Source organism: Brienomyrus brachyistius, chromosome 2 (genome assembly GCF_023856365.1).
Source record: "Brienomyrus brachyistius isolate T26 chromosome 2, BBRACH_0.4, whole genome shotgun sequence".
Taxonomy (NCBI): domain Eukaryota; kingdom Metazoa; phylum Chordata; class Actinopteri; order Osteoglossiformes; family Mormyridae; genus Brienomyrus; species Brienomyrus brachyistius.
Window position 1 is genome coordinate 6,325,440 of NC_064534.1, and position 144,179 is coordinate 6,469,618.

Genomic DNA, 144,179 nt, shown 5'->3' on the forward strand with positions numbered 1-144,179 from the left:
GGTTCATGTGTCTGTTGGTGCAGCAGCTGCTGCTATAGTTACCATGATGGAGTAGCTGAAACGCTGAAGGTGATAAAGCGTAATAACTGAGCCCAGGCATCAGAAACCACGGGACGGTGCTCTGGCCTGTCAGGATTTTTAAAAGCAAAATGCGAAACTAACATTACTTTGTATTTGTTTTTTGTGTATAAATGTGTATATAAGATGAACTGCAGTGGTGCCTGCGGTTCACGAACACAATCCGTTCCAGGAAAATGGTCGTGAACCAATTTGTTTGCGAACCAAGGTAATTTTTCCCATAAGAAAGCATTGAAATTCGATTAATTCGTTCCCAAGCCTACCAAATAATCATTTTTGTTGATTAATTTGCTGGTTTCTATAGTAAAAACTGTAAAGAAAAACATAATATCGCGGGAGCAGAGAGAGTGAGTGAAGACTTGCTTGCCAGGGAAATCACACTCTTTATTAACAGGCCTGAATCCTTGTGTTGTTGTTGTTAATGTTAATGCTAATGGTTGCATTTCCCTATTGTCGTGCGTGTGTTTGCCCGTGTCTTGTGTGTATCTGGTCTGATCCTCGCATGTATTTAGCATGTGTGGGCCGACATGGGCCGAAGGTTAAACAGTCCTAAATCCCTTAATGACTTCTTGGAGACAATGCTCTGCTGTTTTAGTGTTGACCTGCAAGAGTGAACTTTGAATGCGGTGTGTGGATGAAGAAATGCTCCCCAGTCACACAGGGTATTTGAAGAAACCGGTGAAGGATGTAATTTTCATGCAATGGCCTCAGTTTCACTGTAACTGGGTAAATCAATTCAGTGTGCAAAATCTTATAACAGTGAACAGCATTTAAATTTCCTTTTTTAATTAGTTTGCTCAAATTGCCGGTAGACTGCGTCATTGTAATTTTTGTATTACATTACAGTTACTCGTGCAACTGCAAGTAGGAACAATAAATTTACCCCCCCCCCCCCAAAAGCCTAGAAATTTCCACCTCTGGGACAGTAAACTGCTAGTTGGTTTTGGACGTTCGCCCTGCACTTGAAGCTCCGCTCTTAATCTTGGTGAAAACCTAATGCTTCACAAACCCATGCATGTCTAAGAATAGTTCTGTCATCCCTGAAGCTGAAGGTGGCTTTTTAACAGTTTCAGTGGTGCCAGCTTCTGATGTCCAGTGAGCAGAGGTTCTTGCAGGACACTCGTCATCCGTACATCTCGTTTCTTTGCCCTGGGGCTCCATCCACTCCTGCACAGCTTGACCAGCACCATGCATAATGTGCTGCCTTTGAGCAGATTGGCCTGTACCTGCCGCATAGTGAGATCCAGGTTTGCTACCTAGCAACCGATGTTGCTGCTACAGGAATGGCCAATGTCTCCACGGACAAGGCGAAACACATGGTTTTCTTTAGATTTTAAAGTGTTTATTATAATCTTTTGGATTGTACGTCGTTCACAGTGATGAAACTTCACCCTTGATGACCTCAACAGCACTTTTCTAATTCTGGCCCAGTAGAAGCAAATTTTTTTAGGGGAGAACATTGGCTGGACCATCTGACTCATTGTTAATGACTGTCGTTGGCCTGTGGTGACATCAATCACCATGATCTTGTGTCTCCTGCCAAATAAAAATCGGTGTGAGCTGCCCAAAGCCGGAATCACAGCTCTGCAGATGAGGAGATGAATGTTACTGCTGAGTGATGTTGCGCTGGACACCATGAACACCTATGAGATGCAATGTCTGTGTTTTGTTATTTTTGAAGCATTTTGCCATTCGGCTATATCTGCTATAAAGGCGTTACATCACAACCGATAGCTGATTTGGTAGTGATGTCAGGTCGCAGTCAGTCGCACTACAGCGTCACGCCTCTAGGGTTGTTGCGTCCTCCCCTTGCTCTCTTTTTGGAGTTTGCACGTTCTCCTCAAGGTCATGTGAGTTTCTTCCTCTTTTACCAGTTTCCTAAGGCAGTTAGACATGCAGTTAGGCTGACTGGCATCTTTAAATTGCTCATGGTGGTAGACACACCATCGGCTGTAGAGTGTTTCTCCTGCCTTGTACCCAATTTTTCATTATCACTTTCAGCTACTTCCCCTGCTCAGGGCGGCAGGGCGTCCTACATCCGTACAGTTTCATTACACTCCATGCACAAATGGCCTAGAGATATAGTGCCAAAGCATGCAAGTCAAACTCTCCCATTGGGAAATGCTGGAAATGATGTTGTGGTGAATATGCAATGTGCATTTAGTAAATGCTTTGTAACTGTAATTGTTTACGATCACAAAACAGTTTTATCAGCCTTTGTTTCCTTATATGTGGTGGAGTTGAGTGTGTCACGTCTTCCGCTGCCTTGAGCCCTTGCAAACACTCAGATAAACACAATAGCACATCGAAGCTGAGATTCTTGGTGCTCAGTCGTTCATCCTTATTCAGGATTATTCCTACTGAATGACGTCCAGTAGCACAGCATGCTTTTAGGGTCTGCAAGATGTTCATCAGAGAGCATCAGCAGTATGGAAAGACCCTGGACTTACTGTGCACGGTTCCAGTGAACGTCAAGTACGACTTTGAGTAGACACATACGTGTGTTGTTTTTGAAAGCTCACATCAGGCTGTTTGATTTCTTTGTGGAGAGACAGTTGTCATAAATCTCAACTGTCCTGCAGGGTAGGTTTGGTGGCGGGGAGAGGAATTGTTCCATCAGAGGGGCTCCTGGAGCTGCATTCAACCCACAGGTACCCACCTGCCTTGCTGTCTCATTTTTAACTCCTGCCCCTTCTCCTCAGCTTGTTCGATTAGGGAGCAGTGGAGGCAGGCAGAGTTGTGAATTCGGCATCTGGATACTGTAAGCTGAACGTGGTAGAAGCGTCTCCAACACTTTGCACACGGCATTGTCTGCTCCAACCAGTCTAACGGTGCTAGTCTGGACCGCAGGCTAAGCTCAGACACTTTTTCAACATGTCTTGTCCTCATGTTGTGACTGACTGCCTGGTTCCATCTGTCAGTTCCTTGTGTGTATCCTGCCCGAGGCTTCCTTTGGTCCTCCTTGCTGGTTTGAAGCACCACCTTCAGGATAAGTGCTATGATTACAGTCAGTCGCCCAAGGGACAGGTTGGCTTTGTAGTGGCTGGGGAGTAGGGATCGTCATCTGAAAGCCTGCAGGTACAGCTTGTGAGCTCTCAGGTCCTGTGTTTCATCACGAGGAATGTATGTGAAAATATGGTCCTCAGATTCTTGTCCCTAAAATTAACCTGCTGTTCTGTGCAAATGGAAAATTGCATTCTGTGCCCACAATGTTATATGGAAAATAAAAGGATATTGCGTTGTGGATGTGCTCATCATTGTCATCCACAAGATGAAACATCCATCTGTTCTCAGTGATTATGGAGAGGAGGATCAGGACCAGGGAGCCCACAGGGACTCGCTGTCACGGTCCTAAACTATGGTAAGAGAGGATCAGTCGCTCGCAGGGTTTGTGGGAGGAAACAGGGAGATGAACAGTGGCAGACAAAGGATTAGCAAAGGTGAGTAGGTTTATTAAAGTATTTGTAGCTGCTGGCTTCAGTCAACTGATTGTGATGTTTAACTGTTCTGATGTTCAGGTCTTCCCACTGAGAAGGGTTATAGCAGCTACAACCTGAACCTGAAGCCAGAAGTTCACCAGGTTGCCTTCCTGGTTTCATTTTCCGTCTGCAGGGAATATTTTTTATTATGTCAAAAAGATTTCAAGTTTCTGTTTTTCTTGAAGGAAATGAAATGATGCTTTTATATTCAGATAGAAAGCATGCAGTTACACATCAGACTGGTAGGTTCTGAGATGTGACAGCTGTCGGCTATTGTGATGTCAGGGGGTGGGGCTTAAATCAGCCAATGAATTTTAAGATTCTGTCCAGCTTCCATTTCAGTACCAATCCCCATGTTATCTTGTAATTTCTTTAACTGAACAAAAGACTACTTTGTTTACTGAGATTGATGCAAGAATTGGGATCAGGTGGTAAGCACAACTTATTTATGTGACTCAGTTTGACTTTAAACAAGGGGTGGCATGGTGGTGCAGTGGTTAGCATTGTTGCCTCAAACGTCTGGGACCCGGGTTCGAGTCTCCATCTGGGTCACATGTGTGTGGAGTTTGCATGTTCTCCCCATGTCGTTGTGGGGTTTCCACTGGTTACTCTGGTTTCCCCCCACAGTCCAAAGACATGCTGAGGCTAATTGGAGTTGCTAAATTGCCCGTGTGTGTGTGTGTCCTGTGATGGGCTGCCCCCCTGTCCTGGGTTGTTCCCTGTCTTGTACCCATTGCTTCCAGGATAGGCTCCGGACCCCCCATGACCCAGAAGGCTAAGCGGTTTGGAAAATGGATGGGTGGGCTTTAAACGAAAGCAATGACCACAAGATGAATGCCAATCATGTAGCTAACATAGACCTGGAATGTGTATGTAATAAAATGAATGAACTGTTTTTTCTCAATTACACTTTCGTTAAGCTTTTTATATTTTTTTAAAATAAAAAAAAAACAGATTAATGGCACTTAATAAAACGCGCTGAATTTGAGGTGGATGGTTGATCCGCTAGAAATTCAAGCCTGGCTTATTGTGGTCACCAGCACGGACCGTGTGAGCAATGGGGACAGACCAGCAGTTTCAGAGGCTATAAGATGAAATGTGATTGTTGTTTTGAGGTTGACTAGCCAAGAACTCAGGCTCTCTTCTGTCATAAAAAAGCCTTAATTCAAGGATACAAGGGTTTTATTTGTTACATGCAAGGTATACAGTGAGACAATAACCTGCAATGAGAAACACGGTGGTCGAGTCTGTCATAAAAACAGCAAAAGTAAAAAGGCATTAAAAGTAGCAATATAATATGTCATAAATAAGGAAAGTTATATTGTAACAAATTAAAATAAAAGACCAGAGATGTGCAACACAGATCAATTTACATGCAAGGTGCATAAACAAGGAGAAAATATATGATTAGAACTTTGAATTTGGGATTAAGCAATTTAATGACTTTGGGGTATAAGGTCATTCTGAGCCACTTTTCAAACGTAAGCCCAGTGAAGAGGTGATTTGTAGGGTGGGGTGTGTCCCTGCTGATTTTAGCGGCTCTGTTCCAGAATTGTCTTTGGGGGGGGGGGGGGGCAGTCGCTCTGATGGTTCAGCTGAACCTATAGGCTGAGCAGTTACCAAACCAGGCTGGGACTCCCGTGGTAAGGGGGCTCTCTGATGCTCCTCAGTAGGAGGTTCTAAGAATGCCTGATGAGACCTAGAACCCCGTCAGCTGGTACAGATGGTACAGCCTATGCCTGGCTTTAGATATCTGAGTCTGTACATGATTGGACCGGGTGACGTCATCACAGATACAAACCCTAACCTCTTTATTCTTTCTTGTAGTGAAAGGTGCTGATTGGATGGTGGATTGAGGCCCTGACCAAGCCATCAGTACCGTCACATTAACATCATTAACATCCTCGTTTGGCAGCTGACTGCCTCAGGGTCCCCCGCCCCCCCCCCCCCCCCACGCATCACTGAGGCTGTTCCACATCACAGCTCATCACCCCTTCCTCTCTATGACCTTATGATTTACCTACATAACTGCCTCCCTGCTGGAGCCATCAGGTCCTCATCCAACAGATCATCAGCCTACAACAATGTTTCTCAACCCAGTCCTAGGGGACCCTCACATTCTTGTTCCCTCCCAGGTCCCAACACACATGTAGAGGGTATAAGGTGTCCTCGGTTGTTTGGTTCAGGTGTGCTGGCAGCTGGGAAGGAACAAAAATGGGAACTGCCTGGGGAAGCCCAAGGTCTGTGTTGAGGAACACTAGTCTGGAAAGCGGATCCTCCTGCCTGCACCTTCCCGGATAATGACACCGTTTTCAGCTCTGGGCCATTTTCAGTCCCGCTTCCAGCAGTTGGATCATCAAAGTACGATCACTCATCCAGGCACTACTTGCCATCACAGTGACATTTTCATACAGCCGCGGTTTCTGCCTGCTACAGACGCTCCTTCCCTGGAGCCCCCCAGCCTTCTTCTTTGAAAGGGTCATGAAATATTTTCAGTTCTTTCCATAACTGGAGTTTTATGTTCTTTCTGTTTTATTCCCTTGGAGAAAATGACCCCAACTTACACTAAAGCTCCAAAACAAAATAATAATCATCGCATTTATCTTCAGTCACGGTCCATTACTTATCATGCAGACTCACTGCATGGGTCATGGATGGATCTTGCATGTAACATGTCACTAATTAAGGCTTCGATTCAGCTCTACATATATGCTGTGTGCTCCTATAATCTGGACACCGCGTTAGCAGTGCATTTCCCAGCAGACATGGTGGGGACCATCGTCACATACGCTAACGTAACTAGAACTGTACTGTACAGTAGGTTCAGGACGGATAGTGGAAAGAGATTCTCCTGATCTAGGGCAGGGAGTCAAACCAGATACACCCAATGCATCCACAGGCAATTATTTTCTGAGGAGCTTCATGATGATTGTCATGTTCCATGAAAGTTACAACAATAGACTTATTAGATTTTCCCTTTTTGGAAAATGCATGCAGAAATCAATAGATCGACTGTAGTACATTTTTCATGTTTAACTTGCATTGTATATTAATATTTTATCTCTCCGGGCCCAGATCTAAGCCAGAACCAGAGACAGATATGAAATTTAAGGGGAACTAGGAAATATGCTAGCAACTGGGTGAATAACGCTGGAACCCCATTATTTGGGGGGGGGGCTCAGTGTGTGCTGTCAGTCACTCAGGTCTGATTACCTCTTTGGCTCCCACCGGGCGACACCAGACAGTGCCGGAGGCTACGTGGGCTGCCGTGCCACATTTTGCCTCGATAATGTAAAAACTCCATTGGTGTGAAATTTTTATATCTGTTTTATTTGCTGCACATTTAATGCTTAATGGGAGTTCTGGATGGCTAACTTCGAAGTCTCAATGGACTCGCTGCCCAATCGAGTGGAGAACATGCCCTCTGTGGGCCAGGGGCTCATACACACAGCTAGCTGGTGGACGACATCCCAGAACCTGTAAGAGTGTCCCAGTGCGTCCCTTTGCCGGAGAAAGATGCTCCGCCTCCTAGTGCCCTTGCGATTTGTTCAGTTCTCTGCTCAAAGCTTCTTATTACCACAGAATCTCTTTTGCTTCTGTTGCCTCAAAATTTCCTTTAGTGACTGCAGCTCCTGGAGAATGAACTGGGTTGGGAATTATGCTGCAGCAAAACAGCTCCTTTGTGCTCCTAAGAAGGGAACCGAAACCTCCGCAGACGACAGAATGATGTGCGACCTCATGGTGCCCAGCTCTGCCCCTCTAGCTCACACCTTACATCATCCACAGGAACTTCACAGTCACTCCTCCTTATCAATTCTTCATTTCTTATGCCTGTAATGGTAACCCTTTACTTCATGTGGCACAGACAATATACAGTAGTACTTATGTACTAATTACATACTGGTCTCATATTAATTCATCATTAATGAACTGTCATGCTTCTTTTATCTCAAGCAATTGATATATATATGTGTCTGTGTGTGTATGTGTGCATGTGTGTGTCTGTCTGTGTATGTGTGCATGTGTGTGTGTGCGTGTGTGCATGTATGTTTGCGTGTGCATGTATTTGTGTGCGTGTGTCTGTGTGTGTCTGTGTATATGTGTGTGTGTGTGTGTATGTGTGTGTGTGCATGTATGTGTGTGTGTGTGTGCATGTATGTGTGTATGTGTGTGCGTGTGCAAAAAAACACTGATTGTGGGTACAATGGGACATATACTGTATAACATTTAAGCGATCACTCTGGGCTGAGGGGGAGGGGCTGAGTTATCAGGGGGTCAGAGAGCCATGACAGCTCTCACTGTGTCCTGCCCCCCCCCCCCCCCCATCAAGACAAGCAGTAACATGGAGCCCAGCTTCTCCCCCAAGGTGGACGTCCTGAGATGTCCGATGAGAGATCTGCGATGTGACTACATTTCAAATTGGTTTCCTTTAGTCCTAAATATATCTCACTGCCTGAGGGTGAGAGACGTGCTGCTCTATTCTAACTCGGTCTTTGTCGTCTCATATCCTCAATATAACTGTTTCTGAATATTTATTGACGATACAGTTACCAAGTAAATCCACCCTGACTATGGGTCATCTGTCGAGATCATATATAGTTTTGTATTTATATTAAAGAAAAGTCATATATAAGATGTTTCTCAGTCTAAAGATTTAGAGGTAATATATTTCATGTCTACAAATTCTTGCTCCCATAAACACCGACTTCAGAATCTCTTCTTGATTTTTTATTGCCAGTAAGGATTTCAGGCTTCCTTGTCCTCCTCCATAACTAAAAAAAACAACCTACTAATTCACATTCTTGTGTTGTGTCCAAATTCATTGACTGGCCGTTGTTTGTAAGCCATGTTCAGATTGGTGAATTTGGGTTTGGGTGTTGCTTTTACTCTGCTAGGCTTTAGGTAATCTTAGGTGACCAAAGCCTTCAGCTAAATCCTGACACTTTAGGGCTCAAGCAGGAAGAGAAGCAACAAGAAGATGACTTGCCACTGGTCCCCTGTGCCTCACAGCAAACCTGCGTCGTGATTCCCCTCTGATGTCTGTAGCCTAAGTGCTCTTTATGTGGCTGTTTACTCTAGAAGTATATCTCTGATAGTAGTTTACCATGGCAGGGAATGGCACTCTGGCATACGTCAGAAAGATCCAGAGACCCAAGGGAACAGAAGCGGTGAGTCTCCCCAGGCCAAAGGCCTGAGTAACAAAAGTGGAACGAAGCCCAGATGTGAGAGAGGACCCTCGGCATTTATTTCTGGCATGATCTGTTACCGACACAATACTTCCATCCTGTCAAATTGTCTCTCACCCTCAGGCAGTGAGATATATTTAGGACTAAAGGAAACCAATTTGAAATGTAGTCACATCGCTGTTCTCTCATTGGACGTCTCGTGTTTTTCTATGAATATATATTTGATATCTTATGGTTTGAACATTTGTCCCCATTATTTCCATATAATGTTTTATTTGTTGCCAAGAGCAACTGTGGTTTAGAGCAATATAAAAATGAAGCTTTATAAAGACTCCTCCTGACAGCCAGTGTTTCTGTGGGGGGAGAATGGTCAATGGTCAATGGACAATGGTCAATGGTCAATGGACAATGGTCAATGGTCAATGGACAATGGTCAATGGTCAATGGTCAATGGTCAGTTAGAATGAGGCCTTGCACTCTTCTGTACTAGAAGTGTTTACCAGGAGTTTTACCCATCGGTTACGTATGACACACAGGAGAACGAGTTTAGTTCATATAGTGCCTTTCACCAACCCAAGGACAGAGGCGTGTGAGAAGAAACAAAAGGTCATCAGAGGTGGAAAATTCAGGTCCTGAAAATCCAGACCGAGGTTTTGTTTCAACCAACCAACTGAGTATTAAGAGTCAAAGTCGCGGAGAACTCAGCTGGTTGGTTGGAACAAATTTGTTCTTTATGGACCTGACTGGTCACACGTTGCTTGAGAGGACATGAATCATTTTGTAGTACATACTTAATTAAGGCATTAATTAACCAGTAACTAACTGTTTGTTAAGTACTGATCCCATGTCCATTCATCATTAATCAATCATGACAGTTCATGTATTTCATGGGCAAACCTATATCAGTTCATGATTTGTTCTTGAGTAGTAAATGAGTTAAGTAATTTTTACCCCCAAGTGAAGACTTACCATTATTAACTAATTAGTTAACTGTTATCTAATATAGTTCCTGAATGGAATACATGAACCATCATGATTGATTATTGACGCACAAGCATGGGATCAGTACTTAACACTTAGTTTGTTAATTAATGCAATAAGTAAGTGTGTACTACTACATTAATCATGTCCCCTCAATGAAGATTCTGGGGGAGGGAATTCCACAGCTTGGGGAGAGAAATTTATTTATTGTAGTTATATATAACAGTTATAGCTCTTATATATTAGCTTAGTACAGGTGTATTAAATTAAGCTAACTTACCATATAATGGAGCAACCAATGTCTAGCGCACAATGCCTGGAACCACTGCAGATTATCTATCCAAAGAAAGCCTAGAAATTTCACCTTTAGCAGTCACCAGGTTCAACAGAATATGGTTTATTGTATAAGTGTATTGTATTGTATAAGGTGGCATCACAGTATTCCTTTGAAAGGATCTTGAGACCTTATTTGTGAGGAATTAGAACGGGCTTGCAGATGGATAACACAGTTCATGTGGGATTCCCTGGAATTTCAGGAAGGACCAAAATATTTGAAAAGGATGCACTTTGGTTTTTTGTCACTGCTTTGGGTTCTACTGGCTACATGTGACTTCCTCATGACCATCTTCCAGTCACCCATCTTCATCAGCTAATTGTAAATGGAATGGATCTTTAGGGAACTCAGTGAGAGCTTTGCAGATTCCTCCCGGTCCGCTTCTAGATTTTTAGAGCTTGAACGTACTGGTAGGTGGATCTCCAGAGCTCTTCAGCTCTGGGTCTTGGGAGCCTGTAATACCTTAAAACTTTGATTACAGACAGGCACTGACCCTTTTTCACCCATGCTGACAGCACCTTCTGTCCCTGTCGTACTGTACTCAGGATGTAAGCTGTACACCTTCTGTGGGGCCGTGTTCGGAATCACCTCCATGGCCGTATACATGAACACTCTCACATCCCTGAGCTTTTTGTTGTTTTGTTTAGCAGACTGATCTTCTTGACTAGCAATTTGTTGCCTGTTGTGAAGATTTGGTTTCAGTTCCCAGCTGACGACAGTGGCTGTTACATTGATGTCCTGAGCCACATACTACAGAATGCTGGTCATCAATCAGAGGAGATTGCTGAAGTATTTATGAGAGGAGACCGTGTGTATTAATGAGTCTATTATGATGGTAGCTTAATTCCTAGAGTCGAGTGATTTGAACTTCTCATCCTTATCTAGCTGAATACACATAGCCATTGTGTTAAAATTTAGTACATAGTTCTTATATTCCCAAATATAATGAGGGATAAGTATCCAAGTAAGAATGTCGTTGTAGAAAGCGCAAATGAAAACAAAGCCTTGAAACTTGGCTGCTCTCGGATGCATCCTCCATTACCTGCTTCTCTCTTTGTTTCCGCAGGAACCTGCAGGAGTTGGGCATGCAGATCAGGAAGTCCTCTCTGACCCAGGAGAAGTCCATCAGACGTGAATGGAAGCTGGGCAGAATTGCCTTTGTGATCGTCATCGTTTTTGTGTCCTGGTCGCCCATTGCCTGGGTCACCCTCATCGCCTGAGCTGGGCAATGCAAGAGCTTTTGGGGAGTGTCGGAGATCCTGGGTCAGTTGGGACATCGTGGATGATGCTGGGGTTTCCGGATCAGGGTGGTTGCCTGGGTGAGGCAGGGGTTCCTGGGTAACACTGTGGCTTCTGGTCAAGGGGAAATTCTTGAGCTTCTCAGCAATGCTGGTAATGATGTGTCCTCCTGAGAATGGGCTTCATATCCTGGCTGGCATTCTGGGGGTCGTTCTGGGCATTTTGAGTGGCCACACTGTGGCTTTTCTAGTTATTTTTTCTTTTCTCTGTCTTGTCTCTACCCAGAGAACACTGTGTAAAAATGGCACAGAGCACATGACTCACGACCTGACAGCGGCTGCCTCAGATTGTATTGTTTTTAGTGCAATATACTGAGGACAAATGAAGTTTAGCAAAGTGAGGGCAAGTGTGGGCCTGCTGTCATTCAAGGCCATGATACCAAGGAAATATTAACCAAAGTGCTGCTTTTTAATGGAGGCAAGAAATACCCATTAGCATTTCCCAAAAATACCACAACCCTGTAAGAGGCAGCGCATGAAATGGAGGAGCTTGTCGCTATCTGATCCATGTGACCACTGTCATCATATGATAAAGGAATATAGTGCAACGGTATACCTGGGGTGGGGGGGGGGGGGTAGCAGGTAGCTAGATCATTCAATGACCCCTAACAACAAAAAGTCTGAAAAATAGAACACAGTAAGTACATAGATCCCCTGACAGCACAACAAACGACTGCTGTCACGTGAATTAAAAATTAGGTTTCTGCTTTAAACTGGCCAGTGATTGCAAACAATTTTCCATGCATTCTTTTGCTACCAGTTGTAAAATGTTCAGTCTACGGATGCTTCAACTCTGAGCAGATATATGGTCGAAATCAGGCAGCAGCATATGCTTGCGTACATGTACACTGTGGGATGGAAGGGATTGGGAAGGCTGTGCAGAGTGGGTAGATGAACTGGATTGGGATGGAAGGGATCAGGTAGGTTGTGCAGAGTGGGGAGATGATCCAGATCGGGATGGAAGGGATCAGGTTGGCTGTGCAGAGTGGGGAGATGAACTGGATCAGGGTGGAATGGATCAGGTAGGTTGCGCAACACAAACAGCACCTGCACAATCGTAATCTGCCTGCATATCATTCAAGCTCTTGGGAATTCCACTTGATACTGCACGTTTAATGACGTCCAGAGCACTCAGACTGCCTTGGGGACTCTCAGATGTCATACTCTCCTGTCTGGAGCTATGATCTCCACAGCCTGCTAAATGCTTAGCTTTCATGTAGACTTTCAGAAACATTAACTACACTTTTAGTAATTGAACTGGACAAGGAGATAAATAACAGATTTGCTGCGGGTAATTAAAATACCACTTTTCGTGGTGAAATTGATGAAGACTCATGATATCACCGCTAAAGGAATTTAGCCTTTGCTCAGTTGTCTATGAAACATATAATTTTCATTTACTCCATTATCCATATAGTGCTGGTTTCCAGTTAGCATGACCCAGCTTGGTTAACTGGGTTGTGCATGAAGCATTACTAAAAATGAAAGAGCACATGCTGATAAAGAGGGGAGTGTAACATGTGATCTTGTTACGCAAGATCCGCGAGTCATTTCGAGTGAGGTTCTGGTTTTCCATTCTTTGTGGACAGTTTTCAAATAGCAGCTCACAGACATCTATGAGAAGTTGTTGAGGTTTCATCTGTTTTTTAATATAAACTAAGACAGTACTGAAACATTTTGTCTGTGATGAAACTGAGTTAGGATGAGATTAAAATGTCAACCAAAGAGAGATTCCCACACGGCCTGCACTGCCAGCACGTTGTGTGAGACATCAAGATGGAAAACTCATCCTGGATGTTCCAGAACCGTTTAGCAGAACTGTTTTCCGTTCTAGACACGTCGAGGTTCTGTCCCCATTCCACCAAATTGCCTGTGGAAAGGAACCCCTGGGATGGGTTGGAACCCCAAACTGGGTATTTGTTCACTGCCTTGTACCCATACCCCGTGGGAGAAGCTCTGGACCCCCTGTGACCCTGATTGGGATTAAGTGGTTTCAGAAAATGGATGGATGGTGGATGGATTACATTGAGCCTGGGTGAAGCTTACATGAATTTAGCAAATGCTCTTCACCTGAAGTGACGAAAAAGCTTGGGCTCGCAGAGCAAGGTTAACCCTCAAGATGTTTTCTGTTTTAGATGAATCCCTTAAAAGCCAGAAACATGTGGCCACTTAGGGAAGCGACATGCAGACTGGTGGATTGTTGTCCAAATAAGGGCAGGAAACCATCTAAGAGAACATTAGACCCTAATTCACTTTAGTCATAAAGAATGATGATATTTTAATGCAGTTAATCCTGTTATTAACAGATGCAGATTTATACTGTCTACACAATATTTATATGTGTTTAATGCTAATTAATTTTATTAACCTTATGTTTAAATGTTAAATATATAGATCTGCATCTTTAATTGTAGACATCTGGCAACGTGAAATCACTGCAGTTCTAACAAGCAGTGGGTTCCCATGTGGCCAGTGTTTAATGTTTGGATCCACTTCGGTTGAACCCAATTCCCGATGCTCTACAGATCATAATCATAAGTTCATAATTACAGTGAATGTGGTCTTTTATAAGCTATCCTGTCATATTATCTTCTTAACTGACCCAAACTTATGGTCTCAAAGAACTATGACAACCTCTGCCTGCTATGGACTTTTGCCAGTTCTATCCGCTCTTCTTAGTCATGTTGAATCTGTCCTGCAGTATATTTTCACTAAAAGTATTATTCTCACATTGTCGGCCCCCATTTTCCCTCCATCAGTCTGATTGGCTGACATAACAGTGGTACCTTAAATGCGGTAGACTGATTGTCTAAGCTAGGGCATCATTCACACTGCTCTGCATCCACTGGAAAGTTATGTGGAATAAACTGATCGAAGTTTCCAAAACAAAATTAAGGAAATTACATTTCCCTTTAATGTCACCAATAAATGGCCCCTTAATATGCTCCCAGGGCAGTTGATCCAATTGATTCTTGCCCTCATGTACTGCTGAACAAAGACATTGGGAGACCCCCATTCTGTGTGATGACTGAACCCACATTCCAGAATGCTGCACTGCCCAGGTAAGGGGGATGCAGGATGTGTGGACCCCCAGACACCACAAAAAGGTGTACAGGCATTGCCTGATAGAACTGAAGTGGGACACAAGAAAATCACAGCCGTCTCTGCAAGACTTGTGGAATTTTGGCTGGAAGGTTCTGGCCAGAAATGTATGGGCACAAGGCGGGAAATGACCCAGGACAGGGCGCCAACCTGGAGAAAAGGAGGGGAATGACCCAGGACGGGGCGCCAACCTGGAGAAAAGGAGGGGAATGACCCAGGACGGGGCGCCAACCTGGAGAAAAGGAGGGGAATGACCCAGGACGGGGCGCCAACCTGGAGAAAAGGAGGGGAATGACCCAGGACGGGGCGCCAACCTGGAGAAAAGGAGGGGAATGACCCAGGACGGGGCGCCAACCTGGAGAAAAGGAGGGGAATGACCCAGGACGGGGCGCCAACCTGGAGAAAAGGAGGGGAATGACCCAGGACGGGGCGCCAACCTGGAGAAAAGGAGGGGAATGACCCAGGACGGGGCGCCAACCTGGAGAAAAGGAGGGGAATGACCCAGGACGGGGCGCCAACCTGGAGAAAAGGAGGGGAATGACCCAGATGTGGCTCCAACTTGGACACAAGGCGGGGAATGGCCCAGGATGGCGCGAAAAACCTGGGTACAAGGCGAGAAATGACCCAGGACAGGGCGCCAACCTGCATGTTTCCTAACAGGCAGCTGTCTCTGTGTTTCAGTTATTGAAGCTTAGTTTTTTGTGACTAGGGGCTGTGGAAAATTTCATCACTCATCTTGGGGAGGGGGCAGTTTTCCACATTCCTTATACAGTTAGCTCTTTTCCTGTCTCCCCTGTGCCCCTCAGGTCTCTGCCCCCGTCTGTAAATCCCACAATAGTCATGAACAGTGAGCAGTGCCATTGCCAAGATTGCCCACGATTTACAGCACTGGAGAATGGTATGATCTGGGAACAGACCACTTAAACGGGGGGGGGGGAAACTGACACGTGGGCTCAAAATGGGACCTAGGACCCAGCCGCTACACCTGTCCCCACAGAGACCCATCAGAAGAGGATCCATGCTGACCTGTGAGGAGCATGAGGCCTCCACAACGCAAGGTCTGCGGAACGGCTTCACCCACAAGCCCAAGGGCCCCACGGCACCAGCAGCCGGTCTGGATTTATAGACACATTCCCAGTTAGCCACCAAGAAATCAGACGGGAAGATGAAGGATGAAGGTTCAAATTTCAAAGGAGGCTCTGCTGTTTCAATAAGAAACCCGAACTGAATGGCTTCAGTAAAACGATTAGCTGAGTAAATATGGGAGATGGTGTAAAACTGTCATCTACTGTACACACACACACACACACACTTTTCCCTAGGATTTTGGGTGTGTAGTGTGATGTGGTCATGTACAAACTAAAACATAAGGGTGACTGTTCCCAGTTATTGCCACTAGAGGGAGCAATAAGTCTTTAAAATGTTATTGAAGCTTCTTCAGCGATAAAGGGACTGACAGACCGAATATAACGGGCTCAGCTGCCGGAGGATTTGTGGGATGACAGTCACTGGTGATTTGTCATTGGTGGTCATGAGTGATGTGCATTGTAGATGGCAATAAGCCAATGGTGAACAATGAAAAGTGAATCGGACTTCCTGAACAGTAGTGGAGAACACCACAGAGAAGAATGATCACATCTGTGATCAATTCTAAGCGAAATCCAAAAAAAAACTTTTTTATAAGTAAGTGTGTGGATGTATATTTTTCTGAGTTACACTGTCACATGACTACTAAAAAATACGAATGAATAACTTATTAATGTTATTTTTGGAAGTGCTGGGAAGGCTATCACATTTGTCTCCTGCCTGCTCTGTTATATGAGTTTAAAAACAGATCCTGGAGAACCTAACTGTGCAATAGCCCCCCCCCCTCTTTCTCCGTAAAGAACTAAAAAAAGAGCAGCCCCATTTTTATCAATGAATGTTTTGTCACAAAATGGTGGAATGACTTAAAGATGTGGCCGCAGCAGAACTGAAATCGCCCGCAGATTCAGAAGCCGCGACGTACGGTTAGCTGGAAACGGTGAAAATAAAATGGAATACATCACATAGTTTGTATATGTGAGCCACTAGCACGAGACTTTAACACATGTCCATTAAGTGGGAGAATGGGTAGCTATTGTGCTAACGTGAGTGCAGCATGTGGACAAAATTTGTGGCCGATCAAAACGCTGGGACAGAGGCTGGCATGTGCACATGAGCAAGCAGTCATCCTCAATCACTCAAGTACCTGCCCAACCATCTAAATGATGCAAAACAATAACTGTGAATTCATTGGCTGTACTGGGAGAACCATATGTTACCTGTGATGAAGGAAGCAGGCAAAAAAACCTTAAAAGCTTACATGTGTCAGGTAGAAAAAGGCTCTCCTAATTAAACACTGATGTGTAGCTTCTGATCCGATGAGGTGCAGGGCTAACAGGAACATAGGGTAGGTGTAATTCTGTTATTCCACTACTGTCTTTCAGGGTGAAGACCAGTTGCTGATAGTCACATCTTCGAGAGAAATCAGGATACGTGTTAAGTAAATAACGACAATCAAACATCTGCACTATGAACCTCGTCCTCCAGCTTCTGTTTGGGCACATTAGGACATAAGAGAACATATCCACTGTTCTAAATTATGCAAAAAGTGGAATGTTATTTAGTCTATGCCATTCTAATTCATTATTCCCTTATGTTATTACCCACATGAATGACTAATATGCATTAATTGTCACACGTAATGGTCAGGAACTATTCAAAGAGTGGCCTGTGGACAGAAGGGGATTTTATAAGGGACAATAACGCTCGGTAAGTTTCCATACATGAAGCAATACCTCGCACCGGACTGTGGTTACTGTCGTGCTTATATCTAACATGGTTCCTGGTTATTTGTCGGGGGCGGCTGCTTCCCATGGCCTGTCCGCAGGCAGGGCGTGACAAGAACTAGCATGGAGGATACGCTGAGAGAACATTAACAAAAACCACGAACACAGGCAGGAAACACAAACAGCGCCTGCTTTATCGGCAACAGCACTCACAATGACTGACAAAGGCCCCAGGCAAGGGCAGGTACATATACACTCTAACAAGGCTAGACGAGTGACAGGAACGGACCAGTTACTAATTAGACGTAAGAAACTCAAGGCCGAAGGGAACAGGTGAAAGGTATCAAACACTAGGAGAGACTTGGAACAAGGGTCATGACATTACTACAAAACAACACAAAGGTAGGGACAACTAGACAAGGATACAAAAACAAGAACCTACAGTAAAATGCAAGAACTTATTAATAAGAGGGGAGAGAAATCTAATAAACAAGCAGCTCAACATAGTTGGTGCAGCCTTGGATTCACGACAGTATTTTATCAACCACACACTCCGCCACTTCAGTCACACAGCAGCACAGAGAGTAGCAGAAAAAGTTAAAGACCAAGAATGGGGTTACAACAATCAGCATCAAATGAGGAATGAACGGGATGGCCAGTGACACCTGCTGGCCAGACAGGGAACAACAGAACATTAATGTTGCTTAATGGCTGGAGTAATCTGCCCTGGAGTTAAATGGTTCCTCTTGTTCTCAGGATGCTGATATAAATGATGGCCATAAATGGTGCTGTGGAAGTTTTGATGAAATGCCGGTTTCCACACTCTCCTCCTCAGCTTTCAACGCCTGGAATAGAAAAAAGACTGAGGTTGCCCTGGGGGGGGGGGGATGGGGGCACGGCTTCCAATCCCCACAACTCTGGGCCCTGAAAGATCAGCTCCGTAGGAAAGGATTACCTCACTTATGTGACCCCCAAAGGTTCACGCCACGAACGTGTAATTGCTCAGCAGAAATACCTGCTGGCTGAAGTCAGGAGGGCTGGCACCCGTCACTCAGGCATATTTGTGGGGTGTGATAAGCGGAGCTTTTTCCCCCCCTCACGTTTCCTGGAATGCGGTCGCCACCGGTAACCGGCTACTGTCATAAATGGCCCTGTTGTTTGAGAGTGTGCTGTGAGCTAGGTGACCTCATGGAAGGTTCAGCCGGGGAAAAAAAAACAAGCTTTTCGAGAAGCGGACTCATTATTCCTAATCTTATTTATTGTGTTTGTTGTCACCACAGACACCGCAGCTGGAATGAGAGATTTGGAAAAGGGCTTGTTTTTCCTGGGGAATGATGTGGTCCCCATGTTCTGGAAAGAACTGTGAGGGGGAACTGTGGAATTGTAAGGGGCCAAAGTTTCAGGAGAAAGTGGGTAGTATCGCCTTAAAGGTCCTACAGAAGTATTTATTTGTCAAAAGTCACGTGCTATAAATAAATTACTTCTTTAATGTCTACTTGTTTTAACCTGCATATTTTCAGAGTAAGTCCTTCTAGTTGAGGAGAGATCCGGGAATAAATTAACTGGTTTGATTGTGTTCTGAAATCGATCCACCATCTTTCCATTGTCCCCCTCTTTAATACCTTGAATGCGTAAAGACTCTCTGACTGTAACCAGAAATTCTGTACCCTTTGACAAAACGTTGCCCTGAGTAGATTTTCCCAGGGTTGGGGGGCCCCAACAGTACATTTTGGGGCCCCTATAAAGTGCTGGGTCCCTTGAATCTGCCCCTCTGAAGCTTATGCTCTGATCTCACCTGCCCACTGGTCTGATCTCCCAGATTTAATTTCCTTAAAGTAATTTTTCCAAGCCAATTTTAAGGAAGTCAAACATGGGAAATTGGAGAAGATTGGGTTGGTGAAGCTGGATCGCAGAGAGACTGGCTGAGATTTTTATCCAAGGAATCTTCTACAGCTTACAAAAGTAGTATATTTTTACCGATAGATAAAGTCAGACATATTTACTGAGAAAAAAATCAGCTTATGAGCTCAGCAAATGGTAAAATTTCAGGGTACATGTGCCAGGACCTTGAAACTCTCCATAAAAAGAGATCCTCGGAATAGATCACTTAAGCAAAGTACTAGACCCTGGAAGGAGATTTATGTTTCAGCACTTCTGAACTCTTACAGCCCGGACTGAGACGGCCAGGATGTCGAAACATTATGCCACGCTAATAAGTCAGGACTAAAATAAGATGTTCACTAAATGTAATCTGATATTTACCTTAAAATTCTATTGCAGCATATAGATGTCAAAAGTTACATGATACAAACAAATGACTCCTTTATTGTCTACTTACTTTTTATGAAGACCATTTGCTTATTGATCTATAAAGAGAGCAGTAACGTAATCCAGTCTGGCATTTTTTTTCATTTTTCTATGGTTTGGCTCACATATCACAGTGATGAAGATGCCTGGTTTGTGGCATTAAAATTATTCGCATTAGAGTTACTGAAAATGAAGACAGCAAACGTGGGTAAACAAAAATACCGAAAAACACAGTTATAAAATGGCCCGCAGAACGATGGGGTTTACTGGTTGTTTAAAAAATGGCAGGTCACCCTTTGATATGGGTTCAGTTAGCATATCTTAGGCACTGTGAAACTAGCCACTTAACACACAGTAGCATTCTGAGAATATCCAATCGGGGGGACCTGAGCAGGCTTTTAGCCAATCATCAGCCAAGGACAGAGTAGAGCCAATCTGGAGGAGCTGTGATCGCCGGGTAGAGTCCTTCAGAAGAATCAGGCTCCCTCAAAAGATCCCAGCTGCTCTCCATCTAACCATGGAAATGAATTTGATAGGGACGTTCCCCACTAATCTAATTCTAACTGGTGGAGACTGGTATGAGTCACGAATCCAAGAGAGTATAGCCTAAGAGAAGCTATCATGGGAAGCTGAAGTCCCGGGAGATGTCCTGCTGTCTGAAGTCTGAAGGGATCCAGTAAAATGTCCAAGCTACGTAAATATGGGTGACTGCACTCAGAAAAAAACACAGTATCAGTCTGTACCTTTGCTTGTCACTGGGGCTGCACCCTCAAGGGTCTGCCAGTTGTACCCTTACCTGTACAGTAGGTACTTGTACCTTTTAAGATAAACAGGAAATCATGTTGTTTGTACCTTGGGGATTTTCCTTTGAGTCCATTTCTGTACCTTAAATTAGACTAAAAGGTACATTTACCTACAAGTAGGATCCATTTGGCAGACCCTTGAGAGTATAGCCTCAGCGACAAGCAAAGGTACAAATAGTTTTTTTTTCTGACAGAGTGTGAACCGCTCTGAGAAAAATCACATTAGCTTAGAGATAAACCAACTGTCCTAAACCACCTCAGCATGCTTATCCTGACAAATGTTTCTTGGTTCTTGTTTTATTTCATGTCACTCTTGGCTGCAGATAAGCAGCTTCTCTCCTCTCCTGGTAGCACACTGTCAGATCCTGCTGAGTACTTATGGCTGGTGGAGCCACATCTGCTCAAGCCTCTGCTGATGCGACGTGTAACATTTACTGTTTCAGAGGTACCAGATGTCAGTAATCGTAAAGATGAGGATGGTGGCAAAGATTTATACTCCGAAATATGCTACAGATGAACGTCATGCCATTAAACTGCAGCAGACACCGCTGCCCTGGTTATGACTGGTGAAGGAGTGAGGATTTTCTGTGAACCTGCTGAATCTTTGCACGCCTGTTCCTCTGCCACCACTGGGACCTTTTCACACGCTGTTAGAGCATATCCTGATGTGTGTGTGAGAGAGGCCTTTTCTGATTTAATTTGCTGCTGAGCGACTTTTCTCGTCATCTATCTAATCCCAAACTGAGGTGGTCTGAGGACAGCATACTTGCCAACATTAGGTTGTGAATCGCATGAAGGTTTTTTGTCGTGAGGTAGGGGTAGGGAGTCCGGACAATAAGGTTTGCTGAGCGGGAAGTTGGCCAGAGTCAGAAAACTGGGAGGTTATCGGGTGAAATGGTGAATCGGCAGTACGGTGGGAGGTAGGTGGGTATGGACTGATTAAGCACACCTGACAGACTGACAGACCAGTAATCACAGCTGGGAGACATGTCTCTGTTAAAGAAGAAAACTGGTATCTTCTCTGTCCTCCATCTTAATTGCGGGAACATCACTAAACACTCACCCAGAGAATTTTCCGCGAGGAAACTCACTTTGTATTCCACTGAAAAGTGATCATATTAGCAACGTCATATTTCAAGCTAAACTCTACACGTCTGACTGATTAGTGCTTTTATTTTGTTTATTTATCTGAGAGAGCAATGCATTTAACACAGCATCAGTGCAAATGCATCAGTGACCAACAATCTATAAAAAAACTGGATAGGCTAAAGTCGGCCGGCATGGGTGTTAGTTCAGGCTGGTCAGGGTCTTTTGGGAGCTGTTGGATCTGTGCAGCTGTCACGCAACGCCGTTTGACATCTTCTAGCCGGACTGTCATCAATTCCACACCTGGCTTGTGTGCATGGGAGCGTCATTGTCTCCGGAGCACCAAAGTCCGGCCAGCTAACTTTGTAACGCTGTTAACGTCACCGGAGTGAGAATTCAGCAGGTCACTCTGATGCATGCATGGAAGTAGGAAATGTCCCTGGAATCCGTGATGTACCATATAAAACTGGACGTTCACTAATAATAATAATAATAATAATAATAATAATAATAATAATACTAGTAGTAGTAGTAGTAGTAATAATATTTTCATTTTAGTCTTTGAAGGTGTATGGCTTAGTGTTCCGGACCGTGCAAGACAACTTTATTTACTAATTAAAGTGATTTATCGGTATCAATTTTTTCCTGCTGTCAGCAGGTACTTGGTAATATATTTTTGGCGACCGCTTGGCAGGACAGACAAGCACATTTATTTTTCATTGCACCAAGTTAATGTTTATCGGTCGGCCCGCCGCCCCAGTCCAGGACAAAATCACTTGCTTAAAATGACCTTTTCTGACCTTCTAAATAACTTTCTAAAGAGCAGCCAAGCTGTCCAGTTAACAGAAGTATATTACAGTGCATTCATTTTAGCGAACCTTTCATTTATAAAAATGTACTTGGTCTGCAAAAACGAACGACGGATTAATGCTCTTTAAGGCCGGTTTTATTCCGTATTGTTTTGATTATATTGCCGTTTGTGTTATTTTTGGTCCAGCCCCTGCTTCCGTGACGTAAAGGGAAACGGGGGCATTAACCTCCCCCCGGCGGGGCAGCCGGAGTATCAGCAGCGCTTCGCACCCGGCAGAGTAGGCGGCTGATCCTACGGCACAGCTGGAGGACGACGGATTCACGCCGGTAAGAACCCGCACTTACATCAAACCGGAACCTGGATCGGATGGGGGGATGAAAAAAGAATGGGCGAACCGGAGTGCCTCCGGATGGAAGTTGCGGGGGCAGCAAGTGCACCCCTTATAATTAAACACTGTCCCGTGTGTCACAGGGACAAAAGCGGCTCACGGTCGCATCGCGTCTCAGGACAAAGACGTGTTAAAATGCAGTGTCCTTAAACTTGGAGTTTAAGGGGGGGGGGGGGGGGGGGGACTTAATTGCAGATTCAAAATCTTATTTCTCAGGTTCGCATTTTAATGGCTGTTTACACACTGTTCGCACTTTAATACCAGTTTATAGTCCGCACTGGGACGATTATATGTAGGATGTAATATCTGAGTGTGAAGTTTTGATTTTTTTCCCCCGCACAAGGCTTGTAATAATTTAATAAACGCAACATGCATTTTTCATTTGTCGTTGTAATTTTGTCAGGCACGGGGACTGTTTTATCTCAGTAGTATAACGGAAAGTTGGATGGGATGTTGCACAAAAGAGCGCTTCTGTCTGTTTTAATGAATTATTCAGTTCGGGGTCACTTGACTTTTCGGTGGCATCTGGCTTTGCGTTATTTTTGTTGTGAGATTTCTGCACGCAAACCCCCCGGGCTTAACATTTTCATAAGATAAGGAAATACGTATGGCAGAACCTCCGTACCCATTTTACACTCGTCTTATTCGTTTGGAGTAGCCTTTTTTAGTAAAAATGAATGACATACTTCAGTTTGCATTTACCGTTTTGTTCTACTTTAGGTGTTTTAGCATTTTTTAAATCATGCTGGTTTCAGATATTACTTCTGTCTCCATATTAAGTGGTTGTGAATTATATGGTTATATGAAGATGGTCCGGCGGATGTTGCACGTTCCGTTTCTTGTTTGTTTGTTTGTTGGTGTCATTTCTTCCATAATCCACGAGCTCACGTCAGAAAACACGGCTGGTCTCCAGTTCGGCTCATCGACATCCATGTGTATTTGTAATAGCGCAGGATCTGGCCGCTCCGCCTCGTAAAAGGTCCAAATATTTGGCGGCATTTCCGAGGCTGTTTGGACCCTCTAAACAGATCGCCTATTAAAACATAAATATAGATGTTCAATCACGAATGTATTTTTAAATATGCTGTGTCCACACATTCATTATCGACTCATTAAAATATGATACCGGTCCAAATGCACTTTTAAAAATTACATTAAGATAGCCTTACAAGTTTTCTGATTATTATCTTAAGATTTTGGGGGTGAGTTTAGTCTGATTCAGTTCGCATGCATGCGTCTAATTGCAGCCCTTTTCCGGGATAGTAAAGTGTCCGAAAGTGCTTTTAAAGTACTCAGCACCCGCCTAAATATCAACTATATAAATAGATTATGTTTACATTAACATACTTATGTGTACAGATATGTTTAAAATAGTTTTCAGTTCGGATAAACTAATTGCAAGCTGAAGTTATTAGGCCATGACGATTAATTTATAGTTTATATATGATATATGTTTAACAAAGCTATTTTTGTCTTGCAAAATGACTAATGAAGTTAATGGGTTGGAGTATCAGAGGGTTTTGGCTCATGGTTTAAAAAGTGAATGAAAATTGAGTAATAAACCTCTCCCTTTTATTTCTGTTCTAACAAAAAGGATCTTTAGTAAATGTTCCTCGCAGTTTCTCACAGGCCCGCTGTCAGCGCCTGAGGCCCAATTTCAGTGGGCGTGGCTAGACATGTTGTGAGGTGTCACCCAGATCCCCCCCCCCCCCCCGGCATGGCTCAGGTGCAGGCAGGCAGGTGCAGAGTCTTTCAGGGCAGCTGTTGACTTGGGCACTGTGACAGGTTTAAGTTCAGCCCATGAGCTAAGAGCAGAGGGAGAAGGTACCTCCCTGGCACCCCCAACCCCCCCCCCCCCAGATACGCAGTGAGACAGAAAGGGCGCAGGCAGCGAGGTCCCTGCCAAGCGTCTCGATCCGACCTGGTCACCTGCGTCACCAAAAGTCACCCTTCCTGCTCCTTGATGGGGGAGCAATTACCATCCTATTCAGATGTCCCCGAGTTACATTCCGCCCCCGGAGTGACAAGCCCAGGGTTCCTCAGCGGGGCCTGTTCTATGTCAGCCTCCCACTTTGGGTTGAGGGGGTGCTATCGACGTGATCTCGGCCCCCGTCCCAGCCCTCCCAGGGTCCCCTTCATAACCGAAACCTCAAGTCCCCCACTCACGGACGTCTGTTTTGTGCCAACGGAGCAATGCAGTTTCAGTGTGAAAGAGGGGGAATTATTCACACGTGTGGGCTCCAATGCGGAGGCCGGCGTGCTCAGAAAGCGGGGGCCACATCCTCACCGACGTCCATCACGATTCTGCCTCCTTTTGTGCTTTCACAGACGGGTCTCCGTGAATCCCTGCGTTAGGATCGCCATGGTTAGGGCGAAGAGGCGTATGTGATTTTACTTACTGAAATCACCCTTTGATCTCAGCAGGGAGGGCGATTAAGTAATACTGCTGGAGTCTTATGTCTGTAGAAGTACAGACCAGCGTAGGAGTGAGTTTGTTATTGGGGGGGGGGGGGGGGGGGGGGACGACGACTACGACACAATAATTTAAATGTAAAGGTCAATTTATTAGGGGGATGAATTAAACCAAATTAAATATTTGGGAAGCACCCCCTCTCCTGGTTCCTCTTGATCATAACTGAGAAGTAGCTGGTGGTCATTGGTCATGTGGGATGGGAGAGGTTGTTGTCTGTTTGTCTGTCATTGAGGGTGAATAAAGTGACGGATGTTTTGGTGACTAGGGGGTGAAGATTCACCATGAGGAGGCCCTCCCCAACCTCCGCATGAGAAACTGGAGAAGCACAGATAATCCCATGGGAAGGCCGGGCTGGGGGGGTGGGGGGGGAGGGCTGGATGGCCTGAGGTTCTGTGGAGAATCTCCCCCCACCCCCACATCACCAACCTCTCCAGCACTGTACAACAGCTGCAGCTGAAAGAGGTTAACAAATGAAGGGGGAACAAAGACCACGGAGAGGGTAAAACAAACTGTGGGGCATGAGGGGGCGCGGTGGGGGGGAAGTGTGGTTGAACCTCATTGTTTCTCCTGCACATGTAGCTTTATCATGTCGGTGCTGGTGACAGACCTTGTCGACCAGTGGAGGGTGGATTCTGGCAGAAGATCAATCGACGGGAAGGATTTAATAAGTTTGATTCTTTTTCTATTTATTTTTTCCCAATTCAATGAAAATGCCTGGATGTCAGAAAAAATGCTTAGTCCTTGAATGGCAGGGGCCCTAAAAATTTGGACCATAATTGAATTGGTCTAAGTTGGGGGCCCTGTATATAATACAGTTTCACGGGGCCCAAAATCTTGAGTGGCTCCCAAGGATGATCCCTGTTTTGTTGGGATGAAGTGCTTCCATCACCAGCTGTGGACGTCAGTCATTTATATGGGGGAGTGTAACGGGGATGAGCGCACTGTAATCGGACGGGGATGAGCGCACTGTAATCTGACGGGGATGAGCGCACTGTAATCGGACGGGGATGAGCGCACTGTAATCGGAAAGACGTGTAAACAAACAGCAGCGTAAGATGGGATGAAGGTCGCCAGTGGCGGATTTGGCCCCGAACCACCGTGAAATCCATGTGCTTGGGGCCGTTCGACCCCATAAGAGCCACGCAGATGATTCTGATCAGCAGACAATGGTCTGCCGCAGCGGCACTAGCCCGGGGGGGGGGGGGGGGGCAGCTGAAAAGGATCCTGTCTCGCCTTCGCTCAGGGTCAAATCCGGGCAAATCCTGAGCACATCACAGCTTCTAAAAAAATATACAATACCGCTTTTATTTCATCTGTTCGTGGGCCCACGGGCTCCAGAAAGGGCTTCATTCCCTGAGGATTCAGCTCGTAGTTTGGCTGTGGTATCGTCACGTTACGCTTGGTGTTGTGGTCTTCATTCTTGGGGTTCATACCTCTGCTTTCCATCGGCATGGTGACAGCGCCAATGGTGGTCAAGGTAATTGAAACAGGTCCCCCCTACCTTGAGCCCCAGATTAATGGATACATGGATTAATGAATAATGAGTATAATATAGATAGATCTGTGTTTCAGTTTGACAAAATTGTCTACTGTATTTATGTACATCGATATATTACATTATGGATTATCTTCATACATGCCCTGTGTTGTCTGGGTGGGCTCCAGGACCCCACTCTGAGCTGATTGGCTGGAGATGGATTGGCCGATTATAGCGCCCTGGCATAGCCCTGCACATTATCGTTATATTCTGTTTCATGTACAAATTCATGTGGATTTTACAGGGTAAAAGAGCTCTGTCTGAAGAGGAGGAAAGTCCCTGTAAAAACCGGTGCCGCTCTGTGACTTTAAATTAGCCGCACTCTGGTTCCGGAGGAGTGAACTCGCAGAACTGGAGCCAGACGGGAGTGTGGTGCCGTGCAAAGACAGCTTCAAAAAGGCCAAATATGGAATAGGGTTTGGCGACAGCGGCCAGCTCGCCTCCCTGTGGCTGACCTTTGACCTTTCCCACTGAGGGTTGATGGGAACACTAGAAGTGAATGTGCCTCTTTACAGGTTCCTGTCTGACTGACGCATTCCTACGTTTGCGGCTGTCAGCTGCGGACGTGCTCCTTTTGCCTCTCTGGGCAGCAAAACAAAAGGAAAACTTCGCAATCTGAAGTATGCACAGTCTGGAGCCAGACATGATGTGAATAAACACCCCTTTGTCTTGTTTGCGTTTACTATCTCAAAGGGTAATGGCTCTCTCCCTCTGCCCTACCTCTGCTGTCTGTATCACTCTGGAGAGGATGAACAGGGTTTATGTCTGGGGGATTTAAATTGCTGGACAATGTGTTGTTAAACGTTTGCACTGCACTTTACACCTTCATCTCTGTGCTGGATTGTGGCCAGCTTGCATCATCGAGATCGCGTAAACATTCCCAGTCAAAGAGACGAGATAATCATGGCTTAGTTATGACGTACACAGAGGGGACTGTAGTTTTCCTTCTTTGACGCAGGAGAGATTGAGAACACGTCCTGCCTCAGGGTGATGTTCACACCCAATCCGTACTGAGCGTCCAGGTCCAAGAAGGACCAGAAGATGGGCTTTGGGTCAAATCATGAGCAGGATATAGACCATCTCTTACGTCCGATCCGCGTAATGAACAGCGAAGGTACACGGAGACGTCCAGCCTAAAGGGGGGACATTATTGTGCTATTTATAAGGCCGATGACTGGAAAGCCGTGGGACGGAAACTGATGAGCACAAAGGGTGGAAATAGACTTTGGACCGACCATCGGAAAATGTCAGTTGCCCCATCTGTGCTGTGTGGCATCTAAATTCACTCTGATAATGGCCAGTTCAGTTTATCGCTCACCGTCTACTGCGTTTGCATCTACGTGGCTTTATGGACACATTTTACATTTCCCAGTCTTGTCAATAAGTTTTGAGAAAGAAATCGCTTCAACTCTTTCTACTAATGTGTTATTTTCTCCACATTTTACTTGTACTGCTATTTTCTTGCCTCTGATAACTGCTTTGGACTCTGACTCTGTGTCAAAGCTGATAGACTCACGCCAGTGTGAGTCTAAGTGAGCTAGTACCACCATAATGGTCACTGTAAGAATGTTTCTTTGACTTAACGGCTTAGTTTACAGTCCAGATAGTTGCAGCCCACATCTCACTTTCCATATCTCAGCTGCCTTAATTTGTCAGTGGCCTGAAATTTCCTAACATCTCAGGATCTTCTACATCTCAGAGCCTTCAACATCTTAACAGTCTCAATACCTCAATAGCCTTTGACATCACAGAGCCTTCGCCATCTCAACATCTTAGCCAGATTAGCGTCGCAAAACCTTCCCAACGGCCTCAACAGAGCTTTCGATACCTCAGCAGTCTCCCCTTGAGCCCTCATCATCTCAGCAGCATTGACACCTTACTCGTTGCTCTTCTTGTCACCGTCTTCCTGCTCACCAAGGCCAAGTGGAACCATCTTGACTCCCTTGCAGGGAACAGCAACAGCAACGTTGAGAAATCTCACACTGACAACTGTAGCAGTAAGCTGTTAGAGCCGGTTAAAGCTGAGAGGTGCCGCTTCGCTCCTACCTGTCAGGTTAGAATTTACTAAAGCAGGTTGATGGCCTCCTGTCCTGAGCTTCACAATCCCACACTTAGCATGATTCCATTGCAGGCAGTTCCTTCATTCATGTTGCCACTCATATTTACTGGCAACAGCGCCACCACAGGGCACCAACGTCCAATTACTGCTATTTGGCATGAATCTTTTTTACTAGCTATTTTAGTGCATCCATACTATAAATAACGTGACGCAGACTTTACAGTGGATTTATTGGCCATTGTCATTCATACTGTGATGCATATAAATACTCATCCACATGTCAAGGCCGCCTGCACGCGCAGAGCGTCAGGGTGTGGTCTTCTCGCATCTTGCAAAGTTTCCACGCTTTGGTCTTCTTCCTTCTGATGGCTCTCCTAGGGCAGCGAAACCTCTAAAGCTCTTGGCCCAAAGCCTTCGTCTCCCTATTTGACGCTTTATCCTCGCAGAACATCTGCGATGGTCTGATCTGAATCGCATGTGTGCTCGTGTTGGGATGAAACCCTCGGTGTCCTTTAAGATTTCCCTGCCCCCGGGACACCGGAAAGACCCCATCGTTCACCCGTGGCTGTTTCTCGAGCTTTTCGAGCTGGACCGCGTGGTGTGCTGGGCAGTTGGGGGGGGGTGGCTCTTCCATTGAGCATCTCCCTGGTGCTCAGCATCCCGACTGAAGCGATCAGGCAGCTGTCATTATGCTTTGGCAGACACATCCCCCCCCTTACCGATGGGCTTATACCAATCCCGTCCGATATCCAAAGTGGTCCCATTGCAATGCTGCCCGTAACATTCCCCGAAAAGATAAATAACAATTGCAGCCTTTATCTGTGGCGGCCTGGATGACAGGAACATCCTGTTTTATTTCATTACTCTCTCGGGCAGGGGAAGCTTTTAACCCTAGTGGGTATGTGTGTCTTGCACTCTTAACAGTTTACTCTGTAAACACTTGAGACAGACCCACACTGAAGGCTTTAAGTGTGCTTCCTTCCTGCATTTTCCCGCTTTTACTGCACTGTCAGCCTGTCTCTCTTTGTTCTCCTCCTTTCTCTGCTTGAACAGAGGAATTACAGTTTTTCAGTAACCCCCCCCCCCCCCCCCCCCAAAGTGATGACTGAACAGCAGTGATGCTTTCTGAGGATGGACAGAGATTCCCGCTCTGGCCCTGGAAGAAGGCCACCTCATCTTTAAAAAAAAAAACAAAAAAACATTCTGTTTCTTGTCAGGGAGCAAATTCGTGACATTCATGGACTGAGGCAGGAAGAGGCCGGCTGACTGTAAAAGCGAAGGTTTATAATCCAAATGAGGTCTGTATGAAGGCTGCTTTGGCTGGAAGCTTCCAGTGAAATCTAAACGCTCGAGCCCCTGTAATCTCACTGCGCGGTCAGCTGCACCCGTCGCTCATGTGCTGGGCGCCCGTGCCAGGCCAGCTGCAGTAACACACACCACATGATTTATTTTTTGACCCAAATGAGGGCAGATTTGAGCCGCTTTGGTGATCAGGACGGTATTGTGGGCATCTGTAATGGCCACACACTTCCGATTCTGGAGTCTTAAAAGAAATGCTGTTCTTCTATGCCTGACAAAGGCAACCAGCCCCCATTTCATCCATAGCTGCATTCAGACTGAAGGACATCCTGTGGGCCACTAGGTGGCGGAGCAGCTAAAGGCCGGATGATGTTTCTGTGCACGAAGCATGTAGGGATTAAGCTGCAGACTGGATTAAGAAATACCAGGGCTATGCACCAGCAGACTGAGCAGTCTTGGAAAATGAGTACAATCTAACAGTAACGGCATATAGCAAAAGGGTCTTCAGCTCTTTTGGAAGGCTGGGCACAAAGAAGAGACTAACCACGGAGACGGGGGCCATCTTCAGCGGGATTCTTACTGACTTGATCCTACTATAATCATGCTTCATTGTTTATGATCATTTCTCAAGTCATGGGAGTTTTACTTACAGAAAAATGTTCTGAGGGCAGAAGGAAAAATGATTGGTTTAGAGAGAGAACCAATCAGATGTCTTGGTCCCGCTTCCTCTAGTTGCTCGTACCCACCTCCTCCACAATCCGATTGGTTATCTCCCTGAACCAATCATTTTTCTTTCTGTATGTGGCTTCAGAACTTTATTTAATTTTTGTTCCTCTCTTAAAGGTGAGCTCTGTATGAACTTTAAAATAACGGGACCCATCTCTCAGTTCTCACAGCCAGATAAACGGCTTTGCCATTGAGCGCAGAAGCAAGCTGGGACATAATTGGTCTTGAAGACCGGACATTGTTCCCATGGAGACAGCCCAAATAACAGAACGACAGCCATCTGCGTCATGCTTTCCTCACCTCTGGCTCCACCCCCTCCCTCCTCCCCTCTCTGTGACATCTCTGGTCACGTGACCTGCAGAGACAGGGTGTCAGTATTGCCCCGAAGGGTTCGGCTTCTCCTGGCTCCATCCCAGCGGCTCATTTTGTCTCGCAAACAACATGTGAGGCTAATGAATTACATCCTGGGATGAAAAAAAATGTTAATTTAAATCACCCTGTCTGGTTTATTGAGCTCTGGGGCCATGACCAAATAAGGATTGATTTGTGGGAGGTGTTCATGTGTTCATAGGACCAAAAAAAAAAGCCTTTTTAATGCCATGCCTGTTCAATATCATGAGACATTTATTCTTCACTCCTGGGGGAGGAAATGAGAGCGAGTGTGGTCCAGGGCAGAGGGAGGCTTGGCTGCTTTGATGTAGGTCCACTAACAGATGCCAGTACAGTGCAGGGTGATGAAGACGCCAGGCGCTTAAGAGGCTGTGGGCATGTGCTGCTGCATCTGCTTAGGGAAGCGCACTAGGCCATCCAGACGGCGCAGGGCTGGCAGCTGAGACTGGCAGGAGGGTGAAGAGAAGCAGGACACGCAGGGAGGACAGACACTGCTCTCCGACCCAGACCCTTGGGTTTGGTCTGGGTTTGGTGTCAGTTCCACCTTAAAAACTATCACCCCTGTTGATGTTTGTTTCTTAAAATATCTGGCTGGAAGTGCTCCCCCCCCCACCCCCCGCCAATGGTATAAATGGGCACAGCTCTGCCTTGCAATCAGCACTCTCGGCTGACGGGTCCGGGGAGGTCCAGGAAGCCCAGGTTCTGCCCACCTGCTTTCATCCAGGTTCTTTAGCTCACTTTTGTAGGCTGAGCTCTGAGTATCCAGGCCAGTATGTTTTGGGGGGTGGGGAAGGTTGTGGGGGGTTTATGGCACAGTTTTGTATGTTATCTATGTAGCACAGGTGCATTTGCTTTTATCTGTGTGCTGACCCTTGATGTCTCCCCCTAGTTGTCCTGTGTGTCTTAGCTGTTAGTTAGTTTTTCAGTTTCCAGATGAACATCTGACCAATACTGTCTTCTTGCTACAGCAGTAATTATTAGATTATTAAAAAACCTCCTGATCTGTGAGATGCTCTATGAAGATGACGGTCTCTAGAACTCAAGTCATTCATGCCGATCGACTCGCTGCACAGAAAGACCCTCTAACCTGGTCGGTTTTTTTTCCACAGGAATTTTCAGAGCTGCTAACTACACACCTGAACTCCAACTGAACTCCACCTGAATCCCAGTGAATCCCAGCAAACCCAGTGAATCCCAGCAAACCCAGTGACCCACTGACATGAGCAGCAACTACAGCGTGTCCCTGATGGGCCCAGCTCCTTGGGGGTTCCGCCTGCAGGGGGGCAAAGACTTCAACATGCCCCTCACCATCTCCAGGGTAAGTCATTCTCTAGGGACTCCCCTCTCTTTGCCACACCCCCACCCCCCGCTACTCTGCCTTGCGTCATCGCAATACTCACACCCTTGGAATGGCGGAGATGCGCGTGATGATGCGATAGTGCTGAGTGGCCATAAACCATGATTTATCGCTCTGCTGTTACCAAAGCCAATGCTGAGGCATGATTGGCTGATTCAAGCCCCCATTACCAGCTGTGTGCAACCCGCCTGTGTCGTGGGAGCCAGGGGGCCTGTCTGAAGAACTGGGTCAGGGCACTGCCCCCTTGTTCCGTGAGAGACCATCGCTCCGCTGAAAGCGATCTCATTTATTTTCATGTAGTGTCACACTTCTTGGTGCTTTACGGCTGTTCTGTGTCGCTCTGGTTACACTTGCCTGTAAATAAATAAACTGAGGCATTTTCTCCGCAGTGCAGCCGCCAAACGAGGATCTGTTTCAGCGTGGCGGGCTTTCATTTAACTCCAGGGCTTCGAATTGTCGTAAATTGTTTCCTCAGTTCTGTACGGAGTGGAGTAGCCACCAGGGGTGCACGTCCAACATCCCAACGGCTCTGTGTGCGTCTTAATCCTGGCGGGAGGAATAGGAACTCGGCGGCGAGCGGAGATTTGCGGTCCAGCGAGAGCTGCGGATCTCACACACGGCATGGCGTCCTCTGGGCGTGCTCTGTCGGTCATGTGCGTCCCTCTCAGGCTCCTTGGCATCGCTGCACGGCATTGTGGGAATGACTCTTCCCCACGGGCTCTTCTGTCAGCCATGGGCTCCTGCGACAAACATCCCATAATTAGCCTGGGACATTGTCCATCAGCACCCCATCTCTGTCAGCGCCCTTACGAGACATTAGTCACCATCCATAAAAGCCATTGTTGTCAGTTTGGTGGAAAACACTTTATAAAACTGAAAGGCATACACACGCGTACACAAACGCGCACGCACACCGATGCCAGGAACTGACGATCTGCCCTATTATGGGAGGAAGCACTCCTTGTTCTTACTTGATTCATCTTGATAGCCAGAAGGCTCTGATTGGTGCTCCCCGTGTGTCTTCTCCTTCCTGATTGATGCTCCTGATGTGTATTCTCTCTCCTGATTGGTACTGACCACTTCAGGTTTACGAGTCTCCATTTTGTTCTGTTATTTTCGACTTTTAGGCCAAGCAGGTGTCTGTGTATCTTTAAATGTTTATTTTATTCATTCAGTCTTATTACACTGTTTTCTTTGTACTGTGGTCTGGTTACCAACATGTAATCCATTCGCGACTACAAATAACTGTGATATATTATACATTTTTATGTCTAATTTGTATACATATAATTTATAGACATCATTTTAAAAAATACATTAATTATCTCATTATGCGGGTAACATTTATTCATTTTTTTATACTTAAAATCGGGGAATATCACAGTGCCGTGGTGTGAATAAAATATTGGCTCAGATTGAACTGAAATGGGCAGGAGGAGGTGCATGTGGCGCCCAGGAGCAGGGCATGACCAGAGGTGTCCACCTGGCGGGCTTGGATCAGCTGGTGTTTATAGCAGCGCCCTATCAGGAGCTGGGCACCAGATGTTCTTAGAATTTCAAAACTGGTTTGCTGAGCTCTAATTCTGACGGGTCACATGACACACGTCTGGGTTTTTTATTTGTAGGTTTCTTCGAAAGGTCACGTGATATACGGACTATTTTGTTAGTAGGCTTTTTGGAGGGCAGTGCCATGACTGTGCCTTACCAGACTCAGGAGACTGTGGCCTTTAATGTTTCTTCCTGGTATGTGTCACACACTGCACTCACATCCCCCTCTGCTCCCCTCCTTCCGCGTGCCGTGAGGCCTTGGCGTCTGGCATGAACGTGTCTGCCAGGGAAGCCTGCGCTCAGCCAGATGGGAAGGTGGTGGCGAGGAGAGAACACTGGGGCTTTTCAGAGTTCTAGAACACACCCAGTGTTCCACCATCGCACCAAGGCCTTCTGGGATATTGCTTGAATGTAGAAGCAGGATTCAAAACGACAGTCCTAAAGTTGGGTAGAAAGGGTATGGTCCAAATGGTTAGTGGTGCCGGTGGCCTGGTGCCGGGCATCATTCCCAAACAATCAGCCCTTGACCGTGTGCGTGCTCTGCCTTGTCCAAACACTTTAAAATAGGGCTGCAGTGTAAATTTATTTTCTTTTTCCATTTGCAAACCTGGATTTATTAGGGATTAAGCGATAGACCGTGGACTTACAGAATAATAAGCTTTCAAACAAGGCTGTAAAAATCCCCCTGCGGGCCACATGCCGGAAAGAACGCGATTCTCTCCTAGTCAGAAGTAGGGGGCGCTGTAGTCATCCAGACTGTGGTGTCGAGGTCGGCTCCGTGCCGTGAGCTGTGGCAGCTCTTGTGGAGAGAGGGAGGCTCCAATTTTAAGGTGTCGTTTCCACCGTTTGATAGCCCTCAGTCAGCTTCGGACCTGCCTGCCAAGCCTCCCCCACCATGGCGTGGTGGAAGCCCTTTCTGCCCTGCGGGGCACGTCCTCTGACCTACACAGTCATGTGGACTCGGGTGCAAGAGGAGGGGGATGTTGTCCGGACATCATGAGGATCCGAGTTGGTCAGATCTGCACATTCCTGGGGTGTTTCTCAGTACCAAGAACGCAAAGATCATACTGGTGGACTTGGCAAGACCAGTTGTGCTAACTTGTCTCCCAATAAGTAACTTGGTCCACAATGAATCATGGGATTGGTCTCGTTCAGTGAGGATGCAACCAATTTTTACCATCCTCTATACTTCTGTACTTCTGGTCTTCGGATGACGTGACACAGGTACGTGAGAACACAAGCACATGTGTTGAGGAACAGCCCTGGAGTAACGGATGTGGACCCATAATGTTCTTTGGATTAAAAATTAAACGCAGGGAGAGCTCCAGCGTCTGCCGTTTATTGGCCAGAGCGATTGGTTGCCGACGGCATCCTGCCTCTACGCTGTCAGTCCATGCAGGCACATCTCACAGGAGCCATCTCACGTTATACAGTCTATACACATGCATAATTTATGCCGCAAAGCAGGAAAAAGATCTATGAGCGGCCATTGATCTCACATACTCCTCTTGTCAGTGCTTGGGTTAGCTAGCTAAGCACTGACGCATTCACTGAGTTGTAGGAACAGGCTTGTTTGTCGATATTCTATTTCCATAACTTCTGGTTATATATAACATTAGGATAGATAAATAACTGTGTGTCTGTATAAGTGAACTGTTTCATATGTGTCTACATCAGAGGTGGCCAGTCTTATCTTCAAAAGGCCAGTGTGTGTGCAGGTTTGTGGGATAACCTTTAGGTCAGGTGTTCAAAATCAGGTGTGAAGACTTCAGCCAGTCAGTCCTCTAATTAGTAATCTAATTAGGGAGCTGCAGTGAAAACTGCATACACAGCGGCCCTTTCTGGAGAAGATGAGCCACTCCTGGTCTGCATTGATGACAGATGTGTTGTTTGCATAGATTTATAGTTGCAGTGGAAGATGAACATCTTTTTAAGCCTCATAGATATCTTATTTGGTAAAGGAGGGTTTAGACACTGGTCCTGAGTCTTTAACGCCTGGCTTTCCTTCTTTCCGCTCATTCGTCTTCCCTCCACCGCATTTAGGGAGAACAAACAAACATTATCCCTTCCAGAATAAAGAGCGGAACTTGTTCTCTGGTGGCGGGAGTCAGGAAACAGAGCCCCAGATGGACACGGCCGTTGAGGCTGTTTTGCTGGAGAGACATGAGAGCAACAGACAAGAAGATGGATAGAAACCAAATTGAAAAACACAGACTAAACTGGACTTGACGGGATGGCGGTTGGGTTTAATGAATACGGTGTCAGAATGAGTTGGGCCTGAAACGATGAGGTGTGGAAATAATACAGCCAGTAGATCGTGTGACATGGCATGATTCATGCTCAAGGAGAGTGGGGGGGTGCGCTACTGGAATTTCACACCAGTAGTGCACAGTGATCTTTTTCCCTATTTGAAGGGGTTTCTAGCTGGTCGTTTTAGCATGATCTGGGTCCAGGTCTGAATTCTGCAGGGTGGCAGAGAAGGCCTGACCTTCCATTTATGTCTTTTAACCCGTCCGTTCCCCCCCTTCAGGGGCCTGTGGATTGTACTGCTGCTGTACTGGGAGCCACGGCATTCTGGGAGACTTCAAAAGAAAATAAATGTCTGTATTAGAGGTCTCAAAGATTCTCCGTTCATGAGCGAAAACAGATGTGGGTCCACCATGCTTTGCACCTGCAAGATCAACAAACATAAGCTCATGTTTTTGCTGATCCGAAGAGGAAGGTGCCTAATTCGGCTAGTCAGAGAGCTTTCCTGACAACGCATAGACACACACTCACTGAAACACACACGCTCACTGCCCCAGTAGACTAGTCAACCATCGCTGAGAAATTAAACCCCCATCATCTCATGGCTTTGTGACATTAACTCCCTCCACATTTTGGTTGGTGAAAATTCCCCTTTTTCACTGGCTGTCCGGACACAGTCATTGTAATTCGCTGTGGGCAGTGAGTGTCCAGTTCCTCGTGTGTCACTGTCAATGTCACCCATGTGAGTTACAGCTCTGTATGATTACAGCTAAATGCCAGCCGGCCCTGGGTCTGTCCTCTGCGTGCAGGAGTGACGGAATTAGCCTAAATGATCCCGCAAATGTCCGTGGCAAGCCTGCTGGTCCAGGCGTCACCGCGCTCTGGGAGGGGCACCATATATACCACAGGGGCTGGCAGTTACGTTTGTAAATCCTGCTTTATTTTCTTTCCTTCGGCTATTTTCAAACCACATACCTTCTCTCTGCTCCATAGTCCTGGTCGAGCTTCTTCTGGCCTCCAGGACTAGACTCTCACACGACAGATTCATGTTAGCATTAGCCTAGCATTAAGTCACCCCAAAGGTATAGGAGAGAGTTTGAGATTGGGGAGACATAACTTAATCATTTAAATACAGCAGTCTGTTTACAGGGGGGGGCTAAAGGAAGCCAAAATAAATATTCATCCTATGATGAAAAGTGTGCATTTTTTTAAGTAAGAGGAGGGGCAGTGTTAGGCTGCATTGCAGTGGGGCTGGGGGACGTTGGCAGCATCAAATGCTGCTGGAAACGGTAGCTGGGAGATGAGGGCACTGGTGCCAGGCCGCATCCCTGCCAGTGCTGTGCCTCTGCCGTGCCCAAGTTTGGTCAGATTTTGCTGCCGCTCCAACCCTAAAACGCTACCCTGTGACTGAGTCCCAGCGCTTGATTATTGCCTTGGATAGATAACTCAGTGCCCTCTGATGGCTGGACTGAGTCCATTCCGGCCTTTGCCCTTCCCTTATCACCACTGACTTCCCCTGGAGATTCCTGTCATTCCGGAAGATGTCCTTCACATCTATACAGCCAGCCAGTTATTTGCGCAATTTACTGGCGGAAGTTCTTCCGTATGGGATCCGAAAGTGGAGTTTTTTTTTTTTTAAACCCTACTGCCCGTCGCAGAGTCTCAGTGACCGGAACTGATGGTAAACCTCATGATTTCACCCAAGAAAGCCAACGGCGATTTCCTAGGACGGCTACGTGACATAATGGAATGATGGAGAAAGTTCCCTGAAGTAGAGGCCTGCAGTCCTGTAATGAAGGCGACCCTCATCACCACACACTTTATCTGTTATCTGTTGCTAGGTTGAGCTGTCTTCTGCTGGACTTTCCTATGACATTGTGCGTTCTGGGAGCCCTCGTGAATATGTCCAGGCTGTGAATCGAACAAGGGGCTCAGGCCTCCCTGCTAGGGTGGGGGGGAAGGGGACACCCTACCTGTTGAGGTAGATACAACTCCAGGTGCTGTGCCCAAACAAGGCCGAGAAGCTGGCTTCCTGAGTACGGTTGAGGGGAGGCGGGTACAGATTCAAAACGGAGCCAAAATGCCAGGGCCACAACTTGTATCTCGGTTTTCGGAGGGTAAGAATCTGTAAACGTTTTATGGGTTTGGCATGTGCGCGGAGCCGTGGCTAAAGGAACGTGGCTTTTAAGTCATTTTTTGAATAGCTTGCTGGGTAATAAATCGTTGCTTTGAGTTTTGTGCGCAGCTAGCGGGTGAAAGGAACTCTGTTAAAAATGTGCAGTGCTCAAACTCTCCAGACGGGCCACTCTTTTGATCGTTAAGAGAGATTTCGGGCCTCTGTCATGGCTTATGAAACCCTTTGTGTGTTATATTGAATCTTACTGCTAGATTACTCAGTTATTTATAGGTAAGTGCAGTTGGACTTGAAGGCACTTAGCTGCCCCCATCTGTGCCTTATTTCTGATGCCTGGCATTTGGCTGTACCGTAGAGTACTGTTGGATAAGTGTGTCTCCCATTTAGAGACGTAATTACAGGGGTTATGATGGAGGTCGTGTCCAGAATATTCATGCGCAAAGTGGAACATTTCGTCCTTCTCTGGAGGGTTATTGTGAAGATTCTTCCGGTAATAATGTACCAGGTGACTTTAGGGTGCATGTGATGCCACAGTTCCCTGCTGGGCCGGTATATGTTATCGCGGTTCACTGAGGTTTAGTTTTCACTTACATTTCTGCACGTGTGCAGTGAGCGGGACTCGGAGATGGCAGCGCTTGGCCCCTCGGGTTCCATCAATCTTGCAGACGTCACATGCATGACGCGGATGCTTTCGAGGAAACTGCCAGCAGCTGTACGGTACTTAACCGTGGTAGTTCCCCTTCCACGACGCAGAACTGCAGACTATCCGTCCCATTCCAACTCTATTAACTACCTCAGCCAGCACAGAAACACGCTTCTACTTTCAATGTTTGGATTGACATGGCATTGCTGATTGGATAATGCTCTGTTTTGATGAGACACAGTGACCGATTGGCTAGTTGTGATATGTCCTGTGCTATGTTCTGCCTGATTGGGTGACCTACAGCTAAACCGACCTGATGCAGGTGGGGAGAGTGAGATTGTATTTCCAAAATCTGTTTTTAGCCTCAGACTCAGGCCTGAACCAGATGAATGTTATTTAACCTGCAGGCTCCTATTCCAGTAAAAAATTCCTTGGAAGAAAAGGAATAAAACAATAAACTTGGTATTTCAGTACAATATAATAGGAGGCTTTTGCCAAGGTTGGCTCACAGTTTACTTAATGGTATGTAACATTCTGCAATACTTGTTAGGCTTTGGCTTATTTGATATGGGGACCAGGTCTGTCATAGCAAAGCAGAACAGTGTAGAGGTTCCTGAAATTTACCCATCATTCACCTTTCCACTCTTTGGTGGGTTCTGTTTGCCCTGTTTAGCGTATAATAACCTCAGTCCTATGAAGTGATTAGCGTTTGTGGTTCCTAACTGCAGATGATATGGTAATGGATTGCCTGTACTCTTCCAGGTGTCTCTGAAACAGCTTCCCTGTTCAGGATACATTCCTTTCTGTTACTCTTACAGGATAAGCCAGTGTGATATGGCGCACGTTTAATATAAGTGGATCATTAAGGCTCGATGCTAACGACTGAGTGTTTGTCTGGCAACAGATTACGTGAAGACCTTCGTTAGCTAAAGCCGGTTTTGCGATGTGTCAAAGATGCCCGTAAGGAAAACTGTTTCATATTTTTTGGCTTCGCACAGAACTTTCCAGTTTGTACCGGATGTGAGAGATTGCCATGCTTGCTGATGGGGAGGTCCTTCAGCACTGCAGAGCAGCTGCAAGGGGCTGAGCTTGCAGATGTTGTTCAGTCTGAGGTGACTCACCTGCAGCTGGTAAAATGTTTGCGAAGCACTGCATCGCTGTGGGATAATTAAACGTAAACCTTTATCTGGAGTCTGGATCCGGATCCCTTCATTTTCCGTTTGGAAGTGGCAGAATTCCTCAAGTTCGATGGGCGAGACGTCTATGTTGACACGAGTCAGGGGGAGATTATCAAGTTTACCAGTTGGCTGGAAAAGGCTTATGGTTTTCCACAGTGTTATTAGGGGAAGTTTATGCATTCTGAAGACTTCGCAAATATCGATTTCAGTGTAATAGATAATTACTTTTAGGTTCTGTTTGTTTATATGGTTCCGTTGATGCAGGCAGTAATTATTTTGCTTTTTTGCGGCTGTTCCGCCAGGCGGTCGGCAGGCTACCGGGATCGTTCATTCTTTTCCCTCTTTTTCCGTTGACGGCGTGGCTTAGCGTAGCGATACAGCTCCAGACGGAGCTCTCTTCTCCTGGGTCGGCACTTGGCCTCGCGATCATGCTGGCATCCTTTCACCAAGCTCTGCTTCTGCGTGTTCACCTTTAATTACACAAAGACTTTGCTCCTTCTATGATTTACGTCTTCTTACAGATGCCGAAGCTCCGGGCCTCTTCTGTCATTTTGGGTCCATGTCAAGGACTTGGACTCTGGCTCATGGTGTCTGGTTAATATAGTCAGGCTGTGATTATGGCTACGTTTAGTCCCAGTAAGATCCTCGCCCTTCCCGGATTCGCGACCGTACGTTAGACCTGGTTTCACAGGAGGCCTGATATTGGCAAGCTGTGCTCTCCTGTGTGCAGTGAGGCGACAGACACTGGGCACTGACCTGGTCCCAGCACAGTTTGTTCTTCCTGAACCAGACTCCCATGGACAGCCACTCCCATTCTCTGGAATTCTCCATAACCACATTGAGAAATTTGTATGATTTTATTGGGAACATTAATCCTGACTTAGACTGAGAGCATGGAGAGTTTCACTGTGAAAAGGCTCTCTGCAGGCCTCAAGATGGAGAGTAGCGGGAAAAATAAATACTTAAGCATTGATAGTTATTAATTTGCTTAACTTCCTTGACACGGTCACTTAAAGGGACATAATAGCCCTTTTGTATGTAAGCAGAATAGGTAACTCTTTAACTTGAACGTTTGCGGTCTGGCTGCTAAATATATGTCCCCTGATGCCCGGGAAAACCCAACGTTTCTCGTCAGGGGCTGAATGTTCTGGGGTGGTGAGGAGATCATCAACTTGGACTGCAAATTTCGAACCCAGTAAGGCGGGTTTAGAGGGCAGGGCTGAACTTCTCTCTCTTCTTCACGTGTGGCATCCGGACACCAATGTGGAGGAGTAGGGGACAGGATGACGTTGGGGCCTGCCATTTTTCAGAGTGTGCAATATGGGCAGCCCTGGGTTTGTCACCTACCCGGCACACCCCCACACCGCCTACACAGAGTGTTGTTTTGGTTATGTAGCCATGGAGATGCGACTCAGACCTTCTGGAAACTGAGTGGGAGAGTTGGAGCGACCCCACGTTGTCTTTCAGGCACGACGGCACTTCTTCTTGTATATTTTGCCTCTGCTCGCTCCTCTCTCTGCGTTGTTGTGGAACGTGGGCCATCTGGGCCACAGCTGTACGGTGCATCCCATGAAAACAGACCTTTTTATAGGTGCCGTCCACACCGAGGTCTGAGGGGGTTCATGACTAAAGAGGTGTCATGTAAACAAACACTGACACTGCCCTGGCGGCGGATCCCGTCCTCTCTCTCTTTGCGGGGGGACGTCTCTGCGGATGCAAGGCCCCGAGCACCACCTCAGGGCGGCCTACACTGCACACGTGGCGCAGAAGAGGTTGTGTGGACCGTTCTGCTTTTGATTGGCACTGTCTGCTGCAGAAATTCCACTGTCCTGATTGTGAGAAGACGGATGAGGTGATGTTCACGTCTCCAGACGACTTCCAGATGAAACCAATAACACACGCCTGCCACGGGTACAGACCCTGATTTTACATCTTGGAAGCTCCATGCATATATTTAATTCTTTCTCAGGCTTCTGCTCGAAAGCAGCCCGTCATCACTGTGAGTTATTAATAAGGCTACATGTATCAGTCATTTGGAAATAACCGCGCAGCTAAAACAAATTTTCCATCGGACACAAAACATATATTGCTGTTAAGTGATGGAGAACAGCTCCTATCTACTAAGTGCTTTAGATGTGGGGTGTTCATGGACGGCGATATGGACAATTCAGCTGAAATGTTCTGGTCACTTGATTTTTTCCCCAGACTGCTGGGAATTACTAACAGCCATCAAGAAAATGTGTTTTTTGAGAATAGACAAACTTTGCTATACACACCCTTTCTGTTGTCCTTTCCAAAAATGCGTCGTATTCAGGACGTTCATTCATCGCATGCGGTTTTCTGTGGACAGCGTTCATCTAGATTTTCATAATGATAAAATATCAAGTCAGCTTGAAGTTTTAGGCTGAAATGGGTGAATGAGGAAGGCCGTGATCACACTAGTATTTAGGCATTGTGATTCAGCAGCTTGCTTCCAGAACATCTCCTGGTCAAAGTATGTCTGAGGGAACTCTACCTCTGGACTGGAGTTTCAGCAGAAACTATCCCGTATTTGAGTGGAAGGAGATCCTGGGGCTTCTCTCCACACCACTAATCCCCAGCTATGTGTTTTGTTCTCTTTTCTGGCTGGACGCCCTTATCTCGACATACATTTTCCATGCTGAGATCCCGTCAGTCCATCAAAACTGCATTTTTGAGTACCTGCTTGAAGGTGACAGGAGCAGAGGTTCCATCTGATAAGAGAGTCAGGTAGAGCAGGTGAGAATGTATTGATCTGTCTGGTGACTGATGGATTGAATGTGTCACGACAGTCCTACCTATCACCTGTTTGATGACACTTCTCGAGCCCAACGTCCTGCAGGGTGTTGGTTGAATTATCCTTGAGATCTGCTTAACTTGGCTGTATTTTCTGGTCAGGGACAGATTTCCGACAGTTGATGTTAATATTAATTTTTTTTCATCTATCCATCCATCCATCCATCCATCCATCCTGGTTAGGGTTGTTGGGGACGGGGAGCTGGAGCCTGTCAGGCAGCCTAGGGCACAGAGCAGAACTACACCATGGATGGGAAAACGACACTTAAAGTTTCATTTAAAGTCTACTGTGTTGCTTTGTAGAAAGTATTTGCTGCTACATGCAGCTGTTTAAATAATCAATGTCTCACTTTCAGTATTATTGATTATTTGGAGTCTTTCTTATTGGAGCTTTATTCTTTAATTGTCCCTGATCCAATGAAGCCCATTGGTTAGCACTATTCCTTCATGGTAGGAAAGTTGGGGGTTCGAATCCCACCCCCGCTGCACGTGTACAGTCTCGCCTGGCTTTCCCCTGGATACGTCGGGCTCCTCCTGCTGTACAAAGCCATACAGTAAGGCTAATTGCCCTTGGTGTGCGATGGAGTGTGTGCCCTCCATTGAACTGGCATCCGTCCAGGGTGAAGCCCCAGCCGGGTGCTTCGTGCTGTGTGGCACCCCCAGCCAGGGACGGATTATGGGTTGTGTGGGCCCCTGGGCAAAACGTTTGCGAGCCCCCCCTCCCCACCACCAGCACCACCACCACCACAATTCAAGGGCCCTTGGCAGCCAAACGCCCTCCCTATAGGGTCAGGGGCCCCTGTAGGCAGAGGATCAAAGATTGTAGGCCCTCTAAAATAGACAAACGAAAATACATTGTTGATAAGCGTTGCAAATTGTTTTGGGCTAGGGTCCTATATTTTGTTTGGTTACTTATGGTTAAGGTTAGGGCTGGGTAGGGGTTAAGGTCGTCATGGTGGGATTAGAGAGTCCCCACAAAGATATAATTACAAACCTGTGTGTGTGGCTCTGTGAGAGAGAGAGAGAGAGACGTTACTGTACGTTTTTGACAGCACCACATAACTCCTGCTATGCCAGTAAGAGCAGTCTGACTTTTAGAGCACAGGTCAGTTGTCAATAAGATCACAGGGGAAGCTTCTGTCAGCAGCAGTAATCGCATTTGTAACATTTATGACGCTACAGAAATGCCACTATATTTCTCTGCAGTATGGACAGATCTAAAGTCGGCATATCCAGAAAGGATCAGAGTTATGGGTCTGGCTGGAGATCAGGCACAGTAAATATCAGCGTATGCTCAGCTGTTCCCATTGAGGGAAGTGGAGGAGCGGGCGGCTAGTGTTTGCTCAGTGTCTCCCCTTCCATGGCCCCTAATCAAATGCAGCTAATACCCTGTGTGTTCCCTAATCTCCCATCCATACACGGCCCCTACTCACACCCTGCTAATGCCCTGCATGTTCCCTAATCTCCCATCCATACACGGCCCCTACTCACACCCAGCTAATACCCTGTGTGTTCCCTCATCTCCTCTCCATACAGGGTCTCTACTCACACCCAGCTAATTCCCTGCATGTTCCCTAATCTCCCATCCATACATGGCCTCTACTCACACCCTGCTAATACCCTGTGTGTTCCCTAATCTCCTCTTCATACACGGCCTCTACTCACACCCTGCTAATACCCTGTGTGTTCCCTAATCTCCTCTCCATACGGGGCCTCTACTCTCACCCAGCTAATTCCCTGCATGTTCCCTAATCTCCCATCCATACACGGCCCCTACTCACACCCTGCTAATACCCTGTGTGTTCCCTAATCTCCTCTCCATACAGGGTCTCTACTCACACCCAGCTAATTCCCTGCATGTTCCCTAATCTCCTCTCCATACACGGCCCCTACTCACACCCTGCTAATACCCTGCATGTTCCCTAATCTCCTCTCCATACACGGCCCCTACTCACACCCTGCTAATACCCTGCATGTTCACTACTCTCCTCTCCATACAGGACCCCTACTCATACCATGTTTACACCCATTGTGTTCTCGTGCCTCCTCGTCCTCGTCACGTGTAAACTCTATAGAACACTGCTCCCCACAAAAATGCGGACAAAAGTGAGGACAGTGTGCTCTTTTCTTTTCATTTTATTGTGTTCATTATTAACTGCCAGGGATCCAAACATTTTTAATTAAATCCTGTATTTATTGACATGGGACTGGTATGAACATAAATGTTATGAATTTACAGCTTTCTATCAAAATTGCTACATGCAATTTACCGCTCTTTGTAATTACGAAATTGCTACTATCCTCACCGTAGTTACAATAGAATTTCCTCTCTGGGGACTTGAACCCAGTTCCCTCTGGTAAGGAGTCTTGCTTGAACAGGACCATTTAAATGCAGAGAGGTGTGTGTTATTCAGTTTAACACACCGCTTTGTGGGGACTCTTTCCCTAATTGACCACTCATTCTGTCAGAAACGGCTGTGTAAATAACATAAATTGCTTTTGACTCCAATTTGGAGCTGCAGTAGGTTGTTCTGTTTTTCCTTGATTGCTTGTGGTTATTTGAACTAATTGTGTCATAAAGTAACTGCAGGAGAAGCACATGGAAGCAATTGACTGTTTGCAAACACTGCAATGGAGGAACTTCCTCTCTTGCTAATTGTTCAAATAGCTTTATTGCTATGGATTACATTTCTGTATGCGGCACCAGAGCTTAAAGAAAGAGATCATTCTGAAGACAGAACACTATAGATGATCATGTGTGATTCATTAAAACATACAGAAACTTAATGTAACGGCATAGTCATTATCATTAAGGATAATCACAGGAAAGCTATGTAAAGAAAAACATATTTTAAAATATGATTTGTAGGATAACTATAAGCCTCTGCCATGTGACGGCACGCTCTGTCTGCGTGGGGAGTGCCTGACTTTTGCCAGGAGGCCTTCCAGCTACTCATTCTGAGAATCGGTGTCATGCACTCACGTTCGCACAAGGCATTCTCAGCGGGATGACCACAGTCATGTGACCCGGCATTTGTGTGCCAAAATAGGGCTCTGGCCGGGGTGGGGGAATTAGAGATGATGGTGGGGGCTCTTCCAGGGTGACCGTGAAGAGCCAACCATGTTGGCTGTTTCTCTCACCCCCCTCCCTGGGCCCTGACAAAGGAAGGGCTGCCCCTTTGGACCCCTGTTTTCTGCCTTTGAAGCCTCGGTGAGGCCCAGTGTGGTGCCGCGGGGGACGCTGTGTCTTTTTGTCGCCTATCATCCTGCCCTTGTTCCCGAGGGCTTAGCTTGACTGAAGCCAAAGGCCTGGGAAATTCAAAATGGCTGCCTCACTGCCAAAGTGCCTTAGTATATTAGCTTATCCTGTTTCTTTTGGGGGCAAGGAGAAACTCAGTGATCCCTGACTGTGTTTTGTGATTTCAGGAGTCCCATGGGACCTCAGGTGATGGCCAGTGATTCCATGTGTTTTCTTCTGTCACACTGAGACTCTGGGTCTGAATCTATCCTGTCAATTGCCCTAAGTGGTTGATGATGCAGCAGTGTCAACTGATAGATCAGCAGCCCTTGTTCTGACAGAGGAGAAACCTGTGTGAGCGATGTGAGAAACCCGTGCGAGCGATGTTAGAAACCCGTGTGAGCGATGTTAGAAACCCGCGTGAGCGACGTGAGAAACCCGAGTGAGCGACGTTAGAAGCCCGCGTGAGCGACGTTAGAAACCCGCGTGAGCGATGTTAGAAGCCCGCGTGAGCGATGTTAGAAGCCCACGTGAGCGATGTTAGAAACCCGCGTGAGCGATGTTAGAAGCCCGCGTGAGCGATGTTAGAAGCCCGCGTGAGCGATGTTAGAAGCCCGCGTGAGCGATGTTAGAAACCCGCGTGAGCGATGTTAACTGTAACTTCACTTAAACTTACACGCTAATGAGCTACAACCCAACCCTGAGATTCTTGGTGTCTGTTATGATGCTGTTTGGTGTCGTCAGAAGCTGCCACCCACTTCCTAGGATCGAAGCACTTGCTATAATGACCCGTATCTTGCTCATTACCTGGACAGCTGCTTAATTATTTGTTTTGAAGATCCAATGACAGATGAATCTTTGCACAGGTTCACCTATTTATCTGTAGACTTGGACAGAAACAAGGTGTGTTATAGATGGAATTGAAGTTAAGGCTGCAAAAGGGCAAGGATCCATACAGCCGTGACGTCTGTGACAAGGGAGATTAGGGTCTGGAGCTTCAGCACAGCTGCTGCCAGCTTCCTGTCCACCAAGTGAATCTTCAAGGAGGCTGGACTCCAAGAAGGAATATGTCCGAAAATGGCCATCTTTCCGTTATTGCTCCCAAGATAAACTTCTTAAAGCTTAGCTTCTGTTTGTTTCCTTTGTTTTATTTCTGATAATTTGTTTCTGTCTTCTATACAACAATAACTGCCACACTCGATTAATGTGGCACTTACATTTGACGCTGACAAGAAACCAGCACTTATTTCTGCTCTGCAGTCTGCAGTTTTTCAGTCTGACAGGAGGTGATTGATTTGCAGGGAATCCTCCTGAGAGCAAAGACATAGGAATTTTCCCTTGACGGACCTCCCTGGTTACAGGCGACGCCCCCTTCCAGTCGCCGTAGCCACACATTTCCTTATAAGAACAATCCCATTTCTGAGAAGCCGGGCATGAGAAGTGAAAAAGTCTGCAGGCAGTGATTGGGACTTCAAAGGAGCATCAAATTTGCCGATCCACATCCTTCCAGATCCTTCCTGGGTCCAGCTGAGGCAACAAACCGAACACTAAAGCAGACAAGTGAGAAACAGGATCACCGCAGGCCCACTTGGCGGTTGGCTGCCCTTAAACTCCCATCACGGGACCTTCTCTTGAGGAGAAACACTAATTTAGTTTAATTGTTCAGAACAACAATGAACTCGTACAAATCCCAACCAGCACCATTGGGCGATTGCTCCCACATGGAAAATGAGTTTATGTGTTTGGTTACTTTTGAGCTGAAACCACACGCGTGACATAAATCAAGGGCTCATTGTGTGCCAGAGTAGTGTTTAAGGCAGAGTAGAGTTGTGCAAGAGATGATAAGATTGAAAGGCCTTGCTGTGTCATGCGACTGTGCATTTTAACAATGAAAAGGCAAATTGAAAGCATAAAGGATTTATGAAAAGCTGTTTTGGATTACGATAGCTTACCGAGGGACATTAGTAGAGCAGTGATATTCCATTTGTTCCACGAAATCCCATGAACTTCCGGAAGATACCTTTGTGTCATTTGTGGCATGTGTCATGTAGATTCTTCATTTCATCATTTATCCACGTCTATAACCGAGGAAATCTACTCAAAACCACACACAGCAGAAGGAAACGCACCATTTCCACTCATCTGGCAATTGTGCCTTATATTTTGTGGTCTCCCCAAAAAATATTGCAGGTTTTATTTGTTTATTTTATTGACCAGTAGGGTGCCTGTTAATAATTTTAATGCATTTTTCTAATGTTTATTTAGGAGACATATTCAGCTTTAATTACTTCTGCATATACCAGATCAAATGAAATTTTAGGAAAAATAAATGTTGAGGCCTCAAGTTCTGTTTCTGAGGAACACTGAGGGCTGCAGCCGCGATGGTGCAGAACATGTAGGTCTGAAGTTGTGTTGCATGGAACAGCAAAGGCTGCAGCTGTTTCTATGGATGCCCCAGATCTGAAGCCATGTTCACATGGAGCACTGTGGCTGGACGTTCTGCTGCTTGTTTTAGTTGGTAGGTGCAGGGGGATAAAGGTAAATCCACCACTGAAACAGATCTCAGTGCAGTTGGGAGCCTCGAAAAAGCAATATTCCACTAATTACCTCAGCAGGCTTCCAGGCCCCTTGGATAATTAGACTCCTATTCATCATCAGACATCCCTTTTGACCACCTATGGCTCTGTACAGCCATCTGTATTGGAATTAGAACACATGTATGTGCCAGTACATCAGCCAGCTGGAACAAACTAAAGTACAGGCAGGATTCAACTGTCTGTCCTCCATGGAAAGGCTGCTTAAAACTGGAACTGGTTTGCAAGGAATAAGAGCTACAGAGCTCTTTTGTTATTCCAAGTGAACTAAGTGAACTGTCATAGTCTGATATTTATTTAAAAAATGAAGTTGTTAAGCCAGTCATATGTTGTATGTGCTGTATTGGTTAAATACACAGATTTACAAAGAAACATATTGTGATTTGTATAGAAACATACAACTGATTTTCCTTAAAAGTGGCTAAAAGAGGCGTGATTCTGGATTAAAGTCACTGTCGGAAATACCAGGTTGTATTTCTGTGGTTCTATTAGAGAAGTTATGAAAAGGGTCTGTAATGGTAAGCTGCGATGGAACGTGGAACTTGAATCCCTCTCAGTTTAATGTTTAATTTACTTTTCGCTGCTGATTGGTTGAATGGTGAACCTTTAACCTACCCTCCCGGAAGCATCGACCAATTGTGACCAACCAACAGCAAGCTCCAAGGTCTGGTCACCACTACCCATCTTCCTGCCTTCACTATGTCGTACTTCATTCGTACATGCATATTTAAAACCACGTTCCTCCATCAGAAGACCTGCTCAGACTTAAAGAGAGGGAGGTGCAGAGTCTTACACAGTGAAGCAAAACATTCATCGCATTTTGACATTTCTTCCTGGAATGCTGTGAAATCATTTCCAGAGTAGCTTTTTGGTTAGTGTTTTAGTGCATTATTGTAAATAGTTTGTGTTAAGTGCATCAACCAAACTGATTTCCTTAGTAGGTTGGTTTGAAGAGACCCTTGGGACTGAGGAGATTTATTTATGTAATTCCAGGGCAGTCTGCCCCCAAAACGTTAAATATTCCATTGCATTTAGTCATTAATCTGTTTCAGATTCAGGTCCTTGCTTTTTCAAGTTCAATGTTGAACTTCAGCAAAGGTTAATAATCTCTGGGGATAATAATCTACAACCTGCAGGTATGATCCAGGGGGACTCTCCCTCACCATGGTAACGTATCTTTACAGCTGACAGATGGGGGCAAGGCCGCCAAGGCGAATGTTGCCGTCGGAGACGTGGTGCTGTCCATCGATGGTATCTCCACTGATGGCATGAACCACCTGGAGGCCCAGAACAAGATCAAGGCCTGTGCAGGCAACCTCAACCTCACCCTGCAGAAGTAAGTTTTCCGGTTCCTATGTGTCTTCGGTAGCTTCCACGTTGTGGGAGCTGCTCTTCATTCAGGTGTTGGGAAAATGTTCCTCATGCTTCAGTCAATAAGATTAGCTTACCACTGCATATTCGCTGTATTAACTTGATCTGACCTTAGAAGATTTGTTCCTTCTGTCTCTGGTTTCTCTGCTTGGCACCATGTGACCATGCGTGCAACAATGGGCTCAAAGCAGAGCATACTGAATGCAGGGAGGGGAACGCTGTCTAAACGTGAGACTCCTTGGCACAAATAGGAACTATGTACAGGCCACAGACAGCTACTCCAGGCAGAAAGGCAGGATATACAGCAAGCTGTCTGTTCATGGAGGAACAGCACTCCTACGCAGAGCAGCGCGCTTCTTGGCCTGAGAGATTTACACACTCCAGCGTTCTGCACTCCCTAAGACCTGTGCAAAGCGGACTTCAGTGTGCTTAAAAGCTTTTAGGGCAACTTTATGTTTCTAAAGACCTATCCAAGTACAAATCGCAGCAGTAAGGTCTCACAGAAGGTGTCTGTTTGGTTTATGAAGCCGCAGTCCAGTCTCTCTGTTAGCTGCCATTCACGGTACCTGCCCTCAGCTAACAGCTCTGTTCTTCAGTTTTCAAATGGACCAGAAATGTTCCTTATTTATCCGCAGTTGCAAAAAAAAAACGTTAAAAAGGATAAACTGGGGAGTTTCCATGCTAAAGTCATCAGCCTTTTCTTACAGGCAGGCAGTAAATTATAGGAATACTTCAGGGATTACAGAGTTTTAAATGTCTTGCAAAAATCACCGAAAATAAAAGGTATATTAGGACAGAGTCACAGCATTTTAGCCATTGTCCTCTTCAGCACTGTAACCATGGTCCTCTTTAGCATTGGTCCTCTTTAGCATCGTAGCCATGGTCCTCTTTAGTATCATAGCCATGGTCCTCTTTAGCATTGTAGTCATGGTCCTCTTTAGCATCGTAGCTATGGTCCTCTTTAGTATCATAGCCATGGTCCTCTTTAGTATTGTAGTCATGGTCCTCTTTAGCATCGTAGCCATGGTCCTCTTTAGTATCATAGCCATGGTCCTCTTTAGCATCGTAGCTATGGTCCTCTTTAGCATTGGTCCTCTTTAGCATTGTAGCCATGATCCTCTTTAGCATTGTAGCTATGGTCCTCTATAGTATTGTAGCCATGGTCCCACACACCTGTCCTCGCCGACATTGGGCGATGGCTGCACTATGGTGCTATATTTATGCGCTTTAGTGACTGGTTCCAACCTCCCAGTGGAGCACAGAGCTGGAGCAGTAGGAGCTCTTGAATGATTTTTATTTCCTGTCAGTGATGAGTTTTGCAACAGCAAGACTCAAACTGCAGCAAACTGCAGGGCGCAATGACAAAAAGCTTCATTTTAATGGGCAGTCGATGAGGCCCTTCTAGCTGGTTCATTCACCAGTTCAGGTATTTGGACCTCCATCATACTCTGCGCTTTCAACCGTCTGAGAATTTCTTGACTGAAACCTTGATGGGGAAAAATTCTGCCTTTTTGAGGAGCAACTTTATTGACTTTTTAGTGAAGTTGGGGAAATATGGATGGTGCTTGAAATCATTGTTCTTCCTCTGTTAATTGAGGAGGTTAATCAGGCTGAGGAGGTTGTCATGATATTTATGTCACAGTGGTGCGAAGAGCAAAGCTTACTAGAAAGTTCCATTTCCATTCCTAAGGCTTGGCTTAGCAGAGAGGAGAGCGCACAGGGTTCGGCTGCTGAGTAACACTTTGGCTGCTCAAGGGGAAGTACGCACAAGATACGCCTTGTGTTTTAAGCATGGAAAGAGGTGAAGAGATGCATAAATATCTTACAGCTATTGAGCTCCCGGTGCTGGGTCTGCCAAAGACATCAGGTCGTCCTTCGGTTCATTATCTTGACTTGCCAACCAGTACTTAGTTTTGAGGTGAGCTCAGGTGTACATGGCATGGTTGGGGTGGAAGGCCATGTGGAAATGGTCACATAGGATCAGAGTCCCAGGCACTAAAATTTAAGGTACACAGCTGTTTGGTTTTAGAATGTGATATGGTGTCCTTTTGGGGGTAATATATACACTTTCAGCAAGACTGAAAGAGACTCCCCAAGATCAGTTCTCATTGATTCTCCATGCGGAGGTCATTTGTCTTTCACAGCTATTTCATGAAGATTTCAGACGTCCATGACCCCTAATTCATGAGATGCAATATCTGAAGCAGCTGTATCCAAAATATGGTGGGAATATAATTTGGTAAGACCCAGTCATTTTTTTATGGACCACGAGTAACCAGTGTCCCTCTTAGCTTGGTACTCAACAGCCGAAGTGCTGTATGAAGCTACCATGTGGCTTGATAATTCACTTTTAGCCAACAGTTTTGAGAAATGAACATAAGCGTATGCAGTTGTGCAATAAGAATGACACAAGTATTGGTTTTCACAAAGTTTGCGGCTTCAGTCTTTGTGCATCATTTTGTCAGATGTTTCTATAGTATACTGAAGTATAATTACAAGCATTTTATAAGCATCAAAGGCTTTTATTGACAGTTACAACACGTTTACGCAAAGAGTCAGTATTCCTTTTCAAGACCTCTGTAATTCACCCTGGCATGATGTCAATCATCTTCTGGGCAAATTCTGACTGATGGCAGCCCATTCTTGCATAATCAATGCTTGGTGTTTGTCAGAATTTGTGTGTTTTTGTTTGTCCACTTGCCTCTTGAGGATTGACCACAAATTCTCAATGGGATTAAGGTCTGGGGAGTTTCCTGGTCATGGACTCAAAATGTTTTGTTCCCCGAGCCACTTAGTTATCACTTTTGCTCCATCATGTGGGAAAAGGCTTTGTTCATCACCAAGCTGTTCTTGGATGGTTGGGAGAAGTTGTTCTTGGAGGATGTTTTGGTACCATTATTTATTCATGGCTATGTTCTTAGGCAAAACTGTGAGTGATTCCACTCCCTTGGCTGAGAAGCAACCCCACACATGAATGGTCTCAGGATGCTTTACTGTTGGCATGACACAGGACTGATGGTAGGGCTCACCTTTTCTTCTCTGGACAATATTTTTTCTGGATGCCCCAAACAATCAGAAAGGGAATCCATCAGAGAAAATGACTTTACCCCAGTGCTCAGCAGTTTAATGCCTGTACCTTTTCCAGGATATCAGTCTATCCCTGATGTTTTTCTTGGAGAGAAGTGGCATCTTTGCTGCCCTTCTTGACACCAGACCATCCTCTTCACCTCACTGTGCATGCAGATGCATTCACACCTGCCTGCTGCCATTCCTGAACACGCTCTGCTCTGGTGGTGCCCCGATCCCACAGCTGAATCAGCCTTAGAAGACAGACTTTCTTGGTCACCCTGAAGCCTTCTTCACAACAATTGAACCTCTCTCTTTTGATCATCTGATAAATTGTTGATTTAGGTGCAATCTTACTAGCAGCAATATCCTTGCCTGTGAAGCCTCTTTTTGTGCAAAGAAATGATGACTGTGTATGTTTCCCTGCAGGTAACTATGGTTAACAGAGGAAGAACAATGATTTCGAGCAGCATCCCCATTTTAAAGCATCCGTCTGCTATTATAACTCAATCGGCATGATAGAGTGTTTTCCAGCCTTGTCTTCATCAACACTCTCACCTTCACGAGAGAATCACTGAAATGATGTCAGCAGGTCCTTTTGTGGCAGGGCTGAAATGCAGTAGAAATGGGGTTTTTGAGATTAAGTTCATTTTCATGGCAAAGAGGGACTTTGCAATAAGTTTCAGTTCATCTGATCACTCTTCATAGCATCTTTAGTGTTTGTGCAAGTTGCCATCAAAAATATGAAGGACAGCAGACTTTGTGAAAATTAATATTTGTGTCATTTTCAAAACTTTTGGCCACAGCTGTATATCCTGTAATATATTTTAAAAACCTGTCATGCTTTTCCTCCACTGGCCCTAAAAATAATACACAGGCTGTATAATCCATATTAATCAGAAATATGGTTGCGTATCGTAATTTATATAAGCAGAACATGCATATGCAGTTAGTGCAGGAAGACTGACTGACTGTCTCCATAAACTCATTTATTATCGCGCAGCAGGATGCTCGCCACGGGAACTTGGCTATTGACGTTCACGGTACATTAAGAGATTTGTGAGACCCCGAAAGGATGGGAAAACCAAAACAAGATCCAGGAGTGCCATTAATGTTTGACTCACTCAGTCTTCCTCCTCTTGGAGGGATTTTTCGTAACTCGCAGACCTCTAAAATGCAGGCTTTATCTGGTTCCACCTCGGAGCTGAGGGACTGGGGCACGGGTAGGAAGTCAAGGGTGACCTTCAGGTAACACAGCGTGAGGAAGTGTGTCTATTCTCCTGCTCTCAGTGGATGTCTAAAACTCGAGAGTAGCTTGCGGTGGGATGGAGATGAGGCGGTGTTCAGAGGGCACAGTCTTGCGACGCCTACAGTCGATACCAGACAAAGAGTTGGGCTCGCTGAAGCTGTCAAACCTGCACTCATTCCTGTCATTCTGTCTCACAGAGTGATTTGAGGTTGGAAATTATGCCGGTTATGTGAAATCGCGGTTACACAACTTGAAAATCACTAGCTGTTTGCGTAAGATGATGGGTACTTTGTCAGCACACAGCCCGGAGTGACTTGCATACTTCTCGGATTCCACCAGAATCCCAGATACACAGTGTCTGGAACACATTTGTCGGAATGTGATGCATTTATCGCCAGAAAGTGAGAATGGATTCGCCAATGATGTCAAAAGGCTTGGGAACGCAGTGAGGAAAACAAAGTGAGGGTGGGAAATTCAACTGCTTGGGGCATTTATTTTTGTGCAGCAACAGAAAATGGAAAGAAATGTGACCTGTCTGGGCGGAGTTGTCAATGCTTTGCTTGGGAAGCCGTTATCCAGGGAATGTTGTGTGTTTACCAGACTATTCAAGTTTAGGACAATTCTCAAGGGTACAACAGAATTTCCACTACACTTGAGTCTGGCTCTTGTTATTATAACCCATGGCTCATTAACCACAAAAGCCAATGCATGTGTACTACCAAAGTAACTCATCTGAGTTGAAAGGCCCGAAATTAATTATAGCCCTTCTAGACCCATCTAACGTATGTCGTCAATGTAAACAAAAACGTCCAAACAAAAAGACTCGCAGGCAAATGCACGGTGGCAGCTGTCACACGTGGAAATGAGGCCGGGGGACTTGCTTCTGGGAAGGGACAGCATGGTGAAATGGACGGAGGGAAACGGTGCGGAGAAACTCAGAGAATGGAAGAAGGCCCTGGACGGTTGCAGATGTTGCAGATCTGATGTTTTATTAACAGCGTGAGGTGTGTTTGGAGATCTGTCTTCCAGGTGCTTAATGATGTTCTTGGGAAGTTTCATGCTGTCCAATGCTAAAGTTAGCCAAACAGATAATGTCACAGGGGACCTTTCAAGTGATAAAGTGAATATGACGAAGTAACATGACCCCCTGGCAATGTTTTGGACTTGGTCATTGCCCCCCTACTCACTTCTACTGCCTGCTGATACCCAGCTGTCGAGGCAAATACCGGCTATCCGGTCTGCTGTATAAACTCGAGCTTCGTGTATGATCCTGTTCTGTTCTGTCATGTTTGTTCTCTGTCTCGTGATTTTCCACGGGATCGCTAGACTTTTTCCACGTTAGCTCCGGTTTCTCTACGGTCTCGGAGAAATTAGACCCTAACCCTGCACTTTTGAACGCGGTGGCCGGGCAACAAGGCGGACATGAGAAGCAGCGTTTGATCGATATGCTGGCGGTTGGCGCCAGCTTTCACCACGACGGTAGCGCTGTGCCGTGGGGGCTGCTGGCAGTGCTCTGAACGCCTCTGGTGATTTACGAGAGGACTCCTTGGCAGATGGCATCGCCTGTGTTATTTTAACCACAATGCCGCTACATATCCAGGGGGTCATGTTACTGGAACTGGGCAAGAAAACGAATCGCCAAGATGTGTACCCAGAATTCAGTGCGTCAGCAGGGGAGTGATGTTACCACAATGCCTCCCCATGGAGCCCTCTCTGTGTCTGTCTACTGGTATATCGGAAAATAACAAGTTAAAGATTTGCTTTTGTTTTCGCAGGATTTCGGTTGGATGTGTTCTGACTGTAAATAGAGCCGGTCTTATGCGCTTGTGTTGAGGACCATGAGCAGTGCAGGTGTTTGTGGTAGATGGTGGAGCAGCTGTCGAAGTGGGTTTGGGAGAGGCTGAACCACCCAACAAGCTTTCCCACCCCCCAGGCTTATCACGTCATCAAAATGTATCCTGGATGTATGTTTGTGTGTGGTCTGCATGTGCGCTGTGTGTGGTATGGTTTGGGATGTGCACGCCTGTCAATGTGTTTGTCACACTGTGTGTTTTGATGTTGGATTTTGTATGTGTTTGAGAGCTGCCTGGGCATTCAAGCCCAGGAATGGGATCACTTAGGTTCTCCAGTGATTAACAATGTCCCCAATACATCTCCCCGATGCTGTTGATGACACTTCATTTTTTAGTTGCAGTTTTTCAGGTGGATTTATGCGAATGTGTCCCGAAGGCTGTCTGATTAATGAACGCCGCGCTGTAGCAGGGAGGCTGCAGGGAGATGTTTACGGATCGTTCAGTGCCATATCATTTTGCAAAAGCTGCACGACTTTATGGTAAAGAGCTGCTTGGAACCAAGGTAACGGTTGCAAACACAAACAGAGAGAAGACTCTCCTGCTGCCTGCCAAGAAGAGCTGGCCTTATCAAATGTAGGGCTTGGCAGCACACACACACACACACACACACACACACACACACACACACATATGTTTGTAATTATATCTTTGTGGGGACTCTTCATTCATTTCTAAGGATAACACTCTAATCCCAACATGACAACCTTAACCCCCCCCCAGCCCTAACCTTAACCACAAGTAACCAAACAAAATACGAGACCTTTAGTTTTTTGATTGCATTCACAGATATTTTTGAGGACCTGGAAAATGGTCCACACAATGTCAAAATAACCGGTTTTCATTAAATTGTGGGGAACACAAACACACACACACACACGCACGCACCCCACATGCCACATGAAGTGTGCCGGCTACACCTCCTCTGCAAGCTGCGTCTGAACACATGCCAGCTGTCTCCCGCTGCTTGGATCCCGGATTGATTTATGGAGGGGAAAGCCGAAGCTAGGGAGGCTGGGAGATCCTTCGGCAGATGTCACTGTGGGCTCCGGAGGTGATTTAGTTAGCCTAGCATCCGCCGTTACTCGGATATGATTTTGGGGGACATGGCGGGTGCTTCAGCTGGGTGCAGATGCAGCCCCATGGCCGTTGGCCACAGGAGCTCCTGAATTCTCTGCCTAGAGCCCAGTCTGGCCTCTCGGGACGCTGGCTTATCGTCACGGTAGCCGATTGCCACATCCTAGCCAGGATGGCGGCATGGATTGTAGTGTGGCCAGAGGGTGTGTGCATTGGGAAACAGGTCCTCGTTAGCGTGGGTGCCAGATGTGGTGTTTTAGTGAGTTTTGAAGACCCAGACTGGTTGCACGACCCAGAATTGTTTGGGTGAGTCCGTCAGCCCTTTTTGCACAGTTAGCCTAGTTTGGAGCCATTTTGCATTCCTGAAGTGTACGTGTAACCTGGCCGTCCCTATAGCAACAAAGATGGCGGTAACGACTTCTGTTCCGTGTTGATGCCCCATCCTGGGTTGTTCCCTACCTTGAGCCCGTAGCCTCTGGGATAGGCTCCGGGCTCTCTGTGAAAGTGATTGCAGAAAATGTATGGATGGATAGATGGATAGATGGATGGATGAATGGATGGAAGGACAGACAGAGTAGGCTGAATCCATCTGACCCCCCCCACCCCCCATTAGGGTAAAGGTGTTTGTTTGTCTAGTGGGTGTTGGATCTGATGGAAAAGTGCTCAGATACACCACATTATTGGTCAGTGAAGCTGTTTTATTTTTAGCTCATTGATGTTGTGCTGATCCGGGTGTCTAAAAGTAGGAAGTGATGCTTCCTCGTATCATGCCGGGGCCGTCCAGGCCTCGCAGGCCACGCGGAGGCGGCCGTTTCATTGCAGGCTTTGTCAGGAGCCTTTTACGCCGGCTTCCCTCATCCATTCCCGTTTAATGCGTTTATGTCACAATATAATTGCTTCCAGGTGCTTTGTAAAGTCTCAAGTATAAAATGTGTAAAACGGCAGCCATTTTGAATCCCACAGAACCAGGGGGGTTGCGTCCATGAAATCCCAGTGCCGAAACTGGAAGTCAGCTGACTAGTTTAGAGGCACGGAGAATTTATTTGAGCGAATGAATGCGTCTGTTGAAATGTTGGCCCCCGTGTGATGAAAGGTGACCCCGCTGGCCTTTGCTCTGGGAAAACTGCTAACAGGTGGCAGCAGGGCTGCGAACCCTAATAAAGACACTGAGAAATGCCATAAGCATTCGGCTTTTTTTAACTTTCCTCAAAGTGCTCAGCTTCGTTGGGTGGTATGTAGCATAGTGGGTTTGGGGGTCTGTGCCTGTTTCCAGAAGGTTGTGAGCTCAAATCCCATGGCAGGCATAGTCATACTGCTGGGCCTGTATAAGGTCCACAGTCTCTGACAGTTCCAGTGGTGCAGGATGCTGGCAGCTCCGGTCCTCTGAGAACATGTTTTCCACACTTGTATGCTACTTTGGAAAGAAGTGGTATCTGCTCAACAAATAAACAGTATTACCAGTAAAATACCACAGCTGCTTGTTAAACAGCTCATTCTATAACTGGACTGAACTGGGAATAATTAGAATTGTATTTTTCTACCTGTAACTTATTTGGGCAATTAGTAGGTTGTTTGTGTGCATGCTCGTTAGTGTATTAAGGTTCTTTGTTTATTTCCAGGAGTTTGGGCGAGCGATACGTATGTTTAAGCAACGTGTGAGAAGTTAGTGAGTCAGTTTGTCCGACTTAAGCTGAGCGAAAACAGACGTCTTCCACGCTGACCTGGCGCATAACTGCTAGCGTTTCAGGCCCTGAGATATAAAAGTGACACCTACGGACGCAGCTGTGAAACTAGCCTTCTCTGTTGAGTCTGGTTGCGTTTGACAGAAAACACACTCGCCTTCTGAAGGCGGAGAAAATTGTAGACTCTATAACGAACTGCTTGGTTTCTGCGTGATTATGTAAGCTGCTATGAAGAGAGCCACCTCAGGTTCACAGTTCACCTCAGGTCTTGCAGCAGACCCAAGGCGTGGAGAAAATCCACAAGCCCCAAAGATGACTAGTTGATCAGTGTGCGGAATCACCTGGAACCTCCCGGGGTTTGCTTAGAGGTTCTCCTCGACCTCTGTGGGACTGGAGACCCTGTGTCCAAGGGTTTGGTTGATGTCACCAGAGATGTAGCACACAGGGGGACGGGGGAGATGTGTCCCCCGCCAAATTATATTTGGCCTCATTCCTCCTGCCTATAAATAGACCTTTTCATGTAAATTGTTAGGGTTGTACCACCCGCCCCCCAATATCAAACTCTCCTACATCTTTGGGTGTCACTGAGCCTCTATGGTTTAATGTCCATAAGCATTATTTTGTGGAGTTTGCATGTTCTCTCCATGATAGGCTCCGTACCCCCTGTGACCCAGAAGGATAAGCGATTTGGAAAATGGATGGATGGATGGGTTTGGTTAATGTCTGCTCATGGCCTTGTACAGGTTTAGTTTGGGCTTAAGGTTAAGCATGCACATATAAACTTAACTAAGGTATAATCCTCAAAGTCAATGTAACGCTTTACAATAAATGCATCTTCATAAGTGAAGGTGCACTGAATGTTCTATGAATGCATTATGAAGGTGCACTGAATGTTCTATGAATGCATTATGAAGGTGCACTGAATGTTCTATGAATGCATTATGAAGCTGCACTGAATGTTCTATGAATGCATTATGAAGCTGCACTGAATGTTCTATGAATGCATTATGAAGCTGCACTGAATGTTCTATGAATGCATTATGAAGCTGCACTGAATGTTCTATGAATGCATTATGAAGGTGCACTGAATATTCTATGAATGCATTATGAAGCTGCACTGAATGTTCTATGAATGCATTATGAAGGTGCACTGAATGTTCTATGAATGCATTATGAAGCTGCACTGAATGTTCTATGAATGCATTATGAAGCTGCACTGAATGTTCTATGAATGCATTATGAAGCTGCACTGAATGTTCTATGAATGCATTATGAAGCTGCACTGAATGTGCTATGAATGCATTATGAAGGTGCACTGAATGTTCTATGAATGCATTATGAAGGTGCAGTTAATGTAAAGCATTACCAAATTCTTGAGTCAGCTTTTTCATCTGCACGAGAATGAGCAGGGCACAGTGTGTGAACCGACCCAGAAATTTATAGCGAGGAGGTTTGTCCCAATTCAACTGCTCTTGTCTTTTTCATGGTTCTGCTTTTTCCTCTCTGTGTGTAATTAAATCCATCTTTGCTCTCCATTCATCATATGTTCATGCGAATCCTGTCCAGCACTCCCCCCGGCATTATGCCTAAACATGGTGATATTTACCTCGTTCTTCATTCCTTATGGATGCTTGGGTGATAAAGGCATTTTATTTCCAACCCTTGCCACCATCAGTGTGTGGATTCTGTTTGAAGTGAGTCTTGTTCTGCTCTCATATTTTGGAGGCAGCCCTGTTTGAAGGTTCTAAACGTTTTATTTAGCTCGCGTGTAAGCTGTTGGTACTGAGAAAACGAAGCATCATGGGAAACCCAAGGATGCCACCGGAGATTTGGATGGTCACAGCAGGAAGAGGTCAGGGCTCAGTGAGAGAACCGGGAGGTCACTCCGTTTCGCTCTAAAGTTGTGCTGCAGCAGTTGCCCCAGGCTCCGTTCCTGTTACTGATTAAAGGCACTGCACTCGGTGTTTATGAGGTGATTTGGTGGAGCCTTTCCCTACCATAGTGATTATAGCTGAGCCAAGGCTGTTATCAGGCTGAGCTAAACGCTTTTTTCAGCCCTTTGGAAGTCGTGTGTCATGGAATTTACTCCACACACCACGGAAAAGCGGATTCATCCAGAGTTTCCTTCATAATAATGCTCTCTCTGAGTGGCAAAATCTTATGCCCATTGCCTCCATAGGCTCCTATTGAAGCATTTTAAGACACAAGAGCCTCACGTGGTTGGCACTGGGTAGCCCTTTGATTTTCCGTGCCGGTTCAGGCTTCCAGGGAACGCACACGGAGCGCGCCCAGTGTATTCCTGGCCAGAAAGCAGTTTCCACTTCTTTCCATTGTATCGGACCTGACCATCAGGAAAAATAAATATCTAATTACCGCAATTAGCCTCCAGCTGCAGGCCTGAAAGGTTTCGCCTGGCCCTTGCGTGACCCCTATTTTGTGGGGATGTTTACCTGTGGTGAAGATCCTGGGCCAGGAGGGTCCTGGTTTTCCTGTCTGTGCTCCTGACCAAAGGCCCCAGCCTCCCGGCATTCCTGGGATCGCATGCACAGAAGGACACATGGAAACTCAGGTTTCCGGGTAGCCGGGGAATTTAAATTAGCTGTTTAAGGAGAAATTGGTGAATAATGCGACATCTGCTTTGGAAAACTACTTCGTTTAAGCTGACTTAAGTCTTGAGTGTGTTTTGGATGAAGAAATGGTGCAGATGAGTAAAAAGAAACAACAGATCTCACCGCATTCCCTTGTCCTAGCTTACACTCTGACCGCGCTCTGTCCTGTTTATATCCCTCCCTCAGCCGCCTGCCACTTTTCTTCTATCCTGTTGACAGCTCATGGGAGTTTTACTTACACAAAAATGTTCTGAGGGCAGAATGAAAAATGATTGGTTCAGAGAAATAGCCAATCAGATTGCAGGGGAGGTGGGTCTAAGCAAGTAGAAGAGGTGTTAGCAACCAATCAGTTTCTTTGGCCCACCTCCTCTACAGTCTGATTGGTCATCTCTCTTAATCAATCATGTTTCATTCTGCCCTCAGAACATTTTTGTGTAAGTAAAACTCCCACAAGCCTGTCGACAAGCCATTGCCTGTAACATAGAGCCTTTCCAACCTGCTATCTTTGTCTGCATCAGTCATCACAGAGCCTCGAAAGACCCTCGTGGTCACCAAAAGGTCACGTTCCACCATTGCTGTCCCTGATGCACAGCCCCCTGGGATTTGTGGTTCAGACGGGTCTTGGTGGAATTTCACGATGGACTGTAGCCTGTGCGCCGGTATTTCTGGGAATGCGTAAGCAGGGCAACAGGTGAGGCAGGATGACAGGTCGGCTGACTAGCTCTGAACGGCACCTCAGCTCCCCTCCCAGCAGTGCCCGTGTCGTGACCCCGTTCACTTGGAATTCCAGCTCCGCCCTCTATGTATACGTGGTGTGAAAGTCATGAGTTTATGATCTACATTCTTGCAGCAATCCCTCCAGGCTCCAACGGGCTATTTTCCGAGGTTGCCGTATTAGAACATGGGAATCTCAGAACAGGTCACATCTCTTCCTAAAAAGAATGCTGTTTCATAGCAGCCGGAGTGAACGTAAACACTACAGGTGTGGCCCTATTAGGGCACCTTTTGTGAGGCTTTGTTGGGCTGTTTTGGAAATTTACTGCTGCGTGAGCTGCTGCGTGAGGTATGTGAAAATCATACAAGTTTGTGAGTAATAACAGCAGCTTCCGGTCACTTAGGCCTCGACGAGGGACGCAGGAACCCACTGTGATCCCATCTTCATCATGCTGGCAGATTTTACCTGATTTTTATTTAGTTTATCTAGTCACGTCACTTCACCTGGAATGTGTGTCTGTAATCGGAAGATCACGGGTTCGAATCCCATCTTCAGTAGGCTAATCACATGACCTTTGGGCCACTGAGCAAGGCCCTTAATCCCTGAAATGCTTACGGGGCGATGGATAAATGGCCCGGTTCTGTCCTCCGACACCATACTTTGCTGTCAAACGTGTGTGTGTTAAAAGAGAGAATGGGGAATATGTAAAAAGTAAAGCATTCCAATGTACCTGTAGTCATACTTGTACAAGTGGCAAAAGAGAGCCCGCAGTTAGGCGAACCGGCGCCTCCTAATTGCCCGTGCGTCTGATGTGCTCTGTGATGGACTGGCATCCCGTGCGTCTGATGTGCTTTGTGATGGACTGGCATCCCATTCAGCGTCACCTACCTTGTCAATATGGCTTCAGGTTCTCTGTGACCCTGAATTGAATAAGCAGTCGGGCTGGATTTTGTTTTGGCTTAACAAAGCATATTTTTGAGTGTCGGTAATTGCTGTTGCAGGGTAATAATTAACATACTGGCACGTTATCTTGACTTGAAAACAACTTGATTACGGATGTTTTCTCCCATGACGGCCTTTGGTGTTGCCTAGCTACTGAAATGGCTGCTGAATGGCTCTTTACTTCTCCTAGTGCACATCTTCCTCATTCATCTTCCTCATTCATCTTCCTCATTCACTTTCCTCTAGTTCGGTTTTGTCTCTCATCTTCCTCTGCCTTTATTTGGGTTTTCTTTGTCCATCTCTGTCTCCTTTTGCTTTGAAGACATACGTCGCCTTTACTTCTGTTCAGAAAGCCCCATTCTATAGAGCTGAGTTTCGCTTCTCTTTAAATCTCTGCAATCAACTCTCTCCTGTCTGGTGTGAAGGTGCCTCCCCTGCACTCAGACAGAGAATGATCCACAGCACATTTTCAGAAGCTGGGCTTGCATGGCTACAGAAGGACATCATACCAAAAAAAGGTGGAAAAAAAAGTTTGGTGATTTAATGTGCCGCGCTCTAGAAAGCTTATGTAGGGATTTCAAAAGGAGCCCAAAATGTATTCGAATAGCCAACTGAAAGCTTAGAGCTGCTCCAATGAGAAATTCCAGAAGTAGCATGTAGGGGGTGCCATCGAGCCTCTCCTGAGGGGTGGGAGGAGATTCATCCGATGCTCTCTGTATGGCTACCCGTGCTGCCATGTGGCTTGAATGAGCACATTTCTTCCACTGACTAATTCACAAGACGTGGGGCATGCTGGGTAATTAATGTCAGTGCCATGAGACATACACTATGCCGTCACCCTGCACTCCTGCATGTGGATGCTCTGCGACGGGCAGCTAATACCACAGGAGCTAGAGTCTGGGCCGTGACCCGCGGACAGAGCCGCCGTCGCCAGCACACAGGACCCAGCCCATCACGCTGGGCCGAGAACAAAATTTGCTGGAAAGTTCTGTACACTCTCCCGAGTGACGCTCACCTGGGGCAGGCACGGTGTCAGCGATGCAGGAGTCAGCAACCCATGAACTAATGCGCTGGAGCTTGACATCAGAAGAATAACACAGGAAGGACTGTGGTAAGACCGAAACAGCTACCACGGCCCCGGGGGGGTGTGGGGGTCCTGGGCGGGGCTGGGGAGATGTGGGTATTCCAGTGACGCAGTGGCACTCAGAGGATTCTGGGTAAAACATCCAATCAGGCGCGCAAAACAAGATGCAGTGCTTTGCCATGTACTGGGAATAAAAGGTGCCCGTGACAGTTTTGGGGCTCCGTTACAGATAGCCTGCCCTGCCCCCACCACCCTGCCCTGCCCCCACCACCCACTGCCTCTCCCCTTTTCCATGGGTGCTTTCCTGCTTCCTGACATTCCTTCCTGGAGTCCTGGGCATCATTTCGGGCTCCTGTCTGCATGCACTCCGTCTGACCCTCACCCCACTCCGCATGGGGCAGGGGGGGTCTAAACAGGGGCTATTTTAAGCACACTGAGTTAACCCCTCCTATACTTTGCTCTCTTAAAAAAACAAAAAAAAACAACCTATTTCTGAGTCATTCTTTCTTGCTGAGCTGACAGACAAGTACTTGGTGGGGGGGGGGGAGGGGGGGGGGGTTGTCAGGAAGGACAAATCACCCATTGAGGCTCTGTTTGGGGCGCTGACATCCATCCTTGGTGTGCTATACTCTAACATAAATTGTGCAGTGCGATTAGCAAATTGCTGCCCTGCTCTAATAAGGCAGGGGCCTGGGAAGGACCCCCCCCCATGGGAGGACAGCGGGATGGTGCTGGTGATTCATGGGAGAAAAATGAGGCTGTCTAGACTTCATCACGTAACACTGGGGGCATTAGGGTGCCAAGTGGTTTCATCTGGGGGCAGAACAACAGCTGTCAGATGCAGAGGTTAAAAGGCCACTTTTGCTGGGTTTGCTTGCGGCGTTTGGGCATCGTCGAACTACGGGGAATAATGGGGTTTTGTGTAGGTCAGGAGCTCTGGGGAGAAGCCTTCATAGCCTGAGAGGATCAGCAGTGTCTGCGCCCAACATTCAGCTCAGTTCAACTCAGTTTATGTTGATATAGCGCCTCTCACAGCAGAGCTGCCTGAAGGCACTCAATAAGAGTGTGCAGCAGTCCATTGTTGCTTCTTTTATACAAAATGGTGCGTGACACAGGGAAGGAAGACATGTAAAGAAAAAGGCAGGAAGGAATGGCAGAAGCCGGAGGAAAGGAACCAAAAACTCCGGGTTTCAAAAAGGGCTTCCCAGCTTGGCCACCTGACAGAGAGCTGGGCCTTTGCTTACCACTCAGATGGGCACATGATGGGGTGGTGGCGGATGAGGGCACGTCACCCGGAGGATTCTGGGAAGGTCCCAGGAAAACACTGGAAGGATTGAAGGCGTCACCGTGAGCGTATCGCAATTTAATTTATGTGCTGTGTTAAGCATAACTTTACTGGACATGGATCGTAATTCTCAGGGCCGCGTCATTTCTAGAATTTACCGAAGCCCAACCAGGATCATTTTGCTTATTCTGTGTGATTTTTTTTTTTCGCGATTGTTTTGGCTTTTCCGGGCAGTGAGCTTTAGTCCTGCCCCTCGTCGTGGCAGCAAGCCCAACAGTGCTCAGTAGAAAACGTTGGTTCCGAGGATTTGGGTCAAGTCTTTACCTGCACTATGCTTAGATTTTCTGTATTTTTCTGTATTTTTCTGTGCTGTTTCACATGCCCCTCCTTAACCTCCAGATAAAAATGTTTTTTTAATAACACACAGCTTTTCAGCTTTTCGCAATTTCAATTCACTTATGCCATGATGCAGAATCACTGCGTAGAAGTGAGCCAACACATCAAATTCGAGTATTTCAGCATTTTTTTTGAGTGTTTCAGAGCGTTTCCTTTGCCAAAACTTTTGCCAAGACTTTTCATGCAAAGTGTGGCAGTCATGGATGTGGCAGCGTGATATTTGGGGGGGGGGGGGGGGGGGGTTACGGGCCAAAGACGGGGCGTGAATTATTTCTGGGACTTGATAGTGTGTTCCAGAGCGTTCAGTCCAATAGACCCTAGGGCACATTGAAATGTCACCCTGGGGGAGATAGGGGATCCCCACAGGGGAGAAGCAGAGTGACAAATAAAGGGAGCTGAACCTGTCCTTGTCCCTGCCACTTCATCTCTCGTCCTGTCATTCTTGTTGTCAGGGACTTGTTATGCGTTGCGATGGATTGCGGAGTGTGAATGATGGCAGACGTCAGTGCTGATAGCGTCGCTCACGAAGGCTGACAAGTACACACTGTGCCGTAACCCGGGGCCTGGCCAAGGCGAGAGCCAGCTGAGTGGCTGCTATGGGCCTGGCCACCACAAGGGGGCCCCCGTCAGCCCATTGGCTGTATAAAACAGAGATACCGTGCTTTCATTGCCTTCCATTCCAGTGAAATGAAGCAAAAATACCTTGACTGAATACGTTTGTCGGATGGCGGGTACTTTTTGGGGAAAACAAAAACTTGCAGATATCAGCACAGGGAATACTGATGGTTCGAATTAGGCACTGTAGATGGAAAGACGGTTTAGATGAGAAAAGTGATGTGGAATGTCGGCTGTTTAGCTACTGAAACACATGCGGATGGGTAGTGCTAAAAGTTGTACTGCAGCGAACCAGGAGGGGGCGCTTGACCTGTGGTGGCTTCACTTTTTTTGATATCTTTCGGTGTCTTTTTTTTTTACAGTTGATGGATCAATCTGCCAGAGTTAAAAGGAAGATAACGAATGACAACCCCCATGTTTCCTCATTTCCAGGATTGTGGTGCCTGGGCGGTTTGGTGCCCTCTGCTGGAGGATGTTGGATTTACATGTGGAGTAAAGTAACAGGTGCTGGCATGGGTATCAGGTTTCTGAGAAAGCTTTCATGGTGTTCTCGTTTCCACAGGGCCTCCAGCCTTCCTGCTGCTATCGCTCCAGCCAAGGTACGTGGCTCTTCTGTTACCGTAAACCTAAATACATTTTATTGGGTGGGATTACATACAGATGGAATGACAGATACTGATTGAGTAATCAGTGAAATATTCAGCCGCTGTTACGTCCATTACCCTCAATAGTAAATGTGGTACTGGAATGTAAAATGGAGCCACAGGGCCTACAGCTGGAGAAGAATGCTCTTTATGGCAGGAATGTTGGCATGGAAACACAGAGTGACATCACTAGGTTTCTACAGAATGACGTCACACTGTGGCAACACTGCACTGTGTGTTGGTGGAAGTGTTGCATGCTAGGACCACAGTTAACGTCTGACTGCCGGTGCTGATGTTTGTCGCTCTTCTCCCATGATGCATTGCCATTAACCATAGCAGTGTCAACACGTTACCCAGCACGTGTCCTTGCCAGCCGGAAATGACAGCCTTGCATGTGTGTATGAGGTCCCTGCATGTGTTTACCCCCCCCATGTAGGACGAGCCTCTGGAGCTTGTTAAACCCGTGCCCATCACCCGACCGGCTCCACCCAGCTGTACGCCCACCAACTCCGCCCCCGGCGCCGCCCACAACAAAACTGCCCGTCCCTTCGGGGGCAGTGGCAGCACCAACGGCTCCATCTTGGCGCCAGCTGCCTATGTGGCTTCTATTCCCTCTGCATCTTCCGCTTTCACCCCTGCCACGGCTGCTCAGGGACCTCCCCCCCAGCCTCCATTCCGGACTGGCTCCGCCTCCTCCTCCTCCTCCTCCTCCCCCTTGCACGTGTCCCCTGGCTCACCCGCCAGGGTGACAGTGCCCTGTTCCACCCCGGTGCCGCCACAGCCCTCCGTCTACAACACCCCCATCAACCTCTACTCCAATGAGAATGCCTGCGAGGTGGCCATGGGCCAAAGGCGGGGCCTGCTGGAGAGCCAGGGCGGAGCCATACAGCACAATGGGTAGGTGTCGTTCTCCCCGCCCCCTGATTGTGACCCCGCCCCCTGGCTGTGACCCCACCCCCCCTCACATTGCTTCCTTCTCACATGACCTGCTGGCACCGTCCATCAGCCCAGGTATGTTTCCTGCCTTGCGATACCACTGCAGACAGGGACACGTCTTCCTGACAAGTCCACCAATCTGACTGGCATTGATCTCTTCAGAAACAGAACCTTTATTGCAGTCCAAAAGGCTGTCTGGCAGCCCATAATAATCCCACGCGAAGAACGAGAGCCAGACAGCGTGAACATGCAGCATGGCGCTGATTCCCCTCTGCGATGTCTGACATTCTGCTGGGCCGCCAACGTGCTGAGTCCATGCGTTCATGCATCGCATTTCTCAGTAAGAGGTTGCTGCACTAGTGATTTTCTGGATGGTGCATTTGTGGAGGCTGACAGTTTGGCAGCACTGTAGACCCACACTGTCTTGGATGGCATCCCACCAAGGGAGGTGGAGCCTGTCCACCATGGCCCCCACCTGCAGATGCCGCCCCCACTCCACATTTTTGGGGTCAGGGAGCCTGATTCATGAAGCATCATTGACACAGAACCAGTCAAAACTGGATTGGACTCAGAACGGGTCCCTGTGGCACCGAGCCAATCTGGTCAGTTCCCTGTGTCCTCGCCGTACCTTGGAGCTCTGCTGCCGGGGCCAGCCGCTCGCTGCCTGCGGCCTGTGAGGTTCTGGCACTATTCATGTGCGGGTCTCAGTCCGTTGGGGCCCTTTCTCCATGTCATAGGGTTCCTGCCTCCGCATTACGTGACTAATGCTCTTAGCAGACATTTGCCTCTTGGTTTTACGGTCATTTCTAGTTGTGCACGCGTACGGCATTAAATTTATATCCAGCAGATGGCGCTTCCAGTGCCGAGATGCTGCTTGGGGTGCATGTGGGTGAATATATTGCGGCTCGAGGTTAAGGTTAGGTCTTAGCCCGCCCTGCAGTTCATCTGCCACACTACAATATAAATCGGTAATATTAGTGGAGGAAGGGAATCTTATGAACATCGGAATGAAGGAGTTTTCAGTTCTTATTAATGTTTCTGTGTGACTCCCCCCCTTCAAAGTCCGGTAAGCGGGCGGGTCGGCCCAGGTGAGGGGGTCCTCCTGGTAGCACTTTGTCGTGTCCGCTGCATTCCATTCTGCTGTCAGACGTGGAAACCTCTGTCCCTTATATCCTGCCATTGTTAATATAATATCTTACAGCTGTTGGAATGCAGACATGTACTGTAAAATCCAACCATATGCTCACACACACACACACACACAAGTCATGTGCTCACATGTTGTCTGTCTCTCTCCTGTAGCACAGGGACACCTTCGGGACTCGTTTTTGTACATTTTTAACAAAATACTCCCGGTCAGGAATAACAGATTTGATAAGTGGTGAAGCACACATCCTCTCTGCTTCACTGACTTCCGCTAGCGACGTCCTAAATTAGACACTGCAGCCTCGTTGGCCTCGCCGACCTTTCAGGATATGAAGGGCTGCCAGGTTCACAGGGCCTCCAGATCCAAAGGCAGAGCTACAACCTCCTGGTTCCGTCTCTCCCGGGTTTTCAGCTCCCCCGTCTCCCCTATGGACCCTTTAATGGTGCGTAACCAGGAGTGCAAACAGTATTGCTTTCTCTTCCAATCCCGCCAGCTCTTTGAAATGCCATAATGGGGGGCGTGGGGGGGAGGGGGGGGGGCTTTGTGAGTGTCCCTCCCTCCTGAAGATGCCGGAGGAAACAGCTGTCGTGCCCGTGAAAGGAATCTCCTGTGTGCTGTAAGCCAAAGACCATCTGCATGTAGGAGAACATGAGGAACCAGACCCAGTTCCCCTCGGTACGAGCCACTCCTGCTTTCAGCCGGTCTGCTGAAAGCACCTCATTAACCCAGTTTTTTAGAAAGGCAGGCTGTAATTTACACTTTATGAACGCTGGCGGACAGCACTTCTCAGTGGTACAGCAACGGCGGCTGTCCAGCTTTCAAACCAGCAGCCTGCTGGGAGATGGGCTGTAAATTGAAGAGCTGCCACAGTGTGGCGCCCCGCGGGCCTGCGGCGGTGGGGAGGGGCCTGGCCTTGGCGTGAGTTGGCATGCGTGTGCTGTCTGAGCCTGCGGTTTCCCTGGGGCCTGCATGGGTGGTCCGAGCCGTGGTTCTGTGATTTCCTGACTGACCTGTGCTCCTCTCCCTCTTCTCTCTCTTTCTGTCACTCTCTTTCTCTCTGTCTTTCGTCCCCTTGCGCCTGAAAGGCCTACACTCCAATCACAAAGTCAGTGGCCGTGCAGTTGGGTGTTGTGACGTGTACTGTAACACGTGTGCAGTTGTCCTAATACACATGCGAGCGATGCGCACAAGGGGGCGCTCCACAGCTTTGAGAGGCAAGGCTGGAGTAGGAGATTAATCGGCCTGGTACAGAAAGGCCTTCTATTCAGACCCACACAGAACACCCTGGCCCGTCCCTTTGCAGGCCATGTAGTCTGCTGTGTCATCAGCGGCTTGGCTTCTCATTGGCTGCCATGGGTCACATGGGTTGCTTGGTCACAATAGTAGTAGCAGATAGAATCAGGAACTATCTGAATGCTTGTGCAGTTATTGAGAGACTGAATGCGCTTAGTGAATAAGATTGTATGTGACATTATTTGTAACAAGTCTATGAGTGTATTAAATTGTGCTTGTGTTGAGTCTATGTTCGAGTATGTTTGAGTCTATATCTGTGTTGAATCTCTTTTAAGGTGAGATTATGTTTGCAGTGAGTCTGTGGGTGTGGGATTGTGCTTGAGTATCTGTGCATATGAAGTTGTGTGAGTACGGGTGTTTCTTAGAAGTCATGAACACAGCTTGTCAGCACATCCTGTCTGCTTCTCCACACCTCTGCCTCAAGACGGGTGTTTTGTGCTTAAATGCTCGTAATGATCTCCAGAACGACACAGCCAGCTTACATGTAACTCACACCAGCGTCTATGAAAGCTGGTATTTATGAAGCCTGGATTTTAACAAAGCTGTAGCGCCCCCTGGTGATGAGAGATCAGAATTTCAGTTTACAAACTTCTCTGAGGTGTGATTTCCTCTCCTTGGTGTCCATGTTGTCCTTCCAGCTTGGCATCCAAGATTAATAGCTTCGGTTGTTTTTTTTGTGCGCTGTGAACACACCTAACAGCTTTGTTGTGGCTCGCCAATCGTTTTTTTTTTTTTATTTTGTTTCTGCATGCTGCACTGCCTCTTTCACCTGCTCTTTCATTCCTCTTCATCCTTCTTCTCTTGTTTTTGTCTTCTCCAGTGGACCCCAGAGCATTCTGAAGTGAGTACTGCCCCTGAATTTTTCTTTGTGGTATCTCAGGTCACTCACATGCTACTAACAATGCCCTTTATCCACCTTCTGACTTTCACGCTCCGTCTCTCTTGTGTTTCTGCCATCCCTCTCGGCGACCAGGAAAACTCCTCCAAGGTAAAACAGACTTTCCTTCAGCCAAATGCTTCTAATGAAAACATCTACTGCAGATTTATGCGATAAAATCCCACAAAACGGCTACTGTTTCATCGTCTGTCATTCAGCGTCAAAGCTGAACGTTACGTTAATAAAACTCAAGGACGTGTGAACATGCAAAGCAAAGACTCATCAGCAACTCACCAAACGCACACAGATACCAGAGAAATGAACCAATATGTACGTGGTTCAGTAAAAATACAAAACCTCCTAGTTTTATTCATTTAAGGGGATAGTTAGATGCAGGACTGACAAGAAGTGGGATGATATGCAGGTGTGATTTTTGCTGGCTATACTCTTAAAATAAAAAAAAATGTTTTCAGTATCAAAGTTTGGTCTTCACTGCAAAGGTTTGTGAATACATACCATGTGTTGATCAAAGGAGATTTCTGACAACCGCAGAAAAAGAGTTGCTGATATACATCAGGCTGGAAAAGTTCAGAAACCGATATCTAAAGACTTTGTGCCATACCAATCCACTGTCAGGCAGATAATGTACCATTGGAGAAAATTCAGTACCACTGTTACTAGAAGAATGTTCTGAGTGTGAATCGGGCCTATACCATCATATTTATGTTCTGCGAGGAACAAACACTGTTCTCCAGCATTAGAACCTCATCCCGACAGTGAAGCACAGTGGAAGCACAACACTGTCACAGAAAAGCGTACACCTTTGCTAGAGTTTTGTACCGCAAGGTACAAACTACGTTAATTTATCCCCAATGGTACACAAATGTTTCCCGGAGTCCATTTCTACTCCCTGAAAGGTACATTTATGTACAACTAGGGGACAGCAGGCAGACGCTTTGGGGTATAGCCCAGTGACAGGAATTGTACCTTGGAAGGTACAAATTGGTACCTTTTTCTCTGACAATGCATCATGGTTTGGGGCTGTTTTGAAGCCTTGGGACCAGGGTGGTTTGACATCAGTGAGAGAACTGTCAGCGCGCCAGCAAATTCTACAGGGGTGAGGCAGGGCGTGTGCTCATGAACAGAAGGTGGGTCTTAAACCAAGACAACGGCGCTGAAAACACAAGTCAGTCCACCACAGGATGGTTTAAGTGGCAGAAATTTTCCATTTCGCAGTGAGTCAAAGTCCAAAACTTAATCCAATATAAATGTTGTGGCAGGACCTGAAATGTGGCGAAAAGCAGGCTCACCGAAGGGGTTTCTCCAAGGAGAATTGGGTCTAAATTGCTCATAGCTGATGTGTGTGTCTGATCTGCTCAGCAGTTCCCATAAATGTTGGGTTTAAGTCACTGCTGTTCCGTGGTCACATCCTTTACCCAACAAAGACGTTCAGTGTTGGTTCATTTTGATGAATAGGTGAATGAGGAATACATTTTATGTGGACTTCCAGTAACATTTTAGACTTTAGACAATTCTAAATCATTCACAAACTTTCTAGCACCCTGTAGAGCACAGCCTGGCCCGTGATCTCCAGCTGGCTGGCTTTCTCGTCACAGTGTAAGAGGGTGTCATGGTGGGACAGACACGCCATGGGTTGTCAGTCTTTAGTCACTCGACCAGATTGCTACATATTGGTGCTGATTAGTGGTTTGCCAAAGTCAAAGGTGAAATGTGGTGTCAAATGGAGTGGGATAGAATCATCATATTGTAGATGTAGCGTATTGTAGTTGTCATGGCGTGACGCTAGCATTCTGTTACTGTCACGTTATAGCTCATCATGTGCCTGACCCTGCAGGGTGCCCCGGAAACACGTCACGGAGACGGACATCCATTTCTACCACGTCCCGTCCCACAGCGATGCCAGTAAGAAGCGGCTGATGGAAGACACGGAGGACTGGCGGCCTCGAACCGGCACCTCCCAGTCCCGCTCATTCCGCATCCTGGCCCAGATCACTGGAACTGAGCACGGTAAGTTCTGCCCATCATTGCCCACCCACCAATCACATTCTGTCCAGTCTGTTCCATCATTTCTCACCCACCAATCACATTCTGCCCAGTCTGTCCCATTACTGCTGACCCACCAATCACACATCAGTCTAGACCTGCTTATTAGTGCCCATTCAGAGATCATGCTCAGTATAATTCATTATTAATTACTTGAGCCTTACATAATCTGAAGGTTGTAACATATCTGTAATTATACTGTGTAATGTCTCTATTTTAGAACAACCACAGCAGAAAGAAGTAGGAAAAAAGACAAAGTAAGTAAATGATTTGTAATATCTTGATGACACACGCCTTGCCTCGCATTGAAGTGTCCTTGTGATGTCACACAGCAGTTGGTCTTGAGAGCATTCCGGGAGTGCCAGGCTGCTGGGGACATGCGTCTGGTGCCCTCAAAAGCCACCAAGCTTTGTGCAGTGCTGGGGGAATGTGCTCTAGTGAACGACAGTAGAGTCACTGCAAGTCAGCGTCAGAGACTGGATGTTCATCAAATAAGCATCGAGGGTGGATTTGAGCTGTTGACATTTGGGGGTGGTTCATACTCAGTGCATTTTATTGGGCAATATCAGAGACTATGGTGGGGCTTGGGAGCCTCTGTATGGCCAGTCAGTGCCTGAGTTCTCTGTCAGGAAATGTAGTAAAGCAGCCACTAGGGGGGGCAAGTTGAAATACTGATTGATGGCAATGATCTTGTCTACCATCACTAATCAGCACGTAGGATGGTGCCCCCTGCATGTGTAGGTTTTACAGCTTCATGAAACTCTCATTATGAAGGCATGTCGGGGAGATGGGCAGGTATGACTCATGGAGCATGAAACCCAGATGTCTGTATTCTTGAGTTTGTGTTAATCTCTTTATGGGGACAGTCTACAGTTTGAACAGCAGCCTCATAGATATGAAAGATGCTGCGGAGATAAATATCCTGGTCCCCGCTGTGTGTGTGTGTCTGTGCGTGTGCATGCATGCGTGTGCGTGCATGTGTGCGTCTATGAGTGTGTGAGCAACGGCTTGAGGTGCATGTGTGATCCTCTGCTTCTCCAGACGTGGCATCAGTTTGGCCATTCACCCTCTCCTCTTCCTCCTTTTCTGTTTTCCCTCCCATCCTCCCTTTCCTTTCTTCCTCTCCTCTTTCCTCCACCTCCCTTGCTTCGCTGGGCACCAGGATGACCAAGGTGAACTCCCAGGTCATTGGACCCAAGTACACCAAGCTCCGGGACTGGCACCACGACGTCTCAGCACGCGTCCTCAATGTCCAGTAGTGCCCGCTAGCCCGTCGTCCATCACCCTCTGCCAACTGTAGTCATACCCCCCCCCCCCATATTCCCCCTCCCCCATCTCTCTACCTGTACTCCTATTTTTCTCTTTCTGATTTATTCCAAACATAGCGGGAGGAACGGTTTGACGTTTGTACACACATTATCTTGGCACAACGTGGCACATTTTCCCTTGGTGGTCTGCCATCCCTCGTGCCGTAAATCACATGGACGAGTGTATTATCCCTGAGGAGGCATAACAAAAGGCAGTAAAACAGATAAACAGCCGGGCGGGCGAGCTTTCTGAAGGGACGAAGCTGCGCTCCGCCCGCCATCACCCCCCCCCCCGCTGCGCTAATTACAGGGTGTCTCCCCTAATATGCCTGTCACTCGTTTCCCTTGTAAGGACACCGTCTGTTAAAGCTGTTTACAATAACGATCAGGAGAACAAAACAGCCTTCACAGTTTAGCAGCAGCTAAAAAAGAGAAGGCAAGAAGAGAACACTGGCGCTAGCTGCGTTTACTCTGGTACCGTCGCACTGTGTTCAGGGCTGCTTGTAAACGCATCATTCTGCTAGTGCTGTACGACTGTTAGAGATTTAACAGGAATATCATGGAGGTGACAGCTGTGCTTGTTCCAGTCAAGCATTGATATCTTTCAGAACGGATACCAAAACACATCAACTAACAAGTACAAAATATGTAGGTTTATTTTTAATTTTTTTTCCCTTCTCATAGTTCCTGGTAGGGGCGGCATGGTGGTGCAGTGGTTAGCACTGTTGCCTCACACCTCTGGGACTCGGGTTCGAATCTCCGCCTGGGTCACATGTGTGCGGAGTTTGCATGTTCTCCCCATGTCGTCGTGGGGTTTCCTCCGGGTACTCCGGTTTCCCCCCACAGTCCAAAAACATGCTGAGGCTAATTGGAGTTGCTAAATTGCCCATAGGTGTGCATGTGTGAGTGAATGGTGTGTGAGTGTGTCCTGTGATGGGCTGACCCCCCCATCCTGGGTTGTTCCCTGCCTCGTGCCCATTGCTTCCGGGATAGGCTCCGGACCCCCGCGACCCAGTAGGATAAGCGGTTTGGAAGATGGATGGATGGATGGATGGATTATAACCATTAATAAGCTCTTTACATGCGTAGCCTTATTGTAAAGTGGCACCGAAAAGTGTAACAAACTAGGTTCCATGCACATTGTATCTCAGTAAGACACTACAAATTGAAAACCTGAATTCACTGAAATCATGAGTGTTTTACAGTTACATTGCTGATAAGCTTCAACCCCCTGCGACCTAATAGGATATCGGTTTGGAAAATGAATGGATGGACGGATGGATGGAAAACTCCCATGACAGAGAGTTGAAACAAATTCCCATTTCTGATACGTATTGGTGTCTATATTGAAAGTTATTGTCAGTCTATTAAAGTTCATGAAATGCTGTCCTGTTATTGAATACTGTCCCGAACCTCTGACTTTGAACAAAAAAACTGATATGGACCTTTGATCAAAAAAGTTTAAGCCCTGACATATGGCTAGCATTAGCCCAAGAGTCTTAATGAAGCTGAAGATGTCCTTCTGTGAGAGCCCAGCCAGCTTCAGTCATCGCAGACACACAGACTGATCTTGCGTTCGCTCGTTTCTGAGGACTGCCACAGGTGACACGATGACAGTGGCTGATGCAGATGACGATTGGTCAAAGCCAGCTCCGCCTTTTCAGGGTCCCAAGGCAGAGCTTTACTTAGGAGGCTCCTACCAGGACAGCTTATGGTTATCTCACTTCCTCCACAATGCAGGTAATTTAGGAGCCCGAGGTCCTACACGCGACTCTGATCATAGCCTTGCTGGTGGGAATCGATGGGGTGGAGTTTGGTGAATGTGAGGTATAAAGATGGGAGAGTAGAGTGCATTAGAAAGATGCTTGGGATTAGAACCACGCACATACTGGAAAACACTGGAGAACTAGAGATGAGAAGGTATGGCACTGGACCTGCACAGTGGAAGGTGACAGGATGTGTCTCACACACACACACTGCCGAGGACTGAGAGATGAGCGGAGAGGGTGTGGCTATCACAGAGGGCGGGGCTACGACTGGTGACCTCTGAACTGGAGCCTTGGTACGTTTGAGTTTGCTAATTTGTTTCAAGCTGCCCCCCACCCTCCAGGCTTTATGTTTGCACCTTTTAGTTAATGCTAATTTATAATCAGGCTGAATTTTAGCAGTTTGGTAATGTGATCTGTAATGTGGTCGTTTCAATAAAGCAGTCTCTGTCTCACATTTGCTCCTTTTCTTCCTGCTGTCCTCTTATCCATCTGTCCTTCCTTCCTCATTCATTGATACTCCTGGGAAGCTTAGATAGGGAGTATTCAGGTCAGGTCCATGCACATGCTGTGAGCCTCCTATCCCTATCCTGCCGGTCACTCCACTCCGTGTCACATGTGCTGCGAGAATCTGCTCTCTGGTAATCTGAGCTGCCGAGCCAATGAGCTCGCTCGGCCATGCTTCTGACCACTTCTTTCTGATTGGCTGTGGGTGAGAGTAAGTCCTGATATGGCAGAGTTTGTTCTACCCAGAAATTCAACGAAGGAATGTCACTGCTTATAAATCTGTTGTTTTCTGTCACATGATCCCCAAGGTCCCCCTCCCTAGCTGCAGTCACCTCTGGCACTGTTACGGTCGGTGTCGTATTATTCATCTTCACAAGCATTGCTGCCATGCTTTCCGGCCTCCTCTGTCATTCCCAGTACCACCCTTAGGGGGCACAAACGAGTTCAGTTGTTCCAGACGAACATACATAAACATAAGCTTGAGAGCTGCAATCTGCAGTCACTGGGGGGCACTTTAGAGTAAGAAATAAACCAGAACTAGTGACCCTCTACCACAATTGCATAATCATATAATCACATAAGCATTAATGACTGGGGGGGGGGGGGTCTTGAATATATTCACTCTGAGTATAAACTCTTTCATAACTCAGATAATGATGTCGACATTTTGTCGATTTTGTCTCTGTGGGCTTCCTACTGGAAGCCCCTGGTTTGGGGTCTGAGGGTCTGGGGGGGAGAATACCTGGGAATAGCCTCTGGTCTTCCTACAGTGGGACGATCTGGAAGAGGTAGTAGCCAACTACTGCCAGGCTGTCTCTCCTCCACCGCGGATGCTAGACTCTTACCTTACTGCACCCCTGCCTTGGCACATAGACTGCCCTCTTCCAGCTGGACATCTGCAGTAGCTGCTGCGGAGACGGCAGGCAGTGAGAGGCAGCGAGTGTGATCTGAACTTGTCCTGCCATAGCATGCGGAGCCAGTTCTGTCCGTCCAGATGCTAACAGCGGGCGTTCTCAGGGCAGCGGTGCATTTCAGAGGGTGAGCTACGCTGTGAACTTTCTACCAGATGTCCCGTGCATTTGATCACGGCACGTGATCGCCGGCGGGATCACCGTAAAACGGAGCTCCATCCTCGGCACATGGCTCGCCCTCAGCGATAACACTGCCACCCAGTACTGTTGTGTTGGATCTCCGTTTACCCCTCTTATGCTTCATGATATCTGAGACAGGAAAACTGCAATATAAAAAAGGAAGGAACACTGATACGGAACACGATGCAGGTCTATGCCAGTCTACGAATCAGACTCTAACATTGAAATTGCAGAGCTGACCCTCTTTGACGGCATTGAAGAAAAAAAATCAGACACTGATACTTCATATTTTATGACTGTGATCCATGAATCACACTGACTGCAGCAGTGCCTGTAACAGTCCGGATTACCTTTGCACCTCGCTGATACTGTGGTTGCCAGACAAAAGCTCCTCATTGATTTGTAGCTCATCAGACTGGTCATGCTGTATTTTGTCCACATTGCCACTAGATGGCGTCAAACCCTTGTATGATCTGTACATCAACACGCTCATTTCCAAGCACAGTACCGAGGTGTAATTTAAGGGCCGTCTTATTAGTTGACAAGCACTAGCGTTCTAAACAATTACTTGAGGTCACATAATATTTCCACACATTACTCTGAGGGATTCTGCCTACCTTTCCGTTTTTGATATTCACTGACCTGTTTTAGCCCTGTTTTTACTTGCTTGACTTCCCTCTGCCTTTCTCCTCTACACACCAGGGCTATAACTCTGTGGGGCACCTAGCCACGCCCCTTCTGAGGTCACACGCATGCCTCTGGCCTTTGGCCCGAAAGCCCTCCTGGCCGACGTTTCCGGTGAGGTACATGCTAGCTGGTGATAAAAGCAAAGCCCTAAACTCCATGGTTTAATTTCCACATTAAATTCGCGTCCATGTTAAATCCTGTATACTGTAAATTACCCCTCTCCTGTCATGGCCCCTTTTCTACCGAGCCCTTTGCTCTCACGACCCTAACCTGAAGTTACCCCCCAGAGAAGCCTTCAGCATGGGGTGATCGCCTGTTGGAGATGCAGGGGGGAGAAGGTGACTTGTGTGTCATTCTACGTGATTATTTTTATTGTTGATCGAGGCTAAATCCTCCTGTAGTTCAACAAATAGAGCATTGTGTTGAAGGTTGTGTGGGTTGTGTGTGTGAAGGTCCATATGTGAATTGTAGCCTTTATCCTCTCATGTAAGTTCCTTTATAGAACAGTGGCAGATAAATGTAGATGTTTTGTACAGCAAATAAAACTCCACTCCCAGATAGTTAAGGAGACAGACTGGTGTCTGGGAATAGTGTGTTCATATCCGTGCGGGGTGGGGAGGATGATTAAAGCCGTGTCTCACCCCATCTAAACTGGTGGATAAAGCAAAAGAGCCTGCCCCGCCCCAGGGCTGTGGGAATGTCACCGGTCCTCCAGTGGGTTCACTAGTGCAGCAGTGGGTGGGGCCCCAGCGAGCGTGACAAATCCGCTGTCCCTCTCTATGCACACGGGGCTGCCACTGTGCTGTGCCGTCATGGCAACGGCAAAGTTATGTCTCCATGACGGCGTGGCGTGCCAGCCATCCCGCTAAAATAAGCTGGCGGGAGTGGCGGTCTGGCCGAGTTCAAACGGCGCCGTATCTCAGCCGCGCGCGGGGGGGGGGGCGCAGGAGGGCTGCCTTTGATCGAGGGGCAGCTGTGATACAGCCGTGTGTGTGATGGGGGCGATGGCGCGCCCTGGTGGAGAGCAGCTGGCACACGCATCCAACACCCGCCTCCCTTGGGCCTCTGTGATGTCGGTGTGGTTTTTCGGATCGGTTCTGTATCCCCGTTTCTGGGCCGTGCTCGCTGCCACTTTCCTTCTGCAAGACTCTGATCTGCTCTGCATCCTGTTGGCCGGTTTTAGCCAGATATTCTGCCACTTGCTCTGGCTAAAACCTGGCGTGGTCCTTCACGCTTTCTGAACCTGACTGGGAACGTGTGATTCCCATGGCAGACCCTCGGGTGCCGCTGGCGTGTGAATCTCAGGAGGACGTTCAGCTGCGAATGGGAGTGCGGCGTCCAAGTAGAGGGTTCTGTGGTTCTGCTGCTGAACCTTCGGGTGGGTCTAGCTCTGTACTCGGCCCCAGCTTTCTGTGCTGATACCGGGGCCTGTAAAGCACTCAGTCTACTGCGAGTGGATCAGGGGCTAAATCAGCCCCCCCCCCCCCCCCCCCAGGCACTGGCTTGATTGAGAGCTTCCTGTTAGAGACGCTCCTTCCCAGAGCCTTAATGGACATCTGGGCCGGGATGGGTGGCGCTGGCACGCCGGGCTCATTGGATCAGCCCCCACGGTGCTGTTCATCAGGGATGGACCTTAATGCCATCGGCTGGGTCTCTAATTGGGCTGATCGGGTCTTCCTGACAGACGGCCTGGTAATTGGGCATGATGGGGCTGTCGATGGGGCCGCGTCTGGTTCCCGTCAGGGCGACGAAATGGCGGCACTGCTGGACGCCGGGTAGGGGAGGGGGGCAGCGTAACTTGGCGCATGTCTGTCTGTCTGCATCCTCCACGTGCGCCGATTCCCACCTCGGCTTCCCCCAGAAGGAGACGCCTATGTGCTGGACAGTAGCTCCCACCGACTGACATCCTGCCTCTATCATCCGCTCCTGCCCCCACCCTCTCATTCCCTCCCTCCCCATGTAGTGTGACTTGGCACCAGCCGACCACTACCCTAACCGGCCCCCATCACCCCTCTCCTGTCAGGGCTGTCTATATCTTTAGGTAACTGGTTTCTGTCTCTGGGCTCTGGGAATGGCTGGGGGGGGGGGAGGGGGGGGGGCAGTGTCTGGGCAGGTTTTTCACGGTGGGTTATCACACACCGGCGGCCTGGAGCACGTCCCCTGGTGTGGAGCCAGACACACAGGCCCTGAATCCAACACAAAGCCTGCTTCATCGCCACGGTACCCGTTGCCATAACAAACCTGCCTCCAGGGGCGATTGCCAGGCACGGGCGGGGAGGGAGCGACACTGAGCCGTTGGCACGGGCGGGGATTGTGGGTAGTGGTGGTTGAAGCGGTAGGCCACCCAATGCGTTAGCTGGCTTGTATTGTGCACCAAACACATGGCATTTTTTTTTCCATTTTTCATTTGTTAAAAAAAAGGATTCAGCAAGTGGTGGATTGACTGGGAAAGAGATTAGTGTCCTGATCCTGTGTGTGTGTATGTGTGCGTCTGTGTGTGTGTGTCTGCGTGTGTCTGACTCCTGTGTGTTTGGCTCCTGTGCTGCTCTGAACTGACCATACTGTACATGGGTGTGTGTTCTGTGTAAATATCTGTATATGTATCTGGGTTTCGTGTGTGTGTGTGTGTGTGAATATGTGTGTCTACATTACACGCTGTACCCTTCCGCATAAGTTAAACCCGTCCACAAGTCTCATGTGCAGGGCCTGTTCAGCTTCAGCCGGAAAAATTGTGATGATGGCCGTGGATGGGGATTGGGGGGGGGGGGGTTTAACAGGCTGTCTGGGCTTTTCAGGTCTCATTGGCTTTCATAACCTAGATGGTGTGAAGCGGTTCAGCATCACGGCAGATGTCTGGTTCATATGTCGCACATCGCCCCCTGTTGTCTGTGTCGTTATACCGTCTTGCGGTTCCCCCTGCGCCGGAGCAACTGAACGCTCATGTCAACAACCTGTTTCTTTCCTCAGTGAGGTGGAGGAGGACCCATCCTGTGCTCAGGTCACCTCTGCTGTGAAGACCATGACCAAGACCCCTGCTGGCGGCCCCCAAACTGCCAAGCAGGCTGGTGGTTCTTCAGGTACTCCATACTCCTGAATCCCTGTACACAACCCACCACCCCCCACTCCCCTGTAATTTGTGGAAAACACTGTAAATCACTGGTTATTACATGCAGGCACATTTGGGTTTTATTTAGTTTAGTACTTAATTAACCATATTTGAATGAATGAATCATATGATAATTCAGACCATGCCAGAGCAAATATCAGGGTTTCTTCAGGAATATCCATGATGACCTGAAGATTTGAAAACAGGTGTTGGCATTAACGTTTGTTTTATTTGATCAAATGGTACAGTACATGGACAAAACGGAATAAACTGTCATCAGGGCTAATTTGGTTTAAGCGACTCCTTTTCGATGAATTGAGATGATGAAAATTGAATTACTGAGTAATGAAAATGGAAGAGGAGGCTTTGCTTTCCTGAGCCTCTGTAATGGAAGCAAAGAATGACTTTTGTCACCAAAACCAAAAGTTTGGTGTATAAACAGTGCAGTTTTGAGGCTTATTTCCTTCTGTAGAACCTTCTGCTGTAGGACTTACTTCTGTAGAATGCCCTGTTTTTGAATATACTTCTGTTGGACCTCCTGTGCTATGGTTTCGGTGTCCTGGTCTGACTTCGTCACAGCACTAACTTCTCTAACTTCTCTGCTTCACTGAATCCTTTAAAACATCCAGCTCTTTCTCTCCCTGCATCTGACTCAGAAGCCCATTAACTGAGCTTCTCTAAATTTGTGCCTTGAAATAAACCGAGAGCCCATGATGACCCCAGGGCCAATCAGGTGGCTGTACTCTGTCCCCACCTGCCCACAAGATTTTGGTGTCTAGTTAACCCGGGTTCTGCAAACGTCTGAATCTCAGAAGCCTGACAGTACTCTAAAGATCATGGCCTTTCCTCATGAATCATCATAGACTGTCAGTCTTGCATTCTATCTTTTGGGTAAAATCACAGGAGAGGCCTTTATGCAGTGGGGGCTATTTTTGGTTCTGGGCCCCTTTGTACTGAACTACAGCACTACCTAAAATCGGGTCCGGATACAAATGGACCCAGGCTGGCCCCTGGGGTGTCGACCGTCCCCATGGGTATTTTAGCACCTCTAAGTCATCGGACCAAACAGAGGGGAGTTTGACCCAAGCCAGCAGACCCACAAGCAGTAAAATCCCACACGCGTGTGCCAGTGGCTGAGCTAAAGCAGTTTGTTTAAGGCTGTGTTACACGCGTGAATGTGTGCTATTCATTTTACTTGGACATTTGCACCAGCAGGCTGTTAATGGTGGATTCTGATCTTGGGACTGCGTACGCCAGGCTATTTTGGGCTTGGGCGCTGAACGACACATTCACCGCTGCATCAGGCCGTTTCTTTGGCTTTTTTTGTCCAACAAACCCATTTTGTTTCAGAGCCTATGGAAAATGTTAGCACTAGAGGGAGCGGTGTGCTAGTTAGCTGGGTGCTGTGGGGTGCAGCTATGCATAGGCAAACAGGGAGGGGGTTTCATGAGCAGCAGGACCCCCCCTCCCCCCCCCAATGTTGACATGCAGGCACACTCTGGCCCCAATGCTTGTGGGGGACACCTAGTGAAGGGGTTGTTTTGGGGTAGGTCTGTAGTCCTGCCTTGTCACATGATCAGTGATATTTTTCTTTTTGTGTATGTGGGACTGAGCACTGGTGTACGCATGTGTGTGTGTGTGTGTGTGTGTGTGTGTGTGTGTGTGTACGCATGCCCATGTACTGGGAGACTGTTTTTCTTGCTCAGGTCCTGTGTTTTTCTAGCCTTGCCCGCAATGGCCCCTTGGGGGCCCCGGTGAGCCAGCTGACAGGGGGATAAACAAAGGCATGCTTGAGCTGGCCGGGTGGGCGGGCTGCGGCAGGTGTAACAGTCTACAGTGAAGGAGGAGAGGGGGCGGGGCAACAGGGATGGGGTGGCAGGAGGAAAGAGAGCGACAGACAGAGGGAGGGAAAACAGGGAAAGCGACCGACTTCCAGAAAAGCAGGTGGTCATATTGCAGGGAGGAAATGTGATTTTGCTCATGAGCACGGCATTATGGGTAAAATGTGTTAAGCTGGCTGTGTGAGAGAGTCATGTTGTGAGGAGCCCCCGCTTTTGTCAGTTGTCCCGCCAGTCAGGTTCCTCTGACACTCTCCAAAACGGCAGCACTGTCCCGCCTATGTCCCTGTGACTCTCTGTGTCTCCGCCGGCTCCCTGACCGTGTGGCCTCTTGGCTCCGCCCACTTCCTGGTATCCTGGTGGGCCCCATGCAGCTGTTCCCACTGCTCCCAGTTCAGAATGACCCCTGCCTCCACATTCTGTGAACTTCTTGTTTTCCTCCAAATCCCCTAAAGAATGTGCGTCCCCCCCCCCCTCCCCCAGAGATTCTGACCCCTGACCCCGTTGTACCTGCTGCCGACTGTCAGCTCCTGCACTGCTGGTGGAGACAGTGTACAGTTCCATGACCGTGCTGCCAGCCAGCACCCGGAGCACTGCCAGACAGATTGGGGACACCTGTTCTTCTCAAGTGACTTCTGTTGTACCTTTATTTTTATGAATTAATTAAATAGATTGGTCAACCTAATAAACTTCAGCAAAACAGGCAGCAGTTTCCGCAGGTTCAGTTTAAAAACTGTGACCCTTGTGGCCTGCAGATAATGTCACATTGGGTTTTGCATTGACATACCTACGGGCGCTTTTTGACTGATGTTTTTTTCACTGACTCTCATTGACTCTTCTATTGTCATTGAAAATTGACATTTTCAATTGATTCTCATTGACTCTTTTACTAAATGTTGCAATTTCTCTTCTTGATCCTTTATCACTATCTCTCATTGACCTTTTTTGTAATTGAATCATTGACATTTTTACTGTCACTTTCACTGTCTATCATTGATGCTTTTAAATTGACTCTTTTACTGACTCTCACTGATCCTTTTCACTGCCTTTATTTACTCTTTTATTAACTGTCATGGACTGACAGTTAATTGCACTGACTCTCGTTGACTCTTAGACTGTCACTGACTCTTGCATTGACTCTAGTTGACTCTTTGACTCTCACTGACTCTTATACTGATTTTCATTGACTCCTTGACTGTCACTGACTCTTGCACTCACTCTCATTGACTCCTTGACTGTCACTGACTCTTGCACTGACTCTCATTGACTATTTGACTGTTACTGACTCTGGCACTGATTCTCATTAACTCACTGACTATCACAGACCCTTCCACTGACCATCATTGACTCCTTGACTCTCACTGACTCTTGCACTGACTCGGCCTGACCTTATTCTCTCTTCTCCAAAGGCCCACCCTATCCCAAGGCTGCCATGCAGGTGGGCCACGTGACCCCAAAGGGACCAGGCCCAGCACGGCCTGTCCCCCAGCCTCACCCCAAAGATGAGGACTCTCTGGTGCAGCGCGCTGAGCACATTCCAGCCGGCACCCGCACCCCCATGTGTGCCCACTGCGATACGGTCATCAGGTGAGCTGGCCCTGTGGGACCGTGTGTCGGTAAATGTCAGAGAACTGAGTCACCGCAGGGACTTAATAACTCATGAACACATTTGGGGCCAGCTTGTGGCTCAGTGGGCTAAGCCTGTGTGCCTGTAATCACAAGGTCACCCATTAAAACCCAGCCTCAGCACGTCTGCAGGTCCTTGAGCAAAGCCCTTAACCCCCAGCTCCCTGGGTGCCACTATGGGCAGCTGCCCTTCATGGTCAGCTTACGCTACAAAGAGCAAGTTCAGGGAGGCATAAAGACAATTTCCCCATGGGGATCAATAAAGTATCTATTGTCATTATTATTAAATAATTCCCCTTCTCACTTTGGGGTTTTGGACGGTCTATATATGTGTTGGAGATTTGTCAATGGGGACTGAAAAGCGTCAATAGCGAAATGGATAGCGTGGCCACGCCATGCCTGTATAACTGGCCTTTTCAGTGCCTTCCTGGGGCAGGTGGGGGGGGGGGGGGCGCACAGATAAGGGCTGCACACACAGGCTGGTGTAGGGTTCATATTTTAATTTCCAGAGGCCGATACTGCTGATAACTGTAATGTGACAGTCGAACGGAAGGTCAGGCCAGCTCTGTCTCCGTGTAATTACAGCATGGGCCCCCCGCCACATCCTGATTGGCCAGTAGCTGAGCCGGATCGGGTGTCGCTGGCTCATTATTGGGTGGCAGCTAAGACCAGGGTCAGGTTTCGCTGGCTCATTATTGGCCGTTAGCTAAGACTGGGTCACATGTCGCCCCCACGGGGAGCCAGGTTCCCGCAAGCTCAGCAGAGTGTCTGCGGTAGTGCACTGTAGAGCCGCTATTGTCCACGTTGGATGTGACCTATTTGTTTTGCCACTTAAGCTAATTACACAATTTGTAACCCAGGCCTCTGTGCGTGTGCGTGTGTGCGTGTGTGTGCGTGTGTGTGTGTGCGCTCTACAGCCTCTCCACTTGTGGCTGACTTGCACACATTAGTGATATTATACATATATACCTACACACAAATTGACACCCACCAACTGCCCAGCTGGACCTGGGACAAAATTACTTCAACCAGCCCCCCATGACGCATGACCCCTCCCACCTGGGCCCTCCCTTGGGACCCTGCTCCATTTGTCCCCCCGAGACTGCCCCCCAACACATATACGCATGTGTGTTTGTACATACACACAGATATCCACACAATGGCTCCCTGCACGCCCCCTCAAACGCCTCCCCCCTACACAGATGGCCTCACTCACTCATTGGTAAATTGCCCTGCGTATGTGTGCCTACCCAGGGGCCCCTTCCTGGTCGCCATGGGGAAGTCATGGCACCCCGAGGAGTTCAACTGCGCCCATTGTGGCACCTCGCTGGCGTACCTGGGCTTCGTGGAGGAGCTGGCCTCCGTGTACTGTGAGCACTGCTACGAGGAGTTCCTGGCCCCCACCTGCGCGCGCTGCCAGCACAAGATCCTGGGGGTGAGAATGGCGGGGTCCTGCGGAACGGCCCAGAAACTGGGGGGAGGCTGAGAGGGGGAAAGTATAAAAGAGAGGGAGGAGAGAAAGAGAGAGAGACAGAGAGAGAGAGAGATGGAGATACAGAGAGACAGAGAGGGACTGAAAGAGAGAGATACAGAGAAACTAGAAGGGAGAGATGAAAAGAGAAAAAAAGATAAAGATACTGAGAGAGAGAGAGAGAGAGAGAGAGAGAGAGAGAGGTACCGAAAGACTGAAAGAGACTGAAAGAGAGAGGTGCAAAGAGAATGTTGCATTTTAAAAGCTACCATTACTGGGAAAATTAATTAGCCATGTATTTTACTAAAACAAAAAAGGCCAGACTTAAAAATAAAAAATGTATATTTTCACCTAATATATTTGCATTGAAAAGATTAGAAGGTTAAAAGATAATAAGATACATAGGGGGACTGAAAGAGTAAAGTGAGAGATACGAGGAGACTCAGAGAGACTGAAGGAGAGAGAAGAAGAGATTGGGAACACAAAGTGGAGAGAGAGACAGAGAGAAAGCTGAAACAGATAGAGAGAGCAAGGCAGAGAGATGGATATGGAGAGAGAGAAAGAGTTGCTGTGAGATATTCGGAGAGTATCGCTGTGAGATATTCGGTGAGTATTGCTGTGAGATATTCGGTGAGTATCGCTGTGATATATTCGGGTGAGTATCGCTGTGAGATATTCGGAGAGTAACGCTGTGAGATATTCGGTGAGTATTGCTGTGAGATATTCGGTGAGTATCGCTGTGATATATTCGTGTGAGTATCGCTGTGAGATATTCGGTGAGTATTGCTGTGAGATAATCGGAGAGTATCGCTGTGAGATATTCGGTGAGTATCGCTGTGAGATACCCTGTGAGTATTGCTGTGAGATACCCTGTGAGTATCGCATCGCTGTGAAAACCGCAGCCTAAACCAAACATGGATAACCTCAGTGGGGAGTGGATAGGGAGCAGAAAGATAGCCCCCCCATCTTGGGAAATGTGCCTGTCCGAAGACCCCAGTACTTTAGTGGGATCACACAAAGATTCCAGTACATCATCGCTTATGTCTTCCATTTCCTAGCCCCTGCCCCCACCCTGACACACACAGACCCCCACCCCCCTCCCCACCCCAGCCTCTACCCCATCTTTATACTTCTTGGCCCTCAGCTGTGGGAAACCAGTATACAGCCATAATTCCTGTCATGCAGACCATACTGGGACATGTAGCTGGCCAGTGACGTCAGGTACTGTCAGCAGCTTCCTGTATGCGCAGAATGGTCCCCGAGGGGTGCTGTAGAGTTCTCGGGGTGTTGCTCATTTTATTGTACCTCCACACAAATCCCCTTGAGATCCATCCTAGTGCTTCCATGACCGCGTAACCCACTGTCACGATTCACACCCCGAACAGGAAGTCATCAACGCCCTGAAGCAGGCCTGGCACGTGCACTGCTTCCTGTGCGCGTCCTGCCAGCAGCCCATCCGCAACAACACCTTCCACCTGGAGGACGGGGAGCCGTACTGCGAGGCAGGTGAGGTCCGTCCGTGGCCTGACCTGAGATCAGTGGCATCCCGTCGAGGTGCCGGGTACTACACAAGTCTGGCTTGAGCGTGGCTCGGTGGATGAGTTAGTGTGGTTTAGTGGTCCCAATCCGCTGTTTCCAGACTACTACAACCTGTTCGGGACCAGCTGCCGCGGCTGTGACTTTCCCATTGAGGCGGGCGACCGCTTCTTGGAGGCGATGGGCTTCACGTGGCACGACACCTGCTTCGTGTGCGCGGTAGGCCACCCACCCCTGTGTATGTGCGTATCACATATATCCGTACTACTTCCCTGTTCATCGTGCCTGTTTCTGTTTGTCAGGTCTGCTCCACGTGCTTGCAGGGCCAGGCGTTTTACTCCAAAAAGGACAAGCCTCTCTGTAAGAAGCATGCCCACAGCATCAACATGTGAAGCACCGCAGGTCCTGGGAGGAGGGCTGAAGATGACACAACCCCATCCGATTGGCCCATTATATGATTCATCCAGACTCTGATTGGCCAAATATACGCTTCATCGACTGTCTCTGATTGGCCGAATATATGCTTCGCGCAGACTCCAATTCCGCTCGACTCCGCATAGCCTGTTTATCGGAATTTCTTAGTCTCTGAGGTTTACTGCACATTCCCGGGCTTTTTGTACACGCTGTTGAGTTAATGGAAAGAGGGACTGTCCCAAGATTGTGGCATTACAGGGTTCTCTGTGTCCCGAAGGACACGCTCAGAACCATTTCACTTCACGCCTAATTAGCATCGTAAAACCCGTCCTTCATAAAATTCTTTGTGTTTCGCCTTTTGGGGAAAAAAAAAATACTTGCCTTGTTCAGTCGCTTTCTGAACGAGACATCGTTAGCCTCCAGATTACACTGGTGGTGGTGTGGGAGGGGGGGGGGCATTTATTAAAATTTTTGTGGTCTTGGCTGGGCCGCCACGCCACGCCGTTCCTGGACGGAGGAGGGTGACGGTAACGGGACGGCGGAGAAGGGCGGCTTTGTGTCGCCGTGGTGAAAAGCGCCGCCATTGTTCCCGTTTTTTGTGAGAAACCTTCAAAGCGTGCTCGGAGACGGGGGGGGCGGAGCCGCGTCCGTCTCCGGGGTGAGCGTCAAAGAATGGCGAGAGCGGGAGAGCGGGGGGGGGGGAACTGGGAAAGGAAGGGTCACGGACGGGGGAACGAGGGAGACGGGGTTTGTGCCGCTGTGGCGAAATGCTGGAGCCAAACCGGTAAATGTGGGTCGTTCCCCGGAGCTGTGGTCCGCTGCCTGCCATTGGAGAGACAGACGGCCGCAAAGCAACAGCATCGGCAGCCTTGAAGCGGCTGTTTGGACCGTTTGTTTGACCGTGACGAGCGTTTTATAACAATGCACATTACACGCATCAGGATCGAATGGGGCGTCTGATATCAGGCGTGCGGAGACGGTCTGATGGGTGCCGGGCTTTTGGGTTTGGCCCAACTCCTCTGCCAAGATGTTAAAAGAGAAAGCAATACAGAATCAGACCATTTGATCGCCTATCAAACATCTCCAGTCTACTTCTTCTCTTTTTAAACACATTTAGTGTCCTTCGCAACACACATGCTTGCCAGGATTGTGACAGTTTCACAGGCTGATTTGGACCAAATGAGGCAGAGCACTGGAACAGGTGTGCCAGCCTTACAAGAAGGAACAAAAAAACACAAGAGGACCCCCCCCTCCAAAAACCCGTGGTGGTTGTGAGAGAAAAAACACATCTAGGGGTTCCCAGACAAACAGGCACCCCCAGCCCCCAAGGCATGTTAACAGTTATCAAATGGGCATTTACAACCAGATATTGCAATTTCAGACTCCCCCGAAAGACTGGTGGAATGCCAATTAGCACACAGCTAAAATGGACTGATGATTCATTTTTCAGGAGGGTTTAAGAACAGCCACCCACTGCAGAGGATAACAGGGAGGCAAAGGAGAATGTTAAAGCCTTTTACTGTGCCAGGGTTATTAACTTCCTGATGACCGCAACTCGCTTTACGTTGGATGTTTTTGGTGCAAAACTAATCTGGGAATAAACATTAAACAGTTAAATTATGGTGTAGGTTGCCGGGTACTTCCTGTATTTTAGCATCTGAAGAGTCGCAATCTTTAAGCTTTCGTTTGCATTTTAAAAATAAAGGTTTTTGTTGCTCTTTCACCTCTGGTTTCCAGTTAAGTTGTATATTTCCTGTCCAGCCTCACCCCCACCTCTAGATTGGCTTGTCCTTTGAGGGGCTGCGATGTTCAGATTTGTATACACACACACATTCTACATTGTGCTCTGGGGAATCTGTTGCTGCCTGCAACCTGTAGGTGGTGCTGGTGCTCTGGAACCGCACTCGTACCCGCACCCTAGACTTCATCTCTGTTCTGGGGCAACTCATCATATCGCATAATGTAAGAAACACGGAGGCTTTGTCATCAAACACAGCTTCTCCTCCTCGTCTGTGGAGGTTGTGGATGTGCTGAGGATCCTGGCCAGTTTGCCACACTGGCAGATAGGACAGAACAGACGAAGCAAAGCTCCTCAACAGAGAACAGGAACGACCTTTAGTAAAACATCGCAGTTCCCTATGCAGGTTACTTAAAAGGATGCCAAAAACTCAAACTGTATACGTTTGGCCTCCATGGGTATCACTGTGCCCCTGTCTGTTAGTGGGATTCAGAGAAAATTTGGTTACTGCTCAGCCACCAAGGCAAAGAATTGTGAACACTGAGCCTGAAACACATCCATATCAACCCCAAATCTGGATTCTCTGTTTACAGTTAGCCACAGATCTGTACAGGTTAGTTTGCTTAAATAAATCATTGATGAAATGGTCCACGACCAGTCCCATAAAGTCTGATCATTTTTATGTGTGGGTGTGTTGTCAGCAAAGGGGTGCGTTGTATCATAAGATGCATTTTATTCATCCCAAACACGAAAAAGACCCTGGCAGAGAAGGTCCGCAGTGCGCTGGATTCAATGTGAATGTTCTGTGTGGGATTCAGAGGACAAAAGCAAGATTTTAAAAGGGGAACAAGCACAGAGAAGGTGCAGAGGAGTGAGGAGGCCTGGGCTGATATTTCAATTAGCAGGTTCTGTGTGGGATGGAGAGGACAAAAGCAAGATTTTTAAAAGGGGAGCCACTACAGTAAAGGCTCAGGGGAGGAGTGAGCAGGACTGTACTGCTATTTGAGGATTTGTGTTTTATTTGAGTGGCTTAAAAGGTCTCGAGGCGATGGGCTGCCAACTCCTCCGTACCAGCTGGGTCTGACAAGTCCCTGGGTTACGAATACCATGGGTGTGTTTGAGGTAGCGAAGAGATGCGTGGTTTGCAGGCTGGGAAAATCACCCCCCGCCCACCCCGCCATGACGCATAGTGTGTTAAGCTTTTCCTGAAATGCACGTTGGGTTTTGCCAGCTGCTCGGAGGAATGTGTGGCGTGCTGTCATCGCTGTGTCACGCCGCAGTATGCGGGGCCGTACGTACAGGATGGTGGTCACACGTGTCGTGCCGGTATCGATGCAGCGGGGACAGCAGAGGGCTCGTCAGGTAATCTTCCTTTTGTCTCGTGTCAACATCATAAAATGGATCCCGACACCAACCCCCATAATGACCTAAATTACCTTTTTCTGTGTAAATTTTTTCTGAATCGCTAAAAAACATCTTATTTCCTCTCCTTTTCTCAAAGCACTAAGCACAAACCCTAAAATTCAAGCTACACTCACAAAACCTTTGACTCGTCTTGAAAAAAATCAAACAATCCTCAAAACTATATTACCTTTGCTCAAAAACAGACACTGCCTTCAGATCACGCATCAAGGTCGTCATTACACGCTATAGTAAAATATTGAAAACACTATCAGTCAAAACTGTTACTAGCATGAAGAGAAACATTTAATTTGAATGTGATCTTTTGCATGTTGAGCTGCAAAATTGGAAACCAAAAGACTATAATAAAAACAAATAAAAAATTATTGCATGCCAAAAATGTTTGTATACAATGATACTAAACTGATATGTAATATTTTCAGTATTCAGCATTCCAAAAATTACTGTAAAAAACAAGTAAAAGATCCAAATGAAGCACATTACAGTGAAAGATTGTGCAACTGCCAAGCCTGAATCAAGCAAGAATATTCATTCTGCCTCATCACCATGTGTAAGGGTTGGATCAGGACAGCATCTTTAGCTCTCCCTTGCTGGGTGATGCGGGGCGTCACACATTTGTACCTCGATGTCGAAATTTAACCCACTAATGGCATTTGCACTCACATCCATATTTGCACTCACATCCATATTTGCACTCACATGCATATTTGCACTCACATATTTGCACTCACGTATTCTGTGTTCAAGTCAGCCTTTGGTTTCTTCTCATGTTTAGAAATGTGTGTAAGCAGTTTGGAATCGCTGTGTTTAAATGATTAAGCTGTGTGCAGGCTGTGCTTTGTGTGTTTTTGCATCGCCGCGATGCAAAATGCGTGTTGATGAATGAGAATGCGTTTAGAGTTTTGCAAAAAGGGTGATTCACATCTACGTCTAACTAGACTGTTTCTAACTAGGTGGCCACTTTTCAAAGTTTCACCAAAGGAGTTTCTGATTCAGTAATATGAGGGAGGAGGCTGGCTGCATGCCGACATCTAACGTGAAACTAACCGCGTAACAATCCTCGCATCCCAGAAGCCCCCCCCCCCCTTCCTTGGAGTATAAGAGGAAACAAGGAAACTGAAACATGACTTAAACATGAACTGAGAGTCCCTCTGAGTATGAGAGGTGCAGGCAGTAGCGTACCTTAAAATTCTGGACCCCCTCACATAATGTAACCTTGCCCCCCCCCCCATCCAGTTTTATGTATCCAAGGGCCCCTGTAAGGTTCTGGCCCCCCTGAATCAGCCAGTGTATCCAAGCCCTCTGACACCCCATGGTGCAGGTATGGTTACTTGCACGCTACTGTTCCACGTTGCTACCTGGTCACTCCGCACGTGTGGCGTGTGTGTGTGTGTGTGCGTGTGTATGTGTGCACCCATGGTTAGCCGCCCACCACCCGCCCGCCCGCCCGCCCAGCTCCCAAGCCTGCCACGCCCGCAGGTGAGCTGCGTATGCCCACTTTGAGTCAGCGGTAAACCCACACCGGCGTGCCGGGGGGTTGGGGGGTCATGACCCATGCGCTGCCACTGAATGGCACATTGAGAAGCTGCCACAAAGAGCACTTTCACATTCCCGGTGCACAGCTGAAAGGTCTGTTTATGTTGGGATTCCTGCAGCTGGAGAGCTAGAGTTGAAAGGGTGGTGTGGGTTTAGCCACCGCTTAGCTGGGCCTCCTGGGATATTGCAGGGGAGGGGGGGGGTTGCACTGCCGTGGATGCAAAATATTCAGCCAATCAATGTGTAGGCGGCCTCAGAGGGATTGGGGGTTACCTTTTCAAGAGGAGGGGGATTCTGGGTAATCTTCCATTAGCGAATCATGAGCGTCTGGCTGGGCTCTTTCTCCGGTAGGTACTGGCAGCATGAAGACGAGCCATTTCCGCGATAAAACAAGGCCATCGTCTTTAATTCTCATTTTCATATGTAATTTTTAATTCCCACTCTCGCAGTCACACCTTCTGTTTATTTCTCGTTAAAATATCCTCCACATGATGTCAGCGGAGCCAGACAAAGAGTTCCCCTGTTATCCAGAAAATTAATTACGTTTCCTGTTTAACGAGCATCTTGCCTCAGGGAAGGGGGATTGAGAGAGGGGGGGCTGGGCGTTTGAAAGATGGAGCCCCGGGTAGGGGGATGGTGTGTGTGACGGTGGTGTACTTGCATGGAGGACCCCCCCCGGGGGTACAGCTTCCGTGGACACGGACTCACCTGGCGAGAGGTGCGCAGGCTCGCACTGTCTCCCCTTTTTACGGGAACTGGCGGCTTTCTTGGGCGCTGGTACAATATTTCCTTGGCGGCCGGTCCGGATCAGTCTGATTATTTAACTCTTTTAAGGTTAAACCGGGCACTGGTGGGAGAAAGAGTAAAGCGATCCTAAATCAATGTGGGGCACTTCTGTAATCCGACCACTGCGCTGAAACACTACGCCTATTTACCGGCGACTTTCGCAGATATAGTATAAAGTAGGTTACCGGCCCAGCAGAAAGTTAAGTAGGTCTGGCTCGGCAGAATCACAGCTCGACGTCGCTATTTTTTAATGGGGTTTGGAATTATTTAAATTACTTTAAATAATATAATTATTTTCTTGTTATTATGGAGGTCCTTTTATTAAGTGTGACTGTGCGGTAATGCGCAAGGGGAACACAGTGAAAAATGTTTAGTGGAAAAGAAAAGAAAATAAAAGAGGAGAAACCTGGAAAAGAAAAAGAGAAGCACTTCTAACAGATCTTAGGCTTACCGGCTGCAGTTCTCCAAGACGTCGCTGGTCGGCGCTGCGGAGTGAAGGGGGTTCTCCTGTGCTCGTCGGAGGAGGAGACGGAGACCGGGGAGAGCAGGGGAGGAGGCGAAGGAGGGAGCTTGTGCACTTGGGGAAGGTTGAGAAAAAGTCGGACGGGAGAGGAGCCTGCGATCCTAAGAGCTCCTTGTTGTGTTTCTCTTTAATGCGAGCGCTGGAGGAGATCTGCATCCGAACGGGAGTCCGGGAGCTGGAACCGCGGTCCCGGTTCGGCCAGCAGAAGGTGCGATCGAAGGAAGGGGTCGGCGAAACGAGGTAAAAGCGCGCAACTCCGAGGGCGCGATCCGTGGCTGCAAGGCGGACCGGTGCCTGGCTGCAGCCTGCAGAGCTGAGCTGCTGCGGGACTCGCGCGTTCGGGCTTCACCTCCGCGGATCTCACACGTGTGCCATACGAATGGGGTAACTGTGGATACGGGAGTCGGGGACGCGGTGCCCGGGGTGCGCTGGGGAGCCACTTGGAGTTTGTACATGTGCAGCTGCGTTCGGCGTGCAAAACGTGGGACATATGCACCGTAATACCCGTCCCAGCTGGGAATACCTCTCGGTGCATGTACGCCCCCGTGATACCAATGCATTTGTGCAGTAGTGAATGTTTCTCCGTGTTTGCATGCCGGTGGTTGTGTACTTAGTGGGGATCACACCTAAACGGATTACACGGGCACATCTGTTATGGGCAAGGAGAGAGAATTGACAGGATTTCAGTGTAAATAATTGTACTTTAATCCCTGGGTGGGATTTGTACCTGCATTGTAAGTGGATAAAAGGTATTGAAAATAAAGTACCGAGTGAATCACACGCCTATTAAGGTTTTATGTAATGTATATTTTATTTATATATCCGTGTGTGTATAATTGAAAATGTGACACTGCTGGGAGGCAGATGGTTGTTTTAATTTATAGAGTGATCGTTAATTACATATTGGAGGATGTATGTGTACATTTATAAAAATATCTTTGTTGTAGTATTTATTTTGAGGTGTCTAGTAAACTCCATTGTTAGTTTGGAGGTGGCCTTTTTTGGGCTGCGGGATCAAGGCACGAGCGTGCTGTACTACGGAGACTTTTAAAGGTGAAGGTGGAGTTTTATGATAGCTTCTTACCTGCATGTTTAAAATGTCGGAATGTAATGTTAACGCTGCTCTCTGTCAGCTGGGGGGGGGGGGGGTTTGGGTGGGATATCCATGTGTCTGTTAACTTAGCGCCTGCTGCTCCTTGTTGGGACTGCCCTCTGAGTGAGCAACACACCCTTGTGCCGGTGAGTCTGGTCACTCTGGGAGGATGCGGGAGGTGCTTGTCGCCCATGTGTGGGCATCGATAAGGGAGAGGCCGCCTACTATGCGTACAGCCCGCGTCCTGGGTGGGCTGTGCCCTCGCGGCAGAGACTCTCACCGTGTCCTCGTGGTGTAGAGGCTTCCTGTACACAAACAGTGAAGCGCTTCAGTATGGCTCTACAATAAGCAGTTGTTCACGACATGCATCAGGCAGCCAGGGTCGCGGCCGTTATCTGAGTCTCCCGGCAACACACGTGCACCAGTGCATCAGCGGATCCTTCTTCGGGCTGGACTTCCCTCCTCGTTCCGCTGCTCCTTCACGATGGAGGACATCGCCGGTGGACTGAACCTGAGATTCTTGGCCTGATCGTTCATATTTGTAACAAAAAAAACACATGACAGGGAGCTGTTATTTATGTTTATTGAACGGATGCTTTTATTGAAAGAGACACACTGGGCTCTTGCTCTGGCATGAAATCACTCCGCTGACTCTGGGATTTAAGCCGGCAACCTTCCAATCACAGAAAAAGCATCCTAACCCAATGGGAATGGGGGCCGTCCCTTTACTTACTGATCCGTGGGCCCCGGAGGAGGATAGGTGTTCAGTGTTGGCCTGGAGAAGCTGCTGGACTGCAGGAGACACCAGCGGGTGATCTGTGAGGTACATGTTTGTTTCCCCCCATTTCTGCATGTGGCACTGGCCGGTGGTGAAATGGTCCCACAATGTCGCGGAGGTCAAGCAGAGATCGCCACCTAGAGGTCAGGTGTAACTCTAGCGGTGGTGCATGGGGCTGGCAGTTGCACCTACAGGCTGGAACTGGCTCATTTTAACCAGGCAGCTCAGATATCCAGTTTACCCCCCCATGTGAATCCGCTGGGGGTGGGGGGGCAACGGAAAGAATGTAGTGGTACTGAGAAAAGCAGAAACCCCCCCACCCCCCAGCCCCTCTTCCCCTAACCCAGGCTGGAGATACCATGCTGCCTTCAGCCCTGACCTCCGTGGCTCCTGGGCTTGCGGGGGGGGGGGGGGGACGCAAGGGGTGCGATTCCTAAATCATCTTCTCAATACTCCACATCCATCTCGCATTACTGGGGCTGGCTCCTATTCCGTGTGACCGTACTCTCTTTCACAGCGCGCAGGGGGGGCAGCGCCAGGAGTCACGTTGAACGCTCCCTATAAACGCTCCCATCGCTGCTGTGCGTCTCCGTGATCCACGGTGTAGCGGCGGTTCGGCGGCCACTAGGTGGCCTCACTCTGTGGGAGCCACCGGGAGGCTTATGTGAAGCCCCGCATCGGTACGGCGGGTCCAACCTCGCCCCTCCCACCAGAACCGCGGTCGTGTGCGGTTGGACGCTTCATCGCCCTTCGGTCTACATTGGGCTCCAGGTCACATGCTCGTCCCCACCCTCGGCTCACAATGGAGCTGTTCATAAATCAGACGTCGCCCACGCACATTGGGAACCTCTGGCACTCTGGGACGTACGATTCCGCTTAAGCTTATCCCAGCTCCGCCGTCCTCCTTTCCTGAGGGTTGCTGCCCAGGGAAAGTCTCCAGGTGGGACTATGGGCCGGGTCCTGGAGAAAATGGCACTTGGCTGACGTGTGCTTCGACATACCAGCCCCGCTGAAATCTGTGCTTGGGATTGCGGTCTGTGTGGTGAGTAGGGCCCCGCCCTGAGGAAATGTACACCGGTATCCCTTTACACTACAAGTGCTATTACACCTGAGTGAAGTGCAGCAGCCCTCCTGTAATCAGGTAAATGATTACACAAATGAGCACACATCTCGCTATTAAGTTCTGCCGTTTCATTTGGCTGAGGTGCCTATTGCGCTGCCAACTGCGGCGTTTTGTGCGAGAAGACGCTCGATTGCGTGCCGACTGACATTTGCATGGGTTTATGAATCTGTTGTTTTTTTTTTGTGATGCCTTTCAGCCGCATTGGCTCCTGCCCAGAGTGACTAATCAGCGTGCAGGGACCGAGGCAGGTGTGTGTGAGTGTGTTCCAGGTGCATTCTGGGAGCAGAAGGTGTCAGCCTGGGCTCCTGATTGGAGGGCCGCCGGGCAGCACAGAGCTCGTTGGGTCTTCTCGTTTTGGGACCCATGTTCCAGTGGGAACCTTCACTGCGGGGTCAGGGTGGAGGCTGGACTTAGCTATGTCTCCTTGGTAATACCGTCTATTTGGAAACTTCTGCTGAAGAGCTGGGGGTCTCCGGTGCGCCATCTCTTGTGCCCACATAGGTGAACAGTGACCACGTTTTATCTTATTATTTTTATGTTATTTATAAATAATAACACAAATTGCTAAACACTTGCAGCGGCCAGGAGCCGCTTGGTCATGCCGCACCCTGGGGGCCCGTCTGCCTCATGGCTGCCACGGCGATCTTGCGCCCTGGATGTTGGCCATGCCGAGCCTGAGGCCTGGATGATCTTTTGTGCTCCTGTTTCTGCCGGTCAGACCATAACTGTGGGGTCGACACTAACGTCACCGCCGCTCTTCAGAGGGACACTTTTACCAGCACTGCCTGTATTTTTATCCTCATCTCCAAACATGTGATCTCCATTGTTCCTCCGTTGTCCCCCCCGCAAGTCTGCAGTTTGTAAAGCTTACCACAGGTGCTGCACCCCTCTTAAAATGGTTTTCTGGCTACGGGCTTGGCTCCCCCCGCCGTTGAATTGGGGTGGCCGGTCTCGCATTGGGGCTGTGCTGGTGAGAGGTGCTTTGAATGCCTTCAGATTGTCAGTAGATGCTCGTTACACCTCAGGTTCGTGGGGAAGCTGTTTCATTACTGCAGTAGCCAGTGAACTAAGGGGCCATTACTTATAAAGAAGATAAATATGGGGGAAAAACCTCACCGAAAAACTCACTGGGGGCCTGCAGAGGACACTGGGGTACACCCTGGGTGGGACGCCAGCCTCACACACACACAGGTTAGTAATTATAACTTTATAGGGACTGTCCCTTCATTTTTATTGGCAAAACCTTAATTCCAGTCATGACAACTTTAACCCCCCCACCCCTAACCAAACAAAATCCAAGACTTTTGTTTTTTAGTTTTTTGACTGCAGTCACAGATTGGGGGGGACTGAAAAAATGGTCCAGTGCTCCCTCTCCAATTCATATTTAGCACTGGAATTCAGCATAAAATGCGATTGCGCTGTGCCCTGGTCTTGAGTATCACATAAGCCGTATGATATGATATTGGAGTTCATATTCTTGGCTGTTACATATTAAAGATGTTGGGTTAACATGTGTGTTTATACGACATACATCTGATGTGGCTTATCAGTGTGACGACATGCTTGGTAACTAGCATCCCTCACCCACCCACCCACCCGTTTTGTGAGCAGTGCTCAGTCCACATCACAGCTTGATGGAGCTGCTTTCCCCTTTGTTGTCCTGCCTAGAGGGTTCACTGCTGCCCCTGGACGGACTGTGTGAGTGTGAGTGTGAGTGTGAGTGTGTGTGTGTGTGTGTGTGTGTGTGTGTGTGTGTGTGAGAGAGATTGAGAGGACTCAGCATCTCACCGTCTACCTGCTTTATCTGTTTCTTATAGGGCCACATCACTGTAGTTATCTGAAGCAACGTTACTCTGTACTTCACTCTTACAGAGTATGTAACTTGTTACTCACTCACTCATTCATGCTTGCACTGTATGTAACCTGTTACTCACTCATTCATGCTTACACTGTATGTAACCTGTTACTCACTCATTCATGCTTACACTGTATGTAACCTGTTACTCACTTATTCATGCTTACACTGTATGTAAACTCTTAGGGGTGTAACAATTCATTGAATCTAATCAATACATTGATTGTTATGGCCACAATATGATGTGTTTCACTCACTTAATGAATATTGATTCATATAATTGAAAAATGATTCCCCAAAATGCTGCTTCACACTCCCCCCATATCTATGGCATTTCTCTGTGCTTCACTCTCACTTTGCGCTTCATGCTCACCCCTGTCTATCGTGTTACTGTGATTCAGGCTCACCCCCTACCTATCATATTACTCTGTGCACCACGCTCACACTGTATTAACTATCACCTTACTCTGTGCCTCATGCTTACCCTGTATGCATTACTCCGTGTTGCCTGTCATGTAACTACATCAGTGTTGTTGAAAACACTAGTTTTGACTTGTTTGAAAAACGCAACGTGTCTTATTGTGTAGTTTTGTCATCGCCGGCGTTCGTTCCTGCGTTCGGTGGGCGTATTAATGCTATTCACGTGCGCGCGGGAGCGTTTGCACGGGACGTTTTGGTGCTGTCAGTGAGATCGGCGAGTCTCTCTCAAGGCACTTTGCTCGAGGGTTTGGTGGTATAATCCTCGCTAAGCCGCTTGTGGAGGAACTCCACCTTTATTAATACATAAAGCGGACATCATTTGTGAACTGACACAGTAAACCGACTTGTTCTGCGCGTAGCTGTGCGCCGATCTCGTACGCGTTGGTGGGGGCAGTCGGCAGCCTTTCACACACGTACTTGGCTGGGAGGAGCTCTAACTCCGCATTTGATTGCAGTTTATTTTTTCACTGTTTGGAATCACGGCCGTGACGGTTTTGATAGGTGTTCATAAATATTTACAGTCCCTGAATCTTCCCGCCCTCATAGTGGGGGGATGGGAAGGGGAGGCTCGTGAGCTGAGGGTTGGGGTGGGGGGCAGCTTAGGGGGTGGAGGGACATCTAGCGGACGTGGTGTTGGGGGCTAAGTGCTTCCACATGCCGGCCAACCTGCAGATGGCTGAGAGAGAGAGGGGGCGAGGAAGAGGAGGAGGAGGGAGGTGGACAGGGAGATGAAGGGGAGGGAGAGCATGGGAACCTGCAGCGGAAAGCTGCAAAGCCGGCTCCGAGCTCCAGGCTCTCAGGTAAACATGGCGCCCGCTTTTTCTCATGAACCGTGGAAGCCGTACTGAGGGAAATAGTTTCCTAATTTCTTGGATGGATTTCATTCAAAGGCAGCACACACGTGTTCAGCGACTGGAGAACATGAGCGTCTAAGGACGGACCTGGGGAGATCTTGATACAATACCAATAACTAGGTTTCATTGAATACATATTTTCTTTATCAACATTTAACATTTTGTATAAATAATTCTCTTTTCTTTTTGTTTTTAGACTGTTTTTGTAACAGTGAAGTGCACCCAACATTACCCCCAAAACTGTAGATAAATACAGATTCCTATTTTCACCAAGTGATAAATGAACAGGTTGAGGGGAAGATTTTCAGGCAGGAGGGAGTTGCTGGCTGTTACAGCCGTGGGTGGTATGGCACCGTTTGCCTTCTGGCTCTCCTGTTTGTGCTCCTTGAAATAAGACGCACTCTTTACACGAGAACTTCATACGTAGAGGCAAAGCATCGTGAGCTTGGGGGTTTGGGGTAAGAGCTGTTGTCACCCATTCTTGGGGGTTGGACCTGGCAGTGAAGGCCCTCAGCTCTGTGGGACCTTGACAACTCCTCACTTTGGACATGAGCGGAATCCTCAAGCTCCGTCTTGGATGTACAAGATCTGACCATCGTCTGAGATCATGCTGGCTCGCTGCATCTGCGCGTGACGTTGCCGTCTGCCGGCCCGAAATGTGTCGAAAACCTCGTCCTGTTTCACCTAAGGGGCACAGAGTGTAACCACGGTAACTTCCCATGGTAACAGTCCCATTGTCTTGCACCTCCTCACCACTATGTGCTGAGCAGCTCCCTACTTACAGCTTCATCCATCAGCTTCTGGTGGCTCTCTGGTGAGTTCAGCTCGAGAGCCGTTCTCATGGCGGAAGATAGCTGGTCCTCCCAGGCTGCCTTGATTGACTGTTCCATTGAATTGGTTTCTCTTGGCATGACTGGATGCTCTGTTGTATTTTGTACTTGGTTCCTCTCTTGATGTTATTTATTCATATTGCTTTTCTGATGTTAGGCTCCAGTCCAAAGTCTATGGTTCTTGCTACAGTACCGTCTTACACTTGTTGCTAATCACTCACTGGGAGCTCAGCCTAGCTGCACTCGCACCTACGTTGGCTCCCTTACAGCTGTATGCTTTGTCTCGCTTGTATACGGCCCTCGACAAAGGCGTCTGCCAAATAAACATAAATCGTAGCTCTCGCACTGCTTTTTCCGAAAGGTCGTCTCAGCCCTGCTACATACTGGGAGGAAGTTTCCTTGTTTTAATGAACATTATTAGTTAATTGCAGCCCTTCCTTACCCAGGGTGACTGAAAACCTGAGTTCGCCATAGTCCGGCAGAACCTGTGTTGTGAGTCGGTAGTCTGTGTTAAAAAAAGGTAGCTTTTTCTCTGTGTGTTTTCTCCCCTTTGCCAATGCTAAATGTAACATCTTGAGAAAAAAAAATGTTTTGCTCTGGAGAAGCCCGTTCTGGATCCTGTGCCGAGTAACGACCTGGACGCAGGGCCTCCTTGAGCGGCCCGTGTCGTACGCCGTCTGAGAGGGAGTTGCTATGGTTACACTTCTCTTGGAGGACCTTGAAACAGAGAGGGATTGACTTCATGGTCTGGGTGAGGCAGCCCTCTGCCTGTAGAGTGCTGGCTCATCAAGGCCTCCAAAGATGCCCGCTAAGACAGTCCATCACGCTGTTTGAAATCCTCCCCCATCAGTTCTCTTGAACTTAACATCTCAGCCCAGCACATTAAATTGAACCACACTGTAGCTGTTAGCTGCAGATGGAAAACGCTCAGATTGTCATGATGACTGATTGCCCTTGGCTTGGGCCATGTGCTGCGCTGCTCCGGCCAGATTGTTTGTCCTGCGCTTGGATTAGTTGTTTCTGTCTGTGTGCTGTCGGGTTAAGTTCAAATTTTAAGCGGCGCAGTTTCACTCAAAGGTTTCATGTTAACGCTAGACCCGAATAGCATCTGTAGAGACGTCTTTTTGTCATCCTGGGCCCGGCTCTAGTCCGTCTGTCTTTATTGATTACCAGTCATCTGTAGGCCAGGCCGACAAATATCATAAACATCTTGATGTGGGGGGAGATGGAGGTAGCATTCCTCCAGGGTGAAGGAGAGAGTTGATAAATACTCGTGTTGACTGAAGTTACTGGTGCTAAGTGGTCTCTGTGGTCTAAACATTGACAAATGGAGAAACTGGCTGAGGATCACATGACTGAGGCAGACCCCCACCAATCCCAATCATGTTCTCATGGTGCACGCTTTAATGAACAGATACAAGTTATCACATTGTTACAACAGCTGCAATATCATAATTTTGGTCATTTATATGGTATGTTTTTATGCTTCTATGATGTTATTCTGTAGAAGTTGGTTAAACACATCTGGAAGTTTCAGAAACCAAACTGAATAGTATTATAAAAATCCCTTTGTTTGTTTTGCCAGCACCGCAGACTGTGGACAGGCATCCACCCAGCTTGAGGTCTGTGGGTCACACACCTGCACCTTAAAACAGATGGGAGTAATTGGGTAACCCTCCCCCCCATGCAATTAAATTAAGTAATTAACTGCGATTGGTGGTAATATATAACCTCTTATTTCAAGAATGTTTGCTAATGGTATGCAAGACCTCATACACAAAAACAAGATAATTAATGTATAAAATAAATGATACAACACTGTTATTCCAATTACTCTTGTAGTACGAAGTGTGATTTTTGTACATCTGTTTTTGTAGTGCTTATGGGGCATCGCTTTGGGGTCTTTGGGTTTGTGGTTTAAATGTCTGTAGTGCCCGTGATTCCCGTCACCCACCAGCACACGCCTTGGTCACTTCCCACTGGTGACTTATGGGGTCCATTCCTCCGGTTTGTTTAGTTAGTTTCGTCTTATATGTATGTGTGATTGGTGCCAGTTAGAGTATCAGACCTACGCAGCATGAATAGTTACGCGGGGACTGGCACAGGAGAACCTGCGGTAAGGTAGGGCACAGCCGTTAGTATCCCGGAGATGGGACTTCCGGTGAGCTGTGAGCGATAAGCATCGTCCAGACGAATGGCAGCTGATTTCTTACTCTTTAAGACAAATCGCTGGTTATTATCTGCCCATCTTCCAGCAGTTTTGCCTAGACGCCTGGAACCCATCCCAGGAAGTACAGGGCAAGGGCTCGGCCCCCACGACACACCGGTCCACTGTAGCGCGCACAGGCGATTTAGGGGCAACACGTAGCCTAACTTCATGACTTTGGACTGTGGGAGGAAACCCGGAAAACACAGGAAGAATATGCAGACATGTGGAGTGAAGGTTGGACTCGATCCCAGCCGCCGTGTCTCCAATTTGTTTGTTTGTTTGTTTACTAATTTGTTACAGGACTGCAGTGAGCGAAATTGTCATCCATTATGAAGCTGATGTCCCCAATCAATGAGCCAGCGTACAGCATAAGTTTGACAGGCTGTGCTGATGTGATTTATTTTTTTTTTTTTTGCTGTTTAGTTTGACGGGGTTTTTTTTTTTGCTGTAAATACCTGTGGTCGTTTTTATTGGCTGCATGACAGGGGCTGCAGAATGTTTTGCTGCTGCTCCTTAACACAGATCCAGACTTGGGTAACGTGTCCAGTTGTTATATCAGTGGTTAAGGGGTGTGCCTCAGGGATCGTAGGGAGCAGAATGATGGCGTGAGTAACGCGTGTCACAGGGACGCCCCTCACCTCCTCCCCCCGGACTCCCAGTTAGCAGCTCACTGGCGTGCCTAGCCCTCACTTTGAAAAGATCATCATTTTATCTTTAAACGTACTTCTGACTCTCACAGATGTCTGACACATTGTCGTTATCCTTCTCTTCATCTCCCGCTCACCGCCCGGGCGCGTTTCACTTCTGACACGACGCTGCTCAGATTTACGGCTCCTCCCACGGGCCTGGGTGTGTACGTACGTGGGGTGGGAGGTCTGCATTGCAGTTCAGCGAGACAATACTGCACCCATGTGTGTGTTTGGGGGGGGGGGCGCTGTCTCGCATTACAAAGTCTATTTCGATGTGCAATAAATTATTTTGGAGATATTTGAACCGGGGCCGATCCGTTTCATGTGCAGCCGGGGGATGGTGCTGGTCCGTTGGGCTGCCCTGGCTGGTGCAGGGGAATGCCGTCTCAGAAATTCGGAGGTGAATGGAGGACAAATGAACGAGTTTAATTAGGACGGGTGCAAGCTGGTGGCGGAATGTGCCCCCCCAAACTCTCACACTGCCGGCCAATGTTTCAGCTCCTCTCTCACAGGCAGTCTTTGTCTGATGGGGATTCCAGGTGCCCCAAACTCTCTCTCTTTCAGTCTCCCCCCCCCATCTCCTGCTTCCTCCCCCCTGGCCTCCCCTCCCCCCAGCAGATGTGATCTCTGGCTCCTCGTCCTCCTCGGCGTTTTCCAGGTGTGTTGGGGCGCCCGTAGTGCATACACTCTGGGTCTCCTCAAGCAGCAGCTGTTGGGTTGCGGCCTGCCTGCCCGTCCGGGCCACTTCCTGGCTCTTGGTCTGGTGAGGAGACGCCAATGCTGGGGGGGAGGAGGATTTGGGGCTCAGTGGAGGCCAGGGGGATCTGAAGGGCAGAAGGGAGGGTTTTAATGCTCCAGGAGTATTTTCAGACACGATGCGGCCGAGTGGTTCTGTTCTGACTTCTGAACAGTGATTCTATTTTGGTTATGATGGCCTTCCAGGGTCATTCCTGCTGAAGATCTAACTTGTTTTCCGTCTCTGTGCTCGTCCAGCAGACACTCTCTATTTTTCCCTCAGTCTTTTTCTGTTGGAAATTGCTCCTTCCAATCTCCGTCCCGCTGCTTGGTGAAGGCGGAGTATCCTGCGGGACGGAGATAAAACTCCCACTGCCGATTTGGGATCCCGCCGATCCCGTACTCCGCTACGCATGGAAAACCCCGGCAGGAATGTCACATCTGCAGCCGGGGTGATGATGCCTGCAGCTGACTCGGCAGAAACGCGACCCATTTATCCAGCAAGTTCATTAAAGACCAAGGCGGTTCCTTCATCTTACATATTCACAGTTTATTTCTAGTTGCAGTAATTTTAGTCTTGCATAAGAGTTGACTTGAGATCCTGCTGAAACAGCCCCTGGATGAAAATCCTCCTGGGAGCTCCTTAACCACTCTGCCACCTGGTGGCATTGATTGATTATAAAGGAGCCATCTCTGTCGGACATGCAGAAGACTCATTGAAATCCGGCCAACCCCCCACCCCCACCCTCCACCCCGCTTTTGCAGCGGTGTCCACACGCAGGTGCCCCCAGGCTCCCCGAACATCAGAGCAGTGGCCATCTTGCTCTACTTTAGCGTCATTACCCCACTGCGGGGCCTTCCTTAGTCTTTCTGGGGGTGTCATTTGCAGTGTGATAATAGCCCCACCGTTCATTTATCTCCATTTGCCCAAACGATCCGCGGTCTTGCGATAAAGGAGATTGCTGCAATGACTTCCAGCTGCCGTGCCCGGAAGGCCTCCTTCTCCGTGAGCGATGGAGAGCCCCGACTTCCTGTCATTAGGGAGACCCTGGTAGAGGGGGAGAGGCGGAGCGGCTGGGCTCTCCCTGTTTGTGGAGGCTCATTCATGAAGCCATTCTCAGCCGAGTCCCTGGATGGACTGGAAACCTTTTTACCTTCTGAAATCTCTACTGGTTTAGTGTTAGTAACCCCCCCACCCCCGCAGTATCACAGCAGTGGAAAAATGAGTAATGCACTGTGTCAGTCTCCCACCTCCTCAGACTCGCCCCTTCCTACCCCTCCCTCAGTCTGGCACCTCCTTAGACCCAGCCCCCAATCTCTCACCTCCTCAGACCCACCCACCCGTCTCAGTCTCTTACTTCCTCAGACCCTCCCCACTCCCACCCCTCCTTCAGTCTGGCACCTCCTCAGATCCACCCCACTGGGCTGTCACCTCCTCAGGTCAAACCCCCACCCCTGTTTCTCACCTCCTCAGACCCAGCGCCCCAGTCTATCACCTCCTCAAATCAAACCCCCCGCCCTCAGTCTCCTACCTCCTCAGACCCACCCTACTCCTAGCCCTCCCTCAGTCTGGCACCTCCTCAGACCCACCCCCCTTAGTCTCTTACCTCCTCATACCCTCCCCACTCCTACCCCTCCCTCCGTCTGTCACCTCCTCAGGTCAAACCCCCACCCCTGTTTCTCACCTCCTCAGACCCAGCGCCCCAGTCTATCACCTCCTCAAATCAAACCCCCCGCCCTCAGTCTCCTACCTCCTCAGACCCACCCTACTCCTAGCCCTCCCTCAGTCTGGCACCTCCTCAGACCAAGCCCCCCTTATTCTCTCACCTCCTCAGACCCTCCCCACTCCTACCCCTCCCTCCGTCTGTCACCTCCTCAGATCAAACCCCCACCCCTGTTTCTCACCTCCTCAGAGCCATCCCCACCTCTACCTCTGTCACCTCCACCACCTCCTTTCCCTTTGTCCTTTTCAAACCCACCTTGCTGCCCCGTCTTTTTCTCCGCTCTCTCAGCCCCCACCCCATTCTTATTCTCTTTTTCCATCTCTCCACAGCACACTGCTATACTGGACAATCATATTGAAGGATGAAGGATCTGCTTTTTTACTGAAGGTATGTTTTTGTTTGCTCTTCTTCAGGGCTCTGTCTCTAGCCCTGTCCTTCTTGCCTCAGCATGCCATGTGGGGGGGGGGGGGGGGAGGATGTGCATGGCAGCCTGTCAGCAGCACAGCCCCCTGATTGTCCTCCGTCATCACCTGCCTGACTCGCCATCCCATGGCTCTGATTTGCCCTCTGTACCCTGCCCCTCTCCAGGCCAGATTGTTTCTTGGCAGGTTCTTGGATCAGATCTGGCTGGGGCATCCATGTCCATCAGGCCCTGACCCACCCTGGCAGGCACGTGCCTCAGTTGAATTTAGATTACTCCATGGATACCATTGATTTGGCTGTGTGTGACGCTTTTGTTTCCAGGGCTCAGTGCCTGGGGTGTCAGGCCACCCCCCCCAATCGACAGGACCTGTCAGCAGGTGCTTTCCGGAGGGTCCTGTATCACTGCAGAACCTGATTCTGGTCTGTGTTAACAGCTCAAGGGCTTCAAACAGGCATCCGACACAGATGCCTACAGCTCCCACAAAGCTACTGCTCTGAGGTCAGAGGTCACGGGGTTCTGGTTTGAGTCAGACTCCAGTTTATTGGGGTTGGGGTGTTGTTTCTGAGGACACATAAGGGACTGCCTTCTTACTCGGACCCTGGGTCATGTGAGGGTTGCCCCTTGATATGAAAGTCTGGCGACGAGGCCGCAGAGGGATCAGGTGTCTCCTAGAAGCACGGTCATCCTGAAGAACTTTTCCAGCTACTGGAAACTGTCTGTGGGGGTCTTAGTGGTTAAGGGATCAGATTCGTGGCCAAAACATGAGCGAGTCCGATTTCAGGAGGGCGGCCCATTGGCGGTCCACAGAGGATGGTTCCTTGGATGACCGGAGTCAGCAAGTGGCCAGTGGTGTGAAATCGAGAACACCAACTCCTTCGATAAATAATGTAACGGTAATGAGCCGAACTGCTGTGGCTTTCTTACTCCTGCAACCAGGCGGGTCTCTCCCAGGTCATGAGAGTTTTGCTGTGACACACTGGGCCACCCAGATTAAAGACCATCCTAATGGATTAAGAGGTCCGCCAGCTTGGCCACTTCAGAAATCCGGCAAGAGCAGGACCTGGCGATTTCTCCGGGCTGCTTAGTGAGCAGTACTACCAGATAGTGGGGTTCCAGATCTTTCTGGAAGTGGTGAAGCACAGTACTGGCTTGTTATCTGGAGCCCCACAATAGTCCCTCGTGTGTGTTCCACAGCTCTGTACTGGATAACAATTTGGAAGAAGCCTGGATGGATATCTGCGCTATTGTATTGCTGTTTGTGAAGATATAAATACAGGTGTGGATGTGTGGATTTTACCTTGAGCTGAATGCTGCTGAGGGGGTGTGGTTGAGTGAGGGGGTGTGGTTGAGTGAGGGGGTGTGGTTGAGTGAGGGGGTGTGGTTGAGTGAGGGGGTGTGGCTGATAGAGGAGCATGGTCAGTGTTTGGCAAGGTTAGTGGTGGGACAATTCTGACCCATCTACCTTGTGTTTATTTGTGATTGTGGCATTTTTCACCACAAACAGTAGAAGGCTTTTTGGCTATGTGGATCATCTGAGTGGGGGTTACGTGTTGTGAGCGGTGGGGTGAGTTTCCAGCCAGGGTTGCTTGCAGGAATTTGGTTTTGGTTCACAGCACTGTATTTACTGCAGTGAATAGAGTGTATGGGACCCCACGAAAGGTGGTCAGCCGTGCTGGGCTTCCTGTGAGAGAGAGAGAGAGAGAGAGAACGGGCACCAGTGTCCAGTTCTCTGGCTGCTTCTCTTACACATTTTGGTTTTACATTCAGCCGCACAAACCACTAACCCAACAAAACAAACCCTTCCCCATGCTGCCAGCACCAGTGCCAGGGCAGCATCTCAACAGTTAGCATCTCCAAGAATGTGCAGCACTAATGTAATGTAAGAGGATGTGGTCCCTCTGTCCCCCCCGTAGAGGGCTGACTCTAAAGATGACTCCTGCCCCCTGTAGAGGGCTGACTCTAAAGATGACTCCTGGCCCCTGTGGAGGGCTGACTCTACAGGATGACCCTGCCCCCTGTAGAGGGCTGACTCTACAGGATGACCCTGCCCCCTGTAGAGGGCTGACTCTAAAGGATGACCCTGCCCCCTGTGGAGGGCTGACTCTACAGGATGACCCTGCCCCCTGTGGAGGGCTGACTCTACAGGATGACCCCGCCCCCTGTGGAGGGCTGACTCTACAGGATGACCCCGCCCCCTGTGGAGGGCTGACTCTATAGGATGACCCCGCCCCCTGTGGAGGGCTGACTCTACAGGATGACCCCGCCCCCTGTGGAGGGCTGACTCTACAGGATGACCCTGCCCCCTGTGGAGGGCTGACTCTACAGGATGACCCTGCCCCCTGTGGAGGGCTGACTCTACAGGATGACCCCTCTCCCTGTGGAGGGCTGACTCTACAGGATGACCCTGCCCCCTGTGGAGGGCTGACTCTACAGGATGACCCCGCCCCCTGTGGAGGGCTGACTCTACAGGATGACCCCGCCCCCTGTGGAGGGCTGACTCTACAGGATGACCCCGCCCCCTGTGGAGGGCTGACTCTACAGGATGACCCTGCCCCCTGTGGAAGGCTGACTCTACAGGATGACCCTGCCCCCTGTGGAGGGCTGACTCTACAGGATGACCCTGCCCCCTGTGGAGGGCTGACTCTACAGGATGACCCCTCTCCCTGTGGAGGGCTGACTCTACAGGATGACCCTGCCCCCTGTGGAGGGCTGATTCTACAGGATGACCCTGCCCCCTGTGGAGGGCTGGTTCTACAGGATGGTGAGCCGGGCCCGCAGCATGCAGCAGCCTCTGCAGTGTCACTCTCCTGTAGCGGCGTGTAGCTGCGTGTTTGGGAGCGCGGTGTTGTTTTTGGCCCTCGCTGAGCATCGTTGGAAGTAAAACCCTGCTCTCCTCTCACCTTTCTGCTGCCTCAGAAAGCCAGCAGGAAGGCCCACTCATGTTTCTGAGCGAGACCCAGCTCGCGTGACGAACGGGGGCGGCCCATCCCGCCACGAAGTTAATGTCAGGGCCCATCGGCAAGGAGAGTTTGAATCCGTCTCTCACATCACAGCTGTTATCGCAGCCTTAACTCTTAACCATATGTTTTTAAAAGACATACTTATGTATGATATCTCAAGGGCAGTGGAGAAGCCTCGCATCTCCAGTGTGTGTGGGGTCAGTTCCTGCACCCAGCTCTGTCTATATGGAGTTGAAATGACATGAACCTTTATTTGCCATTTGTATCTGTACATTGGAGTGATTCTCATCTGACAAATATATAGTGAAGTGAGAGTAGAGCGTGGGGTCTGAATACAGGGTCAGCTCTCTATTAGAAACCCTGGAGTAATTTTCAGTTCGGAAAGACGCCACAGGTAGTGGAGGTGTTGCAGGCAGTAGGGAATGTAGAATATCTTGATATTTTAGGATCTCTAGGTAGCACAGCCCAGGAGGGGTAGGGGAAATAAAAGGTCATAAAATGACTGTAGTGGAGATGTGGCTACTCTACAAGTTCAGAATTCGAACCCATGACCTTCCAGTCTCGGATACAGAGGCCTAACCTGCTGAGATGCATGCTGAGCCCATGCATGCTCTTCTAATGTTTACATGGGTTTCCCGTAAGTACTCTGGTTTTCTTTCAGGTTTTGGTGAATCCGTGTCTGCCTGTAGCCCGAGCTTGTTGATGTGTATGCACTCCTGTGGGCATCCTGTTCAGGGTGTCCCCTGCCTCGTGCCTTGTGACGGACCGGCATCCCATCCAGGGTGTCCCTGTCCTTCCTAGAATAGGCTCCGGAATTATAAGGCCCCATACTGGATAAGTGGTTGTAGAAGATGTGGGGAAGTATGATATATGATCTCAAGCTATTTCACCCTTGGATTGAGAACAGAACATGCTGTCAACCAGGCATGGACACTCTGGAGCTGAAGGTCCACAGATAAGGTGGTTATGAGAAGTTCTCGACGAGTGTGCATCCTCTGGACCGTTCAGAGTCTTCAGCTTGTCAGCTCGGATCCAAAGCTGAGGCAGAGCTGCTCTCGCCACGACAAAATGTCTCCTACGCAGGCAGCGATAATTGGAAAAGTGTGAGTGTTGGATGACTGCATGCTGACACTGGAGATCGGCGATGGCGTTCCTCGTGGAGCCAGCTGCTGGATTGACAACAGAGAGCGGGGGCAATGATGTCATAGCATAGGGAACATGGTGGATCTCTCGGGCGGGTGGACGTATGAATATCTTGGTGTGTTTTCAATTATGTTTGTGTGGATTTCGCTTCATGTTTGTTTGTTAGAATAGTTAGGGGGTGCTGGGGCTTTGCGTCTTTCACCTATTGACCTTCACTGTGGACTAATTTGGCCGGGTGATGCTCTAGAAGCCTGTTTCTTGTGAGCTGTTTAGAATGCCGATGTGACATTTACTTTTCGCACAGTACTGACTGTTTGGGGGAAGGGCGGCTCGGACGTCGTTCCTGTGGCCCCCAGTAGGCGGCGCTTCCTGCAGATCTGCCCGGACAGAGCCGCTTTTTGTCCCTCATCGAGTGGCCTCTCGTTTCTTGTTTCAGGTGCAGCTCGGCGCCCTGACCTCTCAGGTCCTTCAGCCTCGTCAGAGGCGTTGCCATAGCAATGCTGTAATCAGCACGCGGCCTGATCTGCGTTGGGACAAGTGCTGCTATGTCATGTTGGCGGCAGGTGGGGGGGGCAGCACCTCCGTTTTCCTGGGGGCGCACCTGCAGTATGTGAGACGCAGAGACGGACCGGTTACATGCAGGTGTGTGTGTGTGCGTGTGTGCGTGGGTTTGCATAGATCACATTTGAGGACCAAATTGTCCCCAAAGTGTAGTAAAACCTGAAACTTCCTTACTTTTGAGGTCCCCGTTTGGATAATCTTGTTTTATAAAACTCTGTGACTGCAATCAAAAGGTAATTATTTATGTATTTAGGTTGGTTACTTATGGTTAAGGTTATGGCTGGGTAGGGGTTAAGGGTGTCGTGATTGGGATTAGGGTTTTTCCCATAGAAATGAATTTACGGTCCCCATTTAGACAGGTACACAAACTTGTTATATGACATTGTGCGGACCAAATGACCCCCACAATGTAATAAAAACCTGTCATTATTTTCACTCTGTGTGGACCATGCTTCAGGTCCCCATAAAGACCTGTGAATGCAATCACAAAAGTAAATCACTAAAAGTAAAAATACCAAAAGTCTTGTATTTTTTTTTGGTAACTTATGGTTAAGATTAAGGCTGGATAGGTAGTTATGTTAGAATTAGAGTTTTCCCCATAGAAATGAATGGAGAGTCCCCACAAAGATATAATTACCAACCTGCTTGTGTGTGTGCGTGCGTCTGAGAGAGGCTTGGTGACAATGTGGGTCACACAAGTGATTGGGTGAGACAGGTGACAATGTGGGTAAAACAGGTGATTGGGTGAGACAGGTGACAATGTGGGTCACACAGGTGATTGGGTGAGACAGGTGACAATGTGGGTCACACAGGTGATTGGGTGAGACAGGTGACAAAGTGGGTCACACAGGTGATTGGGTGAGACAGGTGACAAAGTGGGTCACACAGGTGATTGGGTGAGACAGGTGACAATGTGGGTCACAGGTGATTGGGTGAGACAGGTGACAATGTGGGTCTCAGGTGATTGGGTGAGACAGGTGACAGTTTGGATATCATAGATTATTAAGTAATACAGGTGATAGTGTGGGTGACAGGTGATTGGGTGAGACAGGTGACAATGTGGGTCACACAGGTGATTGGGTGAGACAGGTGACAATGTGGGTAACACAGGTGATTGGGTGAGACAGGTGACAGTTTGGATATCATAGATTATTAAGTAATACAGATGATAGTGTGGCTGACACAGGTGATTGGGTTAGACAGGTGGCAGTGTGGGTGATAGGTGAGGTCAGACAACTCCCACAGTGGAGGGGTTCTCACAGCAGCTAACAGCGCCCAGGTGAGTGGCGGGTATAGCCAAGGGGGGCGTGTGCCATCACGAGCTTCCCGATTCGCCAGCAGGATGCCATGCCAAGCAGCTGCTCGGCTTCATTTGCATTCCTGAGTCATTAAGCAACCAACTTGCCACAACAGGACGCACCGTAAACACAGAGAGATGCTGTCCGCGTCTGTTTACGACATTCCAGAGGAGCACGAACACACATGTGTCTGCAGTGTGGGCTGTCTCTAGCGTAGGATGAGGTCTCTTCCGCACCGGGGAACAATGGCCGATTGTCTTGTTCTGAGTTGTGAATAAAGATGGGAGGAGAGGAGTGAAAGAATCACACGTTGAAAGGGTCCAGAGATTCCTTCCAGCATTTTTACTGCACATTTCCCAGTTAGAACTGGTGGGTGTGTGTGGGGCTACGCGAACTCCAGTCAGGTAGTGCTGCACCCTTCTGGAAATTGTGACTGACATCTATACATTTTTGTCTCATGTTACCGATAATGTTTTATTTTTGTAGCATACCATTTTGTCCTAACCGACATATATTTTTCATAAAGCAGGGTTAGACGGTCCCTAGAGAACTGTCAGGTTAAGGGCCTAAGACCTCGAGGGCCCCAACTGTGTGATTATACTGCTGAGTGCCAACCATGAGATTCGAGCCAGCTACCATCCGAGTAAAGTTACTGCATCCCAGTTCACTGAGCCACACACCAGCCCATACCCTGCTGCCCTCGGACCTCAACAAATCTATAGTGAAACTAATGTCTGTGATGTTACTTCTGAATATCCCGTAAATGGGTGTAGCAACCACATCATGTAATGCAGACGCCGAAACTGATGTCTGGATTTTGTAAATAAAAAAAAAATCAGACGACACCGATATGTTAAGAGCTCTTGCATCTCTGGTGTAAGGGACTTAGCTTGGTCTCAGCTGGGTAAGAATCTGTGAGGGTGGGCGGTGTGTCCTTCCTGTGTGCAGGTGGAGGCAAAGGTGTAGGAACCAGGTGGGACAGGGAGAATGTGTACCCCCCAAAATTTAACACTTGGCCACATTTGTCTCCCTCAAAAACAGATTTTTACATTTAAATTATTAAGCTGTTCCCCCATACAATATCAAACTCTCTCCTACGCCCATGGTGGAGGTGTGTCCTTCCTGTATGCGGGTGGGGGTGTGTCCTGCTGCTGTCCAATCAATCTCATAGCAGCTGTTGCAACCCAGCAGTGAATCTCTTAGAGTACTTTTCCACTGCACCAGGTATCGTACTTTTGCTATGGTATGTTCAGTACTTTCCCTTTTCCACTTACTTCTACAACAGGTAGACAAAGTAGCTGCCAGGTTCTCCAGGATATTCTCCCGGTCGCTGACTTAAACTCCCTGACCACTGAAGTGGAGGTTGGCGCACAGTTTCTGAGCTTCAAGGGGGGAAACGTCCATATTTTTTCTCAAATGCTGAGTTTTTATGTCTTTTGTGTTGAATATTTTTGTGATTGACCTTAATCGTCACCTGCTATATAAAGTGTGTAATTTCTCCTCGGATAATGGGACACAGTATCCTGTGTCACGCACTAGGTGGGAGGAACATGTTTCTCACACCCTTAGAAATAGTGATAGATACTTGAAATCGGCGTCTAGCGTGTATTCGGATCCAAGGTAACTTGGTTACCTTCTTGAATGAAAGGTTCTTGCTCTGATACTGCATACATTGCTATCTCAGCATTCATTGTAAGCTCAGTCTAGCTGCACTTACACCTAGTCGACTCTCGACAGTCATATGTTTATAAGAAGCTATTTTCCTCACTTGTATGTCTCTTTGGACAAAAGTGTCTGTTAAATGAATAAATGTAAATGACTGATCTGGCTGCACAGGCGTAAGTGCAGTTAATCGGCAGGCGGTTTACATGAGTGCGTTTCCAAGAACACCGCACTGCTGTGGGCTTCCGGAGCTCAGTGCTGGCCAGCTGAACTCTCCTTGCTGTAGCAGACAGGGAGTCTGGGGGTCCCTTCAGCTGAGGGGGGGGGGGGGGGGGTCATCTACTGGCCCAGCCCTTGAAAAAGAGTCCCAGTCTGGGGTGATTTTGGCAGCCTGTGCGGAAAGAGTGCAGCACGGCTGGTGGCTCTTACTCGAGGTTACCAACCAGGGCTGTTACTCGAGGTTACCAACCGGGGCTCTTACTCGAGGTTACCAACCGGGGCTGTTACTCGAGGTTACCAACCGGGGCTCTTACTCGAGGTTACCAACCGGGGCTCTTACTCGAGGTTACCAACCGGGGCTGTTACTCGAGGTTACCAACCGGGGCTCTTACTCGAGGTTACCACCCTGGGGCTCCTGCTGGGGGTTGTTACTGGGGGTTACCGCCCGGGGCTGTTACTCAAGGTTACCAACTGGAACTCCTGTTGGTGGCTGTTACTCGGGGTTACCCCCCCGGGGCTCCTGCTGGGGGCTGTTACTCTGGGTTACCACCCCTGGCTCCTGCTGGGGGCTGTTGCTCAGGGTTACCACTCATGGCCTGGTTTCTTGAAATCTTAACACTACGTCATTCACAAGTTCTGTCTTTTAACATAGAACTTACGAACAACGTAGCGTTAACAAGGTTTAGAGAAACTCACCCCAGGGTTCCTGCTAGGGACTGTTACTCAGGGCTTCTGCCCAGGGCATTCGCCTCGCTGAGTGTCAAAGCGTGCAGTTGACGTCATCCTCGATGGCTTGGAGTGCAGGAAAGCGCGTTCCCCATGGTGCAGTGTGTATGGCGCTGAAACTGGATCTAACACGCGGTGTTTTTCCCCGGTGCTGTGTCGTCATGCCTGCTGCACACGCGTGTGCCTGCTTGTTCCCTACGTCTTCCAGATATTTCTGTTGCACTGTCTGCTGACCCTCCATTTGTTGGCTCCCCCCCCTCCCCTTCCCGGTACCGTTGTGACTTTTCGGACTCTTCAGCCCCCTCCCGTTAGCAGCCTGTGTCTGGTCCCTCCCTCTCTCCCATCTTGGAACCACGCCTGGTTTTTTCGGCACCCACGATCAAAAACGGCAAATGACATGGTCCAGACCCCAGCTGCAGGCCTGTGCTGCCGAACAGAGAGGGAACCTTAACAGCCTGAGCCCCTCCTTTGTGCTGGGTGCCGATTGCCCAGCGAGGGCACCCTCTGCTGGTGGTAAAGTGTGCGGACCGGACCGGACCAGGCTTTGTAAACAGCTGGGCTTGGTGTAGCTGCTGAGCGGCAGTGCCGAGTGCTGTGGCCGGCCTTAATTAGGACAGACCCGCTTGCGGTTGGAAAACGGGCCCGTTGCTGTGGTTGATCCCACCCGGAGTCACACCCGGCTGTGTTCAGGACTTGGCTTTGAGGCAGTGGGGCGGTTCCGCGAGCTGCAGGCCGGCCTCTCCTCTACCGCGATGGTGTTTTACTGGTACGAAAGCTAACAAGACGTTTATTTTTTTCTTTCTCCCAGCTTAATTTTATTTTTGTGCAACCCCTCCACAGAAGGCAGCACTAACCCATTAATGGTGGAAACAAGGAGAAAGTCCCGAGGTTGTAAAAACAAGCTGTGAGATTTAATTACACATACCTAGGCAGCTTACAGCATGGAAAGTACCCCCATCGCTCCCCACGGCCGGCCAGGGGTGCTTGCTCCTCTTAGGACGAGGGCCGTACTCTAATGAGAGAGCTACCCCTCACAGGCGGGGCTAAAGTCAGCGGGCTGCGGATTCAGCCCCTGAGGAAGGTGTTCGGGATTCAAGATAACTTCCGGTTTTGTTTCGATATGGACACAATAACAGTAGAAATCGAGAGTGTCAAAGAGGATTAAGATGTGGAAATATGGAGTATAGAATGCTATACAAATGTTCATATGATGGGGATGATCTGGGACGACGTCAGTGCAGCCCAGGAACGGGGAGAGCATCTTTTTACGGCAGCCAGGATTTCTGATTTTCTGCAAAGGAAAATCTGACACTTTGACCCCATACCTCCAGCAGGCAGTTGAGGAGGCCGGGGTGGGAGGTGCCCCTTCAGACAAAGGGGGGGTTCACACTGGTCCAGGCAGTCGAAAGGGTGAGGCCCCGGATCCAGTTAGTAATCCTACAAAAAAAAAAAAAGTTAGCACCCTGTCTTGTGTAAACATGGCGGGGAGCAAACTGCTATGCCTGTGTGGAAACGGGCGGCTGCCAGGAACAACGGTCCACTGTGGTGCGGTTGGCCTGGCCAGGAACGCGGCCCCTGTGGGCCGGCCTGGGAGGCCCCGGCGTTGGCTTCCCTCCACACCCCACCGCTAACGGCAGCATGGCCCTAGCGACTCGGGATCCCTGAAAGGCTACGGGCTCACGTCCTAGCCAGAGGAACCACTGACATGTCAGAAATGTAACACTATCTGCCTGAGTAAAAACGGCCAGCTGTGTAAATGGGGGAGAAATCAGAGGTGTGCCTTTCTGGGGGTGGGGGATGCAGCTAAGACCAGGGCCCAATCTCAGGGTGCGGGCAGGGGTACCCTGGGCCACTCTCTGTAGCGCATGGTGGCTGACATCACTGAGACCGCGTTTGGTACGGAGTGGTAAAATCAGCCCTCCGTTAGCCTGCTGGTGAATGAGCGGAGCGCGGATGTGTGAGGGCCCCGCGTGCGTGTGAGGGCCCCGCGTGCGCGTTTGAGGGCCCCGCGTGCGCGTTTGAGGGCCCCGCGTGCGCGTGTGAGGCCCCCGCGTGCGCGTGTGAGGCCCCCGCGTGCGCGTGTGAGGCCCCCGCGTGCGCGTGTGAGGCCCCCGCGTGCGCGTGTGAGGGCCCCGCCGAGGCTCGTCAAACGGCACTGAGGCTCCTTTGGTCAGAGCTGGTACCCTGAGGCGTATCTGTTTTGTCGATTGGTTCGGTCCAGATTTGTAATGATTTTCCATTCCATAAAAAGGCGTATCTGGAACCCAATGGAGAGGACTGGGGGTGGGAGGCGATGCTGAAGCTCCGGAGGTGGCGGGGGGGGGCAGGCACTCTGACAAACAGTCACACATCTAGACAGATGGGCAGACATACAGGCTGTGAGAGACAGACAGGTCAACAGACATATACACACACATACAGACAGACATATAGACGCATACACACAGGCAGATAGACTCACTGACACACATACAGACAGACTCACTGACACACATACAGACAGACAGACATATAGACGCATGCACACAGGCAGATACAGACTCACTGACACACATACAGACTCACTGACACGCATACAGACAGACAGGCATAGACACACATACATACATACAGACACATGCAGACAGACAGACATAGACAGGCAGACATATAGACAGACAGATATATATACATTACAGGCTGTAAAAGCAGAAGAGAAAATGTCTCCAGCAAATGACACATACTGTTCATGCCCCCCCCCCCCCGGTCGGGGCCCGGTCCCAGCAGACGGCCTTGCAGCCGTTAGAAGTGCAGCTGCTGTGGACGGCTCAGTGACGGGGACAGTCCGTCTGCACATCAGCGCCGGTCCCGGCTAATTCGCTATGCAGCATCCGTCACCGGCCTTGCAGCCTGGCACCAGCCCGCGCTCTCACATGGGCGACATCCTGCGGGAGAGGTTCGCTTGCCACAGCTTCTTCGTTTCAAAGGGCTCGCTCTGGATGTCCCTCTCGTATGAAATACTTCTTTTTTTTTCCCCCCCAAGGCAATTAGCGGCACACAGGGAGATGCATGCGAGAGTCGAGACTTTGCTTAAGCTGTTTGATCAGTGTAGGTCAGGGGAAAAGTATGTTGCCTTTATAGCAGGATTTTGAATACAGAATAGCGATACTTTATTAACCCATGTGGCGATGTTGCGTTTCCGCCTACCCCATCTTGCTGCCCATGAGAGACGCAGATACATTGCAGGTGAGAGAAGTTTGTGGGAGACGGCACGGACTCGGCCAGCGTGCAGCGCTCCGAGGGGTGGGGGTCAGTGGCCTCGCTCAGGGGCCCGACGGTTGTGCCAGTCTGTCAGTCCTGGGTTTCGAACTGGCAACCTTATGAGTCTTGGCTCGCTGAGCCACACATCACCCCCTACCGAGGTCTAATCTGAGTTGTAACTGAGGTTCCTGTGCAGTTTTAGATGGTAGATGTGCTTTTCATTATTATGATATAATGATTTCCTCATTAAAGGATCATTTTCTTTTCCTGAAGACCAGGCGTGGGGTAGCAGCAGACACCAGTCTTGAGGTCTTGACCATAGTCACGGTCTGTCAGACTTGTCCGTCTCTGGTGTCCTCATTCGAGTGGACTGCTGGATATTTATCGCATAATTGACCCCTCTGGGTCGCCATCTACCTGGTGATGGTGGCAGCTCAAGCCTTTGAAATTTACACCGTGTTAAAATGATTCTGGAAGAGGTACCCAGGTGACATCCTTCAAGATGGGCTGTGGAGACCTTTTAATTGGCAAAGGGCTCACTGACCTTCTCCAGTTCAGCCCATAGTGAAAGGGAGCAGGGTTGTTTTACATCGTTTTGCTCATAAATCTGAGCCTGGATTTTGCTGTTGTTAGTTTAGTTTCACTGTATAGCCTCTTTGTACTATGCATTCTTGTGTTGTTTGCTATTAGACGGACACCCAGAGCTGTCAATTACTGACCTTTATATCTGCATTAATGATGAGATTATAAATAATGAGTGCAGTTACGTTTGCGGACTTAATTTCTCCGATGTCTGAGATGCGTCCCCGGTTCTCCCTAAGATCTCAGTCCATCCCTGAGATATTTCAGCACCATCTTCATGGTCCAGCTTTCCCTCTCTGGATGTGAACCTCCCGCTCTCATAAAAACGTAGTTAAGATGTCCTCCAGACACCATTAAGGCTGTTTCCTGCACCAGCAGACTCTCACACCCAAAATGTCTACAAATGTCTAGCTGCCATTTTCTGGACCAAATAAATAAACCTATAAACATAATTGCTTTGTTTTGAGTCCTCCTGATGGTGGGTGTTTAAAACGTCTACACTTATTCCGTCATGAAGAGGCAGCTGAAAAAGACATAAGGGCCAGTGAGCACGGATGGGGAGATTATAAGGTTCTGTAACCCTAACAGCTCGGACTGCCTGGATAATGCAGGGGGCCCTCGCTGGGTTGGGGTGTGCGAACTTGTAAGCCCCCACCCCCACCTCAAGTTTGCACATGAGGTTAGTTAAGAGACAGGGAACCGTGCTTGGTTTCTGATTCCAGTGAAAGGAGAGTGTTTAATTAGTGGTTGAACACGGGGACTTGGGCTGCATGGGGCCGGGCTTTGACCCCTTGAAAGGAGGTTTTCAGAGGATGCCGGGGGGGGGGGAGGGGCGGGGGCGCAATGCCTGGAGATTAGTCACTCAAAGGCTGTGATGGGGTCCGGCTGTTGGCTGCAGATTGTGGCAGATCCTGGTCGAGGTTGGGCTGGGATGCCTCCTCACGAAAACTCAGGACGGCCAAGGATCAAAGATCTGGGGGGGGGGGGGGGGTGGTCAGTTTTCCTTGTATCATGTCTATCAAAGGGATGAGAAATCTGCTCACCTCAACGCAACTCCTCCTACTTACAAATTTCACGGCGCGTCGGTTACAGAGCCACTCTCTGTTTGAGGTGTGTGACTATGAAAGCCCCATTGAGGTGTTTGCTTACCCACAAGCCGCCTTCTGGCAGCCGCCGTCTGCGTTTTGGCTACGCTCTTTCACTGGGCTTTCGCTCCGGAGGGTTTAGGAGGGAGGACAAACAGCTGGAGTGAGCATGTGACTTCATCTGCGCATGTTCGTCTATATTGAGTCCGCGCTACCTTCAGCCGGTCTCCCCCGGGCTCCTCTGCTCCTCACGCTTAGCAGGACCTCCTTTCTGCACCGAGTGACGTCACCTGACCTCTTTCAAAGCCTTCGGAGACCTGTCGCTTGGGAAAATCGGTCTCTCAGGTGAAAGCTTGTTAAAGTGCAATGGGACGCGCACACACACTCTCAGGCGCTGTCCCGGTGTCCCACATGAAGAGAGAGTTTGTCTGGTGGTGACAACGGGGCCTTTGTGAGGGACTGAGGCACTGGCCTCGATGGAGATCGGACAGTTCACAGCTGCTGTGAGGTGGCGCTTTGAAGTCGTGATGGAAAGGAAGTGAAAATAACTGTATCAATCAGCCTCTTCCTGGAGTTCGGGCTTCCCAGCAGTGCTGAACAGCCAGGTCGGGTTTCAACACCAGCCAGAAGGCTTTCTGTCGTTCGCCGAAAGGCACGCTAAATCGAATCTCCCAGCACTCGAGATGGACGCCTGCTCGCCGCTGCTCCTGGACTTTTTTTTCTCAGGACGTCGTGATCCACGTCGAAGAACAACAGATAGAGGCACAGATGACTTCCTAGCGCAAGATGCTGTGTCTCAATGCTGTTCCATCCTCTCCCATATTTGCGACAAATTACTAGCTGGGCAACTTAAGAGATTGGAAGTCTATACCAGTTTGTCAAAGGTCCTGGTTTCACATCTAGAGCTGGCCTATTCAGTTCTTATGGGGTAGCTCTGTGCCCATGATCTGAAGGTTGTTTGTTCAAATTCCACGATAGGCAGTGTGATGTTACTGTTGGGTCATTGAGCAAGGCCCTTAACCCCCAGTTGCTGCAGAGACTCTGCTTTGTCAACTATATGTTAATTTAGTTTAAAAGCATCAGTGTATAAGTATCAGCATGTAACCATCCAGGTTAGAGGGCGATGGGCACAACAGCCAATCACTGCTCTGCATCCCACCCTATCAGGGGCCTGGCAGGAGCTCACGCTAGGAAAATGTGCACAGCCTCTCATGTCTGTCTGCGTCTTTGTGGCGGGAAGCAGCCGGGGGGGCTTGTATGCACTGTAGTGACTCTGTGGTTAGAGGAATGTGGGGGCTGTGTTACTTCAGCTTGAGGGACTCCCTTTGGAGGAAACCCAAAAGTGACCCCCCTTGAGTATAATCAGGCTCTGGTTTGCCCGGGTCTGGCCGTCTGCTGTGGCAGGGTTTATGACTCACCTCGAGTCTCCCGGGCTCTGGTGACTCTGCCGGACTCGTCGCTGCTGACACTTCTCATCCAGCTGATCTCTAAACTGATCAGACCCGCAGAGTTAAAGTGTGAACAGCCAGCGTCTCTGTTTTCACTGTCCCAAAAAGTTTGTCACGGGATGAAGGAACTTTCCTGTAACCCCCCCCCAAATCAGCCACCCTCCTTTCTGAGCGGGCCGGAGCCTTTAATCTCCGTTTATGAATCCGACAAACAAAATCGCTTACAACAACAAACATCCAGACACTTAACCGCCTCCGGCTGCTTGGGGAAGTGCCTGGCACTGGCTTGCGGCTTGCCGACTTTGTTTGTGTTATAATTCAGTTGGCCGCTGTTAGTTTAATCTTCAGATGAGTTCTGCCTCGTTTATGCGCTTGTGATAGCACACCGGTCTGCCAGGAGTCTTCCAGAGCGACAACGCAGACCGCGGCATCACTGTTAAATGTACCATACAGCTCCGCTCAGCCGTTAAACTCTTGTGTTTTTTTTTTTTTCCTCCGCTAATCCTTTTCTTACGGTGGTGGTTGGCCCATACAAACAGGTTCACCCTTACAGGAAGGCCCGGTGTGAGGTCCATACTTAATCAGGAGCAAGGAGCCCACCCCTCGGAAAACGAGGCTCTCTCCCAGCGACGGGTCGCACACGTCCTCGCGGGAAGCCTGCGAAAGGAAGGATTTGTGGGTAATTCCACCATGATCCCTGCATAAACAGGGCAGTATGGAGTTATAGTTCTCCACCCCAACACCCCACCCTCTGGCGCTAGTCTGTCAGGCTCCCACCTCCAGTGAAAACTGACACCCTGACAGAGTCCGAGCCTCTTTCCCTGGATCAGTGGGATGGGCGGAGCTTTGGGGAAAGCGATACCTTACATGGGCGTATCGCAACGCTGTCAGAGTTCAGTGCCGTCCTGAGGCTGCCTGCTGGGGGGGGACGGGACGGGACACAAGTGCTGATTTGTACACGTTTTGTGTTTCTGAAGCCGGGGGTTTTGTTTAGGCTGCCTTGTCAGAGTGTCACTTGTCATCGTTATTAGTGCGATTATCCACCCTGCCTTCTTTTACCAGCTACTACTTATGTAATCCAGATCCTGTCTTGGGAACAGCAGGGCCTGCAGTGGGGTACACATGCGCGCACACACACACACACACACACACACACACAGAGACGTGTAACTCGGGGAATGTGAAATTGGAGCACTCGCAGGAAATCCGCTCCAGCGCAGGCCAAACTGGCCCTTTTGCTTTACATTATACGCAGTCTTGGACCTTTTACTAAAAAGTAACAGGTTAACATTCTGTCGCTGCTGAGCCACTAAAGAAGCTCCTGAGGTTCTTTGAACAGCATTGAGTCATCTGGGATGTTTTTAAGGACCCTGGGGCCCCCTGTGGTGGCATCGTCAGCTCATGCTCATGGATGCAAATTGCAAAGCTTTCATAAAAAGCAGCCAAGTGCATCTGATATGTGAGAACTAGGAAAAAAAATATATATATATTTATATCATGGGTCTGAAGAAGGTAACAGAACAAAACAAATTTGTACAGATCATTTATTTATATATATATATGATCTGTACAAATTTGTTGGGTCCTTCTTCAGACCCATGAAAAGGTTCGGAATATGTTCCGACATGGATTCGCACAGGAGGGGAGACCACGGGCAGCGCAGGAATAAGACGTCCCGGAGTTGTTTGCGTTTCCGTAATAACGTAGTTTGACGGGAAACCCTCATCGCTCTGTGACGCCTCTTTGATATTTGACACTGGATACTAATTTCTTGTGTCTAAAAGCTTGCATTAAAAGCCATCCAGCGCCGGTAAGGTTTCAAGAATTTAGTTTTTTTTCTCATCTGGGGAAATGCAACACTTTTTTTACTTCATTATTTTGTGGCTCATTTTTTCTCATTAAGTAAAACTCAACTGATGAACATTCACTTCCAACTAATGATCATACGTATGAATGATGGCACTGGAACGATGATGTAATCCTTAATTGTTTCATTGATGAAATGGTTTCTGTGCAGCTCATCCACTGTGGCACAAGGCTTGGGGGTGCATTCTGGATGGGATGCTAGTTCATCCATCCTTCCAGTTTCCAAACCTCTTATCCTACTGGGTCGCGGGGGGGTCCGGAGCCTATCCCGGAAGCAATGGGCACGAGGCAGGGAACTACCCAGGATGGGGGGCCAGCCAATCGCAGGGATGCTAGTCCATCGCAGGGAAATTACATTTTATGTCTGTAAGTGACATACAAATGGCACATGAACATGCATTTAAACATCTAGGCATGGAGTAGTCGCCGGAGCATAAGGGCAGCTGATCTGAGCTTCCAATGAAAGCCCAGGTACGGGTGTAAGCAGCATCGGAGCAGGAGCTACACAAGAACTTCTAACAAACCAAGAACCAAGAATCTTGAGAGGTGCGACATTAAGAACATTTACAGAATGTAAGGAGACATTATGCTTGTGGAGGAGCACAGAGTCATGATCTACTGCCAGTTTAGAGTTAACGTGGAGGAAGCACAGGTGGCATAGAAGAAACATGCCAACTCCAAACACCCAGAGAGGAGGTGGGATTGGACCCCTTGCCCTCAAGGTGCGAAGTAACATTTGTACGTACTGAGCTACTATTCACCTCCATTGATCAGTCTGGAAGCGCTTTATTGTGCATTAATCATTAAGCAAACAGCACAAGCATGCTGTTGGCTTTTCATTACAAACACACATCGAGCTTGCCGGCAGTTGAGAGCTTCGTGAAGTTTTACTGTAGCTTTCCTGACACTGTAACTATGAGTCCATCCTGGATCGGTCACGGGGTGTCCTACACGTGTCCTACACCAGGTGCCCCTGGTGATGGCGATCTGGTTCCGTCCTCTTTCTGTAACCGCCCATATCCAGTCAAGGTAATCAAAACCAGAACCATCCATACGCATGATTTGGGGACGGTGGCAGTAAAAATTCGGGTAGTTGCTGGGCACATTGTTGGCCCCTGTCAGTCTCAGTTGTCTGAATGGCGGATGCTGTTGAGATGTAGCCCAACAGCGTGGAGGCCTAGTCATGTGACTCCACCCTCTGCCGGGCCGCGTTACATGAAAGCCGCGCTTTCATCGACTCGTTTGGCCATGTTCCGTCTGGTCTGTATCGGATGATTGTTACTGCTCTGCATTTGGGGAGGTCTGGGCGGGTCCTTGACACCATACCGTCAGATCTGCTCGGGTGTAGGACTTCTGGAGAAGGTGGCACCCCCCTGGTGGGCTCTCTGGCTGATTCGTGACATCACAGCCAATCTGGGCCTGGGACAAGCCAACCGACAACTGTTCTGGACCCCCAGGCTCTCTGGTTACACAACATGGCAGGACTCCCGCTCGCCTTCCTGCAGACAGGGGGCCCCACCTCCGAGCTCTCCCGAGTCCTCTCAGACCCACAAAACGGAGGGGGGGGGGGTGTCTGTACAGCCACCAGAATTTAAAGTAGCAGCCAAGATCTAAACCCATTTGATTTTCCAATCGTGAGATATTTTACTACCCAGTTGATTGTTCCGTTCAGCAAACATTGGAAACTAGAGTGACATTCCATTCCCAAATCCATGGTCCAGTTTTACACTGAAGGCCAAACGATGAGCTTTAGGTCATGAGCCACTGGGGCACAGTAATTTGGATCTTGGAGAAACAGGGTGGCTTTGTTTGATAGCACAGGGGTTCAGTCTCACCAGCAGGAGCAATAATAATAATAATAATAATATTTACGAGTGGGGGGGTCGTTCAAACTCCCTAGTGTTGGTCGCCAGAGTGTCAGAGGATTGTATTTCAACATTCCGGGGCCTTATTTAGCCCCGACATGCCGCTAATGGGCGCAGACCACTGACCGTACGCCGTGCCAACCCCTGTGTTTCACTGACCTCCAGGGGGCAGCGTTCTGCTTGCTGGCTGCCAGCTGGCCTCATGGCGGCCTGACCTGGACAGCTCTCCAGATGCTGTTTTACAATTTACGAGGAGGGGAGAGAAAAAGCCCCCCTTTACCCTCCCCCTTCGACAGTCGGGGGCTGTAAATTACCCAGAAGATTTATGTGTAGCCCCATGGAATATATTTTATTCCGCCTGTTTTATTTTCTGTGTTTTGGAAGGTGTGGAATCTCAGGGCATAACAACAGGCCTGACGTGTTCCATCTGTGAGCAGCTGAAGGGAATTTCTCATGTTGAGAATTTGGTAGATATTGCTTATTACAGAAATACCCAGAAAAGGCTTTTAAAGCCTTGGGGGTGTTTGGTGAATGACACACCCCTTTCACTAAGCAGTACCTTTGATTTGCACTGATGACGTTTTCGGTCTTAAGTTCAGGTGAAAGCAGAGGCAGAGTGTCCTTTAACTGACAGGCTTTTTAAATCTTGTCTTGCTCCCATTGCAAACTGGCCACAGTAAATCTCACAGAAAGTAAATTGGCTATCTGTAGGTCCTTACAGTCCGAGCCAGCAGCTAATGCAGGGTAAGCAAACAGATAAACAAGCAAAGAAAAAATATTTGGAAAGTGCAGCTCCACCACACAGAGGGACGTGTAATTAGCAGGCCCTCAAACTGCCTTCACTTCCTGGATATGATGTCGTTATCCGATCAGATGCATGGCAGCGTGTCTGGGACATGGCCGTGACCAGGGGGTGCAGGAGGTGAGCTGTCCACCAGCCCCCCCATCCGTCTCCAACGGGAAGCGTATATTGCCTGTTGGAGTTGGCAGCTTGGCTTCCAGGATGGCGACCCCCCCTCCTGCATGTGGCCCGAGTGTCCCGGTCTGTGTGTGTGTGCATGCGTGCGCTGTGATTCCCACGTCCCGCTTGCCGATACCCCAGTCCGGCTGGCCGAGACAATGGGAGCATTGTGGCAGCGGAGCGTAACGGAAGGACTGCCTGTAACATGAGCGCGCCATGTGTCAGTGAGCCGGCGGGCGGGCCGTCTCCTTGCAGCACCTGTCCCAAATCCACACGAGACACTCTGCCAAGACCCAGGCCGCAGGGACCGGCGGCCAAAACCTACTGAGTGAAGAGCAGGCGGTGAGGTTTTAATCCCTGCTTGGGCTGAGAGACGTTCCTAAATAAACGGAGTAACCCTAGAGGCCGCTGTTCCATGGCCTGGTTTCACAGTTCCAGATTGCCTGCTCTGCACCTGTGGGGCAGGACCCCACTGGGCTGGTCCCGGGTGGGCGGTCCCAAAGGGGTGGGTCCTGAGTTGGTATATCCTGAGGGAATGTGTCCTGTATGGGCCAGACTTGAGTGGGCAGGTCACAAGTGGGAAGTTCAGGGCTGGACGTGTACTATGAAGGTGGGTCCCGAGTGGGTGGATCCCAAGCAGGCTGTTCCTGAATGGGTGGGTCCTGAGTGGGTGGGACCCAAACAGGGCTGTTCCTGAGTGGGCGGGTCGCTAATTGGCTATTCCTGAGTGGGCAAATCCTGAATTGGCGGGCCCCAAGCAGGCTATTCCTGGTGGGCAGGTCCCGAGTGGGTGGGTCCCGAGCGGACGGGTTCCGAGTAGAGTATTCCTCAGCGGGCGGGTCCGGAGTAGGCAGGTCCGGAGTAGGGTATTCCTCAGCCGGCGGGTCCCTAGCCGGCGGGTCCGGAGTAGGGTATTCCTGAGTGGGCAGGTCCCGAGTTGGCAGGTGCTGAATTGGTGGGTCCGGAGTAGGGTATTCCTGAATGGGCGGGTCCTTAGTGGGCGGGTGCCAGGTTGGCAGGTCCCAAGCAGGCTATTCCTGGGTGGGCGGGTCCCAAGCAGGTTATTCCCAAGTGGGCGGGTCCCTAGTGGGCGAGTCCCAAGTGGGCTATTCCTGAGTGGGCAGGTCCCCAATGGGTGGGTCCCGAGCTGGCTATTCCTATTGTGCAGGTCCCAAGGACTGAAGAATGAAGGATCATCCCAGTCCCAGCAGCGTACAGCAGTTCTGGATCCGACAAAAATGTTTCACATCAAAGACGAATTTAAAATGAAATCCTAAATAACACGTTTTTTTCCATCTGGGAGGGTCACCGGGGAAGGTCAGTTTACTCATCATTACCATGTGAGTGAACTGCTCTGGGCTGAGGATCCCGCAGTCTGATGAGGGGTTCATTCCGGGCTGCTACCCCCCCCCCCGCACTGCCTTTGTCCTGTTGTCTGCTCCTGCCATCCCCTTTTTTTCCGGCCTAGCAGCTAAGGTCCCGCGCTGGTATCAGGACCAACAAACCTGCCGAAAAACAGCAGCGGGGAACCTCACGCTTTTCCCCAAGGCCCACAGCCGACTTTGTGTGACTTTTTGTTTTTGGCATCGGCAGAGGGACACCTGTGGGGGTGCCACTGGAACATCTGTGGTTAGGAGAGGAGAAAAGGTGAATTGTAAGTCGAGACACATACTGGCTGGTGCACAACTGGATTTTTGATGATTTCCTTGAGTCTCTGGACCCCTCCGGAGGCCCGGTTACACCCTCGTGGTCTTCGCAGAATAGGACTGTGACGTGCTTCACGCATGCATGCGACTGATGGCAGAAAAAGCCTCTTTTTTTTGCATGTTTTAATACCGGGAAGTTTAATAGGATTTTTTCCCGAGTTTTCTCTGTTTTGCAAGATAACTCACACTGGGTTGTGAAGGAGACGGATTGTGGGTTTAAGTATAAAGACTCGCTCTTGTGATGCACCCTGGCTGTGCTGTAATATACGTCACTGTGGCTGAGGTCAGGGTTCATGGAGACAACAGTGTTTACCTCCTCAGATCTGAACATCCATTATTTTGGCCATGATTCTGTAACCATCTTAAGCTCATGGTCCGTGTCGCATGGACACATGGTGTATATCGCTTATGGCGTCTCTCTCGCCGCATGTGTGTGTTTGTGTATCTGTTTGTGTGCGTGCCCCCCCCCTCCTCCCCCATAAGGTGATGTCCCTCTGAGGGAGGGGGCCGGTTTGTGGGCCGGCTGCCTGTGGCCCTTTCCTGTCTGTAGTTCAGAGGGACGTCTGCGTGTAGTCTGTGGTTTGGCATGGACCTGCATACAGGGGTGTGCGGGGGCCTTTTGCGAGTTCATCCTCCGTCACACGAACCAGCCAGTGCTGCTTTGACCCCTCCCCACAGCGAGCCGTCGCTCGGCCTCCGAGACGCCCGCGGTGGCCCCCAGTCTGGAACATTCTCCTCAGAGAGGCCCATTTTTCAGCATTGACCAGCTTCTCTGTTCCCCGCTAGATGCCCTGGCAGCCATGAGAGACCCCGTCATGGCCTACAGGGGTTAAGATGAGCGCCCTCTTCTGGCTGACCTTTCAAACAGACTCCGACTGTACGGCACACCATTGGTGCTATGTTACATCCCCACATGCCGTAGCCTCAGGTTAATCCTTGCTTATCTGGGATCCCTTTTAAGCGCCTTTACCTTTTATGGCTGATTTACGACTTGCAGGTGAGCGGAGATGCTAATCTGGCTTATTGAGGGAGGGGGTCCAGGTGCTGGTCCAAAGAGGACAGGTAGGTAGGATTCCTGTGAAGCCGCAGGCAGTACTTCAACACTCCTGTAGGGGGCATTCTGGAGGAGGGGGGGTGCTGTTTTCTGGATAATCAATCACAGCAGTAAATGATCCACGTTTGCCTTAATTTAGCAGATGCTTTTGCCAATGTGACGTACAAGTGAGGCACGTAAACATGCACACAGCTGTCAAGGACTCCGCTGGGCATAAGTGCAGCTAGGATGAGCTTACATTGAATGCCAAGTTACAAGTGTAAGCAGGATCAAGGCAAGAGCTATTCAGCATCGTTGGAACACAGCAAGAAGCTAAGGCAGCTTTTCAAATCAGAACATTCAGGAACACACTGGGGAGCGGTATCAAGCTAGGAGAGGTGCTTCTGGAACAAGGGTCTTGAGGCCTTCCTTAAAGGTTGAGAGGGAATCTGATGTTGGGATGTGGTTTGGCAGCCCATTTTAGAACACAGTCGCATCACCTTCTTGGCCACCAGCCGTTGTGCGTTTTCCTTGCAAATGACGCTCATCTGATAAGATTTAGCCAAACACAATTTCACTAATGCATTCAGTGCCTCCCTGTGACTCAGCGCCACTCCCTCGCCTGGCCCCCGCGTGCCATGCAGGGCCCGACAAAGGGCCCGATTCAGCCTCTGCGGCTCTGCTCTGCTCTGACCGAGGATGAGGCAGCATGTCTTTGACTTTGAACCTTGTAACTTACTGGATAATTGTCCAAATTTAGCAGCAATATATTTCTTTACATATGCTAAGTTAAGAACTTCCTTGTTGAAATAATGAAATGAAATTACTTTGAGATCTCCTGTGTTCAGCTGGGACAACGAAGAAATTTAGTAGTTTCAGGTAAAGATGTGATGTTCTTTTCCAAAATGACCTTCAAACCTGTTCCTAAATCTAGCATTGGAGTCCATTTATTTAACCATTACACCACCTGCTGGCTATTAGGTGTACTCCATGCTTTTTTTGTATTTTGTTGGTGTCCCGTTTGTGGAGTTTAATAGACCAGGTTCTACCTGTGGTAGATGTGGCAGAGAGGCGATGTGAAGCACGTTCTGGGTGTATCGGCTCACTCTGAGGCCCATAAAGACGTACATACATAGAACAGCGAGCAGTGTTTATGGCCCGCGTCTACGCGTAATGAGTTCCGACAGGGTCACGCCGTTCACAAGAAGAGCTCTTCTGTAATACAGGCGAGGGCTTCCAGGGTCCTGCACGCGAACACGCTGACGCTCACTGGAAAAGCGACGCGGCCGTTTCCACGCAGTCTGCCAGGACCGGCGAGTGTGTCGCTTGGAGACATACGGACGCGAGGAGACGGGGCCTGCAGCCCGGCGTCTGCTGGGCCTGGTCAGACGTCCAGCTCTGTCTACGTCCAGCCTCTCCAGTGATTCTCCATGCTGGCCAGGATGCAGGCAGTTTGCTTCTCGGCGTGACGGACACTCTGCATGTGTGTGTGTGCGTGCGAGGGTCATAAAAACTGGATGATGATATCATCTTCGAAGCAGCTGTCAGGAGGCTGCCGATAACTTTTCTTCGTGTGTGATTTGTTTGGAATCTGCACGTGGCTTGGAAAAGTGGATGTGTGTTCAAGCCATGGGTGTGTCTCTGAAGGACACCAGCCTTACCTGGCCGAATAGAACGTCTTTGTTATCCCTGTACAATGAAACTGTAGATATTTAAGGAACTCTGTTTGTGTCACATTTTGGGTCTTTAAAGTAAGTTGTTCTCTGCAGAGCCCCTGTCTGTAAGGGTCCACGTGCCCCATGGGGGTTGTAGGTAACGCTGTATTTTCCAAGAACCCTGGTCTCCACAGTCTGCTGTCTGTAGTGTGGCTGCTTTGGTTCACGGCACCTCGGTGCATTGTTGGGCCTGCGGCTGCGCAGTCTGCTGCCTGTAGTGTGGCTGCTTTGGTTCACGGCTCTTCGACGCATTGAGCTGGGCCTGCAGCTGCACAGTGTGCTGTCTGTAGTGTGGCTGCTTTGGTCGACGCATTGAGCTGGGCCTGCGGCTGCGCAGTGTGCTGTCTGTAGTGTGGCTGCTTTGGTCCACGGCTCTTCGACGCATTGAGCTGGGCCTGCGGCTGCGCAGTCTACTGCCTGTAGTGTGGCTGCTTTGGTCCACGGCTCTTCGACGCATTGAGCTGGGCCTGCGGCTGCGCAGTCTACTGCCTGTAGTGTGGCTGCTTTGGTTCACGGCTCTTCGACGCATTGAGCTGGGCCTGCAGCTGCACAGTGTGCTGTCTGTAGTGTGGCTGCTTTGGTCGACGCATTGAGCTGGGCCTGCGGCTGCGCAGTGTGCTGTCTGTAGTGTGGCTGCTTTGGTCCACGGCTCTTCGACGCATTGAGCTGGGCCTGCGGCTGCGCAGTCTACTGCCTGTAGTGTGGCTGCTTTGGTCCACGGCTCTTCGACGGATTGAGCTGGGCCTGCGGCTGCGCAGTCTGCTGCCTGTAGTGTGGCTGCTTTGGTCCACGGCTCTTCGACGGATTGAGCTGGGCCTGCGGCTGCGCAGTCTGCTGCCTGTAGTGTGGCTGCTTTGGTCCACGGCTCTTCGACGGATTGAGCTGGGCCTGCGGCTGCGCAGTGTGCTGTCTGTAGTGTGGCTGCTTTGGTCCACGGCTCCTCGGCACATTGAGTTGCGCCTGCGCAGTTCGTACCTTACGTGTGACTTCATGACTCTATTTATATTTCCAGCCTTTTTTTTATGAAGAAGTGAAGCCTTTTGGGGAACAAAGCCCTTTAACATGAGTCAGCCGGCTGAATACCCCCACCCTTAGCAACAGAAATGTTAGTGTTTGCGTGTGTGTATCATGCCGTGTGTGTGTGTGTGTGTGTGTGTGTGTGTGTGTGTGTGTGTGTGTGTCACCAGCACTGAGCCCATTTGTTATTTTCCAGACCCGCATCGGCCCGACAGACCAGCTTTTGTGTGCTTCTCGCCATCCCGCGGCCTCCTGTGTGTTCTGTGACTTTCGGTGGTCCTCCCGCACACGAGTGCGACCAGGCACGTCTCTCATTTAGGTGTCGTGCGGCTCTGTGGGTTAGGATTCTGTCCCGATGACCGGGAGGTCATCAGTTCAGTTCCCAGGGTCGGCGATGTGATGTCACTATTGGACCCGAGGACAAGACTCTTAACCACCAAGTCTGATGAAAAAAATGTATTTCACTTTGTATAAAAGTGTCTGCTAGGTGCAGACCCACAGCCGGCACACTGTGAGGTGTGCAGCAGTCCTGCGGTAGGTCCCTCTTGGTGGATGTTGCCTGATGAAGGAGGGGCTCAGTAGGTTTTGCCGACTGTAGGTGGGGCTCCTTCTATTGATTTCGTTGACCAAGGGGCTTCAAACTCCCGTGACTTGCCTGATCGGTAACAAAAAAACTTCAGGGGGGTTCAAACCCAGTGTTGTATGTATATAAGTCCCTCCCCACCCCATAAAAATAAAGTGTGGCATGCAGACTCATTGTTCATTGTTTGTCTCATGTGAAATGTACATTATTTTAGGTAGAAGTCCTTCCTCTGTCTCCCCTCCCATTAAATTATTGATAATTGAACAGGAATTTTTTTTTGCACTATGTAAATGTGTCTTTAGCCCTGGAATGTCTGTCTGAATCACCGCCACACACCATGTGTACAGAAGCAGGCTTGGCCTCATGAATCCGCTCCATTCCGGCACCTTCTGGGTTCGAATTCCCCGCTGATGCTCTCCCACAATGCCCTGCGTCGCTCGCCTTTTGTTCCAGCCTGGCGTTTCTGTTTTTCCATTGTCTCCTGGCCCCACAAAGCCTCAGCACAGTTTAAAAATGGCAACAGTGTGAAGCACAGACGCTGTTCATCCCCTGATTCAGTTTTAATGCAGCTTTCTAATCACCGGGAGAAGGTTCACGCCCCATATGTTAAACACGCGGCATGTCTCTCTCATGCACCAAGCCAGACCGGCTAATGCCTGGGTAAAGACTTTTTTGCAGACATCTGCTGTACTGAATGAGAATTCCGGAAGCTAGTTTATTCGAGGTGATGTTTGTCACGCTCATTTTGGCTGCTGTTTAGCCCCAGATTACCTTCTAATATGTGTTTCTCTTGCTCACCAGGATCGCAAGACATGGATGAATGGCTGACCATAATCAAGCCCTGAGTTTCTGAGCAACTCTGCGACTCGGAGGTGAGTCGGTGTCGGGCGAGGACAGGGGACAGGGCGGGCAGCTGAAACGACGTGTGTCGGGGACAAGCTGGGACGGAGTGACAGGGACAGGCCTCGCTCCGATAAACAGGCCGGCCTCTGCACCTCCTGCTGTTCTCATTAAAGCCCCTCTGTCTAAATAAACAAGCCTCTGAGCCTCACTGGGGCCTCGTTTACACACAGGTGCTAAAATATTCTACAGCTTTGAGCTCCTGTCGGCCGTGCTGCCTGCGGGCTCTGGAGACACCTGATGTGATCTGGTGGGGGGGGGGGGGCATGGGGCTGGGGGTGCGGGTGCAACTGGTGAACAGGTCCAAAAAGAAGAATGAGAAATACTTATCTAGTAAATGACATCTTCTGCTTTTCCATTACGCAGAGTCGATGGTGGCCTACAGCTTGCATATTATCCCATCTACCAGAGCATGTGTTCCTGCAAGCCTGCCTCTTGGTAGCTGTCCCGCTCCATTGCATTGTGGGATTGTGGAGGTTCTGTATTCCGCCAAGAGCTTTCTGTCTCCAGCCCCAAAAGATGGGGGGGTTTAACTTGCTCCCGGGCTGCAGGGATAAAAAGCCCCTTCTCTCTCTGTCTGCAGGAGGGTCTTCCCTAGAAAGCGTGTATGGGGCCGTTCACTGAAGCCCCTGCCCCCCCCCCCCCAGTTTTCTGTGAGCCATTTGTTTCTCCTTTGAAGGGCGGGATCTGCCGCTAGCCAAAGCAGGTAGTAAAATTCCCAAAGTTGGATGACTGGGGCATCTCGGTGAAGTCTGCAGTGTGGCCGTAAATTCAGAGTGTGTGATATTAAACATTAATTGGGAGGCTTTTAAACACACCATTAGTCAACACCGGGGCAGCACTGACAGATTTATGTCCAAACACGGGACCTCGCCTGTATTTAAGGAAACGTTGAAGAAGGCGCTCTCTATACGCAGGAGGCGAGATTAATATCCATGGAGAAAGAGCGTGACGTGGAACTCATTAAACGTTTGACTCGGAGTCTGTGGAGGAATCGGCCTATCCCTGTGCAGTGGGGGCCCCTCTGACGGGTACCGCTGCATATCTCTGTAAGTCATTCCATGTATCAACGGCATTTATTATGAAAAAAGCATACAAATCCGGCAAGAAGTGTCCACTTAAGGCAGGAGAAACAGAAGCACTGAGCTCGTTCATCAAGTGACTCCCTTCTGTCGAGCAGACGTTGCAGTACTGTCCCCGTGCCGCGTTCACGAGTGTGTGCAAAAGAACTACGCTAATTCCTCTTGGATGATGCACAGCTGTAGATCTCTGCCCAAATCAACACATGGGTATGGGTTCGAGAGGACAGGGAAGAGAACACTGAGGAAAAAGATTCCAGAACTCACTCAGTCCTTGTGTAATCCAATGAAGAACTGTTGTTAAACTCACCAAAGTCCACAGAAATGTTCTCAAAAACGTATCCTCTGGACTAAGTGGGTTTTGGTCTCGTGGCCCTTCTGGTAGCATTTTCATAAATTATCGTGGTCACCTGTGATGATCTTAGCTGCTTGAGAGCATCTAGCTATGTTGGAAGGACCAACAGGAGATTGCGATCTGATTTCATGTAGACTGGATGTCACCGCGGTTTACTTACAGCACTGGAACAGGCCGCGCTAAGGATCAGAGGTCGCTGTCACGCTCTCGGCTTACCTGTGTTCTGCTTGGGCCATGGGGCCCCCCTCTGATGTAGGCAGGACGGTTCAATGAGCACCGGTGGGCCAGTGCACATGAAGCGGGCCCCCTGTGTTCTGCTCGCTGAATGACACAGGTCCTGTGTCCAGCCATCCCCGGCGGCCAGCGAGAGCCCACAGATTGTGTGGCCTTGGGGCCCTAGGAGAGGCGCAGGGTGGGGAGGCTTTAGAGGTGGGCGGGGGGGCAGAACTCAACAGTGGCTGCGCTATGTTTGGCAGCTGAAGCGCGGCTGATGGCACTCGCTGTGACCCCCCGCACCTGGTTGGGGGGCAGTCATGCCGTTCCCTCCATTGTGTGTGACAGCCTCGCCCTCTGATCCCAGCCCTGCCCCCCCCCCGAATTCGCCCTTGTTGAATGACACTAGTACTGTGAGGAAAAAGAGATGTGTCACTCTGTACCAGCACAGAGTAAAGTCTGAGGTAGCATCACTAGTCACCGGGCTGCTGGTCTGTCACACGCTTTTTTCAGTACGGGGTCTCCGAGGAGGGTCCCCTTTACTTTGCTAACCCACATGTTCTGGTTCCTGGTGTGAATATCAATTAAACACACAAATGGATCTCATTCTGCCTTGTGTATTTTGGTTCCTGGTGTAAATATGAATTAAACACACAGATGGACCTCATTCTGGCTTGTATGTTCTAGTTCCTCGTGTGAATATGAATTAAATACTGAGACAGATCTCATTTCGGCTTTTGTGTTTCAAATCCTGGTGTGAATATGAATTAAACACACAGATGGACCTCATTCCAGCTTGCGTGTTCTAGATTCTGGTGTGAATATGAATTAAACACACAAATGGATCTCATTCTGCCTTGTGTATTTTGGTTCCTGGTATGATTATGAATTAAACACTGAGACAGACCTCATTCCGGCTTTTGTATTTCAAATCCTGGTGTGAATATGAATTAAACACACAGATGGACCTCACTCCAGCTTGCGTGTTCTAGTTCCTCGTGTGAATATGAATTAAACACTAAGATGGACCTCATTCCGGCCTTTGTGTTTCAAATCCTGGTGTGAATATGAATTAAACACACAGATGGACCTCACTCCAGCTTGCGTGTTCTAGTTCCTCGTGTGAATATGAATTAAACACTAAGATGGACCTCATTCCGGCCTTTGTGTTTCAAATCCTGGTGTGAATATGAATTAAACACACAGATAGACCTCATTCCAGTTTGCGTGTTCTAGTTCCTCGTGTGAATATGAATTAAACACTAAGATGGACCTCATTCCGGCTTTTGTGTTTCAAATCCTTGTGTGAATAAGAATTAAACACACAGTTGGACCTCATTCTGCCTTGTGTGTTTTGCTTTCTGGTGTGAATATGTATTAAACACTGCGATGGGCCCCATTTTGACTTTTGTGTTCCGGTGTCTGATGCTCTCCTTTGTTTCTTCAGGAAGTTCATGCAGACATCTGGTTATTCCATTTGCCAGAATCCTTTCCTTTCCGTGACCCCGGATCTCTGTTCCCGTGAGGCTTCCCTGATTTTGCCCTTTCGACTATTTTTGCATTGAAAGACGTTAGTGAGCTGGTAATTTTTCTCATTAAGAGAATTCAGACTAGAATATATATGGTACTCTAGTAATTTACCCACCCAATGTGACTGCAGCATTAGAAAATACAGACATTACCACAGACAAGGTTTCTTCATTATAAACACTGTCAGTAGTCTGTCATGCAGCCATACACACATCGACAGTGTTATTACAGACATTTGAAATGTCTAAGACTGAAGTAAGCATTGAAAATAGGAATAACAGGCTTATAGTCCATATTAACACAGTGTAACTATTTCCATCCATCCTTCTTCTAACCTCTTACTCTGATCAGGGTTGTACAGTACTGTCATTATTTGCCTACTTAATAAATTTTAAGGGAAGTTGTATAATTCACAGCAAGCCAAAATCATCGTGTTGAAAGTTTAGTGCTTTGTGTACAGAATCTGGGACAGATTCAGAGTCTGAGGCTGATTGTCATCGGACTCTTTCTTGGATAAAAACGGCAGTTATTGTTTGATTTTTGACTGGGGCGAGAAGCCAGACCTCAGGGACGGGGTCAAGCTTGGGGTGTTTGTGAATTCTGACAATGTTTGGAAAACCAAAAAAGAGAATTCAGCAACTGCAATTGGAAGGCAGGTTCAAAAGGTGTTGAAATAAACAAATATCAGCTTACTTGTAACGGCCAAATTAAATTACCTGGTTAAATATTTAAAAAATATATATGAATGTAGATGCTGAAACAGTACATCATGCAAAAGTTCAAAGGTCAAAGGTCGTCTCTTCACCAGCGACAGTCCAAAAGAGTTTTATGAGTTGAACATGTGTATTTATTTGGACGGCAGATGCTTCTCCCGCTGAAGTTGGATCTCCCGAGTGGGACTTGGCTCCGAGTTCCATTTTCCAACCAGCTTCCCCCGTTACCTCTAGAGGGCGTTCTCGGAAACCTGGCACGATATAAACGAGCTGAACAAACTGAAGAGATTCATAGCCAAATGCAGACACCCTCTCTCTCTACCTCTGTCTCAAGTGCGAAATTATACGAGCGGGAGAGAGAAAGTGCTAATACCCTGGCAAGAGAAAACGCTGTGTTTAACGCTTTTGTATATGCTAGCAGATGTGCTGTAGACACATAAGCAAATATTGATTCAGTTTTACAGTTTTTGAAGTTTTCTTACATAAACATTCACTGTACATCTGTGTAGTGAAATGCCAACCTTGTAACTAATGCCTTTGTCGTCTCATGTACAGCATAAACATTATTTTATGTAAGAACAGTGTTGCATTGTGGTAATGTCCAGTGTGCCATGACTGAATAGCCTTTAACAACCAACAAAGGTACTAAGGAAATCAAAATGTATCTGGTCATTATTATGCATTATTTATTGCTGCCTCATAAGCACATCTGACTTGCTTGACCACTTGTTTGGTCGTTATATCTGCTGGCCCATAATGCATCACTCCACATCATCGGTAGCAGCTGAGAGTCCGTCCTCCGCGAAGTCACCCTCCTTCCACAGGCTCGTTAGTGTGTGTGTGTGTGTGTGTGTGTGTGTGTGTGTGTGTGTGTGTGTGTGTGTGTGTGTGTGTGTATGTGCGCCCCCCCCAGCTTGTAAGCACATGTCCTCTTCAACCCCTGTCACTGTCACAGTCTCACCGAGGGAGCCAGTCAAACACTCTGCTCTGTTTTTGCACAAGCCCAACATCTCCTCCTCATCGTCCGCCAGGTCTGAGCACTGATACCCTTCCCCCCCCCCCCTTTTTCTTTCCTGATTGGTCCCTTTCTTCCCTCTGGACATACAGGTAATTGGCACATCGTTATTTTTTGCTTTTTTATTGTAAGCCCTAATTGGGGCGGAGAGCCAGCTGTTGCCTGGCGTTGCGCTAATCCTCGTTAGCGCTCTGTGTATTCCCTTTGTTTATGTGGAGCAAAACATGGAGGTTGGAGGGGTGTGAACCTATGGCACTGCACCTGCCTACCCGTGCTCGGGCTGGGTGGTCTTACAAAGGGGGGGCTGGCTAATTCGTGTGCCAAGGGGCGGAGCCACAACAGGCACTTAAACCCGTGTGCAGGGACAGGCAGCCTGGGGACGACCGAGTGGGACTGTGGGCTTCCTGTCACCTCCTGCCCAAGTAGCTGTAGGGACCAGCGTCCCAAAGCAAAGGCGCTCAGTATTGTCACCATGGCCACAGGGTGCCATGTTGGGGGTTGTCACCTCCGGAAGATGCTCCGTTCAGAGGGATCTTGATGTGGCAGGACGGGGTTGAGCGGCGTGCATTTGCAGATTAATGCACTCAGACAGGTGCGGGGGTCAGTGAGGGTTTGCAGGGCAGTACGGTGCCCCCCGCCCCCGTAATTAGGCCCCCGGCCCTTCTGTCCATCCTCTCTTTCTGTCTCCAGCTTTTTGAGAAAGCTGGTCCTTTCATGAAAAGCTTTGTGTTTTCACTGAAGAAGCACTTTGCTCCCCCCAGTCAATCAGACACTGTCACATGCCAAGTGCCTGGTGGCTGAATTGTGGTCCCTCAGCTGAGTGCTCCTGTCCTGCTTAGTTTTGTATCCTGGAGAGGAGTGGGGGTGCGGGGGGGGGCATTTTTGGCTTCATGGGTTTAATGAGAGGTTTGATGGGGGCCCGGTTATCATAGGCGTAAGCCCAGGGTGTAGCTTGCATTGCCTGCTGTCCTCTGGTTCCGCTGTTATTATTGCCAGTAGTGTTGCTTTTAATACTATAGATTCTTCTACTGTACTCCTACTCTAGTGTTACTGCTACTTCTCCTGTTACTCCTGCTTACTCTAGCCAGTCAGCCATTCCTGCTCATGTTGCTTCCCTCCATCATTAGTACTCATTAGTACTCCCATTAGAACTAATTAATACTCTAATTACAACTCATTAGTACTTTAATTAGTACTCATTAATACTCACTAGCATTATTAATTCCAGTACTACGACTGTTACTGTCATGGTTATTTCAGCCAGCTGTCTGTAGTGTAGCGCTTCTGTGTTACTAATTAACTGTTATTAATGCATGGATAATTAGATAATACTATGGTAAATGTCAACTTGAATAATATCATTGAAAACGTGTATAGAGTAATTCCAGTGACAGTAACATTTTTGAGTTCTTTCTTTCTTTCTTTCTTTCTTTCTTTCTTTCTTTCTTTCTTTCTTTCTTTCTTTCTTTCTTTCTTTCTAACAGACCCCCCCACATGAGGTCAGGCAGTGTCACGGGCAGCTGCAGCCCACCCATATTTTGGGTCCTGCAGCGGACCACTTTGATTGGTTTACGTCCTGGTGCTTTGGACAGCAGCTGAGCCTATATGTTTCGGCAAGTGCCTGTAATAACAGGATGGTAAATCACTCGGATGGATGGCCCCCCCACAGACACAGGGCAGCAGAAATTTGTGGGGAGTTGTGTGATCTTTTCAGCTAATGACTTTTCAGCTTGTCATTAATACACAGGATCCTCAGTAACCAGCTGCTTTATGTATTACAGTGATTCAGATTATTGTAGTCAGTGATTGACATAACTAGTACGCAAGTACGCATTCACCTTTAAAAGCGATACGTGCGGCAGTCGATTGTGTTAACAGCGTGAATGCATACATATTTGGTGTGCATTTGCACCGATATGACAAGAAATTACTGTGCATTTTAACCTTTATATGCTAAATCATAATTTATTTGCGGTATTGAGGTAAAAATGCACGGTAATTTCTTGTCATATCGGCGCAAATGCACATAAAATACATTCGTATTTGTACTATTACTTTAATTGATTGCTGCACGTATCGCTTTTAAAGGTGAACCGGTTTTGTCAATCCCTGATTATAGTGATTCTGATATAAATTTGATTGGAACAGGAGCTCACTGTTATAAGTGGTCATCTCCATAGCCACCAGACGCGTGTAAAACCACAGTGAGGATCCAGGGCTCCCTCCAGTGCTGAGACCTCATTCGGGTCCAGGACGGTGTTCAGGTCCCAGAAGGTGATCAGTGCTGAGACGCTCTTCAGTTCCGAGGCCCCTTTCAGTGCTGAGACCTCATTCGGGTCCAGGACGGTGTTCAGGTTCCAGGACGGTGTTCAGGTTCCAGAAGGCGATCAGTGCTGAGATGCTCTTCAGTTCCGAGGCCCCTTTCAGTGCTGAGACCTCATTCGGGTCCAGGACGGTGTTCAGGTTCCAGAAGGCGATCAGTGCTGAGACGCTCTTCAGTTCCGAGGCCCCTTTCAGTGCTGAGACCTCATTCGGGTCCAGGACGGTGTTCAGGTTCCAGGACGGTGTTCAGGTTCCAGAAGGCGATCAGTGCTGAGATGCTCTTCAGTTCCGAGGCCCCTTTCAGTGCTGAGACCTCATTCGGGTCCAGGACGGTGTTCAGGTCCCAGAAGGCGATCAGTGCTGAGACGCTCTTCAGTTCCGAGGCCCCTTTCAGTGCCGAGACCTCATTCGGGTCCAGGATGGTGTTCAGGTCCCAGAAGGCGATCAGTGCTGAGACGCTCTTCAGTTCCGAGGCCCCTTTCAGTGCCGAGACCTCATTCGGGTCCAGGACGGTGTTCAGGTTCCAGGACGGTGTTCAGGTTCCAGAAGGCGATCAGTGCTGAGACGCTCTTCAGTTCCGAGGCCCCTTTCAGTGCCGAGACCTCATTCGGGTCCAGGATGGTGTTCAGGTCCCAGAAGGCGATCAGTGCTGAGACGCTCTTCAGTTCCGAGGCCCCTTTCAGTGCCGAGACCTCATTCGGGTCCAGGATGGTGTTCAGGTCCCAGAAGGCGATCAGTGCTGAGACGCTCTTCAGTTCCGAGGCCCCTTCCAGTGCTGAGACCTCATTCGGGTCCAGGACGGTGTTCAGGTTCCAGAAGGCGATCAGTGCTGAGATGCTCTTCAGTTCCGAGGCCCCTTCCAGTGCTGAGACCTCATTCAGTGCTGTGACCCTGTTCAGTTATGAAGCTGTTCAGGTTTATCTCCCGCTCTCAGTTACCTTGGAAACACCCAGCACTAATCAGGGGCTGTTTGGAAGGTCCTGCTCCTGGTTCAAGGTCACACTCACTCTGCACTCTTATTTGCCCCTCTTCAGTTTTGCAATCAGCCGAGATTTTCTTCTCGGGAAGGTGGAGGACCAGGAAGGGGAGAGATAGGGTTGGGGGGGAGGTGTGCTGGGACTTTGCTTGTCTTTGCTGCCATCAAGTATGTATGTGTGTGTGTGTGTGTGTGTGTGTGTGTGTGTGTGCATGGGGGTGGGGGGTCATGTGGAATCCACAGCATGGGTCTGGCGTGTGAGGTTGTTTTGGCTGTCAATCTAGCTGCCCCCCAACCCCGCTGGGCAATGGTGTTGAAAATACAAAATAAACAAAAAGAGGTACCGGAAAAAGGCCCCTCTTGTTCAGGGTTGGGGGGGGGGTTCAGCATTCACCATTCCCCCCCAGCCTTGTTTCCCTTGCTACAGACAGCACCTGTACCCCAATGGCTTTGCCCTTCAGAGATCCAATCCTGAGCCCATGTCAGGCAGCTGTCAAAGGAATTAGCTCCCCCCCCTTACTGTGTATAGAGAGACTAAAATGGGAAGATCAGCTTTTCCAGACAGACTGAGGCACGGGTCTGAGTTAATCTTTAGTAAAGAAATGTACTCAGGTAAGCAAGGACACCCAGCGTGCAGCTAGTATCTCTCTGTATATCCACATGTCTGTCTGTATAGCCATATGTCTGTCTGTATACATGTCTGTCTGTCTGTCTGTTTGTCTGTATATCCACACGTCTGTCTATAGCAACATGTCTGTCTCTGTCTGTCTGTATGCATGTCTGTCTGTCTGTCTGTATATCCATATGTCTGTCTATAGCAACATGTCTGTCTCTGTCTGTCTGTATGCATGTCTGTCTGTCTGTCTGTATGCATGTCTGTCTGTCTGTATATCCACATGTCTGTCTATAGCAACATGTCTGTCTCTGTCTGTCTGTATGCATGTCTGTCTGTCTGTCTGTATATCCACATGTCTGTCTATAGCAACATGTCTGTGTCTGTCTGTCTGTATGCATGTCTGTCTGTCTGTATATCCACATGTCTGTCTATAGCAACATGTCTGTGTCTGTCTGTCTGTCTGTCTGTCTGTCTGTGTCTGTCTGTCTGTCTGTCTGTCTGTCTGTATGCATGTCTGTCTGTATATCCACATGTCTGTCTATAGCAACATGTCTGTCTCTGTCTGTGTGTATGCATGTCTGTCTGTATATTCACATGTCTGTCTGTATAGCCACATGTCTGTCTGTCTGTATGCATGTCTGTCTGTATATCCACATGTCTGTCTGTAGCAACATTTGTCTCTGTCTGTTTGCATGTCTGTCTGTATATCTACATGTCCGTCTGTATAGCCATATGCCTGTCTGTCTAGCAACTTATGTCTCTGTCTGTCTGTCTGTATATCTACATGTCTGTATAGCCAGATGTCTGTCTCTGTCTGTCTGTTTGTATGTACATGTCTGT

General features: G+C 48.5%; 2 protein-coding genes and 1 long non-coding RNA gene across 11 annotated transcripts in view; 2 read left to right on the top strand and 1 right to left on the bottom strand.

The window, feature by feature from the left end:
* The first annotated feature begins 22,199 nt into the window (after positions 1-22,199).
* On the top strand, positions 22,200-90,874 carry pdlim5a (PDZ and LIM domain 5a). 9 transcript variants are annotated; one of them, XM_048984758.1, is made up of 15 exons: positions 22,200-22,601; positions 32,257-32,465; positions 50,085-50,236; positions 67,404-67,440; positions 67,922-68,382; positions 71,682-71,702; positions 71,835-71,849; positions 73,594-73,766; positions 74,023-74,059; positions 82,128-82,237; positions 85,514-85,691; positions 86,985-87,165; positions 88,587-88,707; positions 88,841-88,956; positions 89,040-90,874. In XM_048984758.1, the coding sequence occupies exons 2-15, from the start codon at positions 32,367-32,369 to the stop codon at positions 89,127-89,129; spliced, it is 1,791 nt and encodes a 596-aa protein (XP_048840715.1). In that variant the 5' UTR covers positions 22,200-22,601; positions 32,257-32,366; the 3' UTR covers positions 89,130-90,874. The 9 variants fall into 9 exon arrangements, with proteins under 9 accessions (XP_048840715.1, XP_048840718.1, XP_048840719.1 ...); XM_048984763.1 differs by having other exon boundaries at positions 22,202-22,601; positions 68,267-68,382; XM_048984766.1 differs by lacking the exon at positions 67,922-68,382 and adding an exon at positions 70,654-70,673 and having other exon boundaries at positions 22,204-22,601.
* LOC125713696 (uncharacterized) lies at positions 61,432-62,001 on the bottom strand. Its single transcript, XR_007383633.1, has 3 exons — positions 61,928-62,001; positions 61,646-61,726; positions 61,432-61,536 (listed from the first exon to the last, which is right to left on the bottom strand). It is a non-coding gene; the product is annotated as an uncharacterized LOC125713696 (long non-coding RNA).
* Positions 90,875-94,479: 3,605 nt separating the features above from the next.
* Positions 94,480-144,179, top strand: part of bmpr1ba (bone morphogenetic protein receptor, type IBa) — an 85,663-nt gene continuing 35,963 nt past the window's right edge. The window contains exons 1-3 of the mRNA XM_048984036.1: positions 94,480-95,396; positions 107,856-107,913; positions 134,422-134,492. The gene's annotated coding sequence lies outside the window, so the exon portion shown is untranslated. The remainder of the gene's footprint in view (positions 95,397-107,855; positions 107,914-134,421; positions 134,493-144,179) is intronic.

What these genes read in the sequence shown, in the direction of transcription:
- pdlim5a (XM_048984758.1), top strand. Translation starts at nt 32,367, where the DNA reads ATGAGCAGCAACTACAGCGTGTCCCTGATGGGCCCAGCTCCTTGGGGG. An exon ending in TGCCCCTCACCATCTCCAGG is followed by an intron (nt 32,466 to 50,084) that starts GTAAGTCATTCT and finishes GTATCTTTACAG; the next exon opens with CTGACAGATGGGGGCAAGGC. An exon ending in CTCAACCTCACCCTGCAGAA is followed by an intron (nt 50,237 to 67,403) that starts GTAAGTTTTCCG and finishes TCGTTTCCACAG; the next exon opens with GGCCTCCAGCCTTCCTGCTG.